We start from the raw sequence: 144,179 nt of genomic DNA, 5'->3' as shown, positions 1-144,179 counted from the left end.
TAATTTGCTTTGGAAAAAGGTCGAAGTTATATGGCAGAGAATGAACAGGAGCAAACATGGGCGGTAACCAGAGACAGTTCAGTAGGCTAGTACAGTAAATAAACCAGAGATGAGAACCAGAGCTAGGAAAGTGACATTGGTGTGGAGGTAGATGGAAGGGCTCAAGAGAAAGCAGCGTCCACAGTGTTCAGTGGTCCCTTCTTTCAGTAAGTATTCATTGAGCCCTTCTCTGCTGTCGGTGAGAATGTAAAATGGTATAGCCGTTGTGCAAAGGAGCATGACATTTCTTAAAAAAATTAAAAATAGAGCTATCCTATGATCCAGCAATTCCACCTCTGGGTACATACTCAGAAGAATTGAAAGCAGAGCCTCAAAAAGATATTTGTACATCCATGTTCATTGCAGAATTTTTCTTAATAGCTAAAACGTGGAAGCAACCCAAGTGTCCATGGACGAATGAAATGGATAAGCAAAATGTGGTATATACGTATAATACAATGAAATGTTACTCAGCCTTAAAAAGAAAGGAAGTTCTGACATGTGCTACGACATGAATAAGCACCATGGACATTGTGCTAGTGAAATCAGCCAGTCACAAAAAGGCAAACACTGTGTTCCAGTTTCTCGACGTCCTCACCGACGCTTGCTTTCTGATTTTTGATTGTAGCCATCCTGAGTGGTGTGAGGTAGTAATGTGTTTTTATTATTAGGATTATTTGGCCTGTTTTGAATAATTGGATAGCCTAAATTACTTTTGTTTCTATTGGTTATTTTTGAGTTTGTTTACGAAAATTTTTTATTGTTGTTAGCAAATAATAGATAAAACATATTGCTTTAATTTCCTGAATATTGATCCGTAGTGTTTCTGACACCAAATGATCAGTGACCTTGCATTGATGACAATATCACATGTGCTTCCTAACCTTGAAATTTGCTTTTAAAGTCAGAAAAAGTGAGTGGCCTTTGTTTGTTTGTTTTTGTTTAATGACTATATTTGATTACGTTAAAAATTACTGTTAGACTTCGTTTTTAGCTGTGATAATGGATATTGTGATTATGTTTTAAAAAGAGTTCTTACTTATTGTGGTAAACATTTCACAATATATGTCAAGTCCTTAAGCTGTACACCTTCAACTCATACAGTGCTGGAGGTCAATTATATCTCAATAAAACTGAAAGAATAAAGGCAAAACAAAATATTACAAATAAAAAAAGTATATTCATTGAGCACCTTCTGTGCTTCAGGCACTATGCTAAGGCAGTGAGGACACATGTCCAGACCAGGAGGAGACTTCTGTCTGTACCAAATATTAGTTAGTTTATAGACTCAGCCATTGAGTAATTTTTCTCCTCCATGTGTTAATTTTTTAAAAAAACATAGAAAGAAACAACATTTAGAGTCAAAATATGAAAACATTTTTAAGCCCAGGCAGAAAGACCCATATGAACCATTGTCCTAGCAATTTTTCTTATATGATAAAATTATTGTACATTTTTATTATTTATAAAAGCATATAATAGCAATATTTGATATTGCTTGTGAAGATTTTTTTTCGACATCAGGAGAAACTCATTAAAGATGGGAGATTTTTTTGATACAAATCAGCTTATTTACAAAACTGAAACAGACTCACAGACATAGAAAACAAATTTACGGTTATCAAAGGGGAAAGGGGACAGGGAGGGATAAAATTAGGAGTATAGGATTAACAGATACACACTACTATATATAAAATAGATAAACAACAGGGACCTACTGTATAGCACAGGCAACTATAGTCAATATCTTGTAATAACCTATGATGGAAAAGAATCTGAAAAAGAATACATATATATATACATATATATATCTGAATCACTTTCCTGTTTACCTGAAACTAACACAATATTGTAAATCAACTATACTGCAATTTTTTAAAAAGGTGGGAGATTTTTTATTCATAGCTTTTAAACTATGTTGTTAAATTTTAGGAAATATACACTGTGGTCCTTTCCTATTGTTCTAACGTTTCAGGGAATTTGTGTAAAGGCTCCATGAACGCAAATTGGGCTCACAGAGCTCTTCCTGGCTGAATTAAGGTTAAGGTTAATAACCCTCCTGTGTATAACATTGCCGCTGGCATTTTGACAAATGGCTGATGATTCAAGAAACATAAAGATGAGTCCTGTGTTGTGAAAAAAGGATCAGATTTTGCGTGTTTTTTTAGCCTGTGTTGGGTTTTTGTGTTTTATATATTTTTAAAGTCCAAAAGGTCTACTTATTTTTAAATTCTTATTGTTCTAATACATTTTTTTTTGGTTTGTTTCTTACAGGTAACATTTTAAAACTTTAAATAGACAACTAAAATTGCTTAATATTGTCAAATAATGCTGAAGGAGTGCTCACAAACTTTTTCAGTTCTTGCGGGAAATAAACGTTATCTGAAGTATTATGGAGAAAACTGCTGGTCCTTTGCAGCAAAAGAGGAAGGAAGTGGAAAGGAAGGCACAGAGCGGTGCTTTATTTTAAAAAGTACACCATTTAGATTTAAAAGTATGCACACAAAGTATTTCATTTTCTATCACATTTTCTACCTTTAAAAGCTGCGATGACCTTAATTCATATATGGACATGCTAGACAACCAGATCTTCACAGGAAGGAAGGAACTATAAGATCAGGTCTTAGATTGAGCATAATGACAGTTCAGTCGTCATATTCATGCTTATTGAGTATCCATCTCTCTAAATCATTGGGTTTTCTGCTATAAGGAACAGAGATAAGAGCAGCTTCTTCCTGCTCTCAAGAAGCTTCCTGTCTCCCTGGAAAATAGAGCCCACCACCTCTAGAGGTCATTGACAGGCAAGCGGCACCCTGAAGTCTTCACACACAAGAGGGAGTCATTGCAGGATTTTTAAAAAGAATTTAGGTGAAATATCTTACTTTATTACAAGTCAGGAAAAGGACCTGTTATGGTTAATCTAAGAACAGAGATCCTTGTAGCTCTCTTTGGGGATCATTATTGGTATTCCATGTAGCACTAACAGGTTTGTCGACTGTTTTGCAATGCCAAATTCTGACACACATAAAACAAATTATTTCACTCAGAAAAATGTGGGACAGTTTCTTTCTTTAGAGCTGTATGTATTGTGAAACTAGAAGTCAGGGCCACTTAATTTACTCCATTTTCAGTAAATGCACCCCCCAAAACAGTAGCCTCTCCCATTTCTTCAGTCTCCCAGTTCTCTTCACCAGCCAAGAACCACTTCCCACGGCTTACAGATGAGGAGTCATAGCGAAGATGCTCCTCCAAGAAGGAAAGCAGCCTCTTTCCTTGAACTGCAGAACCCAAGCCTGTGAAACTGCATCCTCACTGCCAGCATGCAAAGGCTCTGCCCCTTCCTCTATCTGCTGTGCGGAGCATGGACCATGGCATCATAAACAATGTTTGTGTCCCCCCAAATTCACATGTTGAAATCCTAATCCTCTCTGTGATGGTATGGGGTGGGGGAAGCTTTGGGAGGTAAATAGGTCTTGTGAATGGAGCCCTCGTGAATGGGATTAGTGCCATTCTAAGAAGAGTCAGGAGAGCTCTCTTCCCCTCTCTGCTCGCTGCCTTGTGAGGGTACAAGAAGACAACACGCACCTGCAAACCAGGAAGCGGGCCCTCACCGGACACGTACTCTTCCAGCATCTTGATCTCGGACTTTGCAGCCTTCAGAACTGTGAGAAATACGTGTCTGTTGTTTAAGGTCTCCCAGTCTATGGTAGTCAGCCCGAGCTGACAACAGGGGCAAAATCTTCTCCACTTCATTCTCCTCAAAAAAGAATTCAGTTTGAAGTCTTGCAATGCATATAGATCTATCAAGCCTGATCTTCTAAAATCTTAGAACCAAAAATTATTTTCCTAGGGTACATAATTTAGAGATGTGGGAGAAGCAAGAGGCAGGAAGACATGAAAAGCTCAATTTGTCCTGAGACTTTTAATATATCTTTCTTTAGCACTCAAAACCAGCTTTAATTCTTTAAGAATTTTTAATCCTTTTTTTTCCCTACTGAATATATCCAAAGCTCTAAGCCAAAAAAGACCTTTAGAATTCATAAGGTCTAAGATTATGACAACATACTGAAAACACTCAATGCATCGAACGCCTATGAAGAATTAGCCCACATTCTATGTTAGTTTAGTGCCATCAAGTGGACTAGTTGAAGAAGTGTCATCTCTGATGTTTTCATTACAGTTTGACTTGTAGACACTTCATCCCCCTCTTATGCCTGGAGGCATTCACTGAACATGGAGTAAATTAAGGAAAATCTTCACTTTTAGTTTCACATTACATATGGTTATAATAAGAGAACTTGGCTCACATTTTCTGCAAAATTTGATAAAACAGATTGTCATTGTCAACAAATTTTGTGAGGAATCTTTCTGTCTACAGCACTTATGGTAAAAAAATATATGACTATCAAAAGTTCAGAAAAATCTAAATACTCATGATCCTAAAAATGAAGCACTTAAACACACTGCGTCATGTATTAAATATTTTTGTGGCACTAGGAAAGTGTCATTTGCCCAGAAGACGGCTGCGTGGATATCATATTCTTTCTTTTTTAAATAAATAAATGTATAATTTAACAAGTTATGTAACCACTACCTACGTTATGAAATAGAACATTCTCTGGACCCCCAAAGGCCCCAGGTTGCCCCTTTCCTTTTGTTTATAATTTAGCTTCAAACTGAGTAGCCCTAAATGAAATATTTTAGTTTTTGCCTAAATAAAATCACAAGGTATGCAGTGTGTGTGTAAGTGACTGGCTTCTTCCCCTGAACCACAGATTGTTAAGATTGATCTACATTGAAGGGTATGTAGTGAGCTCACTTGTGTTGTTATATAATATTCCACTGCATGAGTTATTTAACCATTCTGTTTTCAGTGGACATCTGGGTGCTTCCAATTTGAGGATATTACGAATAATTCTGCTTTGAACGTGTTCATACATGTGTTTTGGTGCCTCTCAGCATAAAATTCTGAAGTTGTGTGGGAGGGTATAAACATGAGTAGAATTGCTCGGTAATTCTAAAGTAAAATTTTTCCTTTTTTTCAGTGGGTTGTCTTTTTCATGCTGGTTTTTGGAGCGCTTTACATATTCTGGGCATGATCTTTGTCATATATGAGTAGATTTCTTCTTCTACTTTGACTTGCCTTTTTACTCTCCTTCTAAATTGTCTTGATAAGTAAACATTCTTAATTTTATTATAGTCTCTTTTAATGATTTGTGTTTCATATTTTGTTTATAAAATTCCAAAGTAATGTCTTATCACCAGTTATGTTTGCCTTGAGCCCTTGGTTAGGTGGATGTCGGCTGGGTTTTCCACTGTAGTTACTCTCTTTCTCACTGAAATGGGTAATATCTTTGGCGGAGATAATTTGAGACTAGGCCTGTTTCTCAAACTTTTGCCCATCAATTTAGCATCCAGCAGTGGTCTTGTCCATAATGTTTGTTACTATGGTGTTTGCCTAATGTGATTCTCTATATCCCACTTTTCTTTTAAACTTATTAGTTGGAATTCTCCTGTGAGGAAAAACTGTTTCTTCTCCTTGATTGATTGATGATTGATTGATTGCTCAATTGATTGATTCTTTATTTATATCAAGAATCACTTTTGCTGTATTCTGTTTGTTAGAAGTGAGTTACCAGAACCAGCCCTCAAGAGGAGGAGATTACACAATGACATAAATAGGAAGAGGTAAGGTCAGCAGAACCATCTTAAAGTTGCCAAACATGCCAGATATTCCTAAATAAGGTACCCATCTTATTTAAAATTATACTTAATGCCATCTGAAATGATAATTTTAAAAATACCTGTATTAGTTAATACTAGGTACAGTCCTACAATCAGGGATCTTTTTTATAATTGAGGCACCATCTAAATTATCTTTTTTCCACATAACAATCAAACTATGCCCAAGTAAGTTGGTAATAGCAGTCATTTTTAGTCTAGACAGGAGTTGAGTCAGACATAAGTGGATTAAAATCCGTGTTCTGCCACTCACTGGTTGTGTGGTCAGGTACAAATTAGTTAACTTTTCTTTACCTCAGTTGTTCATAAGTCAAATGGGAATATTATTAGGATCTTCCCCTAGGGTTGTTACATTGGTCATTTGTATTTTGGGGTGTGCCCAATATCTAACCTGTTCCTATTTGAAGGAATCCTTTTGTTTGTAGTTCTGTATTTATCCTAGAGAATTATCACTACTAGAGTCTCAAAGAATTTTTTTCTTGCCCCATTTTAAACCTGTTGTAACTTATTCAGATACCCAGCTTCCTCATTATGTGTCTGTTTCCTAGGGGGCAGGGATCAGCTTTACGTCCCCGACACTTGGAAAAAGCCCTGGTTTATAATTGGTGGTACTTAATATTTTTTGTTAAATAAGTGAATGAATGGAATGAATGAATGAATGAATGGAATGAAACAAAGCATAGGTTCACTTCAGTGTCAGTGTCAGGAGCAAATTTTCAGTTGAAAACCAAACTAACACATTTAACTACCCATTTCAGTAAACCACAAATACATGTAGAATAGAATTTTGTACCATATAACAATTGCAAGTGTTAAACCATGGCATTTTCTCTTGCCTTTTCCCATTCCAGCCAGAGCATGAATGCAGAGCCTCTGGTTAATTTCCCACAGCAGCGCTGAGACCAGACTGAAACATGCATTCAGTTTTAAAGTCCTGAGGAAATTACAGCTCTGAGTGAAACTTACATTGACCTTTTCAATGTGGCCACTCTGCTCCGGGAACCTGCAGGCACAAGACGTTGGGTACTTGAGGTCTCCAGCATGACTGCCTTCTTGCCTTTGTACGTGTGCCTCTTTGCTTAGAACACAGCTTCTTCCATGAGGAAGAAGCCATTGTTTCTACACCAAACAAGAATGTCCTCAATGACATAGAGATGCCCCAGAGTCCAAGCCTGAGAGAGATTCTCAAAGAAGCGAATGTGTCTTACCCCAGTTTACAGTCAACCTACAAGGTCTCACTTCCTGGCCAGGATATTCTAATTCCAAAGATGGCTCACAATAGGAATTTCATCTCTCCTCAAGGGATACCCAGTATGATCACAGCATTCGATAGGACAGTTTTCTCATTATTACAATAAGAGCCAACAATTATTAGCAGTGCCAAGACTTTATATGTAGCAATTACCTTTACTCTTCACACCAACCTAGTGAAGTCAGTAGTATTCTACCCTACTCTCAGATGGGGAAATGGGTACACTTAACTGCCTTTCCCCAAATTATACACGTAGTAAGTAGCATAAATCCGTATTTGATGCTAAAGCCTAACTTACTGTCCAACATTAGCGCAAGGAGTATACCCATAAGTTAGCCAGGCCTGTGAGATGATCAGAAAGGAATCCTTTCATTCCCCTGAGGTATTAGGGAACGCCTAGGTTTTGGAGATGGACACACCTGGTTCAAGCCTAACTGTAACTTACCGAGTGTGTGTTTACGTTAAACAAGATATATAAACTCTCTGAGCCTAAGGTTCCTGCTTTATTAGCTTACTGTGTGGATTAAAAGAGAAGGTACCTGCAAAGTACCTAGTAGTGCTGGGTCCATAGTAGGTATTTAATAAATGCTACCTATAATGTTACTGAATTACTTCCTGATTTCTGTACTCACTGGGCCCGTCTGTATTTCTACCCATTTGAAAAGGTCACATTTAATATACATACAGAGAAATGTGTAAAATAATTTTAAATGCATAAAAATATGATATTTCAAACTGTGACACTAAATCATATTCTTACAGATCAGGTGACCTTATAAATTATTGTATAAACTGAGGTACCTAAGAGCAAAAGGAAGCAGTACTACACTGATATGATAAAAAACACTTTCAGTTACAGGCTATAAATATTTTCCCATGTTTGGAATAGGGAACAGAAAGGAAAAAAATTGATGACATGTGGGGGGGATGACTTTAGGTAACTATATCCTTACTCTGGCATAATATATCTAAAATATATATGAATGAAACAGCATTTGAGAGATTTGTAAATAAGTCTATTATATAAATATCTATACTTCTCCCACATACCACAGCTACCTTACATTTCTATTTATAGTATATGAATGCACAGTGTTTTCTTTGCTCTTTTGAATATCCTTTATGGATTTAATGACATTTTTTTGTTGTAATAACCTATAATGGAGAATAATCTAAAAAGAATATATATATGCATAACAATCACTTTGCTGTATACCTGAAACTAACACAACATTGTAAATGAACTATATTTCAATAAAAATTTTTTTAAAAGATTTAATGACATTTTTGAATGAACTAGATACGTTACTCCCTTCACTCTTCAACTAACACTTTCACTTAGAAAAAAGATAAGTGCCCAAACACAGAGAGCAAGGTCTTATTGTTCCAATCTAGGAGTGGCTTTAAACAATCTAATTGCTACTAAAAAGAAAGTATTCAGATAAACTATTTCAAAGTGAAAGTTGTGTTTTCATAAATATTGTTTAACATTTAATGGGCTTAAAGCTTACTGCCCTATTCAATAAAGTACCCTTCCTTTTTTACCAGGATTTTCTAGCCAGTTAATCTTGAAGGGCACGCTAGATTATATTATTCAAAATTACATATTCTGTGAGTCTTTTACTGAGATTGTTGGTTTTTTTAAAATTTTTTGGCCACACCCCACGGCATGTGGGATCCTAGCTCCCCAACCAAGGATCAAACCCGCACCCCCTGCATTGGAAGGCAGAGTCTTAACCACTGGACCTCCAGGGAAGTCCCTGAGATTGTTGCTTTATGAAAGTTTAGATTCTTGCTTAAAATTTCTTTGAGAATTTTTCAAGATAAAATGCTGTAGCCACAATCTCTGGGATTTTGATTGTGTTATAGCAGAAACAAAATCATTTTTAAATATCTTTCCCAGTACAAAGTTGATAGATAGGTAGGTAGGTAGGTAGGTAGGTAGATATTTATGGTAGAAAGTATTGATGTACAGAAAGAGAAAATTTTTAATATTCATAATCTCACCAACAAGGATAACCACATTCAACACTTAGCCTTACATATGTTTTTCTATGTATGTAAAAGACTACTATCTCTTTTGAATGTGCATATATTATTAGTCATTGGCATTAATTTAAACTTTCAGTAGAAGGCAGCTTTGGTTTATAGATGCTTAATTCCCATAATATATAGAAATGTTACTCCTTTCCCTTTTCCACTTTTTTTGTGATATTACTGTTATACATGTTACACCTATTAATGTTGCAATGGAATAATACATTGTTAATTACTTTAGCATCTGTAGTTATTTCCTCAGCCCACCACAGCTTTGTCCCACTCACCTCCTTTATGCTGTTACTGGCAAATATATTACAGAAGTGTTGCATTTGTATATGTTACAGGCCCAAGAATGTATTATATACATATTATTTTATATAATTGCTTTTTGAATCAATTAACAGAAGAAAGGAGGAAAATATTCATTTTTATTATCTTTTATAGTAATGTAATTACCTTTACCGGTGCTTTTTATTTTGGGGGGTGGATTTAAATTACCATCTGGTGTAACTTGCTTTCAGCCTGAAGAATTTCCTGTTGTATTTTTTGTAAGGCGGGTCTACTAACAACAAATCTCTTACTTTTTTTTTTTTTTTTACTTGTAAAGCCTTTATTTCATCCTCATTTCTGAAATATAGCTTTGCCAGATATAGAACTTCTGGTTGATAGTTGTTTTATTTTCATTCAGCACTTTAAATGTATTATTCCTTTGTTTTCTGCCCCCAGTGTTTCTGCTGATAAGTCAGTTGTTAATCTTATTGGGACCCTTAGCAACTAATGAGCTATTTTTCTCTTGCTGCTTTCAAGATTTTGCCTTATCTTTGACTTTCAGCATTTTTTACTGTAATGTATCTGTTAGTGGATAGCTTTGCATTTAATCTTACTTGGAGTTTTTTAGCTGGATGTGTAGGTTTTTTGACTTTCAATTAAATTTGAGACGTTTTCGGCCATTATTTTGTTGAATATTTTCCTCCTTTCTCTCTCTCCTCTTCAATTTTGCATAAATTGGTGCTCTTGATGGCGTTGCACATTTCTCTGATACTGTCTTTATTTTTTTTCATTCTTTATTCTCTCTGTTCTTCAGCTTGAATAATCTCTATCTTCAAGTTCACTTAATTTTTCCTTCTGTCAGTTCAAATATACTAGTGAGCCCCTCTATTGAATACTTCTTAATGAAGAGACTTTTTTGAAAAATATTTTTAGAGTTACAGAAAAACTGAACAAAAAGTACAGTGAGTTCCCATGTATGCTTTCTCCTGTAACACTATTATTTTTTTAATTTAAAATATTTTATTTTAGGAAAGGTCCTCTTAGATTTGTTTCAATCTTGTTTCCTGTAACTTTTCTATTATTGATGAGTCAGTTGCTTATAATTGATGAGTCAATACTGAAACATTATTATTAACTAAATTTTATAGTATACACTAAGTTTCACTCTTTGTGTTATACATTCTATGGTTTTTGACAAATGTATAAAGTCATGCATCCATCATTATAGTATCATACAGAATAGCTTCACTATCCTAAAAATTCCTTTTGCTCCACCATTTATTCCCTGCCCCTGTCCTGCTAAACCTTTAGCAACCACTCACCTTTTATCATCTCTAAAGTTTTGTCTTTTGCAGAATATCACGTATTTGTAATCATACACTATGTAGTCTTTTCAAATTGGCTTTATTCTCTTTGCAATATGCTCATTTAAGATCTTCCATGTCTTTACATGGCTTGATAGCCCATTTCTTTTCATTGCTAAATAATATTTCATTGTATGAAATATCATAGTTTGCTCAACTATTCACCTACTGAAGGACGTCTTGGTTGCATCCAAGTTTTGAATTCTGAACAAAATTATGAATAATTATGAATAAAGCTGCTGTAAACATTTGTGTGCAGGTGTTTGTATGGATGTAAAATTTCAACCCATTTGGATAAATACTAAGGAGCACAATTTCTGGAGCGTATGGCATCTAGTGAATATTTTATTTCAGTTATTTTATTTTCCAACTTCATTTGGTTCTTTGTTATACTTTCTATTTCTTTTTTTTTTTAATTAATTAATTTATTTTACATTTATTTTTGGCTGTGTTGGGTCTTCGTTTCTGTGCGAGGGCTTTCTCCAGTTGCGGAGAGCAGGGGCCACTCTTCATCGCGGTGTGCGGGCCTCTCACTGTCAGGGCCTCTCCCGTTGCGGAGCACAGGCTCCAGACGCGCAGGCTCAGTAGTTGTGGCTCACGGGCCTAGCCGCTCCGCGGCATGTGGGATCTTCCCGGACCGGGGCACGAACCCGTGTCTCCTGCATTGGCAGGCGGATTCTTAACCACTGCACCACCAGGGAAGCCCCAACTTTCTATTTCTTTATTGCTGTTCTCTATTTGGTGTGTCATTGTCATCATATCTTCCTTTATTTCTTTAATCATGGTGTCCTTTAATTCTTTGTACATGTTTATAAGAGCTATTTTAAAATCTTTGCCTGATAAATCCAACATCTGGTTACTCACACAGGAAGTTTCTGTTGCCTACTTTTTGGGTCCTGCTTTTCTGTTCCTTTTTATACCTCATAAATTTTTGTTGCAAACTGGATATTATATAACATGATAGCAACTCTTCATACTGGCCACCCCTCTCTGAGGTCTGTTGTTGATATATGCTTGTTTATTTGTTTAGTGATTGGCTGGATTATTTTAGAGAAGTCTGTTTCCCCTCCCAGAGCATAAGCTTCTGATATTTTTCCTCAGGGAGGCACAGAGTTGATTATGTTCACAGTCACTTTGAATAAATGTTGGAGAAACACAAACATTTAGTTCATAATACGAGGGCTTCTCCCAGCTAATTTTCTTTGGCATCCTGGCCAGCCTACAGCTTAGCCTGTATCTGGATCTTGAATCTGCTCCAGTTGTTTTCCATCATAATCTACTCTTTTTGAGGTCACCCCTAGACTTGACTTTCTCCATACTCTATTGTATATGGAATCAGTTCCTTTAAGAAAAGATTAGAAGCTATCTGTTTTAAAGCCTGCTTCTCCATTTCAGATAAAATCCCTAAGTCAGGGCTCTGGAGCTAAGATAAGGGTGGGGACAGTGGTAAGCTTCTCTCTGAGAGACACATTCTCTACAGGAACTGAGCACTAGGTGGGTGGCGGGGGTGGTGGGAGGCTGCTAGAGGTACTTTTAGCTTGACTTTCCAGTCCCCTCTAGCCTTCCTGTTCCCATAAAGGTAAAGAAGAGTCTGCAGGGGGACTTCCCTGGTGGCACAGTGATTAAAAATCCACTTGCCAATGCAGGGGACACAGGTTCGATCCCTGGTCCAGGAAGATCCCACATGCTGTGGAGCAACTAAGCCCATGTGCCACAACTACTGAGCCCACGTGCCACAACTACTGAAGCCCATGCACCTAGAGCCCGTGCTCCACAACAAGAGAAGCCACCGCAATGAGAAGCCCACGCACCGCAATGAAGAGTAGCCCCCACCTGCTGCAACTAGAGAAAGCCCGTGCACAGCAACGAAGACCCAACGCAGACAAAAAAATTATAAATAAATAAATTTAAAAGGGCCTGAAAAAGAGAAAATCCTTTAAAATAAATAAATAAACTGAGATGATAGAATGCTACCCTGTCCCCCATACCTTACCACCACACTGACATGGCGTTATTATAATAACAGTGAGTTACAGCTAAAAGAGCTGAAAGACACAGTCTCCAAGAAGGAGTACATAGGAAAGCCCAAAGTCAAGAAGGGAGACAAAAATTAGGATGCTAGAGCAATTTTAAACCTCTGGCACCTATACCTACGATAGACATTAAGCACAGCCCAACTCCTAACCAGACTGACATAAATCCTCACACTAAGGGCCTCTTTACCTCAATTCCTTTTATCCAGTACATTATATCTAGGTTTTAAAAAAAATTACAAGGCATGATAAAAGGCAAAAACACAGTCTAAAGAGGGAGGATAAACATCAGAACCAGATTTAGATATGGTAGAAATTTTGGAATTATCAGACTGGGAATTTTAAATAACTATGATAATACGCTAAGAGTTTTAATGGAAAAGGTGGGCAACATGCAAGAAGAGATGAGTAATGTAAGCAGAGACATGGAAACTTCAAGAAAGAAAAGGTTAGGCTAGAAAGCAAAAACCTTGCAACAGAAATGAAAAATGCTTTTGGTGGACTCATCAGTAGACATAACATGGCTGAAGAGAGAATCAGTGAGCTTTAAGATAAGTCACTAGAAGCTTCCCAAACTGAAATTCAAAAAGAAAAAGAACAAAATATCCAAAAACTGTAGGAAATTTCAAGAGTTGTAACATACACATAATGGGAATACTAGAAGGAGAAGACAGACAGAAAGGAGCAGGAGAAACATTTAAAGTAAAAATGACTCAAATTTTTTCCAAAATTATTCACTAAGACCAAACTACAAATCCAGGAAGCTCAGAAAACACCAAGCAGAACAAATATAAAAACAAAAACACCTCAACACATTATATTTAAACTACAGAAAAAAATTTTAAATAAAATCTTGAAAGAAGCCAGAAAGAAAAACAAAGCAGCTTGCCTATAAAGGAGCAAGGATAAGAATTACATCAGACTTCTTGTCAGAAACCATGAAACAAGAGGAGAGTGGAGTGAAATATTTAAAGTATTAAAAAAGAAAAACGAACCACCAACCGAGAATTTTATATTCGGAGAAATTATCCTTCAAAACTGAAGGAGACGAAATTCCCTGGTGGTCCAGCGGTTAGGACTCTGTGCTTCCACTACAGGGGGCCCAGGTTCTATCTCTGGTCGTGGAACTAAGATCCCACAAGCCATGTGGCTCAGCCAAAAAAAAAAAAAAGTGAAGGAGAAATAAAGACTTTCTCAAACAAACGAAAACTGTAGGAATTCATTGCTTGCAGACCTGCCTTTCAAGAAATGTTAAATTCTTCAGACAGAAGGAAAATGATACAGGTTGGAAACTTGTATACACACAAAGAAAGGCTGAGTCCTGGAGGAGGAATAAAGTATGTTATTTTCCTTATTCTTATTTGATATAAAATATAACTGTTTAAAGTAATGATGGTAACAATAATTGGGTCATTCGACCATATGGATAAGTGGAATGCATGATAGAAATGTCAAAGTGGGGAGTTCAGAATTCTGTCATAAGATACCTGTACCACACTTGAAGCAGAGTAGTGTTATTTGAAAGTGAACTCAGATTAATTTAAAATGTATATTTCAAACTCTAGATTAATTTAAAATGTATATTTCAAACTCTAGGATAGTCATTAAGAAAATGTTAAAAAAGAAGTGTAATTGATATACTGAGAGAGAAGATAAAATGGGATTATATAAAAATTTTCATTAAAAATTGAGAAGGCATAAAAGAGGAAATATACAAAGAACAAACGCAAAACTTCAGAACGAGGAAAATTATCTTAAATATAAAGGAGCATTACATAATGCTACAGAGGTTATATAATTATCCAAGAAGATATAATAATCCTAAACATGTATGTGCCTAACAAGAGTATCAAAATACACAAGGTAAAGACTGATTTTTTTAAAAAAGAAGAAATAGACAAAGCCACTGTTATAGTTGGAGACTTCAGCACCCCTCTGTCAATAATCCATAGGTCAAGGAAGCAGAAAGTATTAACAATACAGATAATCTAATGGCACTATCAATCAAGTTGCTCTGATTGACATAGGATAATCCATTAAACAAAATACAACTTTTTCTCAAGTTCTCTCATTGCAGAGCACGGGCTCTAGGGCCCGTGGGCTTCAGTAGTTGTGGCGCGTGGGCTCAGTAGCTATGGCTTGCAGGCTCTAGAGCGCAGGCTCAGTAATTGCGGCACATGGGCTTAGTTGCTCCGCGGCATGTGGGATCTTCCCGGACCAGGGCTTGAACCCGTGTACCATGCATTGGCAGGTGGATTCTTAACCACTGCGCTACCAGGGAAGCCCAGCAATTGTTCTTTTTGTTGTTTAAAATTCCATGTTTTCATGGCAGGTTTCCTACGATAACTCTTCTATCTTTTATACAATTTTTGGACAGTAATACAGACCGTAGGGGTATGTATGAGGCCCCTCACAGTATCAGTGGATTTCCACCAATCCCTAGCTGCACACCAGTCTACTTTCTGTCTTAGTTATCTATTGCTGCTTGACAAATTAACCTCAAATTTTAGTGGCTTAAAACAGCATTTGTTATCTCATGGTTTCTGAGGGTCAGGAATGTGGGAGCAGTTTGGGTGGTCCTGTCTCAGGGTCTCTCAGGAAGTGACAGTCAAGTAGTCGCCTTGGGATGCAGTGGTCTGAAGCCTTAACTGCGGCTGGAAGGTCCATTTCCAAGGAGGCTCGCTCACGTGTTAAAGCTGGAATCCACGGTTCCCCCCTGACTGTTGGCTGGAAGTTTTATTTCCTCACCACGAGGGCCTCTCCCGCGGGCTGTCTGATTGTCTTCAAGACCTGACAGCTCGATTCCTCCAGAATGATGAGTGATTAGGGGTGGGGTTTGGGGGGCGGGGAGAGAGAGGACACCTGAGATGGAAGCTGCAGTCTTTTATAACCTAATCTCGGAAGGGACATCATCACTTCCGCTCTATGTTATTGGTCACATCGCCCAACCCTAGTCAATATGCGAGAGAACTAGACAAGGCTGTGAGCACCAGGAGATAGGGGTTATTGGGGCCACTGTGGCAGAAAGAATCGTGCCCCTGTCCATGAACTGTGATTTATAATCAGAACATATATTTGGTCTTTATCCCTATTCCTGGCACAGAGCTCCTAAAACCCTTGGAACTTCCTAAGAAGAGCCACGAAGGCATCTTTGGTTATGTTCGTCAGTGACCTTTGGAAAGCCCCAAGGTAACCTAAGGATGAGGGCTGGTCACCAGAGGAAACAGCCATGGGATTAGAGGATTGGAATTTTCAGTCTCACCTCCAGGGAGGGGACAGGGGCAGAAGATTGAGTTCAGTTACCAGTGGGCAGTGTTTTAATCAATCACACCTATGTAACGAAGCCTCCGCAAAACCCCCAAAGGACAGGGTTCGGAGAGCCTCTGGGTGGTGAACACATGGATTTGTGGGGAGAGTGGCCTGCTCAGAGAGCATGGAAGCTCCACGTTCCTTTCTCCATATCTTGCCCTATGCATCTCTTACATCTGGCCGTTCATGAGCTAAACTCTCTTATAATAAACTGGTGATCTAATAAGTAAAATGTTTCTCTGAGTTCTGTGAAGCACTCTAGCAAATTAATTGAACCCAAGGAAGGGGTTGTTGGAACTCTCAGTCTATAACTAGTTGGTCAGAAGCACAGATGACAATGAGGATTTGCAAATAGCCTCTGAAGTTGGGGCAGTGGTGGGGGAGGGAATCTTGTACGACTGAGCTCTTAACCTGTGGGATCTGACACTACCTCTAGGCCCTTAATTGCAGAATTGAGTTGAATTGTAGGACACCCAGCTGGTGTCTGAGAATTGCTTGGTGCAGGAAGAAACCACACATAGTGATTGGTGTCAGAATCTTGTCCCCCACCAAAAGTTAGCAAGCCCTAATTCCTGGAACCTGTGAATATTATCTCGTACGGCAAAGTCTTTGCAGATGTGATTAAGTTAAGAATCCTGAGATGGGAAAACTATTCTGCACATTCCAAGTGGGTGACACTACTAAATGTCATCACAAATGTCCTTACAAGAGAGTGGCAGAGGGAGTTTTCACAGACGTACAGAGGAGAAGGTAATGTAAGTATGGAGCAGAGACAGATTTGAAAATGAGGCCCCAAGCCAAAGAAAGGCAGGAACCACTAGAAACTGGAAGAGGCCAGGAGTGTATTCTCCCCAAGAGCCTCCAAAGGAAGCATGGCCCTGCCAACACCTTGGCTTTGACCCAGTGATATATTTCACGCTTCTGGCGTCCAGAACAATGAACACATGCATTTCTGTTTTAAGCCACCAGGTTTGCAGTAGTTTTTTTTTTATAACAGCCACAGGAAACTAACCCACCTAAGAAGGTGGCTACCACACATTCTATATCCTCAACATTTTCTAAAAAATACTTTAAGCACCTGTTGTGAAGTTTCCATCTCAGCATCCATGGTGGTGCTCTAACTTTGATTGTTTGCATAATTCAACACTACAACATGCATACGTTTTTCAGCCATTATAAGTAAAAATTATTTCCAAACACAAAATAAATATCTTAGCGACCAAGCAATAAATACCGCATTTAGCAGAGCAGATTTGATTTGGGAGAGCGCGTGCTCGTTTAGAGCGCAGCAGAGTGTGCCGAAGCTCACGGCGCGGAGAGCATAATTCGTGCTGCTGCTAGCTTTTATTAGCTGGAAGTGCACCACAGACAATGGCTGTTTCATACATACAAAGAGCAAGTGGGGAATAATTCCAAGACAGGTAGCGTTATGATCAGTTCTATTCCAGGTGGTGGTATTTGGGTACAGGTATACTAAACCAGTGATACTTTTTACATCTATTTTTGTACATTTATATTTCTTTTTTTAACGAGTTGCCTGTTCTTATCTTTTGATTTCTATTGTTTTCTCTTATGGTATTTACCTTTTTCATTAAAAAATTATTTAACTGGTAAACATTGAGCCCATGTCTCTAAAATGTCTTGCCCAGATATTTTCCCCAGCTTTTCAACTCTTGTTTGCCTAAGGGAATTTAAAAAAAAATTATTTTATTGAAGTACAGTTGATTTACAATGTTGTGTTAATTTCTACTGTACAGAAAAGTGATTCGGTTATACATATATTCTTTTTCATATTCTTTTCCATTATGGCTTATCACAGGATACTGAATATAGTTCCCCGTGCTATATGGTCGGAACTTGTTTATCAAGGCAATTTTTTTCTGTATAGAACTTTTACATTTTTATGTGATCACATTGATCACTTTTCTCCATTGGGTTATGTCTTTAGCATAAATTTTAGAAAAGCCTTCCCATTACTAATACATACATACATATATATATGTATATGTGTGCACACACATGTGTGTGTGTGTGTGTGTGTGTGTGTGTGTGTGTGTGTGTGTATATATATATATATACATAAAATCACCTACAGCCCAAACCATTTCTTTCTTTTTTAAAAAAATATTATTTATTTATTTTGGCTGTGCCGGGTCTTCATTGCAGCATGCAGGATCTTAGTTGCGGCATGCAGGATCTTTAGTTGTGGCACGCATGAGGGATCTAGTTCCCCGACCAAGGATGGAACCTGGGCCCCCTGCATTGGGAGTGTGGAGTCTTACCCACTGGACCACCAGGGAAGTCCCCAAACCATTTCTTAAGAAATGAATGTCTGGAGCCAGCCTTGAGAATTCCCGTAGTCCACTGCCAGGTAGCATTAGAACTCCTCACTTTCATGGGAATGTGTCAGCTGAAATAGCAAGCCCAGAACTTACTTGGTAATATGGACTGTCTGAACTATGGGGACTATTCTTAGGGCAAGTATTAGTCAGCTGAGGCTGTCATAACGAAATACCATTGACTGGGTGGATTAAGTGGACATTTATTGCTCATAGTCCTGGAGGTGGTAAATCCAAGAGAAAGGTGTTGCCAGGTTTGGTTTTTCCTGAGGCCTCTCTCCTTGGCCTGAAGATGGTCAACTTCTTATTTATTCTCACATTGTCTTTTCTCTGCATGTGCATTCCTGGTTTCTCTTCCTCTTACAAGGACACCAGTCCTACTGGATTAGGGCCCCACCCATATGACTTTAGTTAACCTTAATTACTTCCTTAAAGCTTCTATTTCCAAATATAGTCGCATTTGGGACTAAGGTTTCAACCTATGGCTTTTGAGGTGACACAGTTGAGTGCATAACAGAGCATAATCTGAAGCTGACTGCCATTGAGTCCTTATGGAAGGAAAGTCTTCTATTCCTCCCAATGAAGTAAAATTATAGAAATACATTAAAAGAATATCTTATAGTAGCAGTGCAAATGAGAAGTATCAAGAGCATATGAGAGATTTCAGCAAATTGGCGGACCATGTAAAGTGGGTGGAGGGACTTCCCTGGTGGTCCAGTGGTTAAGACTCCACACTCTCAATGCAGGGGCCCAGGTTCCATCCCTGGTCGGGGAACTAGATCCCATATGCCACAACTAAGAGCCTGCATGCAGCAACGAAGATCCCGAGTGCTGCAGCGAAGACCTGGTGCCGCCAAATAAATAAATATTAAAAAAATTAAGTGGGTGGAATGTATTGTCAGGTGAAACACAGCAGAAGGGGCGACCGTCAGGAATGTGCTCCAAGGGTGTTGCACAAGAGATGGGAACCGTCTGCCTTTGGGAACATGTATGATTCTCCAGGCTCAGAGTCAGAAGATCTGACAGAGAGCAGGAGCAACAAGTGGGGCTGGAAGCAGGGAATCTGTTAAAGGTCTGGGTACACAAAGGATATACCCTTCAGTTTCTCAGCCTGCCTAACCACTCAAAGTAATCAGGAAATCTAGCATTTAATTCTGGGGGGAAAAAAAAAATCCAGAGGACTGTTTACTAAAGATGTGAATGTTCCCTGGAGAGTTTTACAGCTTCTAGTGTGGGTTTTGGTTGCCGAGAGAGATCACACCTGATCTTGTTGTGGCATTTGGGGCTCCCTAAGCTTTCTCTTAAATAGGAATGTCAATCATAAATCACCAGGAATAGGAGAAAACCCAGCAGCATGAAAGTCAAACATAAAGAAAGAGAAAACAGAAAATTCAGAAAATAGATTTGTTAAAATGTATTTTTAGTATACTCAGGAAGAACTGAGATATTATAACCACACAAAAGCAGAACAGTATGCCATGAAAGAGAATAATCAAGAAGCCAAGTAAGAGCTCTTGGGAAAAAAATCCTTAATGTTAATAGTCAAAGCAGATTTTGTAAAGTATAATAAGTGGGTAAAGATATCCCCTCAAAAATAGAGAATGAGAGAAAAGAGGCACAAAGGGTCAGTCAAATATGGAAAGTTGGTAAATAAAGTTGAGAAAATATCCCAGGAAGTAGAACAAAGAAGACTACAAAATAGGAGAGAAAATATAAGAAAATTAAAGGATCATTTCTTTAGGTTCAACATCTGAATAATAAGTCCAGAAGGACAGGACCTACCAATTGAACAGGACCATGGAATGAGTGGGGAAAACATTTACACATATTGCTATGAAATTTAGATCATCAGGATAAAGAGAATTTCCTAAAAGCTGCCAGAGAGAATGAACAGGTTACCTACAAAAACTCAAGGATCAAACTGATGCCAGACTTCTCATCAACAACAATGGATGTGAGAGGACGATGGAGCACGGCCCTCAAGGTTTTGACATAAAGTGAGTTTTAACCTAAATGCTCTACCCAGACAAATGATCAATCACATGTCGGGGCAGAATAAAGACACATTGAGCCATTCAAAGAAAGACTTAGAAAATTTAACTCCTTCATACCCTTTCTTAGGACGTTACTTGGAAGATGAAAGAAAACAGAGGAAAGAGAAAGATGTAAGGTTTGGTCCATTGAGAGGTTGAGCAGTGAAGACAAACCCAAAGGTGACACAGTTCAGCAGCTCCAGAGAACACATGACCCAGATGGGGGCAGAGGACAAAGCATGGGGAGGACTCCCCACTGAGAAAGGGACCCCAAGCAAAAGGACCCCACACACAGGTAGCACAACTGCAAGAATGTGAAAATATGAGGATACGAGGATATCAATACTACTATTTTGTGAACAAGAAATAAAAGTTCATTAGAAACTCTAGGCAAAATCAAATGCTGTAAAAGAAAACTATGGTCCAAATTAGCAAATTCAAATGTCGTATGATGTTTATGGACCCGCCAAAAAGGACATAGAATCCTAGTGTACCACTTGGTCTAAAAGTAAATAATAATAATGTAACCATAATAAGGTAACTGCTTATCAGAAGTAATTCAGCATATGAAGAAGGCAAGGTTACAGAATATAATACAATGGTAGCAAACTAGCAATATTTACAATGTGAAAATAAAAGTATAATTTACAAAGGAAGGCAGGTAAGGGGGAAGAAATTTAGACGTGCCAATATCTTCATCTTATATGCAGATGAAATAGAGTTTTATTTCATGCAGATGAAATATGAGATAGAGTTTTATTAGTGTAAGTTTTTAGAAGAACTGAAAATAGTTGTCAATCAGAGATGAGTAGTATAGCTCAGCTCAATCTAAATTTAAAATTTAGATTTTATCTAAAATTTATAAATCAAGAAAGTTTACTTAGTGTTCTGAAAGTAACCACTAGAAGAAATAAGCATAGTGTAATAAGTGTCTCTGCGGAATGAATCTGGGGGGGGGGGAGGTTGTTGCTTGTGTCAAAGCTGTTATCTACTATTGGATACTGTCAACGAAGGATTAATCAGTCCATTTAAGAAGGAAATGGAAAATTTTATTCAAGCCAAATTGAGGATTAAAACTCAGGAACAGAACAGAATCTCAGAAAGCTTCCAGAACTGTTGCGCCCGTTAGAAGTCAAGGTGTGGTTATATAAGTTTTTTGAAACAGAGGGCTGTACGTTAAATGATGTATTATTGACAGTTTACACAATCCAGATCTGGCCCCTTACATGATCAGGTAGGAATGTTGTCTTCTAGGAGTTGTCCTGTTGAGGTTAGAAGGATGCTGCTCTTCATGGTTAAGCAGGTATTTCTGCCGATGGGGCAGGTTTGGTCAACGCATTATGTAGACACACGTTGCACAGAACTGGGGAGAGAGGAGGTCAAAGGGAAGAGAAAATTTTTTATGTTTAAATTTTTCTTGTCTTGCCATAAATACGAATTTTATTTCACAGTACTTTACTGTATGCATGTATTATCCTGATAGAGCTTTTAAAAATATTTATCAAAAGTCGTTGAGAAAAGCTATCTTTGTGGAAGATTGCCGAAGGACAGACAATCTAACCCTTCCTCTACTCATATTGTTGGACTAAGGTCAGAGTGTCGTAGCGTTGCTTACAGGGGCCGTATCCCTTAGGCTCCCTACCCAGGAAGTTGCTCGCTGAACTGTGATGGATCTCTATTGAGATCTTCTCTATAAGAAGCAGCCCTGAGTAACTCATTACTCTGTTTACAGTATGGATATTTTTAAAGATATTGTTCAGTCCACTGCTCCTGTCCTCCTGATAAGAACCGCCATAAAAACATTTTCTCTGGACTTAGTGCCAAAAATAAATGTGCTTCTCCTAAGCCGTGATTAAGTCTTCTCTTATGATCACTGACTCACCTGAGATACCACATTTCCTTCTCGATGTCATCATCTCAGAGTCCAAGAGGTGGTCCACTTCTAGATCATCCAAGCAGACGTTATTTCAATTCACTTGCCCTATGCTGAGTCTCTCTTTGCCCAAATTTACTCATTGAATTATCTTTACTTTTCCTTTATCTAGTGCATGTTTGTAAACTGCCTTAAATCCTTTCTGGAAAGAGATGGAGGGAAGGGAGTCAAGGAAGGGAAAGGGAGGAAATTTAGTCCATAGATTGAATAATGTTCTTAAGGAGACCTTAACCCATTCAGCTACTTATGCACAGAGAGACGATAAAAAATAATATCTCTATGCTAATAAAGAAATATTTTCTCCATTTATAGAGAAGATATTAATTTAATTTTACCAATTAAGACGTTATAAATCTAATACATAAAAAATAAACTTTTGATAGTTGTAAAGAAAATTCTCAGGAAAAAAAACAAAACAGGAATAGGTAGTATATGGCCTACAGATGGTGCTTAGATCGCCCACAAATTAACTATAGGCAAAATTCTGAAATCATGTACATATTCCAGATGAAAGAGTTCACAATTTTCATTAGAATTTCAAAGAGGTTTTTAAACAAATAGATCAAAGATCACTAAAAAAAGTCCGACCCCACCATATGTGTTCTTATTCAGTTAGGAGTTTAGGATAACTTCTTCCTATATACATTTTCAAGAATTTATCTATTTAAAAAACAAAAACTCCTCCTCTTCTGAAAATTTATTTAAAGAAAATGCAAATTCAAGGAAATGTAAATTTAAAGAAAAGTGAGATACTACTATACACCTATTAGAATGACCAAAATCTGGAACACTGACAACTCAGTGCTGCTGAGGATATACAGCAACAGGAACCTGCACGTGGTTATTTACAGCAGCTTTATTCATAGCTGCCCAAACTTGGAAGCAACCAACATGTCCTTCAGGAGGTGATGGATAAACTGGTACATTCACACGGTGGAATATTACTCAGCAGTAAAAAGAAGTGACCTACCAAGCCATGAACAGACATGGAGGAACCTTAAATGCATATCACTAAGTGACAGAAGCCGATCTGGAAAGGATGTACACGGTATGATTCCAGCTCTGTGACATTCTGGAAAAGGCAAAACTATGGAGACAGTCAAAAGATCAGTGGTTTCTGGGGGTGGGCAGAACACGGGGATTTTAAGGGCAGTGAAAATACTCTGATATCATCATCTTACATATATGATGGGTATATGTCATTATGCATTTGTCCAAACCCACAGAATGTACAACTAAGAGTGAACCATAGTTTAAACTACGGACCTTGGGTGATTACGATGTATCAAGGTAGGCTTATCAATTGTAGCAAATGCCCCACTGTGGTGCAGGATGTTGATAATGGGGGAGGCTGTATAGGTGTGGGGCAGGGGGCATATGGGAGATCTCTGAACCTTCCCCTCTATTTTGCTGTGAACGTAAAGTGCTCTAAAAAAATAAAATCTTAATTTAAAAAAACCTATGAACTGTGAACTCTGCAATTAGTTCTTTTGAAATTGATTTTACAAATAACACCTTTTTTTCTGATTATCAATACATACATTCATGTTGTTTCAAGAAGAAAATAATATCATGTTACCATTCAACTGTTAACAGGTTGGACAGATATTCTTCCAGACTTCCTTCCCATTCATCAGATAGTTTTTTAATGTGACAAGATGTATAGGTTTATGATAAGAGTTATCTGATTTTTTTCATAAAGCAAAAATACCATAAACTATATCTCTAATAATGTCCCTGAACAGCTAGTCACTGTAGAGTTGTGGTGGAGCTAAAAGAACATGGGATTTGCTGTCCCATGTCCAGATTAATCACTCCCACAGTGGACAATTACAGCACCTTGAACCAGGCACTGGACCTCCACAAGTCTCTATTTTCTCATCCACATGCCGGGGACAATAATAATAATAATAAAATCCCTTTCATCTACTTTTCTGCTGTGTTATGGTTAAATGAGAAAATAAAGTTGAAATGCTTTGTCACCTCTAAATAGCTCGACACCTTTTTTTTCTTTATTCCAAAAAATGCTACTATTTCCCAAGACATTTAAAAATTTCCTCTTTGGGAACTGCCTGGAAAATCCATTTACAAGTTACATAGGAAAACACATCTCCTTAACTAAGTTGAGGTTTATTTTTGACCCAACTACCCATGATTCAGCTTTGCTCATCTATGTTATTAACCATATCTCTTCTGTCAGTTTCTGAAAACCAAACCTATTTCTGAAGACGGATGATTCTGCAGCAAGGGAGACATAACTCACATTCAATATTCTCTGAAGTAAAAGCCAGAATTTTAGATAAAGTCTTTCTAGTAAGTGTTTAATTTCCCAAGGTTGAGACTTTGAAAAGAACACTCTTTCTGATATACATCTAGGCTTGGTTTTTTGCTGTTTTTGAAAGTTTTTCACAAGGTTTTCTGGTCACATCATAATGCGGGCCAATTTATCATTGTAATCCTTACATGTTTTATTTCATTTCTATATCAGTACTTAAGTGTTATAAGTACCAAGGAAAAGGGCATGATCAGACGGAGAGAAAAAAAAAAAAAGTCAAGTCAGAAAGGCACAGAAACTGCACACTTTAAAAAGGCTAAGGTGGTAAATTTAATGTGTTTTTACCACAATAAAAGACAAATAGTAAATAAAAAGAAAGGCACAGAGACGTGGATCGTAAGGCAAGAGAGCAATGTGAACACAAGTCACTGAGCTCTTTCTTCTAACGATTCATCACCAAGTAATAAAAAGTCTTGGAAGGAGCTAGTAATTAGTCATATTGTCCCACTCGAAGAGACCTTAATATGAGCAGACATAACACAAAGCCAGAGCACTTTCTCTACCTTCACCCCAGACTGAAAATTAGCCGAATTCAGCAAGCAATAGAAATACACAATGCATCCTTCAGAGTATGTTTTACAGTTCCAGGTGAAAGAGCCGTTTGCTAGAGTGGCTGTAACCTGCCTCCCCAAAACTCTCCTGTCCTTTTCCTGACAGTCACACGTTGAGTAATTATTCTTAATTTGTAAAGCTGAGCATCATTCTGCTGCAATCTGTTGCACACATAACTTCTATTATTGTTTTGGTGAGCAGGTCTTAGCAATCACCGTGAGATGATGCAGATGCTACAGATGGATGTGTCATAATAGCTGTAAACCACCAGAAGGCGCTCTAAAACAGACTCCTGGGAAATACTACACCTGCTGGCAAAGAGGCGGAAATAATGCATTGTCTGCAGATGGAGAGTTTAAACCACTTTAAAACTTAATAAAGAATTACAGAGTGGCTGAGGGAATTAAAACACTAAAAAGTCTCCAGAAGACAAAATACAGGTTTCTATAGGCATTGGGTTAGTACTGTATTTGGTTTTATTTTTTAAGAGAAAAAAATACACAAGAAATATTGATCCAATTAGTGAAGCCAAACAAACCATGAGAGTACATTTTCACGAGCTTCTCAACCCCTCCATCGGCCAAAACATTCCTTTTAGTGGAGTCAGCCTTTTGCACGAGCTTTGGAGGATGATTCCAAAGATGCTGAAAGTTTACTCAGAAATCTCTCTCCTGATTAACTGCTGGTACCTGAAATTCTTAAGACTTCTATCCCACCTTAAGAGCTTTAATTATGTCATAGCATTCTTAATGTCTGAGTAAAGGCTTTACCTCAACTTGGAGGGCTAATATTGACTATTGCCAGGATTTAGTTTAAACGGCTTAATCTTTTGCTATGCACCATCATATGATAGGAAGGCAAGGCTTTGAAGATTAACCTGATGATAATTTTTAATTATGGGGAGAAGGCCAGGTGTGCAAAGCTCTGACTGTAGCCGGTGGAATATTGTATTAGGGAATCTGCCAGGAACATGGGCATCTGTGGAAAGAGAACAGTATCAGCAACCGCAGCGAAGTACAAACAATGTAACAAACTCCCTGTGCTGGTTTGCTTGCTAGAGGCTGTCATTCCAAAGCACCACAGACAGATAGCTTAACCATCAGAAATATCAGTAGACTTTTTCACAGTTCTGGAGGCCGGAAGTCCAAGATCAAGGTGTCTGCAGGCTTGTTTTCTTCTAAGGCCTCTCTCCTGTGCTTCTGATGGCTGCCTTCTACCTGTGTCTTCACACGTACATGTCTGTGCCCAAATTTCCTCTTTTCATCAGGACACTGGTCATATTGGATTAGGGCCCACCCTGCAGACCTCATTTTAACTAGAGGCCGCATCTGCAAATATGATCACATCTGAGCTACTGAGAGTTAGATCTTCAACATATGAATTTGAGTGGGATGCAGTTCAGCCCATAACACTCCTGTGCTTTCCAGCGTTGCCCAGTACTTCTTACAATTCTGCAGGGCAGCGGGGTGGCCACGAGGCAGTGGAGAGGGCTTGAGCGTGGCAGTTAGGTCCCTATTAAACGGCCGGCTTAAACATTTCCTAGCAGTGTGACCTGGGGAAATTATTTAGCCTCTTCTTAGCCTTGGTTTCCCCTTTTGCAAAATAAGGCTAAACTTACCCAGCCATTGGCGTGGTGAGGCAGGAACATCTGTCTAACAAGAAGTTCTCCAGATTAAATTCAGTGGGAGATCAGACAGTCCTCAAAAGGAAAGGAGTATTCTATGGGAAAGAGGCAAGGAATGCTGGTTGCCAAAAATCCCATAAACACCTTCTACATTTGTGTCCTAAAATTAACTGTAACCCAACACTATAACGATTGTTATCCAGTTATTACTAAATCATATGATTTTTCATCTATAGCTTTTCACTCAGAGTACACCCTTAATCCAATTTAAAAAAAAAAAAAGCTTTTATATTTTTTTCTAAACTGCTAACTTATGGGGACTTCCCTGGCAGTCTAGTAGTTAAAACTCCATGCTTTCATTGCAGGGCGCGCACGTTTGATACCTGGTAGGGGAACTAAGATCCTATGTTGCTGCACGGCGCAGCCCAAAAAAAAAAAAAACAACAACTGCTAACTTGTGAGACAGTAAGATGTGCTGTGACGGGACTTAAGTGAACGAGCAGTAAAAAGAATGGCCAGTGGTACAGTGACATCGGTGAGTTCTAGCCATCCATCCGGATCACCATCGAGTCGTCATCCTCGTGGCTGAACGGTGTGGAGCAATGGAGTTCTTCAGCAGCCCTTTCGGGCCAGTGCTGTGTCTCAGCCCATTTAGCTCCTCTGTGTATGAGTGGAGCCCGAGTGAGGGAGGAATCATTGGCTCAATTAACTAGCATTAAAATACTGTATCCCTAGAATCATAATCAGGGGAACATGATCATTGACTCTGGAAAATAGCTGAGACATTTTCCCTGCTGGGTAGAGACGGAAAATTGAATTACATGAAATGATTTCCCAGTTCTCCATATGTGAACTATTCACATTCCAGATTGTCAGTTCAAGGGCTGTTGTTTGCCGCCATGGCCATGACCATGACCCAGCTAGTCAGTGACATGGCAGCTGAGAAGTTGTATGGATAAAAAATATGTTTTCCCTGGTTATTTACATTGATGGTATACTTTATAAAAACTACAGGAATAAAGAATGTTTCTTAAACTTGAGGTTTTATTTTAGCTGCCATATTACTCTTTTTGTTTCAAATATCCCTTCAGTCAAGTTAGAAATTCCAGTCTTTTCATGGTCTATAATTCTGTTTATCACAAAGTTTCTTAGCGGCTATTTTCTCTAGAATGGCTCCAAAACTCTTACCTTCTGGTATCAATGTCCATTCATTTTTTTTCCTCCTTTCTTTTAATAAAGTACCATTTTCCCCCGTAGCAAAGGATCAAAATGTCTTTCATACTTTTGCACTTCTTATTATATATAGGATAGGAAAATCTCTTTTATATTAAAGTAATTCATTTACAGTTCAGTTTATCACAACAACCAGAAATCTTAGCAGTTGTGTGGATAACTGGAACTATTCTTAGAACCTTCATATTTTTAACCCTTCCTGAAACGACAGGTGTGTCAAATAAACAAGATATTTCTGGCTAACAAATTTTGCAATCTCTCTTTCAGAAGCTGTCATATTCTAGAACTTCCTGATGGCTTTGTTTATTTAGTCGTTCTCAAACTTCCTCTCCCAAACCCATTGCTCTCTTAAAAATTATTGACAACTCTTGTTTATGGGAGGTTATATATATTAATATTTACCATATTAAAAATTAATAGCGAGATGTTTTTAAAATATTTTAAAATGACTATAAGGGCTTCCCTGGTGGTGCAGTGGTTAAGAATCTCCCAACGCAGCCCAAAATAAATAAATACGTTTATTTAAAAAATTAAAAAAAAATAAAATGACTGTAATAAACCCACTGCCTGTTAAAATGAATATTTGCATAAAAACATGTTTTTGGATTAAAATTAATTAGAAGAATAGCATTGTTTCATATTTTGACTATTTCTTTAATGTCTGGCTTAATGGATTCCCACAATATGCTTGTGCCTTTAATCCGTTGTGATATCTCATTTTGACTGAAGTATATGGAGAAAATCTGATCTCACAGGGATATGTAGTTAGAAAAGGGAGGAGTATTTAATAACCTTCTCATGTATTGATAATTGGATTTTCTTCTTTGGTACAACACTGGAACTCGACAAGTGGTAACTTCTTAAAGGTTGGTTGAATGGGGAAACCAAAACCGTATCAGTGAACTTTTCTTCCTCTGTTACATGAAAACCCATCAATCTGTCTCCTACTCTGAATGGATCTTTCACCCATGTATGATTTTGTAACTTCCAAATGTTGACAAATTTCATTATTACTATGTTAACAAAAAAATCACAGTTGCTAATATCCACACTGATTTCATCGAGAACATTCTTTTGAATATTAGGAAACTCTCAAGCTCATGGCGGTATATGAAGGTTTTTAAAAATCCTAAATTTTAAAAAAATTAAGTAATGTATTTATTGGCTGTGTTGGGTCTTCGTTGCTGAGCGCAGGCTTTCTCTAGTTGCGGCCAGCAGGGCTGCTCTTCGTTGTGGTGCACGGGCTTCTCATTGCGGTGGCTTCTCTTGTTGCAGAGCACGGGCTCTAGGCGTGCGGGCTTCAGTAGTTGTGGCACACGGGCTCAGTAGTTGTGGCTCGTGGTCTCTAGAGCACAGGCTCAGTAGTTGTGGTGCACAGGCTTAGCTGCTCCACGGCATGTGGGATCTTCCCAGACCAGGGCTCAAACCTGCGTCCACTGCATTGGCAGGCGGATTCTTAACCACTGCGCCACCAGGGAAGTCCCTAAAAATTCTAATTTTTGATTCACAGATGTGTGTGTACGTGTGTGTGTGTGCGCACGTGTGTGTGTGTTGCTACCTTATTTAGAAAGAGAATTTCTTACTGACTCTGGAAAACTTGCTCTTGGCTCATGATTTTTGTTATGAGTGACCTTTGAACCAGATCTTTTTGCAATAAATCATTTCTTCTTTTGCTCGCTTCCATTTGTTTTGGGCCATATATTTTGTTAATATACAAAGTGACATATATTTGTAGAAAAATTAAAAAACTAAACAAGTATATAGATAAATAGATAGGGGCTATATATGTGTGTGTGTGTGTGTGTGTGTGTGTGTGTATATATATATATATATATACACACACACACACATACAGTGTCCCCCCCGCCGCATCTGCAGGGAATACGTTCCAAGACTGTCAGTGGATGCCTGACGCGTGTAGGACGAAACTGCATGTGTGCTGTTTTTTCCTATACATACATACCTATGATAAAGTTTAGTTTATAAATTGGCCACAGTAAGAGATTAGCAACAGTAACTCATAATAAAATAGAACAGTTAGAACAGTTACTGTAATAAAAGTTGTGTGAATGTGATCTCTCTCTCTCTCACAATATCTTATTGTACTGTGCTCACCCTTCTTCTTGTGATGATGTGAGATGATAAAAAGTCTATGTGATGAGATGGAGCGAGGTGAGTGACGTAGGCACTGTGACCTAGCGTTAGGCTGCTACGGAGCTTCTGACGCTGAGTCAGAAGGGAGACCATCTGCTTCGGGTCAGCTGTCAGGAGCACATGGCATCTATGGCTGGGACCCTGTGTGGGGTGGAGATTTCATCACGCTGCGCAGAACGGTGCACAATTTAAAACTTATGAATTGTTTATTTCTGGAATTTTCCATTTAATATTTTCAGACTGAGGTCGACCGTGGGTAATTGAAACCACAGAAAGCGAAACTACGGAGAAGGGGGGGACTGCTGTACCCACAATATCACTAACTAAGACAACACTGTGAGCCGTTTGGTGCATATCATGTTGTCTTTTCCTCTGTTCTGTTTTAAGTAGTCATTAGACCTGTCTAGAAAAAAAGTAATCACAAGTAATTCATGCTCCAAAGTTACTTTCCTCATTTCCATCTAAATTAGATACAACTCTTAGCCAAGTTTTCACTGTTTTTTTCTTTTCCTTCTGGAAAGCAGTTCTATCACTTTTACGATACTATCAAGTTTTAGTTTCCTATGGCTGCTTTGTCAAACTACCATAAACTCAGTGGCTTCCAACAACACAATTTATTATCTTACCATTGTGCAGGGTCTCACAGAGCTAAAACCAAGGTGTCAACAGAGCCGTGTTCCTTTCTGGAGGCTCTGGGAGAGAATCTGTTTCTTGGCCTTTTCCAATTTATAGAGGCCGCCCACATGCCCTGGCTCACGGCCTCTGTCTTCAAAGCCACCAAGCATGGCTTGAGTGCTTCTCCCACTGCCATCTCATGGTCACATCTCCCTCTGACCACAGCTAGGAAAGGACCCATGTGATTAGATTGGGCACCTGCACGTCATCCAGGATAATCCTGCCATCTCAAGGTCCTTAATTTAATCACATCTTCAAAATTTCTTTTTCCATGTAAGGTAAATATTCACAGGTTTTGAAGATTAAAGTGTGGACATCTTTGGGGAGCTATTCTTTTGCCTTCCACGATTATTGGCAGCATTCAGAGGAGGCTTCCTTGTTTTCAAAAGCAATTGATATCATTTAAAAAGCAGTATGCCATATCTGCATGGGCTTCCCCAAATATCTTATTCATTAATCTGTGCTAAAGTAGATTTGGATGTTTCGTGTGGTCCTAACCATGACTATGTTCTAATTTCCACACTCTTTATGTATCCACAAACAAGTAATCCGTTTACACCTGTCATTTGTCACTGCCCTTCACATAAATGATTATATTAAATGTGGCAAGCAACACAACACTCAGTGATCAGAAATCTAGTCTACTTTTCAGTTAAAATCTCTTGAATGTTAAGGCCGTGTGTAGAGTGATATTTTCTACTCATTCACACAATGACAGCCAGGCCTGTTTTCAGTCAGCTTTCCGAGTTGACCTTAAGCCCTAGTGAAGAGATTAAGCAACAAAAGTAGGGTAAAGCAAGTAGTGCTTTCTGAATAATGAAACAAAGGGAGTCTATACTTATTAGGGTGGAGCAGGGCAACTGACGTGACTGCAACGATGGAAGAGAGAAGGTTCATTGGAAGAACAAGCTGCCACGTGTGGACACTTCAGTTTGTCGGGATATAGGCTCACACACAGCACAACTCTAAAGCACGTGAGTCAGGGGAGATGGATTTGTTAGCTAAGCTCGAAATACTAAAGGAAGGAGCACCCTCTGCAACTTGAACAAGGTAAGTACAATAAATAAGAGGAGATACGACCTCACAAAGCAGGTAATAGACTGATGGAGCTGAATTTCTTATTCTTGCAGTCAACTTTCGCTGATAAGGTGTGCATCGGACAGACACTCATGAATTGCTATGATTGCTACAAATCAGAAATGAGTGACATGATCTCTGTCCTGAAAGGGCTGTTGAGAGAGGTAGGCGGACAGGAATGTAGACCGATAATTACATTATAGTGTGAGCTAAACCTGGACTCCGAACGGGAGGCCGTGAGGATGCTCGAGCTTCCGAGTCTGCTCTGGCTCACTCAGGCTGTGGGTCGGTAAAAACGGTGATGGGGGAGCTCAGAGAGGAAGTGAAGTTTGACTCAAATCGTGAACGGGAAGTCAGAGCACAGGGAAATGACCGAGTCAAAACAGCTTTGCAAAGGCCTGAGTGTGTGGGCAAGCATGTTCAGACTCCCAGTCAAAGCACCCCGTTCGGGCTTCTGAATCTCAGAGAAAGCAGAAGTGAGCGAATAGCAGAAGCCGTGGACCCATATATTCAGGACCCAAAGCTACAATTTTCCTACCCATCCTCCCATTTCTCATCTGTTTACTCCTGTTATGATTAGTAGCCCAAACTTCTCAAGCCATTGACACAGGACACTCACTCTGAATCCCAGCTCCTCGCCATTCTCCCCTATCCTCCCAAACCCTTCGTCCTTTGTCCTGTGTAATCCTGGTTTCTTACACCCACATACCTTAAGACCAAGAGAGAAGCATCTTCCTCGCTCCATTTTGCTGCATTCAAATGACTTCTTTTCCTCCCTCCTTCAAAACCCAGAATTCCTTAGAAGTTAATGACATCAGGGCTTATCATCTACTGACACCTGCTTCGTGAAAGGCTTTGGCTCTGCGCTCACCGAGTTCCTCTTTCCTACCCTATCGTTACTCTTGATGACATCTGCACCCACACGGCAGAGCCAGCCGACCTCCCCGTCTGTTGTTCTATGATCTTCTCACCTCCAGCCATGTTTTCCTCTGCCCTATGACAGCCAGCTAGTGTCATCTCATCTCTCGTTTCTTTTGTAGCACTCATGATCTGCAATCACTTTTTTTTCTTTTTATTTGGCCGTGCCACGCGGCTTGTGGGATCTTAGTTCCCCAAACAGGGACTGAACCCTCGGCAGTGAAAGCGTGGAGTCCTAACCACTGGACCGCCAGGGAATTCCCTGCAATCATTTTATATGTCTGTTTGTTTATAGTCAGTTTTACCCACTAGATGCTCTGTAAGGACTGGGATTGTCTCTGCTTTGTTCATATTTATCCCCAGTCCTTAGCATTGTTTGGGTGCACGGATGTTGGATTAATGAATGAATGGACTACAGACTTTGTGTCAGAAAATATTTACAGATACGGTGGGAAAGATAGACAGAGAAAGGCTCTTAAAAAGTATCATATGCCATGCTAAGAGCTGGGTTTTACCCCGGGAACCTCCAGGAGATAGCTCCCAGGACATGGGAGAAAATATATATTCCAGCAAAGACTTGTACTCAAAAATGTTAATAGCAGCTTTATTCATAATAGCCCAAAACACTGAACACATCCCAGATTTCCACCAACTGTTGAAGAGATAAACAAATTGTGGTGTATTCATACAAAGATTACTGTTCAGAAAAAAAAAAAGAAGGAACCAGTAGTCCAGGTAACCACTTGGATGAATCTTAAGAGCACGGTGCTGAGGGAGGGGAGTCAGACAGGAGTTACTACATAATTGCTCATAATTCCATTTATATGCAAGTCTAGATAAGAGAAAGCAATAGACAGGAAGCAGATCAGTGGTTGCCAGGAACCAGGAAAAGACGCAGGGCTTCCTTGCAACAGGGCACAGGGAAACATTTTAGGGTGATGGAAATATCTGTATCACAAGCAAGGTGGAGGTCACGGGACTGTCCACATTTGTCAAAACGCATCGCATGGCGCGCTTAAAATTGATCAGTGTTATTGTACGTAAACTGTACCTCGATAAACCTGACTGAAATACAGATTTACGGATTTACAATATTTGTACAGATTTACAAATATTATAAATTACTAAGAGAAACAGAGGAAAAGCAAACTTTAAGATGATGTCGGAAACATGTTTGCCCTTCCCCCTCCCACCTTCTTCCCTTTGAAGCCACTGCTCTCAGGGAAGATTGTCCAGGAGCAGCTCTCACTCTTTGGGGCTCCGCTGGGTGTATTGACAGGAGTGGAAAAGTTTGTTTTCTTCCTGTGAGGTTACTTAGAGCCTTACTACAGGAATGAGGACTTCTGATTCTTCGTTTTTTAAAGGCCTCAGAATTGCTACTAGAAATGTACAATTGCAAAGAAAGGAGACTCTAGTCAGGCAGACATGAGATCAAATCTTGTCACTGTCACTTAGTAATTGACATTGTCACTTACCATTGGACATGTTATTAAACTGCCTAAAGCTTCAGTTGTTCTCTTCCGAAGAATGGAAATAACAGAACAATCTTAGAGATTTGCCAAGAAGTCAAGCAGTTCCTCAGGAGTGGCCGGTGACAGCTGCTAGATCGGCTTGGCAAATGTCCCTAGATTTGGGACAATGCGCCCACGTGGATTTGGGTAGTGTGTTACTTACGGCCCCTCAAGTCACATGGGAGAAACGAAGAGGCCCGGTGGACGTGGGTGCACAGTGGTCCTGCGTCACAGCTCAGGAATACCAAGCTTCAGAAACCCCCAACCGCATCCAGAGGCTGCTGGCAGACCTGGCTACTCTGTGCTCTGAAGAGAACTATTCCATTCATTATCCTGAGATGTTAGCAAGTCTTCCGCGGGGCAGGGAGGGTGAGGTCTTCATCGTTACGCTCCTGGATGTCTCCAGGGAGAGGATGCTCTCGATCTTTATTCTCCTGGAATGGAAATACTTCTGAACAGATTGACTGATGTTGCCTAACATGGAGAAATGTGAGAGAGTCATGGAGAATTAGCTCCCAACAGGACTGAAGAATAAATGAATGCAAAGTACTAAGCGTAGTGTTTTCTACAAAGTAATCACGTCATAAATTCAGAGGGCAATGATATTGACAATTACGATGATGAGGCAACACAGTGGGGGAAAAATGGCATCTTTCCTTTAAACCCGGCACACAATTCCTTTTAGAAAGGGAGCTGTATTTGTTGGGGAAAATGTGCTGATGAGTGCTTGCAGTTGCAGGGCAATGTGCGCACCCCAGGGTTTGCGTATTTGCTGACACCAGGATGAACAGAAGGGAGTGGAACTGCTCTCTTTAAGACTGGAAAGGAATTTGTTTTTCTAAAGCACTGTTTCTCAAAGAGTGGTCACAAGACCAGCATCAGTATTACCTGGGAGCTTAATAGAAATGCAGAATGTCAGGTCCCACCTCAGATCTACTAGATCAGAAACTCCGGGGTGGGCCCAGCAATCTGTGTTTCTAACAAGCCCCCGGTTGATCCTGAGGCGAACTACTTAGTCCTGGAGAGGCTAGAGGGAAGCGGGGTGGGAATTTGTGAGCCTGGACTCTTTATGGAAGAACATGAGGAATCCTCAGTGGTAGACCTAAAATGACTAAGAAAATATTAATATGGATTTTAAACAATTAATTACTTTATTTTTAAATTTATTTTATTTTTGGTTGCATTGGGTCTTTGTTGCTGCATGCGGGCTTCTCTTGTTGCAGAGCACAGGCTCTAGGCGTGCAGGCTTCATCAGTTGTGGCACGTGGTCTCAGTAGTTGTGACTCCTGGACTCTAGAGTGCAGGCTCAGCAGTTGTGGTGCATGGGCTTAGTTGCTCCGCGGCATGTGGGATCTTCCCAGACCAGGGCTCGAACCCGTGTCCCCTGCATTGGCAGGCGGATTCTTAACCACTGCACCACCAGGGAAGTCTGCATTTTGTTTTAATTTTCATGTATTTATTAATGAAGTTGACATTTCTGTATTTGAGAGAAGATAATGTATATCTTTAATCACTTTTATTTATCATTTCCTGCTTACCTTCTAATCGAATCTGTTCTAATCTCCGGTGGGTAACGTGCCTGGTAAAAAGTTCCTGGATTTACAAAGTACAAGGGAGAAGATCCTAAATGAAGAATGGTTCTAGCAGTTACCGTCGTCTTTACTCACGCAGGGAAAATAAACTATGCAGGTGACAGCTGACAGGTGCCCTTGGACAGCTGTCATTACCCGGGGAGGGGACACTGGTGCAAACATGGGCATATGTAGTTCCTGAGGCACACGGTGATTTTGCAACTGGACATAAGAATCAGCATTTCAGAAACAATTTTAACTACATGGGAAAGTCATTAAAAATTTTTTTAATCTAGTTTGTAAGAATTGTCTGAGAAAATGTGAGGTCTTCATCCTCCAGTAAGCTCAGCACTAAATCAAAAGCCTTGACAGGCATGAAAGGGAGAAGGGGTGTGCCCCACATTGCTTACGGTGAGGAAACACAAGTGGTACCCGTGGTGCCCGCCTAGCACCTCTTTGCTGCCTCACAACCTGGTCCTTCTCACACGCACATTTTCACTTGTTTTTCCTCCCCTTCTTCACTTAGCCCGTACGCTCTGGGGAAGGCTTACTCCACCTTCAGCTATAGAGATGGCCTCCATCTAAATCCCACGGACGATTCCATCTCCTTGACAAAGTCTTTGACTTACAAAGGGTAGCCGTGATCTAAGGGGTATGAGCAAGGGCAGCCCTGGTCTGTTGCTATGCACACTGGGCTACCTGTGACCTCTCGCCGTGAGGGAGAAAGTGCGCCGCTGGTTTGCTACCAGCAAATACCCATCGGCCCTGTGCGGAGGGGAATTAGACTTCCAATCCAGTTAAATGGTGCTGAAGGTCTAACATGGAGGGAGGGAAACTGTCTTCGATGACATTGTTAAGCCGCTGGCTCGATGAACCCTGAAGCCGGTTATACCTCTGATTTCCAGGTACCTAAGCTGAACATTCTCTTTGTTATTTAAGCGAGAAGTGAAAAGGAAAAGAGCTGGTAACTGTTCCCATCCAGCTTTTGAAGCTGTCCGTTTAGGTTCTGAGCTTCTATCAGGCTAGTTACACTGTAGTCAGATTTTAAAATTGTAAACAGATCATGTCACTCCCCTGCTCTTAAGCCTGCAGTGGCTTCTGTCACACATGACTAACAGTGACAATAATAATAATAATAATGACGAAGCATCTAGCGCCCTCCCTGGCCACATGCCTCTGGCCCCTTGTTGCCTCAGTCCCTCCCTCGGGGGCTCCAGCTGCTACAGCTCTTGTCTCAGGGCTGCTGCACTTACTATTCCTCTGTCTGGAATGCCTTTGCCCAAGGTCTTCACATGTACGTCTCTGACTTCATTCATTTACCAGTTCAACTATCGGTCATCAGAAGGGGCTTCGATGACCCCCTTATCTAAAGCAGCACCTACCCCCTTCACACTCTGTCCCTTACTCTGCTCTATGTTTCTTCTTGGTACTTATCCCTGCCTGAATTTATATCACTTGCTCTTTAAATCTGTCAATCTCACCCGAATGTAAGTTCCATAAAGGTGAGACTTGACTTTGTTCACAACTGTGTCTCCAGCACCTCGAACATTTCCTGGCATACAGTAAACAGTCAATACATTTTTATTGAAGAGAAAATAAAGAAGAAAATAAAAGTCTCAAAGAGTGATCTTCCTTAAGAAGAGCTATCAACGTCCAGTTGTTGGCTATTTTTATCTTGGTAATGGGGTACACACTGCTGGTCGGGTGACCCAAGAACATTCCCTACCCGCTTCTTCCTGGATGCTTTCCACTATCCTGCCGGCAAATTTTATTATTTATTTATTTATTTAGCTTATTTTTTGGCTGCGTCGGGTCTTAGTTGAAGCATGTGGGATTTTTCGTTGTGGTGCGCCGGCTTCTCTGTAGTTGTGGCCCGTGGGCTTAGTTGCCCCGCGGCAGGTGGGATCTCAGTTCCCCGACCAGGGATCGAACCTGCGTCCCCTGCACTGGAAGGTGGATTCCTAACCACTGGACCACCAGGGAAGTCCCATGCTTGCAAATTTTAAATACTTGCTTTTCTTAGTCTTCACTGCTGCTGTGGGCTTTGCCGATATAACAGTTCTGGCTGATGAGACGTAGTGGGAGTCTGGAGTGTGTTTCTGGGAATGCTTTTGACTGCCTGGCAAAAGGAACAAGCAAGGTGGACTGTCTTTCCTCCTTATTTCAGCTCAGAAGCCAGGGTGATTGTGGTGATGAAGCAGTGATCTTGTGACCAAAAGACCACAGGACTAAGAGAAAAGTCATCAGATGACTGAGCTATCCAAACAATGCCAATAATGAGAAAATGAACTCCAACTGTTGACTGAGTTTTCTGTTACTTATAGCGCAACAAATCATAACAGATTGGTGACAAAAAAGAGTACAATATTTAACAAATATTTACTGAGCATCGTAAGTGCACAACGCTGTGGTGAGTGGCATTGTGGCTACAATGACCAACAACTCACTGTTCCTGGTCCCCGAAGATTCCAACCTAATGTGGACACACACCCTAATAAGGAGGAGTGAGAACACGCTGAAGTCCCCGCCTGACTGTGAGGTTTGTGAAGTCACTGCCCAGTGCCCACCACCTTGCCTGATGTATACAGGTGTGAAATAAACGTACTGAGTGAATGGATGTGAGATGAGCTCCCTTTGGGTGCATCGGGGAAGACTTCAAAGTCTTGAGTGGCAACTTCAAGTATGGGTAGGATTTCAACAGGGAGAAATGGTGGGAGGAAGGTAAGCAGGCAACTTAGGCAGAGAGAACACAGGCTCAAAGGCCTCATGGGAGGAACTCGTAACATACATAAGAGAATGGAGATTGCCCTTTTTTTTCTAGGTAAAAAATAGGCATTTTTTCTAGGTAAAAAAATGTATGCTACGGCTTCTAACTTAAGAAAGGGTGATAGGTAAATATTTATGTCTTCATAAGATTTTAAAAATTAACTTAAGCAGATACACACTAGTGAAAAATATTTATTTTGCAAACAGAATACAGTGCAAACAATGTTCTTGTTTACTCTGACAAGTGATACCTTGCAAATGGGAGGTACATACATTTGCATATCCTCATCTGCACCGGTGAGTACAAAGCTCTTCAACGTTTTTAGAGCTTTAGTCTGTGAAGTGAAAATAAAAACATTATCAAGAGCTCAAAGATGTGTTTTGTGTATGCAGAACAGCTCTGAATGGAAATTGTTTCAAGAGAACAATGCTCTGAGTTTTATGGGGATGAGAATCAGGGGGCCAGGAGGAAGGGATAAGGTCTCTCCCAGAGCTTACCATATCTCCTGCAATGTGCAATTGCAACAGGAGGGAAGGGGGCAGGGCACAACCTTTAAAAGAATGACGCAGCTGTTGAGGACACAAGAAAAACTGGTTAGAACCAGCTAGGCCTTAGATGGCAGAAGACTGAACTTCCAATAGACCTTGATCCCCATTATACGCTCATGACAATACATCAGCTACATGACACACCCATGGGCACCATGACATTTCTGAGTCCGACCATAAGAGGCTAAAAAGTGGGCAGTGACCCAATTCATGGAACTCTCTGCCCCTTCTCCAAAATAGTTGGAAGAATTCTCCCAGTCATTAGCCTGTGAAATTACCCAACCTATATGTCGGGGCATCTCACCTTCTGAAATGGCCCACACTCTAGCTGTGGAGTGTGTCTCTCAATAAATCAACTTCTTACCTATCACTTTGCCACTCACTGAATTCTTTCTGTGATGAGACATAAAGAACCTGAGCTTCATTAAGTCCTGAGACCAGGTGTGTGATCTCAATATAAAAGACAGCGGGCTCAAGTCCGAATCTGAGTTATGTGGTTTCACAATCACCTTCATTTGAGGTAGGTGTTATTACCTCAAACTATGGTTGTCAGCAACTCAAGGTCAAGGTAAGACTGGCTCAAGGTTTTCCTCAGCTTCAGTGGAAGTCCAATGTCCTAAAACTTCTATTTCCTGAGGGACATCCATTTCAAAGTAACCTCTCACTCAGCCTCCACTGAAAACTTTTACTTGGCTGTATATCCTGAGATTTTTTTTTCCCATGTCTCCTTGGTAGATATCCATGTGAGAAAACCATGAAAATGTGCTACTAAATTTAATTCACACACACACAAACGGAAGATGTTATCCTCCCCTCGCCCGCCACCCAATCACGGCACTCGTTGGAATGACCTGTACAGTGAGTACAGAGACTTAACATTAAGAAGTCATGCAGGAGAGAAACCAACCAAGGAGACTGAGAAAGAGGAAGAAGCAAGGTAGGAGGAAAGCAAGGAAACTGTGGGGTCTCGGAAGTAAAGGGGGAAGAGCTGTGTTGTAGGCCATGTTCAACGGCACTGAATTCTGCAGAGAGTTCAGAAGAGTCGAGGGTGGAGAAGTGACCAGTGAATGTGGTGAACTTACAAGAAGCATCAGATTGGAACCAGAAGTCCAAGTGGGATGGATCGACGACCAGGCAGGGAGAGAAACTGGAGACAGCATGGGAGGCAGATGTTTCAAGAAGTTTCACTGAGGGTGGGGAGATGGAGGGAGATGTGAGATAAAGGGAACATTTTTTGAAAACTATATTTAGGGACTTCCCTGGTGGTCCAGTGGGTAAGACTCTGTGCTTCCAATGCAGGGGGCCCGGGTTCAATCCCTGGTCAGGGAACTAGATCCCGCGTGCCGCAACTAAGACCCGGCACAGCCAAATAAATAAAAAAATATATATATAAAAAGAAAACTATATTTATATTCAGATGGGAATGGCTCAAAAGTGAGGGAGAAATAGACAAAGCAAGAGAGAGAAAGAGGGGAGAGAGAAAGGATAATTACAAAGGCTGAGCTGTTGAGTGGGAAGGAGAAGTTTGCCTTTGATGGGAGCAAATATACTTCGAAACAGCAGGCATGAAGAGAAGGGAGCAGATGCCGGGGACTGGTGATTTTGGGTGGGAGGGTGAGGGAGCTCCTGCCTCAGTTCTCCCTTAGTTCTCCACAAACACACACTCTGTGACAGCAGAGGCGTATCCTTCCGAGCTGTTGTTCAAGAAAATCCTTTTGAGTGAGTTTCCTCCCCTTCTCTTGTGGAAGATAAGGCTGGGAAGTGCAAAACCACAGAAAGGGGGTGTAAAGGCCGTGTCTCCATCTGCTGGCTGCCAGTTATCTTCCCAGGAGACCAGGAGACAGAAGCGCTGTCCTTCCTGATGATTGCATTTCAAAGGAACGGCATTCAAGTCCTTGAGAAAGGCACGCCTGGGTTGTAAGAGGTACAAATCCATCTCAAGGGTTCAGAGAAAGAATTCACAGCTGTAAGCCCTTTTTAGTAAATGCCCTAAGAAACAGCAGTCGGGGCCCATGTCAGGTGTTGGCTATAACAAACAGTAAATTCTTTGGGCAGCCTCGCACTTTCTCAGGCAGGCACTTAAGCGGGGGTTGGGGTCATCTTAGGGATGAGGCCTTGAGCTGTCAGAAACTGTTAGTGTTGGGACTTCCCTGGTCGTGCAGTGGTTAAGAATCCACCTGCCAATGCAGGGGACACGGTTTCGAGCCCGGTCCAGGATGATCCCACATGCCGCGGAGCAACTAAGCCCGTGTGCCACAACTACTGAGACCCACACGCCTAGAGCCTGTGCTGCACAACAAGAGAAACCCGCCCCCGCTCGCCACAATTAGAGAAAGCCTGTGCGCAGCAACGAAGACCCAACGCAGCCAAAAAAAAAAAAAAAAAAAGATGTTTAAAAAAAGAAAAAAGAAGCTGTTAGTGTTTGTACAAGTCTTTTAACGTGGCGGGAGGGTGGTAGGCGAAATCATTTGTGCTGAGGGTCTGTCGTTTTTCTAGGCCAAGGCTGAGGCCTAGTTGAGAAGAAAGCTCAAAGGGGCTTGACTAGAGTTCGGTCAGGGAAAGAATCGTTGTCACTCTCCACCCACCAGGGTCACATCATCCTTTATCGTTTAACTACATGGAGAAAACTTGCATGCTGTTTTCCTGCCTTATTCCAGCCAAGGTGAATTCTCTCTTCCGAACTCATAGCATCTATTGTAGCACTTCTCATATAGAAAGTTACCATGTTGTACCTCTTGGCAAATTTTATTATCTTATTTCATCATGTACCTTCTCATGTTTGTCTTGGCTACCCGCCTACATCACAATTTCCTATAGGAACACTGGGCTAATATTGGCAACATCTTTTTACATCGTAGGTTCTGTGCAGCACTTGGTCATTACAAAACAGGAGGGACCGTGAAAGAATGATATAGCCATAGGACATGACAAAAATTGGTGAGAACCAACCAGGTCCAGCTAGGCAGAAGATTCAACTTCCATAGACCTCGAGCCTCATGCGCTCATTGTAATACATTAGCAAGGTAAATGACACACCCACCAGCATCATGACCGTTCCGAGGCCGACCATAAAAGGCTAAAAAGTGAGCAGTGGACCAGTTCCTGGAAAACCCCACCCCTTCCCCCAAATAGTTGGAACAATCCTCCCATTCATTAGCCTATGAAATTACCCAGCCCATATTTCGGGCCCTCTCGCCTTCTGAGATGGCCCACACTCTGTCCGTGGAGGGTGTATCTCTCTGAATAAATTAACTTCTTAGGCATCACTTTGCCACTCACTGAATTCTTTCTGTGATGAGACATAAAGAACCTGAGCTTCATTAAGTCCTGAGACCAGGCGTGTGATCTCAAAAGATCCTGGGTTCAAGTCCCAGTTTGGGTTTTGGCTGGGTTCCAGTCCTGGCACATGGGTTCAAGTCCTAATATGAGGTCCACGGTTTCAATTAGACTCAATCCAGGCCACAGGGCACCCACGTACCTTTATTCATTCCAAAAAATTGTAATGGTGGCCACCTTATGCGTATTGTTTTCCACATACTAGAGAGCTGAAATACACATTGACCTTGAAGCTTTAAAAATCTAACCCTTCAGAACCTGGTCTGTAAGACAATATTAGGTGTGTGTCAGCATATATACAACTTAAAGTTTGTTATTTAAGAATCCCTCAAAGGTGAACAACCACAGGCTCATTCTTAGGATATATTAAGGAGTCATAACTCACATCCACTAGGATAGCTATAATCAAAAAGTTAGATAATAACAAGTGTTGCCAAGGATGTGAAGAAATTGGAATCCTTATACCCTGCTGGTGGAAATGGAACTCCTAGGTGTGTAGTCAACAGAAATGAAAACATATGTCCATACAAAAACGTGTACATGAATGTTCATAGTATTATTCATAACAGCCAAATGGTGTAAACAACTGAAGTGTTCATCAACTGCTGAATGGATAAACAGAATGTGGTAAGTCCATACAATGGAGTATTATTCAGCCATAAAAAGGAATGACGTACTGTTACCCGAAAACTGGGTTCACCTCTTGGTGGGTGTAGAGGCAAAAGACACAACCAAGCCAAAGACTGGGAGAAGAAAGGGTTTATTATGACTTGCAGTGAATAAGGAGAACACTGCGAGCATTTCCTAAAGCAGTGTCTCTCCAAACAACAAAATTAGGGAAGTCCTATGCTATGGTACATGCATATTCATGAAGGGGCTTGGCAGTAGGCAGAGTCCAAATTTTAGTTGATTGAAGTCGAGGGTCAGAAAAGGTCACCGTCATCATCCCTTAGATTCCACTCGATCTGGTGGTTGGGCACCGGAGGTGGGATTTAAATTCTGCAAAACAGCTCAAGGCAGTGTTTTAAGCTAGTCTTTACCATTGAAATAGAACTGGGAGTCTTTACAACTGATTTGTTGTCTTTGCTGTTGTTGCTTCTCCAGCCTGATAAGTTTGTCCTTTTATTCTCTTAAGTTCAGTATTACTGCGACCGGTTCAAGGACAAGCATTGTGTCCAGGCTTAGATCACAAAATGGCTTCGGCTTATGTCAAGAAAGCCATGCCTGGTTCACTTCCTCTGTGGACCCCCTAACCCTATCTGTTTACAGTATTGAGAGGAACCTTGAAGACATTATGCTAAATGAAAGAAGCCAGACATAAAAGGCTATATAATCTATAACTGCATTTTATGAGATGTCCAGAATAGGCAAATTCCTAGAGACTAAGTTGGTTAGTGTTTGATGGGGTTGGGAGGCTTGCAGGGATAACTAAAGGGTATCGGTGGGTGGGTTTCTTCAGGTGGTGCAAATGTTCCAAAACTGTGCTGACAAACCCAAGTTCGCGGGCCTGACGCACCGTAAGGCCGCGCAAACTGAAAACGTCAGAGTCTGGGGCAGAGAAAGGCTAACTGCAGGGGCCAGCCGAGAAGAACCGATGGCCCATGCTCAAACGACCTGAACTCCCTGGGTGGTTTTCAGGGAAGGGTTTTTATAGGCGAAATTTGGGGTGAGCGACGAAGGGTGTGTGACTTATCTGATTGGTTGGTGGAGGTCACAGGGCGGAGCTCCAGGAACCCTGGGCTCAGCCTGAAGTTACCATCCTCCACCTGGTTGGGGGCCTTAGTTCCTACAGGATTCTGAGCTCAGAGCTAGCTTATGTGTTTCCCTTGAGGAGGAACTAGGGCTTTGCTTTGTAGAAGCGCTATTGTTTGACTGCTATTCCTTTGTTTCTGCCATCCCTCACTTCCCTGATTAGTAGCTGTTTGAATCTGCCCTTTGCAACGCAGGGAAGGCCTAGGAGACCAAAGCCTTTTTCTTCAAACAAAGAACAAGGAGCACGACAAGGCTCTGGTACCCAGGATCCTCCAGCCCCGCGGGTCCTGCTTAGTTTCAACTCTAATGATAATTGGACATATCTGTGAATATACTAAACACCATTGAATGCTACACTATAAACAGCTGAATTATTTGGCATGTGAGTTATATAAAGCTGTTAAGAAAAAGAGAAAGTCATGTGACTAATTATTTCAATTACCAAGAGATAAAAGGCCCAAATGTTATTCGGAACCCCTGTGGCCAACAAATTGGCAGAGATCACGGGCTGTCTTCCGTCTTCAAGCGTAAAGTAGCGAAACGGAGCTGCGGGGTAGCTGGTGAAGCAACGGACGTTTGGGGTCTAAGGAGAGACCCTAGGCCGGCCTCTGTGTCCCGGGCACCCGGCGGCTGAGCTCGGGGCGCCTCGGGTGACTGCGCGCCCCTCCTCCGGCCTGAGTCACGGCGCCCCGAGTCCCCACGCCGAGAGGATGCGGCGGTGAGCGCTGCCGGACGCCGGGCGCAGCGTGGGCTCCGGGACGCCAGCGCCGCCGCTCGGGACGCCAGGCCGCAGGCGTGCTCTCCCGGCCGGGCCTCGCAGGCCGGCTGCCGGGCCCGCCTCCGCGGCTCCCCGACCTCCTCGGCCGGCGGCGCAGCGGAGCGGCGGAGGAGTCCGAGCCGGAGCCGGAGCCGCGCGCGCCCCGCCCGCCCGCGCCGCCCTTCCTCCCTCCCTCCATGGCGTTTATCCGGAAGAAGCGGCGCGAGCAGCAGCTGCAGCTCTACTCCAAGGAGAGGTGAGCGCCCGGCCCCGGGGAAGAGCCGAGCCGCGGGCGGAGGCCGGGCCCGCTGGGGGCCCGAGGCCGCGGGGGCAGCAGCGGGAGCCGGACCGGGGCCCATCCCGCGGCGGAGCCGAGCGCAGGCGGAGCCCGGCCGGCCACGCGGGTCCCACCGCCGCGGCGCGGCTCACCCGGAAGGGGCCGCGCGGGGGTGGATGGGGGCGTGGGGTGTAAGTGGGCTCGGCGGACCCCCGACGCCCACCCCCCAGGCCCCAGGCGTCGGGTCCCAGCGCTCGGCCCCCTGTCGCCGGCTTGTACTCTTGGGCGGCACCGCGCGGCTCGGGGACCCCCCGCCTGCGGGGTAGACGCAGGTGCCCCCCATCACCGCGCCTTGTTACCGCGGACTTGAGCCCTCAAGCAAATGCCTGGGCAGATCCCTGCCCTCCTGGGCTGGGAGACAGCCTCTGAGGGAGGCCTGATTCTGAGAAAAGCCCGGGTCCAGCCCGCCAGACGTTGTCTGCCGAGCAGTGGACCTTATTGTAAGCGCATGTGAAGGCTCTGAACTCCTGAGCGCTGAGGCACGACAGTCAGGATCACCGGCATCCCGGTGAGGATTTGGGGTCCCACGAGCAAAGGCTGAAATGGCCTCGAAGCAGTTATGGTTCAAGAGTTTCTGATCCTCAGCCTCCAAGGGAAGAAGTCCCTTATGAGAAAGCTCACTTCTTCTAAGTAGACTTCCAGTGCATTTCTAGTGAGACAGCTTGCTGGTCCTTGGGTCTGTGGTCCCAGGTGCCAAAAGGAGCTGGGAATGAGTCATTTTACACAGAGTGTTTTGGATGTGGGAGCCAGTTATCTCGGAGTGCTGCTAGCCTGCCCTGGTGTTGTGTGATCAGTGGGGACCAACGAAGCAGATTGTACATGAGATAACAAGTGCAGACTTTAAGGCTTGTGCGATCTTGCAGCGCCCACACTTCTTTGTATGGGGATTGACTGGACCCCGGTGCAAACATTCATACCCTTTTCTCATCTCTAATGTTGGCCTCTGCCAGGATATCCATAGCCTGGAATTTCATTTTCCACTGTAGAGAAGAAGATATACCAAAAAAACGTATCTTGGATAGGGCTTCCAAGAACGATTTTGGTAGCGTGATTAGGCTTTATCCACAGACAGGCTTGTTTATTGAGTAGTGATAACTGGATCCTGAATGAAGTAACTCACTCTTGTAAGAGGCTTTTGGGACTTTGTCTGTAATGCTTGTTTCATGTGGAGAGAGCGTGAATAGTTTCTTTGTTCAGTACCAACAACATTAAGACTTGGTATTCTGTATTAAATAGATGAATGTTCACATTTACATTGTAAGAACTTTGAAACACTTGAGTTGCCATCATGTTCTATGATCTAGGAGTCATTTGTAACAATTCTATGGCTTCTTTGGTATATAGGGAATCCTGCTTTCTTTAGACCTGCCAGTTATTTCTGCGACAGTAATTTGTGTTTAATTGGGTTAGCTTGTGCAGCTCTGCAGCGTCACAGCAATCTTAAAGTCCACCCTGGCATTTCTGTGTATAAGCTGCTTTGTTGGTATCCATTGATCGGGCAGCGTGACAGGCTAGTAGCCCTTAGGGATGACTGTAGCTCTCACAACAAAATAATTATTCATCAGTCAGGAGGCAGCAACTGTTCTTAAGCATCGGTAATTGGAAAAAGTCAGTGCTACATATTTTTATTTGAATCCTACTTCCTGACTGCCCAAATTCTCTAATGCCCTGCCCCGTGGCTTTGCAACCTTGGGTTGATGGGTACACTAACCAGGATGGTGTCCCTAGAATAGCAGTTTAAATGACAGGAATATGTCTCACAATCAAGCAGTCTCTTTCTAAATCTTAGAATTCTCTCTGAAAGACGAGTATTTTATTTTATTTTAAAATATTTATTTGGTGGGTTTTTTTTTGTTTTTTTGTTTTGCTGCATTGGGTCTTAGTTGCAGCACATGGGATCTTTCGTTGCAGTGGGTTCTTTGTTGCAGCGCGCGCGGGCTTCTCTCTAGTTGTGGCGTGTGGGCTCCGGAGCGCATGAGCTCTGTAGTTAAGGCGCATGGGCTCTCTTGTTGTAGTGCAAGGCCTCAGTAGTGCTGTGGCATGTGGGATCTTAGTTCTCTGACCAAGGATCGAACCCACGTACCCTGCATTGCAAGATGGATTCTTAACCACTGGACCACCAGGGAAGTCCCAAGATGAGTATTTTAAACCAACTTTATTGAGCCCCAAATTTACCTTGGCTGCACAGGTTTTTTCCCCTAGCTTATCTCTTTGTGGCAATAAACACCATTTAGCAAAATGATTGACAGGTCATTGACTCCGGCATACCCAAGAGAACTGTTACTTTCCTTGGAACTGTTTCAGAGGTCACCATGAAAGCCTCACCTCTTCAGAGTTGCAGTTTCATTGGTCCCTGTCACGCTGCTTTAGTGATTTGAGATTTCTACTGCTACCCAATAATGATCCAGAAAGGAGAAGCTTGAAGTTAGCATCAGCTTCACACTAAGAGAAATAAATGCTGATATATTTAGAATAAGTGATATTTCTACAAAAGTAGAAGCAGAGAGGCTGTTGGGAGATTCTTAGATTGGTGGCTTAGACCAAGGTGGTGGCAGAAGAAATGGAGAAAAATGGATGGATTTTTATTTTTTATTTATTTATTTTTGGCTGTGTTGGGTCTTCGTTGCTGCACACGGGCTTTCTCTAGTTGTGGCGAGCGGGGGCTACTCTTTGTTGCGGTGTGCGGGCTTCTCATTGCGGTGGCTTCTCGTTGCAGAGCACGGGCTCCAGGCGCGCGGGCTTCAGTAGGTGTAGCACATGGGCTCAGTAGTTGTGGCACGTGGGCTCTAGAGCGCAGGCTCCGTAGTGGTGGCGCACGGGCTTAGTTGCTCCGCGGCATGTGGGATCTTCCTGGACCGGGGCTCGAACCGTGTCCCCTGCATCGGCAGGCGGATTCTTAACCACTGCGCCACCAGGGAAGCCCATGTGGATGGATTTTAGATGTTTTTAGGAAGTAGCACTGATAGGTCTTGGCGGAGTGGACTGCATGTAGAAGGTAATAGAGGAAGAATACCAGCTTAGAGGTCTCAGATAAAATACAGGATGCCCAGTTAAACTTGAATTTCAGATGAACAGTGAGTAACCTTTTATATAAGTATGTCCCATGTGATATTTGGTACGTACTTATACTAAAAAATGTTTGTAATTTATCTGAAATTCCAATTTAACTAGGTGTCCTGTATTTTTACTTGCTAAACCTAGCAGTCCTACTCTCAGGTTTCTGATTTAAACGACTATACAGTGGTATCATTTATTGGTGATGCTGTAAAGAAATGCTCTGGGTAGTTTTCAGTATTAGAAAACAAGAGGTACCGGCTATTCAGATTAAGTACGGTGTTATCCCGCTTAAGACTTAGTGGGAAGGAGCCATGTTGATCTTACTGGTGTTCTAAAATGTCCATTGCAGGTGTTAAGATAAATGCAAACAAATCTAAAAAGACAATTCACATCGCTTCCCTTGGAATTGTCGGGAAAAGCAGATGTGTACAGTGGGCTAGCATACGAAGGTATTCTACAAACAGCTGCTACTTAAGATATTTCTATTTCAAGATTTAGGAGTAAGCTAATTGTATATTGTTACGTTCACATCTAGGAGTGGTGTGGGGGAACCACAGCTGTTTTCGTTTTGGATGATATAGAAATTGAGATAGTTGAGGCATGTCCCCACTGGAAGAGAGTCCGTTTTCTCTCTAAGTGTCACAGAACAAATTGCTTAGCTGTGGCTTGTAAGTTGTCATTCCAGGATAAAACATGATGATTATGAGTTCTGTATTGGGCTCACATATTGCATTAATCGTTCTACAGGCATTCCTTAGACTTCCTCTTCGCTTCAGACATGCCATGTGTGGATAATTCTCTTGCTTATGCTGATATTAAATTTCTTGGCTGATATTAAATGTCTTTTACTTAATAGGTTTATTTTGTCAATTGATTCTGTGTTTGTTACACTGAAAATACTTGCTGAGGTGGCAAAGTGATTTGCTAGACTCTGGTTTAATCTTTCGTTTTTAAGACTGGTCATCCTATTCCTTGAATACCTCTCTGGGATTTGCCAGGTGTCGAAAATGGAGGTAAACTGCAGAATCAGCGCTCAGTTAGTCAGGACTGCTGATGGGCTGAGAGAAATCGACATAAATCCTATTTCTTTACATCATAGTTACTTTTCTTACATAACAAAAAAAACAGTGAAAGTGGAAATAAGTGTTGCTAATTTTTTGATTAACTTAGAATTTATACTGGCTTTACCCAAAATGCGTTACTAGCCTATCATCTTATTCCCTTATTACTGTCTCAAATTAGCATCTTCCAAAATGGCTACCATTTAAGAAGACACCAGAATCTCCCATAAATGGATTCTGAGTGTGTTGGCTGTATGGTTTTTCAAATGTGATATAAAATGGGCATTTAAGGAATTCATCGCTGGGTTTTTTCCTAAATGCCACTGTGATTTCGTCTTTTTCTCATCAGATATTTAACATTTCCAACTCATGGATTTTGCAAGTTATCTTTTTGTTTTTTTAATTTTTTAACGTGTGTTCAGTGAATGGGGTCTGTATAATACTAATACTTTGAAGTTTTGTATTATGACTTAGTATGTAGTCAATCTTCACAAATGTTTGATGTGAGGTGGAAAATAGATGTATATTAATAATATCTATTACGTTAAGCTTGTTAGTTATTTAGATCTTGAATGAATTTTTTCTGATTGAGAGAGGGTTCATGATGCTAACTTCACCTTGTATTTCTATCAATTTCTGCTATAACTATTTTCAGGGTATGTTATTAAGTCTATTTAAACTTAGAATTGATGTCTTCTTAGCAGATTGAATCTTTCATCAATGGATAATGACCTCCTTATTCCTAGTAATGATTCTTTTTCTATTTTGTCTGATATTAATATAACTATATTAGTTTTCTTTTGGTTATTTGCATTATATATAATTTTTCATTCTTTACTTCCAACTTTTCTTGTCCTTAGATTTTAGGCTTATTTCTTATAAATAGTTTGTAGTTGAACTTTTTATTAATTTGTTCTGATACTTCTTGTCTTGACAGATTAGTCCATTTACATTTGTTAATATTACCAATTTATTTGGAATCATTTTTACTTTTTTATTTTGTTCTTTAATTTTTTCTTATTTTTCCTTGGTTTGGATTAACTAAGATCCCCTTGTTCCCTTTCATTTGTCCTGAAGAGTGTGGGAGTTACATATTGTTTCTGTTTCTCTAGTGCTAACCCTCGAAATTTTTTTTTTTTTTTTTAACCCTCGAAATTTTAACATTTATATTTAACTTAAGGTCTGAGGCTAATCGTTCTCTTTACCCTCCTTCCTAACAATATTGGGACCTTGGAACACTTAATTCCTGTTGGCCCATCTTAAATTATAGTCTGGGGCTTCCCTGGTGGCACAGTGGTTGAGAGTCCGCCTGCCAATGCAGGGGACGCGGGTTCGTGCCCCGGTCCGGGAAGATCCCACGTGCCGCGGAGCGGCTGGGCCCGTGAGCCATGGCCGCTGAGTCTGCGCGTCCGGAGCCTGTGCTCCGCAATGGGAGAGGCCACAACAGTGAGAGGCCTGCGTACCAGGAAAAAAAAAAAAAAAAAAAATTATAGTCTGTCATTGTCCAGTATTTTCAATATATTTTAAGCCTACAAATTAGACATTATAATTATTTAGTTAATGCTTGTATAGTTTACATGCCTATTTACCATTGTCTTGGCATTCCTTCTTGCATATAATATCTTCCCTACAGAATTTTCTCTTTCCTGAAGAATGTCCTTTAGAAGTTCCCCTGATGAGGGTCTGATGATAGTAAACTATGTTTGTTTTTGTCTGTCTGAACATGTCCCTATATTGCCCTTGTTTTGAAAATCAGTTTTGCTGGATGTATACTTCTCTCAGCCTTTTGAAGATTCTGCAAAGGAAGGCAAATGGCCAGGAATATGCGTCAGGCTTTTGCTGGGGCAGCACTGGTGGGGGAGACTCAGCACAGGAGAAGGGAGGTCAGTGACAGATGCGCCGTGCCCTCCTGGTGTGGCTCTTAGCTCCCTGGCAGGGTCAGGCTGCAGACTCCAGCAGAAGCCTGGACCCCATGGGGTGACCCAGGGCTGGGACACAGCGGAGTTACGCTATGATGGAACCTTGCTCGCCAGGCCCAGTGCGACATTTGTGGCTGTGGGTTGGCCTGGTCCCTTCCCTGGCTTGACTGGGGGCTGTCTAAGTATTGCACTTGGGTCTGCATAATATGGTCGGGTAGGTTCACGTCTGTGTTCATGGTTAGGGAGCTGCCAACGCTTCCTCTGGCATGATTAAGGTACTGGGGTCCAACCTTGTTGTTTTGTTTTTTAATATTTATGCGTTTATTTATTTATTTGGTTGTGCTGGGTCTCAGCTGCGGCAGGCGGGCTCCTTAGTTGCAGCACGCATGTGGGATCTAGTTCCCTGACCAAGGATCGAACCTGGGCCCCCTGCCTTGGGAGCACGGAGTCTTATCCACTGTGCCACCCAGGAAGTCCCAGGGGTTCAGTCTTGTTGACCCAGACTGTTGCCTTTAACACAGGTCAGGGCAGGTCTCTGGAGCTTTGTGGGTGGCCAGCTTCCATTCTGGGAGACCAGCCTGCAACAGACGCCTGTCATTCGTCTCACTGCTATTTGTAAGGAATCTGCCTTTTCTCTGGCTGCTTCTCTTCTTTGCAGTGTTTTGCTGTTTGTCTATACAGACATTTCCTTCTATTCATCTCTCCTGGATGGGGTTCCTAAAGCTGGAGTAGTTTTGGAAAATTTGTAGCCAAGCCTTTAGCTCTTGGAATATTGCTTCTCCCCATTCTTTTAATATCTCAAAATGACTGTTTAATACGTATCTTTTTTCTGTGCTGCATTGTGGCTTATTTAAGTCCATCTTACAGTTTACTACTTTTTTTCTTCTAGTTGCCTAATTTGCTGTCTATCCCTCTAAAGTTTTAATTTCACTTATTATATTTTAAAATTTCTAGTTTTGTTTGGGTTGCTTACAATTGCCTGATCATTTTTGATGAAAGTGTGTTCCTTTCTTGTACTTTTGATGTCCGTCTATTTCTTTAAACTTATCCTTGTAATGATCAGATACAGAAAATAATTATCTGTAGCCTTTACAGGTTTCATTGAGTCGTTTGCTTCTTGTACTGACCTCCATTCAGTAATCTTACTTCCTCACTTGATTTATGATTTTGGATTGTGGCCTTTTGTTCCTTGAGTTATTTTCGGGAATTCTTGGAGATCTGGATTTAAAGTGTATTTTCCCAGAAAGTGTTTGCGTGTATATCTGCCTGGGGTTGGGGGAGAGACCACAGTGGTTTGTTTTGAGTTTTATTCGGCTAAAAAGGTAGTGTGAATTCTAACCCCAGATGTGTGTCAAGGCAGGCTTGTGGTTTCAGGCTCTAAAGGAAACTTATTTTGTCCCCAGCCCAGAGCCAGGGTCCTACCATATCCCTCTGGGGGAAGTAGGGTGGGTGGTTTTTTATTTCCACCCTCAAAGGGTGTTACTTTAGGGATCCTAGCTTTTTCTACTCCCTCCCCCTCCCCCCATGACTGTCCCCTCCTGAATTCAGGCTCTGTTACTCAGAGTTGGGAAAAGCCTGCTCCAGTGCCTGCTGGCTTTTGTTTCTCTCTTCTAAGACTTTCCCTTACTTTTCTATCACCTCAGCCGAGCATTTGAAATTTTTAGCAATTTATCCAGCAGTTTTAGAGGATCTGTATCGAGATGTCTTTGGACATCTCATCTGCCCTGATGCCTGAAATGGAATTCCTGCTGATTTCTTTAGGCCCAGGTTTATTTAATCTATAAACCCACTGGTTAAGGAAGGACTCTTGAGGTAATCTAATCTATAGCTCCCTCCCCTCACTTTGTAGCTGGAGGCCTGAGTAAGCAAAGTGTTTGGCTAAAAGTCCAAAGCCTAGATGTGCAAAGCCAAGCCTAGAGCAGATGTCCTCCGAGCCAGTCCAGCCGCTTTTCTACCACAGCGTGCTGCTGCTGTTGTAAACCGTAGGCCAGTGCTTGTTTTATGGTATCTCTGAAACTTACTACGATTCAGGAACGCTCCACGCCTGGTTTATGGTGACATTAGTACCCTGTTACTACGTGTGGTCCATGGGCCATCCCCTCAGCTCCGCCTGGGAACTTGTTAGAAAATACAGAATTTCAGGCTCCACTCAGATCTTCCACATCAGAATCTGCTTTTTTTTCCTGTCTTTTTTTTAAAATTTGATTTTTTTCTTTTATTTTGACTGCACCACACAGCACGTGGGATCTTAGTTCCCCGGCCAGGGATCGAACCCAGGCCCCCTGCATTGGGAGCACAGGGTCTTAACCACTGGACCACCAGGGAAGTCCCCCAGAATCTGCATGTTAACAAGATCCCCAGATGCTTGAAGTTCGGGAAGCACTGTTGTAGATTACAGTAATTAAGCATTCATCTAGATTCCTTGTCTGTTCCTTCAAACTTATCTTCCAGCTTTTATCTTCTTGGTAGTGTAGAGAAGGCTCACGGAAGTATCCTCCCTGGGGCTGTGACCCCTGGTGCAGAAGTTGAAAGACTTTGAGAGCTTAGGTGATATGGTGGCCATTTGTTCTCACAGGTTGTTGATGGTGTCAGTGAAAGGCATTTCGGCATCTGAGCCATCTTGGCCAGGAAGTAACTGCGTCTCACATAGTCAAAGGAGAACGTAATTTCCGAGGGTCTGATAGAGTTTTAAACTTACTCCCAAGGGAAGGGATCAGAGGGCCAGATGAAATAGTGAAATTGGTTACCCTGGGGGACAGCAGGCATGAAATGCTGCTCCAGGGGGGAAGGGCCAATAATTTACATGAGAAAACAACTGGTTCAGGGACTAGAAATAATATTTCATCACTCAGATGTCTCTATGCAAAAATGCATAGAACATGGATCATAAAATGAGTCAAGTTTTCTTACAAAAGGGGATTAATATGTGTTTAGGTGTCACTGAAGCTTGATGGGATGGGATTCAAGATCAGAATCTAGTGCTAAAAAGCTGTAGACCTATTCAAAAAGGGGAGACCCATTAGGAGGTGAGGCAGTGGGCTCTGAAGATCTGCGTCTGCAGGGGAGTCCGTGAACCACGCGGAAAGACCCGGAGGACTTATGGGAAAGAGGAACAGAGATAACGTAATTGTGTTCATTTGTTACAGGACACCCAAGTGGGTGGAAAAAAATGGTGGATGTGTACCTGAGGGGGATTGAAAACAGGAAGTGGCAACACAGAAAATGAGAGACCTCACCCAGCCGAAGCTTGATGAGATCTAATTCCCGTTCCTTGCCTTCCCTTGTTGAAATTTTGAATTATTTTAAGGCAGAGAGCTTGAGAACTTTTCAAAATTCTGAGTATTAAAGAGTCATTAAGCAAGTAGCAATGACAGAAACCATCAGAAAAGGCAGTGGTATCAAGTTATTTATTGTTGAAGCCCAGGGGGATTAAGAAGGATTCTGACATGCATAGAAACTAAATTTTTCAGAAGGCAGATATTGTAAGTTTCCAGGAAGGGGACTAAAACAGGATCATTACTGGACAGTTCTGAAAAGGATATTGACCTAGGAAGTTTGTCAAACTGTCAGAAATAGAATTCAGAACGTCCAATCCAAATGGTCTTTGGTGAAGAGTTACAAAAAAAATCAGACAAGCAAATAAACAGAGAATGGTGGTACACGTAGTATTCCTCCGAGCTTATAATTTAAAAAAATATATATATAAAGCAAGAAAGGCAACAACCAAGGACAGATTAAGAGGATATCACAGTCCTATAAGTTAGCATCAAGAAAGTTAAAGCCCCAGAGGAGTGCTTGCTTTAAACGATGCTACAGGTTAAAAAAAAAAAAAAAAAAATAGATATATATATATATATCTATTTTTTTTTTTTTTAAGTCTCCTGAAGTTGTGTGTAAAACTAGGCTCTTGCCTAGGGCCCGGCCCAGCCCAGCAGTGTAAAATATTACTCACGACAGAGGAAGTGGCTCTTATTTTGTATTCTATTAATGATACCATCAGACTGAAAGTGACAGGCTAGACTTTCAGAAGATGGGTTAAGATGCAGAGGACACCCATGTGCCTGGGTCTCCTGGTGTAAACTCCTGGGAGAGTTTGAGTTTGGAACCACAGCATGTTTCCATGATCTAGGAACTTGGAAAGGTGCAGAAAGAGCATATGTGCATAAGTAGGTTGAGTGCTAATTCTGGATCAGACAGATTTTTATAAACGGCTAGGAGAGGAAGTTGTCATCCGTCTCCAGCATGAATTCAGTATGAAGTCATTTCATGCTAATCTGATCTTTTTTGACAGAGTTCTGACTGGTAGGTCAGGAAAATGCAGTCGATTTCGTTCAGCTGAACTCTCGCAGAGAATAAGGTTTGGTTTTGTGATGTCTTAATAGCAGAATTGAGAAAGGAGAAATGGATGTTCGTATAGTTAGGTAAGATTCGTTTGCCTATTCAGAGGTTGCTGTCAGATGTATTCTTGGGGGCACATTTCTAACAGTGGGTCACTGGACAGTGTTCTTGTCTCTTAAACATTTTCTTAATTCATTCCTTGTTTCAGAGGCCATTTTATGAAGCTTACCAAAAATGCCCAGTTTAGTTCAACCAGCTCTCTAGGTAGTGGGGGCCCTACAGTCTAGCTTAATCCAAGGATAGTGGGGTGTTCAGAGGAGAGATGCAAATACAGGCCACTCGGGCCCTTTCTGCCGCCGTGCACATGTCACTAAGGTGTCCTGGCCCTTCCTGCGGTCTCACAATCCTCTTCACGGTGAATCTAGTTTTACATCTCCAACTAGAGAAATGATTGACTAGCAAAATCTTCTGGCTCCATTATAAATACTGTTTATCAACAGAGTGTTGAATAATTGTTGGGTAGCCGTGAAGGCAGGGTTAACTCTGAGGGCTGGCCTGGGGTGAACTTGTCTTACGTTGTTGGTTAAGTGTTGAACAGTATGCTTTGCAATTTAGGTGACATGAGGATGGGACAGCATCTTTTTCAGGAAAGTTAAATTGCGGAATGAGTCAGTTTATCTAAAGAAAAAGTCACTACACCTCTGTAAAGATGAAGTAAACTAAGGAATACCCAGGAGCAGGGCCCCGAGTCTCCTAAAGAGATAATTTACAGTCTGATACATCACTAATGAGGGAGATCATAAAATTATAAAAGTGTTTTTATTTTTACTTTTTTTTTAAAACTTGGAACGTTTTACTCCATGGAATGCACTTTGAAAATCATTGTTCAGAACACCATGAAACTTTACAGTAATACTTTTTACATACAAAAATTTTCAAGCAGGTATAACTGAATACTTAAGTAAAAAGAAAAAAATAAACTCAGAAAAGTTTCTTAATCCTTTGAATAATGATGTGGTTATATCCCTTTATCGTGTGTTTTACATTACTTACAAAATAGGCATATTAGTAAATTAAGGAGGATATAATTCATTTACCAAAATAATGACTTTAGTCATACAGTAGCTGATGTGATTATATTTTTATTGGCATAAAAAACACATACTTAAATAAAATTTTTAAAAATCCAGAAAACTTAAAAAAACACACACCTAAGATTTACTATTTTAGCCTTTTTTTTTTTTTTTGCGGTACGCGGGCCTCTCACTGTTGTGGCCTCTCCCGTTGCGGAGCACAGGCTCCGGACGCGCAGGCTCAGCGGCCATGGCTCACGGGCCCAGCCGCTCCGCGGCATGTGGGATCTTCCCAGACCGGGGCACGAACCCGTGTCCCCTGCATCGGCAGGCGGACTCCCAACCACTGCGCCACCAGGGAAGCCCATATGAAGGCTATTTTGATAGCAACAAAATTATGCCATTGTCTTATTGATGAATAGTTATTTTACCCTCTCTCTAAGAGGAGGAGTGGGGAGAGGAAGAAGGAGAGACGGTTGCATAGCTCCAGCCCAAGCAAAAGGTTTCAACTTATTAATACAAGCTAAAAGTAAGGGCCAAGGTACTTAGTATCTCTCTGATTCATACCTTCTTGGAAATTATCTCGGGCATCAGAGGCCGCTCCTACCAATCTGAACTTTTGTGGTTGCTCCGAAATTCCGAGTAAGTGTTAACAGTGAGCATTTTACACTGACCTCTGGCAGTTTAGCCTGTGATGAATTCTTGCTCATGGATTTTACAATGTACAACAGGCCAATAAAAATTGCCTGTTTTGATGGTAAGGCTAGTTCCCGCTGTCATCATTTTTAATTTATGAGTTATTTTTCTGTTGGTCCAGTTTGTTTTCAAGCAAGCAGTATCTTGTTTCATGGATATAATTTCTTCTTTGTGAGGATCTTAATTAGAGTCTTTTGACCTTTTCTTCTGTTCATTGTCTCTAGTCCTTCACGCTGTGTTCTTCTGCTTGTTTGGTCTAGTTCTTTCACGTTAGAGGCTGGTGATCTTGGGGTGTGCGTTCATATTTAAGGGTGAAGCACGTAATTCTGTGTCGCTGTGGGCAGGCCTTTTCTGTTGGGCTTCACTGTGGGATGATGTTGTAGACGGTTCTTTGAAATGTTAGTATCCATAGGTCTTTTCTCTAGGGCTATTTAGTTTTTTCCAGAACTAACCCCCAGTCTGCTGCTTGGAGTGTTACATGTCCTCCTGCTTTCTGTGTAATCACTGTCTTTTCATGCAGTGGCGCTGCTCTGCACTGTGCGTGGTGCCTAGTTTGGAGTCTCTTGTTTAATTCTGGTGTTGAAAAACCATGTGTAGGGAGAAGCATCGGGGAGGAATCGCGGCTGCTGGCCTCGTTTGGACTTTCAAGCATCCCCCCAGGCTCCATCCCTACCTTCTTGGTACCTGATACCTGCGGTTGTGGAACTTGTGGTTTCCTCCTGGTTTGTACTTTTTCTGGAGGCATCTGCTCTTCCAGCTTCTGATCACTGCTCATTCCTCCCCTCTGCTTTCCACGTCTCACAAATTTATAGGTATCTCTCATCTGCTTTTATGTCTCTCCGATTTCCATTAGTCTGTGGGTTTTACTCTTTTTTGTGTGGGGGGTTACTATTTTAAAAATATTTTTGTTCACATTGTAGTGTTTTTCCAGAGGGAGCAGAAATAAACACTTACGTTTATTCTGCCGTATTTAATCGAGATGCCTTCCTGTAATACACCGGAACTTCAAGACACATCTCAAGTACCACACTTTTCATGAAAACATCTCCCCGTGACTCTGGGTGCCGTTGATGTTTCCTGGTCCTTACCACAAAACAAACAAAACAGTTGTTTTCAGTTCTTCGCCATATATTTGTTTCTGTGGCCATGCAACTAAATTAATACTTTTTCTGTTACTTTATTTTGTTTTTAAAAGTTTAAAGCACTTAAAGCTTTAAAAAGAACTGATTCCCATTGGGTTCAGCTTACTCGTTTTATCTATTAAATAGCTGTTGCGTACAAAGCCTTAGATTGGTTATAACAGGAATATCTAAAGATCTGCTTCTCAGAGGCACTGGTCTTGTGGAAGTAGCAAGAGAAACTCACCCACCCACGAGCCATGACAGTGGAGAATGGTTTGTGGTGGGGAAGAGGGGGTGGGGAAGCCTCGTGTGTAGTCCTGGGGAACAAAGGATGAACACTCTGTAGGTGGGAAAGCTCCGAGCTCTGTTCAGGCAACAGTAACTTTTGTTGTTGTTGTTGTTTTATTGGAGTATAATTGCTTTACAATGGTGTGTTAGTTTCTGCTGTACAGTGAAGTGAATTAGCTGTATGTATACATACAGCCCCTCCCTCTTAGACCTCCCTCCCACCCACCCCCATCCCACCCATCTAGGTCATCACAGAGGAGGTGCCCACCAGCTATTTGTTTTACACATGGTTTTATTTCATGAAATTTGGAGTTTCTGTAAAGGAATAATAAATCCACCTGGTAAACAATTTTATTTATTTTATTTTTGGCATAGCTGGGCAGGTCTGTCTTGATAGAGAAGAGTGCCTGGCATGTAATATACACTTAGTAAGTGTTTGTTGATGTAATGGATGGAAAAGCACTTTGGGAACACATGCTTGAAATATTCTGCTTTCTTATACTTAAAAAAAATAAACATGCGGTTTTGTTTTTTTTCCCAAATTTAGATTTTCCTTGCTGCTGCTTAACTTGGAGGAATACTACTTTGAACAGCATACAGCTAATCATATTCAGCACAAGGGCAGTCAGAATGAAAGGTAAGGAAGATTTTCGGATCTCTGAAAAGGCCTAGTGAGAACTCAGTAGCAGTGAGCTACTCTGAATGCTACTCTCCACTGAAAGAAACGAGGGCTCTTCAGAGACTTGTCTAAGTCAGGGGAGGAAATGTGGGAGGTGAGCCTGGACCATCTTGTCAGACTGGCAAGAAAGGAAGGTATCAGAAATGACTGCTTGTGAATCAAAAGGGCACAAGGCCACCCTGAAGAGCTGGGCAAAAAATGGGACAGATTGAACACCAAAAAAGAATAATGAGGGCAGTGGATTGAAATGTATCAGAAGGGCTCAAATCCATGAGTTCATAATGACATATATGTAATATAAATATATTATTTCTCGTGTGTGTGTGTATATATACGTATATCAGTTACCTTTGAAGGTACTAGGACACCAACTCATTTTTCTAAAACTTGATAAACGTAAAGAATCGAGCATTTTTCCTGCTTTCCTTGTACAAATTGTACTTTAGGGTAACCAAATCACAGATAATTAAAGCTGCTCTTTGTTGATGAATTCTAGATAATAAACACAGGGAATGTTAAAAATTTCAACCCCTAGTGAATAATGGATCTATATCAGGGGTCGACAAACTATGGTCAGATCTGGCCTGCTACTTGTTTTTGTAAATAAAGTTTTATTGGAACACCCACTTGTTTACATATTGTGTGTGGTTGCTTTCCTGCAACACGGAAGTAGAACTGAATAGTGACAGAGACCAAATGGCCTGCAAAGTCGAAAATATTTACTATCTGGCTCTTTATAGAAGAAGTTTGCCAACCTCTGATGTAGACAGAATCTTCAGTGGCTGCTAAAACAGCAGATGAAAAGCTGCTGAGAAATTTTTTAATGCACGTATCAAGATAGGCATTACCTGAAGCCACTGTGGCCTCTTGATACGAGGGAAGTACATGTGCACTGCCTCTGACGAACCCTTACCAGAACATCAAACCCCAGCTGGTCAAGTCTTTTAATCTTACCAATTACATAAAGGAAATGGGATAGAGGAAAACCACAGAGATGTGTTTAGCAAAGTTCGTAATGCGGGAAAATGAAAGTTGCCTTAGATTAAGAGATATTGAGAGACCTGTCAACTAAATGTAATATGGACTTTGTGTTCCAACTTGAACAAACCAACTATAAGAACACACTTACGAAATAGAAAAGTTTGAATCCTGGCTGTATCCTTGATGACATTAAGGAATTATTAATTTTTTTAGGTGTGACAGTGATAGGTCATTTATTGAAATAGTTTATCTTCAGAGATTCATGTTAAAGTATATATAAATGAAGTATAGGGTGTCTGGGAATTTATCTAAAATCCTGCAGGGTTCTGAGGTGTTGTACACAAAACAAGAATGACTGCATGTTAACAACTGCAGAAACTAGGTGATTGATACTGGGGAATTTTCTATTCTATTTGTATTTGTTTAGTACTTGCCATAGAAGTACTTAAGTTATTATCAGGTGATTTAGGGTGTTAGGAAAGTAAATGCAGATAACAGCATGGAAAGAAATGATACAAAATCAAAATTCAAAAGAGCTTTTGAGGAAGAAGAATTGCAGGCTAAATCATGACCTTCAGCATGACCAGCCTTCTTGTGCACTGGGTACATATTATCTACGTACACAGAGGTAGGCCTTCCTCAGATTGTGATGGGACTTTATCCTGTGGGTTAGAACACCATTGGCGTATTTGTAAGCAAGGAAGAATGTGAGATTTCTTTGATAGAAGAAGAACTGACTCGGCCTGGGGGGTGGGGGTGGGGTACAGAAGCAGGAAGAGCAGGTCGGTCTTTCTAGAGTATAAGTAACATAATTGCTTCAGTTAAGAGACCCTGGAACGGCCAGAGTAAGAAGCGTTCACGTGCTTCCCTGGTGGCGCAGTGGTTGGGAGTCCGCCTGCCGATGCAGGGGACACGGGTTCGTGCCCCGGTCTGGGAAGATCCCACATGCCGCGGAGCGGCTGGGCCCGTGAGCCATGGCCACGGAGCCTGCGCGTCCGGAGCCTGTGCTCTACAAGGGGAGAGGCCCGCGTACCGCAAAAAAAAAAAAAAAAAAAAGAAGCGTTTACTAGGACACTGAGGAATGACTGGAGAAAAAGTCCAGATGTCATACAAGTGATTTTAAAAAACATAAGCTCCTTAGAGCTTCACTTGTAGATACTCTTGGAAACTAATCTTAAGGTGATTTTTTTATAAGATGATGTTCCAGCATTTCTTAACCTGTGTTTTGATTACATAATAAGTTATTGCCTTGGTTTGATCAATTGATAAAAGTCATCTAGTCAATAAAAGACAATCAAGTGTGTAGATTTTTATTGGCTTCAGGCAAGTGAGGCACATGGGCCTCTAACATGCTCAGGCAGGCTTTTTCCAAAACTCATTGGCGCCTTATAAGTGTCCCAAGAAAGGAGGAGAATGGTGAAGCCGATAACTGATTTATTTGATATTATAGTAGTAGGCAGATGGTCTTTAAAATTGCTTATCATCATAGAACCAGTTTTTCTCGGAATTCCTATGTACCCCAGAATCACCGGTAAAAGCGTTCTGGGTTCTAAATTCAAACTCTTGTTATTCTTGCATGATTATAAATAAGAAAACAAAAAATCTCCTACCTAATCAACGTTACATGCTTAGTATTGCTTTCTGAATCGTTCTTTAAGATATAGGAAATTAAAAGTCAAAAGAATTTACCACAGACAGGATGGAATCAGCGTTTCTTAAGGATCAGAAAACTGTTTCCCTTTCACAGTAGTTGTGAGGACCAGATGAAGTAATGCGAATAAAATACATGCAACAGTGCTCAACCAGTGAGACCGTATTACAACACATGCAGATTCTTTAACCTCTAGGGAGGGGGAGATGAGGAAAATATTTTTGCTATATTTTCCAACCTTTCATACCCTTTGTTGATCTTTTATTAGTTGATACTTCAGTCATCTACATTCTTGTTAAAATGTATTATGATTCTTTTGTGACTTTTGTTACGTTCATTAATAATAACCTTTTGTACTTTCATCTCTAGAAAAATCAGAGGCTCCTTAAAAATATGTTCAAAATCAGTTATTTTTGAACCGGATGCAACATCCCAGCCCATCATTAAGGTAAATGCATTTTAAGTGTGAACAGAAACGGTTCTATTTTTTGTATATATTTTACCTTGGCTTATTTTTATAATATTTCTCTCTCAATTTTTTCCAGATTCCTTTGAGAGATTGTATAAAAATAGGAAAACATGGAGAAAATGGAGCCAATGGACACTTTGCAAAGTACGTCATTGTCTTAACCGTGTCATTTTACTTCTACCAAAAAATTACATGTATTTAATAACTTCTATCTGCATTTTAGGGCGGTATCCGGGGGGATCTCACTCACTTTCAGTCAGGTAAGAAGCACCTAGTAAACATTTTTTTCTAACCTGAACGAACATTTAAATGAATAAATACATACATATGTGTGTGTGTATATATACATACATATATATACACATTTTTTTTTAAGCACAATGAAATTATTTGTAGAAATCTCAGACGAAGGCCACAGGGAATGATGTTGAAATCCTTTTAAAGTTAGTCATTGAGAACTGTATGTCTTAGAAGCTGTGATGCCTGATGCGTTCCTTAACGTTCGTTAAGCGTGTGGTACCTGCAGGCTGTGTGGGTCCGTCCTGAGGAGTCCGGACAGTGCGTGAGGCTTGAGATGAAGGACTGCAGTTGGAAGGTGGGAGGCCAGCGCCTCCCGCTTCAGTGAGCTCAGAGGGGCTCGTGGTGACAACCGAGGCCACGGCTCAGGATGTGTAGCCTTGTCTAATTACAGTATAATGCTTGGGGTCATGACCTTTGCTTCAGTTCACATTTGCTCAATATAGATTTGTGCATCCGGTACTGTGTGAACACTGGCAATACGGAGATAAATGACATGTTTTTTCTCCCGTCATACACAACTGACCCTTGAACAAAGTGGGAGTTTGGGGCACTGACCCCCACGCCCACACACACAAACAGGTGAAGATTTATGTATAACTTTCGACTCCCCCCACTTAACTACGAATAGCCTACTGTTGCCTCACCGATGACATAGACAGTTGATAACACATATTTTGTATGTTATATGTATTGTGTACTGTATTCTTACAATAAGTTAGAGAAAAGAAAATGTTATTAAGAAAATCATAAGGAAGAGAAGATGCATTTGCAGTATGTACTGTACTTATGCATACTGTAAGTTCATGTCATCTGTTTATAAGATGACAGGACCGACATCAATGTTGTCTTAATGTGACACAAAACACTGTAGATGTTAGATGTGTTACTAACATTAGACATCAAAAATGAAAAGATAGGGGCTTCCCTGGTGGCGCAGTGGTTGAGAGTCCGCCTGCCGATGCAGGGGACACAGGTTCGTGCCCCGGTCCGGGAAGATCCCACATGCCACGGAGCGGCTGGTCCCGGGAGCCATGGCCGCTGAGCCTGTGCGTGTCCGGAGCCTGTGCTCCACAATGGGAGAGGCCACGACAGTGAGAGGCCTGCGTACCGCAAAAAAAAAAAAAAAAAAAAAAAGAAAGGATAATGTGAAAAAGGAACGTGTTATTCAGTATGATTCATGCACTGATAATGAAGAAGCAGCAGGATGACTGCTTTATCGTAGCCTGTGTCATCAATATGATTGCTTCCCAGTAGCCCAGCCTGTACACTGTTGAGTGAATCGTTATGAAAGTGTTACGGCACACAGTGTCGTATCAGATTCATAATTCAGTATGGAGACGTGGTTACATTTTAATTTTCAAAATTAAAAAAAAATTTATTTATTTAGTTTTGGCTGTGTTCGGTCTTCGTTGCAGCGAGTGGGGGCTGCTCTTCGTTGCGGTGCGTGGGCTTCTCATTGCGGTGGCTTCTCTTGTTGCAGAGCACGGGCTCTAGGCACGCGGGCTTCAGTAGTTGAGGCTCGTGGGGTCTAGAGCGCAGGCTCAGTAGCTGTGGTGCACGGGCTTAGTTGCTCCGCGGCATGTGGGCTCTTCCCAGACCAGGGCTCGAGCCTGTGTCCCCTGCCTTGGCAGGATTCTTAACCACTGCGCCACCAGGGAAGCCCCAAACATGATTACATTTTTTTTTTTTAAACCCGTGATGATAGAGAAAGACATCTGAACAGTAATGTAATTCTTTGAAAGCAAAGTTATGAAACCAGAAAACTAACACATGATTAGTCTTATATTAAAATCACTCCCCTTATGCCTATGCAAGGGTAGGCTGTCCACTTCAGTACAAGTCTCGTACACAATGTTCTACACTATGAACGCTTAGGTGATGACAGTGATGAACACAGAAACGTATCATACGCTTCCTCCACGTGCTTATTAGATGTTCACATGAAGACACACACAAACACAACAGGTGAGTTTATTAACTGCATGGCAGGATGATTGTTCACTAGTCATTAGGTAGAAGTGGAGCGTCCCAGAGGTCTTCATTCCTGTCGTCTGTCTTCACATTGGGCGGGGGGTAGGGGAGGGGGGTTGTCTTGCTGTCGCAGGTGGCAGATATGGGGGGGACGGGGCGGGCAGGAGAGGCAGACACATTCAGTTTAACTTTACGGAAATACATCATGATTTCTGGCTGACTTTTCTGCTTTTTTAGTTCTCTAAAAGTGTTGCTATACGGTAGCAATCCTCCTTCCGCCGTTTGCTTTAGTTCCAGCGCCTGTGTCATAGAAGGGTCCACGTCATAAAAGAAGTGAAAAAGCAGCCTCAGAAATCAGAGCCTGCTGCTAGGTGGTCTCATGTCAGTTTGTTTCCTGGCACTGCTGTTTCTACATCTTCTTCCTCATCATCTGGCGCTGGTTTGGGAGCTCTCATCTCCCTCTGGTTGTCTTCTGTTAATTCCTCGGGTGTGGTGTCCATTAGTTCTTGAATTTCTCCAAGATCCAAATCTTGAAACGTTTCCACCCCCTCTCTCTTTTTGCCATATCCGTAATCTGTTTCATGATTTCCTTGATAGGCTCTGTTGTAAATCCTGTAAAGTCGTGCACAGCGTCTGGACACAGTTTTCTCCAGCAGGAATGTACTGTTTTTGGCTTGATGGCTTTCATGGCTTTTTCTATAACAACCATGGCATCTTCAATGGTGTAATCCTTCCAGACTCTCATGATTTCTCTTCCACAGCATTGACAGTCCTTTGCACAGGGTACCATATGTAATAAGCCTTAAAGGTTCTTAAGACCCCTGATCTAGAGGCCGAATTAGAGATGCTGGGTTTGGGGGCAGGTAGACCACTTTGACACCTTTGGTGTTGAGCTCATGGGGTTCTAGGTGGCCAGGGGTATTGTCCAATTAAAAGAACATTAAAGGGCAGTCCCGTACTGGCAGAATACTTCCTGTATCGGGACAAAGCATCGATGGAACCAATCCAGAAAAAGGGTTCTTGTTGTCCAACCAAAAGACTGGCAGCTGGGGTTCCCTCTTCCCTTCAAGGCTGGGGTCAGCAGCTTTATAGATCAGGGCAGTCCTGGTCATCGACCCCATTGCATTTGCACAAAACAGCAGAATTAGCCTATCCCTTCCTGCCCTTAAATCCAGGTCCTCGTGTCTCTTATTAATGAACGTCCTTTGTGGATTTTTTTTTTTCTCTCAGAAGAGGGCACTTCCATCTGCATTTAAACCTGATCAGGCAGATATCCTTTCTCCTCAGTGATTTTCTTAATGGTGTCTGGGAGCTCGTCTGCTGCCTCCTGGTTGGCAGAAGCTGCTTCTCCTGTTATCTTGACATTTTCAAAGCGAAATTTCCTTCCAAAATTATCAAATCATCCTTTGCTGACATTAACTTTTCCAGCTTTAGATCCTTCACCTTCCTTTTGCTTTAAGTTGTCATATGATGACTCCATGTTAGTCATCACGCAGCAACCCTGCACCCACATAAAAGCTGCATTTTCAGTACGTGATAAAAAGGTAGTTCACAAAAGGTGCCAGGCTCTCCCGCCTGCTGGGTAGCTGCCAGATGGCTTCATGAATTTCCTTTTCCTTTTTACAATGGTGTTTACATTGGATTCATTTATCTTGAAATGGTGGCAACCGCAGCGGCTGACCTCACCTCAATCAATGGTACACGTATCAACTTTCTCTCGTAACGTCGTGACTTTGCTTCTCGGGAGCACGGCCAGCATCACTAGTGGCACTTCGTGTGGGTCCCGTGGTGTTATTCCAGGTTTGTGATCTTAGACTAAACACGATGAAAAATGCACAAGAACCAGGAGGGACCACTTTTTACTGTGATGCCCGATTCCCTGCTGCTCACGCAAAGATGAATAGCGTCCCGCGGCCTTCTGAGGTTACTCTCAGCACTCGACCTCAGCGCAGTATCACAGGAGGCGGCTATGAAGTTATGACCGTGGTACAGTGTGAACTACGGCGAACGCATGCAGCTGTGATTTCATACTGCACCTTTATCGTTATTTACATTTCTCTCGACTAAGATTGGTGCCATGTACGGTCTGTTAGCGTGTGCGTAAGTTTTGATAAGTTTTAACTTTTTGTAATAGATTTGTGTATGTTTTATGGTTGTAAATGATATGATAGACTAGTATCTACGTATATTTTATGTGCTCATGACATAACAATTTCTTAATTTTTCTGATATTTCTAGGCTACACAGTTCATCTTCTTTCAAATTGTCCCAAATCTCCACATCCTTTTCCAGTCTATTTACTGAAAACAATCCACATGTAAGTGGACCCATGCAGTTCAAACCCATGTTGTTCAAGGGTTAGCTGTACTCAGTTCATCTGGAGAGCTTTAAAAAATTATAGATGAGAGAGGAGTAGAGCTCATTACCACTGCCTTTTTGCTGTGAATCTCACCTTCTTCACCTTGAAAATGAAAGGGTAGAGGTCAGCGTTGGTTCCGCTCTCTGCGGATCTCCAGCTTCTTGAAGTGTTCAAAGAAAAGTATCGTTCTGTGATCGAGCAAGCGTGGGAAGAGCTGTGGGAAACAGATGCAGAGATTTCTTTACGCTATAGGACTGGGCGCGAAGCGTTGAGATTCTCAAGGGGTGAATGGTCGGGGCAGAGAGCCTCCGGTGGTTTTTGGATCACTTAGCCCTCTTGTTCGTGCCTCTTTTTAATGCATATTGAAAATTATTTTATGAAGCCTGGGAGATATCAGATTAGGTGATTTTCTAAGTCTGCCTTCCACGATTCTAATAATTTTAGGGAAGAAAGCATTTCAGAGGCTCTCTTTGACTTCATGCTGCTTTGACTGGCGGATATGAGAGCAGTTATGGCCACATCTGTTTGGGGAAGGAGCACCACGACTGATGATTCTCGTCCACACCTGTATTCTCATTATGTCTAGAGTATCATTCTACACTGTCGCTTTATTCTAGAAAGTCCTTCTCTTGAAAGGAGTAGGTCCTTCTTCAGTTGAAAGTATGGTTTCCATTATAAAAATATACATTGTATGGACTTCCCTGGTGGCGCAGTGGTTGAGAGTCCGCCTGCCGATGCAGGGGACACAGGTTCGTGCCCCGGTCCGGGAAGATCCCACATGCCGCGGAGCGGCTGGGCCCGTGAGCCATGGCCGCTGAGCCTGCGCAGCCGGAGCCTGTGCTGCACAACGGGAGAGGCCACGACAGTGAGAGGCCCGCGTACCGCAAAAAAAAAAAAAAAATACATATATATATATATATATATATACACACACACACACACACACACACATTTTAGTATAATTTTAATAAACTTAAGAATAAAGCCCCCAAATCCTCCCACCTCCTTTCAATAGTTTGTATAAGAGGTCTCATGTCAAATAAACTCAAAATCAGCTTTACAGCAAGGTGTGACTAGATACAAGCTACTCTTTCAAGTATTAAGCTTCCTGGGTTAAGCACACAGCCAAATAAACACAACTTTTGTGTTTTTTGATTACTTACCAGGTCACAGTGTTTCAGAAATATGTTATGGTTCTTCAGGCTTTTAGAGTTTTGCTTCCAAATATACTTTTGCTGATAGAATAAAGAGGAGTGTGTGTGTGTGTGCGCGTGCACGCGTGCGTGTGCGCGTGTGTGTCTGTCTAGAGGAGAGTTTTCTTTATGTTGATGAATGGATTTCATACCGCAGTGACTTTGTTTTACTCATTTCTTAGAAAATCAGCCTTAGATTAGCTTCCTTCACTTGTCTGGTTACTGGGTACAAGTGATGACATTCATAAAACATCTTAGACGTTGTATTTATCCAGCAGCGGTTGCTACCTTGTTGCCTTGATGAATCTCTTTTTAATTTGATGTTTGTTATTTTAACATCAGAATTTGAAAGCCATACTGATATTAATGCAAGTGCTTTTGGAAACAGATTATGTAACCATGATTTAAATTTGATTCATAACATCCTAATTAACAGTAACTCATTACTGTGATAATGTTTAATATTTTACGAGTATTGATTTGTCTTTCTCAGGTATATTTCATTAAAGAACACAACATTGTTGCACCATATAAAATAGAAAGGGTAAGTAAAGCTTTTCATTTATCCCCCACAATTTACGTAGTGATTTTGAGCAGTAAGATTCTGTGTCTCTGTTAACTTCTGTAATGCAATGTAATGGGTATTTAAAAGCTTCTTCCCTAGCAGTTATAACAAAATACCAAGGGAATGACAGACTTTAGTCCGAGAGATTTCAATTAACTTTTTAACTTCAAAATAGGTGTGTCTATTAGGGGGAAAAAAAGCTTAAATTATTAGGTTAAAAGTTGAAATCAGAATATGCATCATTTAAAAGATTATTTATTGAATATCAATAAGAACATCTTTTAAATGTTTGAGAATTACTTATAGGCTATAAAATACCCTTATTTAAGAGCTCAGTAATAGTTTATAAATGCTGCTGATTGGGTAGAAGCTCTGAGGGGCCGTGAACACAAGACTTGTAACTAGACGTTACAGCCAACCCTTCTGTGCTTTAATTAATGCTTTACGCTGCAGCTTAGTGTGCAGTAAAGGGATAACTCGTAGCAGAAGAGTTTTTACGAGACCTAGAGATGGGACTACTGCTCCTGTACACGACACCTCTGAATTAGGAAAAGCCACCCTCTCCGAGCAGACGTCCGACAGGCTGGATGGCAGTTCCGGTCACAGGCCAGCCTGCGGGTTCTCAGCAGCTTGGGGGGGGGGGGGGACGCGCCAGCCACGTGCAGCCCCCTCTGAGTTTCATGTACAAGAAACATCTGCATGCGCCAGTCACTCAGAAACGGTGAATACTGCGACCTCGTCACTCACACGTGGTGCTGTTGGCACTTTGGGAAGGACGGTTCTTCACTGTGAGGGGCTGTCGCTTACATTACAGGCTGTTCCCACCCACGGGTGCCCCCTCTGCACCGTCCCCCTTTGTTGTGTGGCACCGCACATTGACAAGTGCCCTGCAAGGGTGGCGGAACGCCCCCCTGCCCCCCAAGTTGAGAACCGCTGCCTGGTGTACTCTCCCTGCAGAGGCTCTCCTGTCACCCACTGGAAGTGCAAAGCTGCTGAAAAGTTACATAAAAGGAAATGAGTAAGGTTTTCTGAAGCAAAGAAAAGCTCTTGTGAATTAGGACACCAAAGGATTCTCAGGTTTAAAGGGGCGGGGTTGTGACTTTGACCTTGGTGATGAGACTTGATAGACTAGGAAGCCCAGACCCTTGTTCCTCTTATGGACTGACTCAGTTCCCTTTGTGAGAAATCCAGAAACCAGTTAAAAGTGCCCTGCGCCCCAGGTGAGCATGAAATGAGCCACCCTGAAGCTGTGGGAACATTGGAGCATCCTCTCACCGTAGTCCCTCCCCTGGCACTGTGCCACGTGACTGGAGGGAACTCCCAGCTCCCGTCTTCTCCCTGGGGAGGGAAAGACAAGACAGGACCGTAGGTCCAATGTTCTGGCTTTTGGGGGCAGCTGCCTGAGGGACTGGCTTCTGTCTCACCTGTCCTGGACCTCTGACAGGACCCATAATGCTCTAGATGCCTGGGGACCCCTGAAAACAGGAAAGAGCTGGGCATTGTGCAGCTGCTCCAGGGGACCCTGCACCAGAGACACAGGCAGATACAGCCCAGGAGACTCACCCTTGGGAAAGAGAAGAGTGCAGCTTGTGACACATAAAATTAACCGCCACAACACTTGCACACCCAGCCTCAGAGCACCTGAGTGTATGAAGCCAGCACTGACAGGACTGAAAGGAGAGGCCGACAGCAGCACAGGACAGAGGAGACTTCCGTCCGTGCCCCACCTTCAGTCATGGGTAGATCATCCAGACAGAAGGTCACTCAGGAAACGGAGGACTCGACCAGCACTCTGACCAGATGGACCTCACAGACACACAACGTCCTGCCCAACGGTAGCAGGACACACGCTCTTCTCACGTGCACACGGGACGTTCTCCAGGACGGGTCGCGTGTCAGGTCACAAAACAAGTCAACAAATCTAAGAAAATTACAACCACCGTGGAGTGAAACCAGAAATCCATAGCAGCGGGAAGATTCACACGTATGTGGAAATTAAACAACACTCTTGAACAACCAATGGGTCAAAGAAATAAAGAAATTAGACTCAAGAGGGAGGGGATATAGGTGTACATACAGCTGATTCACTTCGCTGTACAGTAGAAACTAACACAACATCGTAAAGCAATTATACTCCAATAAAGAAGTAAAAGAACCAAAACCAGAAAACCTCAAGATGATCAAAACGAAAACAGAGCATATACCCAAACTGCAAAGATGCCGCAACAGCAGTCCTAAGAGGGGAGTTTAGTGTTAAACGCTTACCTTGAAGATCTCAAATTAAAAAACCTAACTGCACACCTCAAGTAACCAGAAAAAGAAGAGCAAACTAAGCCCAAAATTAGCAGAAGGAAGGAGATAGTAAATACAGCCCTAAATCCAACAGACTCTGCTCCCCCGGGGCGCTCATTCCGTGTGGGCGGAGGGAGGGCGCGCCAGGCAGGTCCCTGCACAGGCCAGCAGGGGGCTGCAAATGTCTTAAAGTGATGGGGCCTGACGTGCTTGGTCTCCCTCTTTTTTAGGGCACAATGGAATATGTCTTCGAGTTGGATGTTTCAGGGAAGGTGGAAGGTGTCGTGGAGACATTGCTTCAGGTAAGCCAGGGCTTTTCTCAGACATTCACTGGCAAACTGAGGCATAAACTTTTTTTTTTTTTAAAGAATTTCATACTCATATGTCTTACCAAAACCATAACCTTTTTTATAAATCTGAAACAGATTTACTTGAATATGTTGAACTTGAAAACTACACATTAGGCAGAAGCCATACATATATCAGAGTCATTCTTACCTGTTACTAAGTAACAGAATGGTGGTTGTGTTTCATTGTTTCTAAGGAAATATCTTCAAAGCATCTGAGAGAAAAAATAAATTCTTGTGTATTTATATAATTGTAGCTTCACAGAGCATCCTGTCTGGACAAACTTGGGGACCAAACTGCTATGGTAAGAGTTTCTAAAGATCTGTATCTTTATTGTGAATGAACGTGTATTGATATGTCACTTATAAATCCTTATATCCATACTTTTTAAATGATTCTGTTTTAAAGATAACAGCCATTTTGCAGTCCCGTTTGGCTAGGACGTCATTTGACAAAAACAGGTAAGTTTTCAATGATTTTGTTTCCTGATTACGAAAGCAGTGGCATCGTCACCTCGTGCCTCATTCAGTGTGTCCAGAACCGATAGTGGGTGTTACCACCTGCCTCACCCCAAACCTGCTCGTCTGGGGGAGCGGCCCTGGCGTCAGTGCCAGACCAGTCTGGGGCCTCCTTGCCACTTCTCCCAGCTGACATCTGTCCATCAGAAAGGCCTGGTGCCAGGGGTTCTCCACGATCTTCCCAGTCTACGAGCTCCTGTCTTTTCATATGTTAGCGCCTCCGTTCAGGCCACCAGCCCCTGCCACTAAGATCACAGTGACAGCGTTTAGCTTGTCTCCAGCTCCAGCCTTCCCTGCTCCAATCCCGTTTCCCTCACTGTGTCGAATGTACTTTTAAAATACATTCTTTCTAAGGAACTTATTTCTTTATATCACTTGTCTGTTTGAAACTCTTCCAGACTTCCATCGCCTTCAGGGTAGAGCCTTAACCGCACCTGCACGCGGGGCTCTGGTGTAGCCTTCGTCACTGTTCCGGCCGCCGGTGCCTCTTGCATGCTCTGCTCTGGATCTCTGCGTTCTGTGCGATTCCCGAGGTGCCTTATGGCCTCCTGCCTCTTCTGCACCCGCCCAACTCTTCCTTACTCTTCTCATTTCAGCTGAGCTGGCGTTGTTCTGGAAGGTCTTTCCTGTCCCGTCAGGCTGTTAGGTACCTTCCTGAGGTGTCCTGCAGGGACCTAGAGACCACATTCTTACTGATCTAATGGAGTTTTGTTTTGGTTTTTGGTTTTGGGGTGTGTTGGGTTTTCTGTTTGTTTTTGGGGTTTTTTGGCTTTTCTAAGTATCCAATATATTTTCTGCAAGTAAGTATACTTTTATACTAACCTGTTCTCTTATTTGTTTCTTGCCTTATTTTAAGTAGATTTCCTCCTATTAAGTAGATCTGGGCTATTTGTCTCTATCTCCATCTGCGGTATCACTGTATGAATTACTGTAGCTTTAGGACAACTTTTTTTTTTTTTACATCTTTATTGGAGTATAATTGCTTTACAATGGTGTGTTAGTTTCTGCTTTATAACAAGGTGAATCAGTTATACATATACATATATCCCCATATCTCCTCCCTCTTGCGTCTCCCTCCCACCCTCCCTATCCCACCCCTCCAGGCGGTCACAAAGCACCGAGCTGATCTCCCTGTGCTATGCGGCTGCTTCCCACTAGCTATCTACCTTACGTTTGGTAGTGTATATATGTCCATGCCACTCTCTCGCTTTGTCACAGCTTACCCTTCCCCCTCCCCATATCCTCAAGTCCATTCTCTAGTAGGTCTGTGTCTTTATTAGGACAACTCTTAATGTCAGGCAGTGCAGGGTCCTGCACCCTATTTCCCTTCTTAACTTATGTCTTCACTGTTCTTGGTCTTACATACTTCTGTGTAAATTTAGACTCCGCTTGTCAAGTTTCATAAAGGAAAAGCCTGCTGGGATTTTGACTGTGACTGCAGTGAAACTTTCCAACAGTGAGAGGCCCGCGTACCACAAAAAAAAACCAAAACACAAAAAACAAAAGAATGATTCCAGCTGTAGGTTTTTCATAGATGCCCTTTATCAGAGTGACGAAGTTTCTTTTTATTCCTGGTTTGCTGAGAGTATTTTCAAAAATAAGTTTAGAATTTTGTTAAGTACTTTTTGTGCATTTATTGAGATGATCTTTTTTTTCTTTAATTCTGTTAATATTGTGAATTATGTTGTTTGTTCAGTGTTAAAACAACGTTGTATTCATGGGATAAATCCAACTTGCTTACGATATAGTGTTCTTTTTACGTATTGCTGGACTTGCTTTGCTAGTATTTTGTAAAGGATCTTTGCATCTCTGTTTATGGATGTTGCTCTGTAAATCTTAGTGTATTTGTGAGGTTTTGCCATCAGGGTTATGCTAGCCACATAACAGGAGGTTAGAAATCTCCCTTTATCTTCTGTTTCCCAAAAGAGTTTGTGTAGGATTGTATTTCTTGCTTAAATTTTTAACCACATTTACTGGTGAAGCCATGGAGGCCTGAAGTGTTCTTACTTAGTCAGTCTATTTGCTTGACACATAGTTAGGTTGTCTGTTTCTTCTTGTGTCTATTTTGTCAAGCTGCATTTTTCAGAACCTTTGTCCAGTTCATCCAAGTTGTCAGATGCGGGCATCAAGTTGTTAATGTCCTCTGAACGTCAGTAGGATCTGCAGTTATGGTCCCTCTTTCATTCCTTACGTTGATGCTTTATGTTTTTTCTTTATCAGTATTGCCAGAGGTTTGCCAATTTTATTAACCTTTTTAAAGATCCAACTTTTGACTTTATTGATTTTTCTCTATTTTTATATAAAAATCATTTTATATAAAATTGATTTCCTTCCTTCAGCTTACTTTTGGGTTTAACTTGTTCTCTTTCCAGCTTCCTACAAAGTTTAGATCACTGATTTTAGACCTTCTTTTATAAGTAGGACTAGAACATAAATTTACCTCTAAGCACTGCTCAGCTGCATCCCTCAGATTTTGATATGTTTTTATTATCATTCATATGAAATATTTCATAATTTCCTTTGTCATTTCTTCTTTGACCCATTGGGTTTTTTCTTTCGGTTATTTGGAAGTATGTTGTTTATCTTCTCTGTATTTGGGGATCTCGTTACTGTTGTATTGTTATTGATTTCTAATCTAATACTCTCTTGGTTCAGAGAGTATATGGTTCAGTCTTTTTTTTATAAATTTATTTATTTTATTTATTTTTGGCTGTGTTGGGTCCTCGTTGCTGCACGCGGGCTTCTCTAGTTGCGGCGAGCGGGGACTACTCTTCATTGTGGCATGCGGGCTTCTCATTGCGGTGGCTTCTCTTGTTGCGGAGCCCAGACTCTAGGCACACGGCCTTCAGTAGTTGTGGCTCGTGGGCTCTAGAGCGCAGGCTCAGTAGTTGTGGCTCACGGGCTGAGTTGCTCCGCGGCATGTGGGATCCTCCCGGACCAGGGCTTGAACCTGTGTCCCCTGCATTGGCAGGCGGATTCTTAACCACTGTGCCACCAGGGAAGCCCTGGTTCAGTCTTTCGATGTTTGTTGAGATGGATTGTATGGCTCTGCGTAGTCTGTCCTGACGCAGGTTTCCCAGGCCCGTGAAAGGAACGAGTGCTCTGAAGTTGTGGAGTATGGTGCTCTGTACCCGTCATTTAGGGCCAGTTGGCTGATGGTTGTTCGGATCATCTATACTTGACTGACATTTTGTTGACTTGCTCTGTCACTTAGTGAGAGAAGGGTATTAAAATTACCAGTGATGATTGTGGAATTGTTTATTTTCCCCTGTATTTCTGTCAGTTTATGCCTCGTGTACTGGCAGGCTCTGTTATTAGGTTTACATACATTTATAAGACACCAGTTTTCTTACATGTTGTGATTGCATGCTGTATCTTTTTCTGTCCTTTTTAATTTTAACTTGCCTGTGTCCTATTCCATTTCCAAAAAACACACTTTATATAGTTGAGTTTTTTATACAGTCCGAAAGTCTCTGCTTGTTAATTGGATTGTTTAATTCATTTTATAATTATGTAATTATGGATATAGTTGGTTTTTAAACCCACTATCTTAGTATTTGTTTCCTAGCATTTCATTTGTTCTTTGTTTCTCTGATCCTCCTTTCTTGCCTTCTTTTGGGTGAATCTGGTATTTTTAAGTATTCTACTTTTTAGCTGTAGTGCTTGGTGTCATTCTTAGTGGTCACTCTGGAGCTCACAATATGCACCTTGTACATAGCGTACCTTCAGGTAAGAGTATATTACACTCCTTTACAGTCGTTCAAGAGCCTTACAGCAGTGTTTCCACATAACCCCTCCTGCCCTTTGTGATCTGTGGTTTTATATTAAATTTCTACATATACTGTAAAACGCATGATATGGTGTTCTTATTTTATGTTGTTTTTTTTTTTTAGCGGTACGCGGGCCTCTCACTGTTGTGGCCTCTCCCATTGCGGAGCACAGGCTCCGGACGCACAGGCTCAGCGGCCATGTCTTACAGGCCCAGCCGCTCCACGGCATGTGGGATCCTCCCAGACCGGGGCACAAACCCATGTCCCCTGCATCAGCAGGCGGACTCTCAACCACTGCACCACCAGGGAAGCCCCGTTTTAGGTTTTTAAAGAATTTTTTTTTACTTTTTTTTTTTATTTTGCAGTAGGTTCTTGTTGGTTATCTGTTTTAAATATAGCAGTGTGTACATGTCAATCCGAAACTCCCAATCCCAAGAATTGAGATACATGCATTTATAGGTACATAAATTAAAATACTGAGAAATAATTCTTTTCTGTTTACTTGGAGATTTGAATACTTATGTTTCCTGATGCTTGTCTTTCCTTCCTGCAGAACCGGTGTTGCATCTGGTGTCATTTCTCTTAAGCCCAAAGAACTTCCTATAGCATTTCTTACGGTGCATATCTGGTCCGGATGGATTCTCCCAGCTTTGTCTGAAAATACCTCTATCTTACTCTCATTTTTGAAGGGTGTTTTTGTTGGAGATAAAATACTAGGTTCACAGGGTTTTCTTTCACTACTTGAAGGGTTTTCATTCCGTTGTATGTTGCTGTCCATTGTTTCCTGTGAAAAGTCACATCATTTGTCCTGTTGTTACTGTGAATTAAGGTGTAGTCTCTCTGCGCCTGTCCTGCTGGGGGTTTCTGGGTAACGGAGCCTGTGAACTGGTGTCTTACATTAGACAGTTTTCACCACTCTCCACTCAGTGTTTCTTCTGCCCCGTCTCCTGTCTCTTCTCCTGTGACTTGAGTTACACTCGTGTTAGTATGTTTTATAGTTTGGCTTAGATCTCAGACACTCTGTTCTGTGTGTTTTTAAATTATTATTATTCTCCTTCTGTCCTGTTTCAGTTAGGACTTTTTTATTGGCCTTGTTTTCAGCCACACTGGGCTTTTCCTCTGCCGTGCCAGTCTGTTAGGCTTGTTTAAGTCATTCTTCATTTCCTCTCGCCCAGATTTTCATTTCTAGCATTTCCTTTCAGTTCTTTTTCGTAGTTTCTACTTCTCGGATGAAGTTTTCCTTCCCTTCACGTGTGTTTTCCATCTTTTCTTCTGGATCTTTTAGCAGATTTACTACAGTTATCTTAACGTCTCCCTCTGATGGATCCGACGTCTGGGTCCTCTTCCGTGGAATCTTCTCTCATGAGTGCGGGTCATATTTACTCACTTCTTTGTGTTTCTTGTAATTTTTTGTGTGCTGGGAAGTTTGGTTTAAAGGAACTGTAGAGACTGACCTGAGGAATATTTGCCTCCGGAGGCTGTCGTGCCCACCCTCATCCTGCCCGCTGCTTGCCCTGGGGGCTCCGTCAGTGTAATGAGTGGAGCTGGTTTAAATCCAGGTCCCCATGCCCAGTTCCACGGCGGGAGTGCGCAGAGCTGTCCTCAGCGGGGCTTGGGGTCGGCCCTTGAAGGATTTGCAGACATCCTTGTGCTTCCCAGCTGAGCCTCCAGCTCTCCGCCCACGGAGCATCTGTGCCCTCCAGGCCCGACTCCTGCTGTCTGGCGTCTCCCTCATCCTGCAGCCCTCTCCCCCTGTGGAAGATTGCCCCTCCTCCTGCCACTCAACTGCTGGTCCCTTCATTTAGGTTTCTCTGCACCTGAGCTTTCTGATGGGTTTCTAAACATAGCAAGGATTGTGTAGCTCATCTGGCAGGTTTTGTGGTTGGGATGAGAGCTGTGAGGTCTCCTTCACGTCCAAACTGGAAGAGGAAGCCTGCTCCTGTGTGATTTTGTGTTTGTTTTTTTAATACATTTATTTATTTTATTTATTTTTGGCTGCGTTGGGTCTTCGCTGCTGCATGCGGGCTTTCTCTAGTTGCGGCAAGTGGGGGCTACTCTTCGTTTTGGTGGTGGGCTTCTCACTGCAGTGGCTTCTCCTGTTGCGGAGCATGGCTCTAGGCGCGTGGGCTTCAGTAGTTGTGGCTCGTGGGCTCAGTAGTTGTGGCTCGTGGGCTGTAGGGCGCAGGCTCAGTAGTTGTGATGCATGGGCTTAGTTGCTCCACGGCATGTGGGGTCTTCCCGGACCAGGGCTCGAACCCGTGTCCCCTGCATTGGCAGGCGGATTCTTAACCACTGCGCCACTAGGGAAGCCCTGCTTTTGTTCTACTACTTAAAGAGGAGACTTTTTTTTTTTTTTTTTTTTTTTTTTGAATGCGTTGGGTCTTCCTTGCTGTGCGCGGGCTTTCTCTAGTTGCTGCAAGCGGGGGCTACTCTTTGTTGTGGTGCATGGGCTTCTCATTGTGGTGGCTTCTCTTGTTGTGGAGCATGAGCTCTAGGCACGTGGGCTTCAGTAGTTGTGGCTCGCGGGCTCTAGGGTGCAGGCTCAGTAGTTGTGACGCATGGGCTTAGTTGCTCCGCGGCATGTGGGATCTTCCTGGACCAGGGATCGAACCTGTGTTCCCTGCGTTGGCAGGTGGTTTCCCAACGACTGCACCACCAGGGAAGTCCCAGAGGAGACTTATTTTTAGCTCAGTTATTTAGCTAAGTAATTGCCTAAACTCTTGATGATTTGGTTGTTTCCCTTCTATTTTTTTTTAAATTAGTAAAGCAGAACGAAAATGGACTTTTTTGATGAGTTAACATAATTTAGGAGGGCGTGGTGATCACCTTTGACTGGTTTTACTGCAGTAGGTCCACAAAAGACTATACGTTGGAACTGACATGCAAGTAAACTCATAGCCTTATAGAACGTGGTGTGCAGTAAGTGCTACCCATGCCAAAACAGTTTCTATGACAATAAAATAGGTCTTAATGACACAAAAATAGAAAATTATGTTAATGTAAGAACAGTTTCAAGGCCGACTTATTTGGGGAGGAGTGAAGAGTACCAGTAACAGGGTTATTTGGTATTTTTTACTTGTCTGTCTTCTCTTCTTTGATACGTAACCTCATCTGCTTTTAAAAAAATCAAGTATTCATTATACCATTGAAAAGAAAGTCAGTTTTATTTAGGCGACTGATTTATATCACCAGTTTTCTTGTATCAAATGCGGTGTTTAGACACCTGTTCTGCAGAGTCACTTTGTAGCTCCCTCAGATAAAGTTAAATCTAGAAAGTAGATCGATTTCTGATTTTTCTTGCTTTTGCTGGAAAAAACATATTCTCAGATTCCAAAGTGTTTCTGAAAAGCTGCACATGGAATGCAAAGCAGAAATGGTGACACCTCTGGTGACGAATCCTGGCCACGTGTGCATCACTGACACCAACCTGTATTTCCAGCCTCTCAATGGGTACCCGGTAAGTAGTCTGTAGGCCAGCGGAGGGCTCCTCTGGTGTTCCCGTTTGCGTCTTCAAGCTCTCTTTCCTGTGAACTTGACTTGACAGTTAGAGTGTTCTCACATTTTGGGGAGGGTCAGAGTTACGCCCGTCCCCATCCAGCATCTGGTATTTAACGGCTCCCCGTGGAATCCTGATGCACCCTCACCCGTGTTTCAGCTCTTGTGACTGACTTTCTGTTACTTCGGGGGAAAAGAAACCCTGCCCCTTCTGATTTTAGTAAAGGGTCATTAGAGGTTTTACCTTTCTACTCGGAAGCACTTCTGCAAGAGAGCAATGAAATATACTAAGGTTAAGAAGAGATGGATGCTTTCTGTGTATTTGCTGATATGTCACCTAAGTTGTATTTCTCGTTCTCCCTTAATTACAAACCAAATCGGTAGATCTGCATCTGTCGCCTCTCCAGCCAGTGCAGAGCTGCGTGTGGCACTGCTGTCACTGGGCAGCTGCAGTTCTGCTGCTGTGATGCTGGAAACATCTTCTCTTGCACGATGACTTCAGGCTCACGAGGCCACACAGTAAAGATGAATTCAGATTTCTGCACTAAAACTTGTAAAGATTGGCGGCTTTATCTAGATACGGACCCTTTTCAGAGTGGTTTATTGAAAGAACAGAAACCCTAATACTCTGCGAGTGCAGTTGGACCGTTTAGCAGGTAGCTTCAAGAATAGCAGTGTTTTCTGCCATGGAAGAAATTCTCCAGGCTGGTCAGTCATTACATGTCACTGAAACGTGAACACTTTCCTAAGTGAAAGGTGATGCTATAACAGTTCTGTCCACCAGGTGGTAGGGCACACTCTCCGGGCCCTCCAGTGGACACAGTACACGTTGCTGACGGCATTCTTTGTGGCGTCATCGATTGGCTGGACCAGCGCTGTTGCTGTGGCCTCGGTCAATACTTGAGCAACAATATCTGAGTATAAGCCACAGCTTCAGGGTCCCAGGTCTGGGCTGGGGGCCGTGGCCAGTCTGCAGGCAGCTTCCACGGCTACACACCCTGCGTCTGCAGGCTCTCCCTCCCTCTTACTTGGAGGGAGGAGGGTGGACCTGTCGCCTTTTAGCCGATCTCAGTACCTTTTGCGACCTTGTTGCTCTCTCACTAGCATTTTAAGGCTCCGGAGAAGCGAGACAGTTTTCCTCCTTGTAAAGTTTAGAGGCCCTGCTTTATACTATATCTGTTTATGAGCCTTATTACACTGTAGTGTAAGGAGCTAAAAGACAGGATCCTAAAAAAAAGCCGTATGTCAGTTCTGAGCAAACCGTAGGTCTATAAAAATAGGAGAATTCCTGAGAGGAGGTCTACACCAGTCCTTTAATATTTCTTACCCCTCAGCAACCCTGCAGAAACCTGAAAGCTAGATGCCTGCGTTATCATCCTGGGGGGTACCAGCGGGGGTGGGGTGGGTAGGGGGACTGGTCCACGGTCACAAAGCTAGTGAAAAGGGCAGACCGGCGTGTAAAGTGAGGCACGCCCTGTTCTCAGAGCTCACTTTCCAGGTGTTCAGGTGTGACCCGTCAGGAAGTTAGGGTGGGACAGCTGAAGGGCAGCTTCTAGTTGTGTCAGAATCTTGACATTTGAGATTGTCTTTCTACTTTTGAAGAAACCCATGGTCCAGATAACACTCCACGACGTCCGCCGCATTTACAAGAGGAGACATGGCCTCATGCCTCTGGTGAGTTCGAGGGGAACATCCCCTCTAGAGGATGACTGTCTTATCTTCAGCTTGGCCAGTGGTTTACTGGCCTGCACCCACCTCGGGCTCGTCTGAAAGGCACGGGTGTTTGTGTTGCGAGCAGAGGGGCCGTGAGGCCCGCCGCCCCTTCTTTTGGCTGTGCCGGAAGTTTATCAAGGAGCGACTCTTTCTGTGGGGGGAGGGCTGTTGGGAAAAAGGCTTTGGCTCCAAGAGCAGGGGGGCTCAAGTGCCCTTGAGTTTCTCCCTGCCTAGTTCTCAGGGTCCTCCCAGGCTTGTGTGGGGATGTGGAGATAATGGACGCAGAACCGGTCCAGTTACAGCAGCGAGGTCTCCAAGCAGTTTGGAAGCTGCGACGGCAGCTCTCAGTGGAACTGTAGTATCCTCACGGTTAACTTGTATGAATTCAGCCTTCAGGCTTGGTGAGAGGGAGAAATGGATAAAATAACCATTTCAGTCACCTAGGCGGCCCTCCCCGCCATTCTCCTGAATAAGCCCGTGTCCGCACTTCCGTGAGGCTCACACGCTTATTGTAGAAACCAGTCGCCACGGAAGGTGTGTCTCCAAGGGGTTTTAGCTTGACATCGATATAAATCTGTTTGTTCTCCTTCAGAGATTAACCAGTAAGTTGGTGGCATTACAAGAGCATTGTGGATATTTAAGCATCTCATCTTGGTGTTTTGTATTTATGAAATTTAACTGTTTTCCTGCCTATTTTACTTAAAAGGCAATTCTCCATTTCCAGTGCCAACAGAGGATTAGGGAAACAGATTCTATGAAAAATCTCCTCCTCCTTTGGGTATAGAGATGCAGTCAGAAAAAGAAGAAATTGGCAGTGATTAAGTACCTTCTGCCTACTGGGCAATCTGTGTACAATATTCGTTTATCAGCGCCATCCCTGTGAGGTAGATGATACCCTACTTCACAAAGGAATCGAGACCAGGAGTTCACTCCCTCGGTTCCCTCACTAGTAGCGCTGGAAGCCTGTATCTGAACCTAGGACAGCGCTGCGCCTTCATCCTTTCTCTGTCTATTCCTGTCCCGTCTCGGCTTCACCCTCACAACATTCACGCAGCTCATAGTTTTCTTAAAATAATTGCATCCTACTAATTAAATGAGTTATTCGATTATCAGTTTAAGTTAACATAATTACGACTTAATTTGTAAAAGAAAGCTACACCTTTGTCTCTGAAGAAGACAGGTGAAGACATTGGATTAGCCAGTTCTGAATTTCAACATAATAAACTCACAGATGCTGTCATCATAAAGATCCTCAAGGTCAAAGGGATTTTGTAAAGTTTAGCTGAGACACATGTCTTGTCCTTATACATCAAATTTATTGCTGGGGAATATGCATACAAGACCTACAAATAAAAAATGCAGGGGCTTCCCTGGTGGCGCAGTGGTTGAGAGTCCGCCTGCCGATGCAGCGGACACGGGTTCGTGCCCCGGTCCGGGAAGATCCCACATGCCGTGGAGCGGCTGGGCCCGTGAGCCATGGCCGCTGAGCCTGCGCGTCCGGAGCCTGTGCTCCGCAACGGGAGGGGCCGCAGCAGTGAGAGGCCCGCATACCGCAAAAAATAAAAAATAAAAAAAATGCCAAGTGTTTAGTTGAAAGGCTTTTGTACTTGCGTCACTCACGTTGAGATGCCGTTTGTTTTCTTCTTCTCTTTCTGGACTTGTAGGGCTTGGAAGTGTTTTGCACAGAAGATGATCTGTGTTCCGACGTCTACCTGAAGTTCTATGAACGTCAAGACCGAGATGACCTCTATTTTTACATTGCTACATACCTAGGTTTGGTGCTCACTCTTCATTGTATCTGTTCATGTGAAGGTGGTTCAACTCCCGAGTAACTGGGATGGGAAGTGAGAGGAGAGCAATTCTGTATCTGGAATCACCTCTCTGTGGTTCTGCTTACTTCTTCTCATCAGTAACTATAGTTAGCAGAATGGCATACTGAAAATTAAGGGAAATATAAATGAAATTGGGTAATAGTTCAATCCTGTGTTTTAAAAACTTTTGATAAATATATTTAAATGTTTTTTTGTATTTTAACAACCCCCAAGTTGAATGGATTTTATAAGAATCCACCTAATTATTTTTATGTCCAGTCCTGTCTTATGTTAGTTTATGAAAACCAGGACTCAGTTTCTTCATGTGAGACAGTTACCCAGTCATGTGTCTGTGATCATTAATTGTGGTCTTAATCTCAAAGCCGGAAAACGGTACAAAAGGAACACAGGAACCTTCTATGCTCAGTATGGAACCGTGGGACTCAGTTTGCTTACAACTAATATTTCCTCAATCTTCCATGGGAAATGTGAATTTTCCCACTTTTATCAGAGAGAACACCTGTATTTTTCTTTTCAAGTATAAACATATTAAGTTGTATGGTTGAATTAAATTATTCTTGTTTTCAAAATTGCCAGATGACTAGAATGGAATTTTAAAAGATCAATGTTGGGATTTTATGAATACCATCTTAGTTTGCTGTTCTCGTGTGCAGTGAAATCATTTATGAGATGTGTAGTGACTTACTCCCTTAGAAGTTTTCTCTCAAGGAGGAATAGTTTATTTTCAATAAAGAACATATTTTACAGTAGGTTTGAGTTCATTTTTTTTTTTTCTTCTCACACTAAGCTGTTCAGTTTAACTTAGGGCTTAAGTATAGCTTTGGTATAAGTTTACTGTTATCTCCTGCCTCCTGATTTAATTTTTCTAACTATAACAAGATGACAACAAAAAACTCAACTTTCATGGTGAGTCCTAAAATCTCAAGTCAAAAAACTTGCCACGGCCTAAAAGGTCTGCTTCTGTGAAGCGTCTGTTCTCTCTGAGTTCATTCCTGAGATTGTTCAGACTTTCTCTGAGACGTTCTGAGAGCAGAAAATCAGAGGATAAGTGTTTTGAGTTTTTAAGCCCTTTCCTGGTAGCTGATTAGAGAAGAAACTTGGCAAAGTAATAAGAATAAATATTGAATCAGCAAATGAGTTAGATAAGTTTGATGCAGCCAATACAAAGCTGAAAGCAGAATTTTCTAAACAAAATAGAACAGTTGACTCATTTTACAGGGAAGTTATCACTGGTGCCACACCATCTGTGGTTCCGTCTTTCCTGAGGTTCTTTCTGGGGGCTCTTTCTGGTCCTTCTACTTTGAGAATTCTGACAGATACGTGTTTTCTCCTTCAGCAGTTTCTATTCTTTTCCTGATTCCTCACTTGCATAAATAATACGTAGTCAGTGACAAATTAGCCGTAGTGTACCCCGCTTCCAGATCTGAAAGAAAACTAAAAGATTGTTTCGTTTTACTTTCATAAGAAATGGAGGAAATGAGTTTTACAGATGGTCATGGTTTCTTAAAGGCATTAAAACTCAAGCACGTTTGGAAGGATTCTTTGTTAGTACATATTGTTGTAGACTATATATAAATATTGCAGATGTTACATATATTACCATGTCATGTTTATGTATTTGCTCCATACTTTCATATTTGTTTTATATCATATATTTCATAGATGTGATATGTTTTATATCATACATTTAATAATTTCCCTCCTGGATCTTGGAGATGCTCGTTCATACCTGACAGAACAACTCTTCGGTAAAAGCAAACTGTAGCCTACTTTTCTTGTTTTAAAATGTACGTTTCAAAAATGGGTTGAAGGGTCTACACTGAAAGCCTCTGTAGCGCCTTCACATGCTGAGTGACCGCTGCCCACACACGTGGAGCTCAGTGTGACCCGGGCCTGCCCTCACCTGTCCCCCCAGAGCACCACGTGGCGGAGCGCACGGCCGAGGGCTACACGCTGCAGTGGCAGCGCGGGCTTCTGTCCAACTACCAGTACCTGCTGCACCTCAACACGCTGGCCGACCGCAGCTGCAACGACCTCTCCCAGTACCCCGTGTTCCCCTGGGTCGTCGGCGACTACAGCAGCTCCGAGCTGGGTGCGTGCCACAGAGCCTGGCTTTTAGAGCGAAGAACACCTTCCCTCTTAGAGCCACGTTGTGATTCGTGGACAGAGTAGGACCCGTTTGATTTTATTACTGACGATGGCCCGTCTCCATGCCACGATACTGGATGGGTGTCATGGGAATTATGTGTGTTCTGTATGTTTTCTCTACTGCCTCTGAATTTTTTTTAATTCTAAAAGTACTCACATACTTCTTGAAAGCCACACCCAGAAGACATGCATGGGATCTTCAGCCAGTGTTACCACTGCTACCAATAAGTACTGTGTTTTCAAATACTTAATTTTCACTTTGAAAATTGCGCCTCAGGTTACCGTATTATTTTTCAATTCACATGAAAACATGTGATTACCAAACATAATAGCTGTTCATTAAAGAACACTTAGAAAGTACTGAAACACTCAAAGAAGGAAATAAGGCTCATCAGTAATTACATTACCGAGAGAGAACCACTTTAACTGTGGTATATATACTTCTTTCTTTCTCTCAAATTATTTTACGAAAAATGTGATTGTACTGTAATTTTATTTTGTAGTATCTTAAAATTAGATATTGTGAACACTGAATCACTTTTGACACTGATTGCACCCTTGTAGTTGAAAGAGGTAATAGATTTTCTAGGAATATAATTTATTTATCTGATAATATTCAGGTCCCCAGTTCTCAAATTATGCTGTTATCACAGAATAATACTATTCACTATAATTCAAACTTAAAAAGTAAATTTTGGTAGAATAATCGCTTTTGAAATTTGTTTATTTTTCGTTGTTTTACTTGGAATATAGTTTTTTGTGTCAGTAGGTCTTCAAATTCTAACCTTTACAGCTATATTAATAATCATCAGAAATATTAATTCTAATGGATCTGTCTCAATTTTTAAAAAGCTATTTATTATTTGGAAATAAATGTGTGCATGTGAATTCGTTCAGGGAGATAATGTTATTAAGGGTAAGCTTGTTGGCTTTATTTATTGTAAGTAATTTTTAAAAATTTATTTCTTTTATAGATCTGTCAAATCCAGGAACCTTCCGGGATCTCAGTAAGCCAGTAGGGGCCCTCAACAAGGAACGTCTGGAGAGGCTGCTGGTACGTGGACTCAGAGATTCCTGGTGTCTAAGCAACCCGGGAGCCTTGGCGTATGTTTTGTTTGATTGTTTTTGTTGGTTTTTTTAAATTTACTCTGTGGCCACACCACACAGCACGTGGGATCTTAGTTCCCTGACCAGGGATTGAACCCCCTTCCCCTGTGTTTTTATAGTACCTGAAACTCGTTTCTTCAAGACTTAGGGGAAGTCTATCTGGAGAGACAGAAGTTTCTGAGCGTATCCTCTCTCCCTCTGCCCGCTGCCTTCCTTCCCCTGTGAACTTAGCAGCTCACCATCTGCATTTCTGCTTACAATTCAGGAGGCAGGAAGCTGAGCCGATCACAGGTTTACCCATTTATTTTCACGAAGGTGCTCTCTGGTGAACTGCACAAGACATGCATAAAATTTCTTCTTTTCAGTCCTGCCCCGGCAGACATTGTTACCATGATGCCAAGAACACCAAGATACTTGTTGCAAGAATGCTGTGTTTACTCAGATTTTCACCCCTCTTTTTTTTTTTTAATTTTTATTTATTTATTTATTTGCGGTACGCGGGCCTCTCGCCATTGTGGCCTCTCCCATTGTGGAGCACAGAATCCGGACGCGCAGGCTCAGCAGCCATGGCTCACAGGCCCAGCCGCTCCGCGGCATGTGGGATCTTCCCAGACCGGGGCACGAACCCGTGTCCCCTGCATCGGCAGGCGGACTCTCAACCACTGCGCCACCAGGGAAGCCCCCCCTCTTTTTTATCTTCTCCTTTTCCTCTTTAGGAGAGAAATTAGGGGCTAGAATGTGTCCAGGCCACGACTTCCTTAGGCTTTTACTACTGGAGTCGGTTACTGTCTTCACAGCCAGCGCTCAGCAGGACTTTTTCTCTCTGTGTTGTAGACACGCTACCAGGAGATGCCGGAGCCCAAGTTCATGTACGGCAGCCACTACTCCTCCCCGGGCTACGTGCTGTTTTATCTGGTCAGGATTGGTAAGACTCCTCGCCGTCTCTCCCAGGGACATGCTATTGCACGTGGACTCTTCAGTGGTTTTGTGATCTTGCTTAACTCTGACTTTTTTCCCCTCTAGCACCAGAGTATATGCTGTGTCTGCAGAACGGAAGATTCGACAACGCAGACAGAATGTTCAACAGGTTCGGCATAAATGCCTCACTTAGCACTTTTTAAACTTTCTCATTATGCATATGCAATATGTTCTTTTCAAAAAACCAGATTTAAACAAAAATGGAAGGAAATGAAAAACACCACTACAGTAATTGTTGTATCTATTCCTCTCAGGCTTTGTGTAGTCGTGTGTGTGTGTAAATGTGAGAACATATTTTATTTTTTAACATCTTTTTTTTCTTTTTGATATTTGTTCAATTGTGTAAGTATTATATATATTTTTTTAACATCTTTATTGGAGTATAATTGCTTTACAATGGTGTGTTGGTTTCTGCTGTATAACAAAGTGTATCAGCTATACGTATACATATATCCCCATATCCCCTCCCTCTTGCGTCTCCCTCCCACCCTCCCTATCCCACCCCTCTAGGTGGTCACACAGCACCGAGCTGATCTCCCCGTGCTATGCGGCTGCTTCCCACTAGCTGTCTGTTTTACATTTGGTAGTGTATATATGTCCATGCCACTCTCTCACTTGGTCCCAGCTTACCCTTCTCCCTCCCCATGTCCTCAAGTCCATTCTCTACGTCTGCGTCTTTATTCCTGTCCTGCTCCTAGGTTCTTAATAACCATTTCTTTTTTTTTAGATTCCATATATATGTGTTAGCATACGGTATTTGTTTTTCTCTTTCTGACTTACTTCACTCTGTATGACAGATTCTAGGTCCATCTACCTCACTACAAATAACTCAATTTTGTTCCTTTTTATGGCTGAGTAATATTCCATTGTATATATGTGCCACATCTTCTTTATCCATTCATCTGTTGATGGACACTTAGGTTGCTTCCATGTCCTGGCTATTGTAAATAGAGCTGCAATGAGCATCGTGGTACATGACACTTATTGAATTATGGTTTTCTCAGGGTATATGCCCAGTAGTGGGATTGCTGGGTCATATGGTCGTTTTATTTGTAGTTTTTTAAGGAACCTCCATACTGTTCTCCATAGTGGCTGTATCAACTTACATTCACACCAACAGTGCAAGAGGGTTCCCTTTTCTCCACACCCTCTCCAGCATTTATTGTTTCTAGATTTTCTGATGATGGCCATTCTGACTGGTGTGAGGTGATACCTCTTTGTAGTTTTGATTTGCATTTCTCTAATGATTAGTGATGGAGAACGTATTTTAAATACAGTATTGTTGTCCTGCCTTTTGTATTTTATAGCCTTTTGTTAGATCTTGAAGTTTTCCCTGTATTATTGGATGTTCTTCAAAATGGTGATTTTTTTTTTAAATTAATGTATCACATCCTAACATATGCCATAATTTAACCATTTTAACTATTTCTCTATGGTTGGACACCTAGGCTGTTTCCAACATTTCATTATTCTAAATAATCTTGCTATGAATTGAATACGATCCCTGTGAGTATTTAAATAATTTTTTTTATTATAAAGGTAATCTTTTCTTACCCCCCAAAATCAGAATATGAAGAAGAAAATAAATTTCATGTGGCACCTGACCACACTGAGATAACACTCATTGTTCATCTTTTGGTCTGTGGTTTTTTTTTTTTTTTTTTTTTGCGGTACGCGGGCCTCTCACTGTTGTGGCCTCTCCCGTTGCGGAGCACAGGCTCCGGACGCACAGTCCCAGCGGCCATGGCTCATGGGCCCAGCCGCTCCGCGGCATGTGGGATCTTCCCGGACCCGGGCACGAACCTGTGTCCCCTGCATCGGCAGGCGGACTCTCAACCACTGCGCCACCAGGGAAGCCCTGGTCTGTGTCTTTACAGTCTTTTTCTAAGCTCTGCACATGGCTGTTTATAATCCCTTTTCGAAATGAGCCCTTAAAATAACTGCTGATGTTTCATGTTTAAGCACCTGCCCCGAGTGGCCCTTCAATGAGGCCATGTATGGGGGAGGTCCCTGGCCTGGACTTGGGGACACCCACCCCCAGGTCCATATCCCGACTCCTTGCTCACTCCCTATGTGGGCCCAGAGTTTTCTGTGAATCCCCAGTATCCACGTGAGCTCCTCCGATGGGGTAGCTCCTGTGAATACTGGGGATTGTGGATTAATGAGCGAGATGATGTGGTTTAGGTACAGTGTAGAATAGCACCCAGGGGCCTAGAAAGTGCTGCTGTTGCTGTTTCCATTCCCTAGATTTAAAATCAGTTGAATTTTGTTTTCATATTTAGTATTGCAGAAACTTGGAAAAACTGTTTGGACGGTGCGACTGATTTTAAAGAGGTAAGCAGTTACCAAGCCAATGACTCACTGGGCTTGTGGTTTGTGACTGCTTTAAAAAATGTTTGTTACTGTTGTTTTTTTTTTTCTTCCCCTGAAACTTTCAGCTGATTCCGGAATTCTATGGTGATGATGTCAGCTTTTTAGTCAATAGTCTGAAGCTGGATTTGGGAAAGAGACAAGGAGGGCAGATGGTTGATGACGTAGAACTCCCCCCTTGGGCACGGAGTGAGTACCACCTTGGAAGTATTGAATTATAGAAATTCTCTACTTAGTCGTGCAATTTCAGTGTTATTATTTAGTGGCTTAGATTTTTCAAAATAACAGTATAATCCTCAACCTAAATGAGATGGTAACGTCTTATTCCAGATTGTAAGTATTCCATGAGTCTGTGATGTAAAACCATTATTACGCATTCGAGAGAGCTAAGTGTGGTGAAAATGGTTTTTGCCTCTCCGCCCAACCCCCAGAATTTATATTTTATATGACTGGGGGGAGACTCATTAAGAAATATGTCCCACGTGCCTGTCCCAGAAGCTCTGTCTGCATATGGATAGATGAAAGGAATGGGGTGTTTTGATCGAGTCTAACCTACTAGGTCCCGAGGACTTTCTCCAGAAGAGCAGAGACGCGCTGGAAAGCGATTACGTGTCAGAGCACCTTCACGAGTGGATCGATCTCGTGTTTGGCTACAAGCAGAAGGGCAGGGATGCTGTTGGAGCCCACAATGGTGTGTAACAGTCACTGAAACTCCGTGTAGCATTCGATGGAAACAAAAGCAACCCCCAAACTGAGCTCAGAGCAGCTTATTTCCTTAGCAGAAGCATCTTGTCTCAGCGGACGGTGCCTCCTGGCTCAGCGACCCCAGACTAGATACTGAATAAAAGGTGGGAGAGAAAGTGCTTTTGTCTAAAAATACCCTCTTCGCCATGGTCCCAAGAGGTCTTTTGCTAGAGTCTTCTAATTTTAGCATGTACTCTCCATCCCGTTCCATCACTTTTACCAAAGCTCTGTCAGAGCAGGATGGAACGGTGGCCTTGGTTCCCACGAAGGCCCCAGAGTGTCTTTGTGACTGAGCGGAGGGAAGCCCGCGGTCGCCCTCTCCTGTTCGGGGCCGGTTCTTCCTCCGCCGGGCTTCTCAGCGTTGGCGACGGGGATGGGTGTGGACCTGACCCCTCACGTGCCGCACAGGGTGCTTTGCGCTCTCCTGGGGAGAGGCCTGCTGACCGAGAAGCACCCTGAGGTAGCAGACCGTCCCACGGCCAGTTGGATCGCTGCTCAGAAAAGATAACAGTTCAGCTTGATACTTACCCAAGCTGGATATTATCAGGCTGTTTCGCAAAGTGAAAATCGGTTTCTTTGAATAAAAGTTTAAAGTTGTTGAGTTTTTAAAATAAACAGAGTGTATATTATAACAAAATAGTACATCTTTCAATAGTGTTTTACGTCTCTTTTTTTCAGTGTTTCATCCCCTGACCTACGAAGGAGGTGTCGACTTGAACAGGTATTTATATGTCAGTAAGGAGTTTCTACATGAGTACAAATGACCTCTTTGTCTACATGATTAGTGCAGTTATTTGATGATATTAAGGTATGGAAATGTTACCGTGAATTACGGCTTGCTTTCACCACTGTGTACATCACCGAGCCTCAGAAATTAAAGATGTGTGATACGGTCTAGACAGTCCCGGCATGCAGCGTCTATTGCTGTTTGAGGGTTAATCTCTCTCCTGTTGAATGCACAAATTTCAAGTGATACAGATCAAGGAGCTTGCACCTAGAGGTCACCACATGGTTTGTGTTCTGTCCTAAAGCATTGAGGACCCTGATGAGAAGGTAGCCATGCTCACCCAGATCTTGGAGTTCGGGCAGACACCAAAGCAGCTCTTTGTGACACCGCATCCTCGAAGGATCACCCCAAAGTTTAAAAGCTTGGCCCAGCCCTCCAGTTACAATGCTTCCACGGCAGATACTCCAGGTAAATTTTGAAAAGAGAATAAACAATGTGAGCACCTTCTGTTTCTCTTTTCTGGTTAAGACGTTTCTGAGGATTCTGGAGAGAAGACCAGTCATGAACCCTGGGCAGCTTAGAGATGATTCTGTCTTACTGTCTCACTGCATTTCTCCTGCAAACAAACAGATCTTTTCTGTTTTTTTAGTTGTTGCTTTGTTGTTGTGCTGTTGTTTTGTTTGTTTTAACTTTTGACCTTAAAGGAAATCAAATCACTTTCACTTTCTGGTAATTTAATATGACTTGGCAGTAGTTTTCATTGTTGCTGTTATGTTCTTTCTTTTCTGAGGTTTGCCCAGCTGGTGTTTGATTCTTAGCCATTCTTGTGTTCTTGTTGATCCGCCCTGGCCGTGACTGCTGTAGCAGTCCCCGTCGCCCTGCTCGTTCCTGCTCTTTCCCAGGAACGACTTCCAGCGTCCTGACTCTCCTCTTCTGCCCCGACACACAGATCTTGAATGCGGGGTGCTCTGTTTTCTTCATTTGATTCTGTTTCCTTATTCAGTCATTTGACAGACATTTACAGAGTGTCTATGCCAGATGCTGAAATGAACTTGACTGTGTCACATCTGGTATTTGGAAAGGGAGGAGAAGGTGCTCCCCTTCATCCAGTTTTCCACGTTTTACATTTCACATAAGACAGCCTCAGACCCCCAGGAGTCTGACACTGTATGGAACCTCGGGAGCAAAGTCGCTGGATTTCTCGTTTTCTCCCGCTCTGCGCTCCGTCCCAGGAGTGTCCAGGCTTCTCGGGCCACACAGCTGGGCCTCTCGCGGTCACGCGACCCAGGGCTGGCCGGCAGCGCGTCTCTGGGGTTAAGTCATGAAGACTGGAGATTATCTCGTGATGCCCTTAAACCCGTGCTCTGCTTAGTCACCAGGCCCATCCACGAGGATTATCTTAAAAGGGAAATTGTTCCAGACTTTCTTAAAACAGAAGTGAAGGGACTGCTTAGCTAGTCCTGTCCAGGAGCGTGGTAGTAATTGGTTTCATCTCTTCTTCCTGTGTCTGGAAGCCAAAAGCAAACGGCAGTGTTCTTAGGGAACTGTCAGGTTTTTACAAAGATTGCTGACAAGGAAATGGTTACTCAGTGTCATGGTTCCTGAAGTTCCCAGTTTAGGGGCGGAGTGAAAACTCTGCAAACACTGATAGAAGTATACAAAGACCTGCAGTGTTCAAAGATACTTTTTAATCTTTCTCCAAATGATTGCTGTTTTATTTCGATGATGCACCTCATTCTTCTCCCTTGACTAACATGGACCTTTCGAAGCAGTTCTGTTTCGGTGGGCATTTTGCTTTCTTGGTTATTTGATTTTAATAGAAAATCTTGTGCCTCTGATGCTTGTCGTCTCCGACACTGGTCAGAAATTTAGCTGACTGACTGAGCTGCAATTTAACGTAGTCTCTCCAGGTGAAGAGTCTTTTGAAGACCTGACCGAAGAAAGCAGAACGCTGGCCTGGAGTAACATCACGCGACTGCAGCTCCACGAGCAGCACAAAATCCACAAAGAGTAAGAACGTCTCGGCCGCGGCTTCGCACATGCCGGGGTCTTGGCCTGGGGGTCTTGATTGGTTTTAATCCCCCTAAACTGTCCATAGCAGTGAACAGCCACCAGGGGTCAGTGTGGCATGGGAAAGCTTGGCACAAAATGGGTGTGTGTCATTTCTGCTGTCGGTCATTCTAGAGCACGGGATGGGGTCTGCAGACAGCAGGCAGCCGTGTGCCTCTCAGAGAAGTACACGGCACCTCCAGTCCTTGATGGTGGGAACCTTCGGGGAGGAACAGGATATGTCTTACCCACGTGTTGCATTTACTGATATTGTCAGGGAAAATGTATCTTTTTTAAAACATGGTAACAGATGCGTGTGTTATACACACAGAGAACATTGCAAAGTTCATTGCAGCACTCTTTACAGTAGCTGGGACATGGAAGCAACCTAAGTGTCCATCGACAGATGAATGGATAAAGAAGATGTGGCACATATATACGATGGAATATTACTCAGCCATAAAAAGAAACGAAATTGAGTTATTTGTAGTGAGGTGGATGGACCTAGAGTCTGTCATACAGAGTGAAGTAAGTCAGAAAGAGAAAAACAAATACTGTATGCTGACACATATATATGGAATCTAAAAAAAAAAAGTTCCGATGAACCTAGTTGCAGGGCAGGAATAAAGACTCAGACGTAGAAAATGGACTTGAGGACATGGGGTGGGAGGGCGAAGCTGGGGTGAAGTGAGAGTAACATCAATGTATATACACTACGGAATGTAAAATAGTTGGCTGGTGGGAAGCAGCCGCATAGCACAGGGAGATCAGCTCGGTGCTTTGCGATGACCTAGAGGGGCGGGGTAGGGAGGGTGGGAGGGAGGCTCGAGAGGGAGGGGATACGGGGTCATGTGTGTGCATATGGCTGATTCACTTTGCTGTACAACAGAAACTAACACAGTATTGTGAAGCAATTATACTCTAATAAAGATCTATTAAAAAAACTAACAAACCTTTTCTTCCCCAAAATCAGGCTTGCTGTTGGCCCTAGAGGGGTCATGAGTGTCCCTGGTCCCCTGTCTGCAGGGCTAGTGATGGACTTTGGTGGGAAGGCTGGGGAAGCACTGACCTTGCTGACCCATCCTGTTCCAGAAAAGAAAACTCAGGGCCAGGGACGAGGCCCATTGTTCTGCTCCAGGGCCACCGACGTCCTGTCTGACGTTTGATATCACGTACACTTGGTCATGGGTGGAACGGAACGGGCCGGTCCCCGTCCGATCGGTGGCTCCAAATCAGAGCACAGCCTCCTGCAAAGCAACCCAGAGTCCCACCTTACTCGTTATAACACGGCTTTCCTTTGTCACCTTCTCTAAACGGCACGTAGAAAGGGGCCTTGTCACCCGAGGCAGTGAAGACATGAGTGAACCTTTAAGAGGACGTGCCGGGACTGATACCAGTCAGGGTCCTTGGCCTCCTTAATCAATAGAAACTGATAAGAGGCCAGACAGGAGATTCAGGCAAGGCTTTATTGGGGCTCCTGCTGCCGCGGCGGCGGGGAGTGAGAACAAACAGCAGGTGCCCTTGCTGGGCCCACGAGGCAGTGGCGAGCTGGTCTCCTCTTTGGGGTGAGGGCAGGGGTGTGTCCAGGGGTCGGCGGGAGTGGGGCTTAGGTGGCGTGCCCACCCCTTGGGTGGTGCTGTGTGCAGGGGGCTCGGGCAGTGCCCTGCTTTTGCTCCCAGCTCTTCAGAAGTGGCAGTTGGGTTTTTTGGTCTTTTTGTATCTTGCTGCCCATAATTTGCCCCAGCTGCGCACGCACGCAGTTATTTTCAGTTCCTTATAGTTTCCCAGTTTCTTTGTGTATCTGTTGCCGGAGGAGACGTTCATCCGGGTGCAGGCACTGTGGCCAAGGGTCCCCGTCCCAGCCTGCCTCAGGACCAGATGGTGACATTGTCATTGGCCAGATGCTAAGTGATGAAGCGAGTGCAGTGACTGCTCGGGGGGCGTCAGTGGTTTGGGTGGCGGTCACTAGCATTACTGGTTATCTAGGGGGCAGACGTGGGCAGGCAGCCTTCGTGCAGGGCGGCCCGGGAGCTAAGGGTCGGGGTGTTTTCCAGCCGCAGGCGTTGTCAGGACAGAATTAGAAGTCGCCAAGCCATGACTTGCTAACGCCTGGTGGAAGGTGGGACAGGTCCCGCAGAACGAGCTGTGACGAAAACGATGACAGACACTTGGGCTGAATTAAATCAAGGCCTTGAAGGAGACCGGTGTCCTAGCACGTGGTTGATGGTAATTTATGAAACCTTGTTTTCCAACAGGGCAGTCACTGGAATAGCAGTCTCTCGCAGTGGGTCGTCTGTCTTTACAACCTCACAAGGTAGGTTTTCCTACCTGAAAGGGGGGTTACCTGGAATCACAAATGTCCAAGTTTCCTGACTCGGTCCAGGACTGTACCTTCATGTGCTGCCTCCACGTAGAATAAACTTTGAGCAGTTAGTTTGTTGCGTATTGTGTAACATTCCACCGTGATCAGCCAAAAACAGTAATGAAAAATCCCTCTCTGTTGCTGATAAGGTTTCCCAGGATTTGGGGCGGCGAGAGCGTGTGCTGGGACCTTTCCCGCCCAGAGGGCTGAGCCGCACACGGGGCGTCGCCAGCATAGGGCACACGTGCTGTCAGCTTTTCACGTTGGTCACTGGGTGTGTGCTTCTGGGTGTTGACTGGAGGATTTAGCTCGAAATCTAAATCACACATTGTTAATGTCTTACACGTTACCAAAGTCACGCAGAAGCCCTGCAGTGGCTGTTTGATGGGACTTGTAACTAGCTTGATGACACACTGGAACTTCACTGTTTTGATCCTACGAAAGGGCTAAGCGTCAAGCCTTCCTGGCCGTCTACACCATTAGTCATTGTTTATCTGGTCCCCGTCCCGTTTGAAGCGTGCTGACAGGCGCGCCGGGGGCAGCGGAGATGAGAAGCGAGTCGCTTAGCTGCCTGGTGGACAGAGTTCGTACCTGGCTGTGAGTGGCTGGCTACTGGCGCTTTGGTCGTCATTGTAGGAAATTCTGCTTTTCATCCATTAAGTTAAGGAAAGGTGCTGTCCAGCTGCACACCTCCGGGCAAATCAGAGTTACTGCTCTCAGATTCTGGGATCGTGGCTTCACATCCGTAGCGTCCTTCCTTTCTCTTTCAACTATGATCTCAGATTGCGTAAAACAGTTTTCCACAAAGCACAGAAAATGATCCCACTGTGGACCAAAGTTGGTTCACATGCGGCGTACACGCGGGGCCACTCCAGGGTCACCGAGACGACGACGCGGTGGCACGAGTGAGCAGTCGCGCTTTGCCAGCGTTCCTGCCGGCGCTACCCCCCGAGACGAGACCCTGACCTGTTAGCAAAGCCGGCATTCTTGGCTGGATTTGTCTGTCATGGTTGTTAAATACCCCCGTTCCCTGCACTGGTCTGACCTTGTAAACCGTGAGTTTTACGAGCATCAGGGCTTTAACCCTCTGAGGCTTAGTAAGCCTAGCACTTCTTTGTGAACTTGCCGAATAAGGGGCGTGGGGGGTTCTTTTCAGTCGGAAGCTTTTGTGTTTTCTGTTTGTTTCTTCAGCGTTAATAACTCATGTTGCTGACCTATACGCATTTTTGTTTCCACCTGCATTACTGACTCTTATATACCCTGACGATCACCCCAGAGTTACGGTTCTTCCTCAGAGGTGGAGTGTGTCCAGGCTTATGGGTGACCCCACGGGTGACCCCATCACCTGGGGGACCAGCTCTCAGCAGCCTCTGATGTGATTACCTCTAGTACGAGAGGGAACCTCTGATTTTGAGAAAAGCAGCTTTACACACCAGGCTGGCTGACTGTTTTCTGTAGGACGCCCCAGTGCACGTCTGCGTGTTGGTGTTGGCAAAAATTAGGTGGCAATATTAGATTTTACTATACAGAAGACATTATTTGAAGCTCATCTGACCTTTTATTTATCATGCTGTATGTTTTCAAATTAGGAACCGTAATGTTACATATTGCAAATACGGGATGTTTGGAGCACATTGTAATTTGCAGTCTTGTCGCTTAAGAGGTTTACCTTGATGCACTTCTAAAAGCTTCTGTTAGGCAAGGAAATTAAGAGCTTGGACATTGTAATCTCTAGTTTATTATTATTTAGAAAGTTAGTGCTTCTCCTCCATGAATGGTCATACGCTACAAGGATATCACACCGTAATTGGGCTATGTGAAAAAGAAAAACATTGCCCAAATCTTTTTGTTTTCTTTAATATTAAAATTGCTCTTTTCTTCCTCTTTAGCTTCTGTCAGTAATTAGGCTTAAATCTGCCTTCGGTCATGGCTTTAAGTTGACCTCCTTGTTGTGGAGCCGCAGGTCATAGAATTCCACAGACCGTAGCGTCCTCATCGGGGACATGACCCTCGGTCACCTCGCCTGTTACCTCTGCGTGTGCTGGTCATCTGTAAGGGTCAGGAAATCTTTCTTATATGTTTGCTTTGTCATTATTAAATTAGATTCCACCTTGAAGATGTTTTCCAAAGAATCCAAGATGCTACAAAGAAGTATATCATTTTCAAATATGGTGAGTTCATTTTAATTTCACATCAGTGTTACGGTGGAATTTCATGTAGCAGTTTGTTTTATGTACACGCATATATGAGTTTGTTTCTTCCCAAACAATCGGGCTTATTTCTGTTCAGAATGCCTTAGATAGATTCCTTCTAAACTAGAAATTTTTTCAGGCTGCCTTTCTCATGGTATTGTGGTTTTATCTGTAACCTAAAAAGTAGAATTCTCCTTAGTAAATCTTGCCTTTTTCGGAACTGTCAGACTAAATGTCTGTGTGCTGCTTACAAAGCGTAATGCACTTCTGAGTCGATAGGATACCTAATACTAGAAAATCAGTTCTTCTGAAAAAATACATTTTATTGTTAATGTAAAGCATCCGAAAGATTCTGAAATTCCCTAAAGACTTTTGGAAGCTTTCCTTCCCCACCTGAGTCTTGTAACCCAGAGCCGGTGTTTGGATTCTTGAGGACCGTCCCCACCTGCACCCCTCGTGACTCACTCTGATGTGAGTAGGGGTCCCTCAGCCCAGGGCAGTGAGGACCGTCAGGCTAGGTCCTCGTGCACTCGACACCCTTTTGACTTTCCTACATTTGGGAAGAAACTAGGCACCTGGAATTAGCCAGATGAAAAGAAACTTCATGAATATGAGGAAGGCCAACATGAACGGAATTTGAGCATGAATTTTGGGGGAACCTGTAAGATAGCTTTACCCCATTAAGGATTCACTAAGTTTTGTAAATTATTAATGTTGGATCATTTGTATTTCAGGCTTTATCATCGTGTTTACTTTTACCAGGAGATGCCACTGTCGTAAGCTCTTCGTGGGATAACAACGTGTATGTATCTGCGCGGGCCCCTTCGCGATTCCACACGCAGTGCAGCTCCCTGTGTGGACGTGACGCAGGAGAGGGCGGATCTCCCGTTGTTTTCAAAAGGGAACAGATGAGGACAGTTGGGTTTGGATGTGATTACCTGAATCTAGTAATTTCTCCAGTCGGACTCTATTTTCCTCTAAGTTTTTAAATTGAGGTAAAAACACAGATGAGCCAGACCTGGAAATCTCTAGTTTTAAATTCACATTTTGAGTATTTGGTTTAATAACATGAGAACAAGTAATTTGTAATTCCAGTGGGCCTTAATAAGTGTAGAATTAAATGATCTAAAGTTTCTTGAAGATGTATTTAAGAGTGTCAACATTAAGCTGGAATGCTGTCTTAATCGCTCTCATTATCTTTTATGTTAGCTATTTTTATTCCATTGCATTTGGAAGACGCCAAGACACATTAATGGGACACGATGATGCTGTTAGTAAGATCTGTTGGCATGACAACAGGCTGTATTCTGCGTCGTGGGACTCTACTGTGAAGGTTTATATACAATTTCTAAATTAAAATGTTTGGATAATACAAATATTATAAGCCATTCAGCTCGCTGCTGTTGACGTGTTGTCAAAGTGTGAGTGACGTATAAGGATGTGGAAGGTTACTGCCTGTGTTTAGTGTGTGCACACCTTAATATAAGAGGACGTTTTCCTGAGTTTGTCCTGTGTGTTCCGCTGGGGGTTGGGCGGTTCATTAGACAGCGGACTTAGAGGGAAACATACAGCAGCCCCTCTTACCTCACGCAGCTACGGAACTAGCAGTTGATCAGTAAATACCAAGTTAAAGTGGAGAATCACTGTAAGGCAAGACATTGTATTTAAAGTCAGAACACAGAAACACACAGTCCTTCACCATTACTGACGCAGGACCATACTTGGCCTTTTCTTTGGAATTCTGCACAACTTGATTGCATAAACCACAGCAGTATTCATCCTCTTTGGTTTCCAATTTGCATTTATATAAACAGAAAGCAAGAACCTAAAACCATTAGAATTTCTTCAAGACGTTTTCATCATTTCTGTGCCCCCGCCTCTGAGGGGGGACATTATTGTAGGTAAGTTTTCTTGCCTACGTGTGATTTCAGTAAATTTTTTTGGTGACTTGCCTTTTTGAGTTTTCTCAAAACCTTAATAGACATAACACTTCCGCACTCTGATTTCTTTAGTTCACACAATACTTAAGTCACAGCAGCAAGTGCAAGAGACGGAAGCAGACACGGGTACAGCAGACTCTCGGGAAGCACGTGGTGGCGGGAATAAAAGCTCAGGCATGGGGCAGAGGGACCGAGCCTCACGACATTTCATTTTGTTGGCAGCTGGGGAGTTGGTCAGTCAGGAGAGTTCTTCCTGCACGTGTTAGAAATGCTTTTATAGTGTTTGCAACTACCTTCTGCAATGGGTCCCGTCGTAGGTGTGGTCCGGGGTTCCTGCAGAGATGCCAGGCTCCAGGAGACACCAATTTGACCTGCTGGCCGAGCTGGAGCACGATGTCAGCGTGAGTACCGGCAACAGAGCTGCACGGGAGCCCAGCTGACCCATCCGGGGTGGTGGAGGTTCTTGGCTTCACTTGTGTGTTTACGATCTTTTGCTTTGCTTACTAATTTTGCTCATCGGAGGGGAGAGCACAGGCAAACTCTCAGCTCGTTTCTTGGAGCTCTTTGGGCTTCCAAGTCTTCTTTGTCTCTTTTCCCCCAGTTTGCTGTTTCTTTGAGAATTAGCTACCGTCCAGCTAGACTTCCAAAAGACCAGTGTCTGAGCACGACGTTGAATACCTGGGTATCCTCACACTATCGGGGCAACTAGATGTGTTTTCTGACACCAAGGGTGGAAAGGGGGCCCTCTGTCTAAGGTGAGGACACCAACCTGTCTGCATGGTGCGTGCAGCGGGCGCACAAGCCTGGCACCGCGTCCTGTTCACCCGCTCTGTCTCCACGAGGTCACGGCTGCATCTCCTGCCGTGGCCTGCGGTACTACTGCCTTTCCTCTGAGGTTGTGAACTGGGGCCGAATCTGCACGGCCAGCAGACTGACTGGGGTTGAGACATATTATTTGCTGTGTAGTTCAAGAAGGGCGTGCGAGGATAACCCCGAGAGATGCCCACCTCCCCAGGTGATCGTGGAGCCGCTGTGCTTCGGGCAGTCCCTGCTACCACTTATTACTCGTGGAGTCGTCATTCTGAGACTGTCAATTTTAGGCTCTTTTGAAAAGTGTTACGTTTACCCCAGCAATACTTCATTGTATTCACTGGCATATGAAGAATTTCACTTTTAAATGAATTATCATTCAGTAGGTGGTGTTGAAAGAATGGGCTGGGGAAACGCAGCTCAGTGACCATGATTCTAAATGGAGTACCGTCTGTCTTCTCCTCTAGGTCGATACAATCAGTTTAAGCGCTGCAAGCACACTGTTGGCTTCAGGCACCAGAGAAGGCACAGTGACTATCTGGGACCTCACTGCAGCCACCGTATTGCACCAGATTCCATGTCACTCAGGGACTGTATGTGATACTGCTTTCAGCCCAGGTAGTGTTAGCCTTTTTAATACAGCTAACACCAGGGGAACTGGAATTATTATTTTGAAATATATAATAAGAACATAAAAAGCAAAGCACTGTTTGCTGATAAAAAGAGGTTTTGCCTATGGGTAAGGCTGCTTCATGGTAAAATACGGTATATGTGGTATTTGTATCAGAAAAGCAGTATCAGGTACTGTTCTTAATTCCTCACCTCACTGGAGAAATTAATTTATAAGGTGTAAATGAATTCACACCAAAGGGTCATCGGCCCAGTGTCTTAAAAACAGAAGCGTTTCAGGGAGAGGCTAGTCATTGTTGGTTAACTACAACAAGCAGCTGTAGCTCAAGCGAACATTTGGCCCCTGGATTCAGCAGTAAAATCTCAGGTTAATCTAAACCACACTTGTGAAGCCGTAACCCGTATCCACGTTCCGCCTTGTGTTACAGACAGTCGCCACGTCCTCAGCGCAGGAGAAGACGGCTGTCTAAACGTCGTCGACGTGCAGACAGGAATGCTCATCTCTTCTATGACTTCGGAAGAGCCCCAGAGGTGCACTTTCTCGAGTTACTCGTGGTGAAGACATTTATGGACGGGCTCACGATCACGGCGCAGGGCCTGCTTTGGCCCTTCCTTCGTGACCAACGATGAAAGGATGATCTCTGAATCCTTCTTGCAGGTGCTTTCTCTGGGACGGAAATTCTGTTTTATCCGGGAGTCAGTCCGGTGAGCTGCTTGTCTGGGACCTTCTCGGGGGGAAGATCAGGGAGAGAATCCAGGGCCACACAGGTAAGCTGTCTGCCTGCCGCTGACCTGACTCCACCAAACCTGCTTTTCCCACCAGCAGACGAGCCCTTCTCAAGCAGAAAACTCCCCGTGTGTCCTCTGTGCCGTGGACGTTCCCCTCCAGATCCTGGCGGGGTTGAGACATTCGACTCCAGAGTGGAAGTTCTTAGCTCCCACGTGGAGAATTAAAAGCCAAGTAGAAGCTCATGTGCATTTAATGCATGCACACGGTAGGAAGGGACAATACGGAAGTAATGGAAACGGTACCAAAGTAATGAATCAGTGGAAATGAAGTCTTCCTCCCACAGACCCCCCCCCCCCCCCCCCCCCGGGCCTCATCCTGGGAAGACTCTGCAGCTGGGTTTCTGGAGATGTCTCACATTAGTGAAGGATGCGCTGCTGTGTGCGTCACCGTTCTGCCCGTTGGGTTTTCACTCTGCTTACATTTGCACGTCTTCCTCTCCTCTCAAGCACTTGGAGGATTTATGGTTAATTCTTGTAATGGCTATGGTTATAAGTATCTACTGACTGCCCACCTTCACTCTCTTCCTTCTGTCACTGTTGTGTGTGGTTATTTCTTCGTAACATTATACATTGAAGTGACTTGTCTATGCCTTTCTTCCCCAGCTCACAAGCTTTAAATAACACTTTGACTCCTGATAGAAATGGAAGTAAACCAGCAAACTCACACCAATTCCCTACTTCTCTCATCTGCTGCCTGACTTTTGTCACAGGTGTATATAATATTTGTATTCTGTTCTGCAATTCCCAGTTGCTTTAGCTTTACATTCAAATAGTTTCTTATTCCTCCCAAGTTCCTTGTACTGAGTAGTTATTCTGAGTTCATGCAGATTGTATTATAGGACGAGACCACGTGGTACCTCCTGGTCAGCTCACCCCCTAACCACACGTCTCTTCTCGCAGGTGCCGTAACGTGTATGTGGATGAACGACCAGTGTAGCAGTGTCATCACGGGAGGGGAAGACAGACAAATTATGTTCTGGAAATTGCAGTATTAAGTGCCTTTTCCTCGAATATTATTGAACTCTATGTAATGCTTTTTTTAAACCAAACTTTTAAACGAACTGGTGAACGTGCAATTATAGTAGAAGTCTTACCACATGAGAAATTTGTGGTTTTAAACTTTATAAATCATGGTGACTTCACTGAAAGCCATTAGTTGTCATGCTCTAAGGCAGATGGAGATGTGGCAGTACTGGGGAGAAAAACGTTAACATTTGTAAGGCAGGTGGTCAGCCCAGGATGACGATGGTCAGAAGACAGGTTTGGGTGGCAAAGAGCGTAGCTAAGAGATACTAAACCGCTGGGGAAACTTCCCAAAAGCACTGAACAATTTAAGGACTTTCCAAGAAAATGTGAGTATTCTCTGCTGCCGAGGCACTCCGTTATGTCTTCCTGCTCGACACAATTGCTGCCCGCTGGGTTTTGGGATGTGTGTTTCCACGGAGTGCTTACTTTCTATAACCGCCTGGCCCCAGGTTCTAAGAACCTGGGGAAGGATTAGCAGTTCTTGGGAACGGTTTATTTCATTATAGCTATTAAATGCCCATCTTTTCTATGACATTAAAAATATTTTTCTGTAATGAAAGCAGTTTTCATTTTCTCATTTAAATGATTTATTAACAAAGTACTGGGTACTTCAAGTACTGATCCTTCCAGAAAACCATACTGAGTACCGTGAACATCATCCTCTGCTTCAGTAACTATCTATCTTCAGACCGAAGTCCAGATAACGAGGTAGAGAATCAAACTGAGAAACGTGCTGTGCTTGGCTTTTCTGAATTTCGCACGAGGTAAGCTGTGAAGCAGTAGCACTGACGACCTCTGAACCACAGCAAGTATGCGACGTAAGATCTTTGCACCGTTTACAAGCCCTGGTGTATGTTGAATGTTAACTATGACTCGGCCTAGGTGCCCCCAGGGAAGCAATAGGCTCAGTGTGGTCCAGCTTCCCGCCTGGAGGCCCTTCTCCCGACACTCAGGCCCTCTCAGTACAGAGGGGCTTTCCTCAGGCTCCCGGGTGGCGGCCGCTCTGGGAGATGACTCTCTCCCACAGGCCTAATGTTTCCAATGATGCAATAACAGACAGACTAAACTCTAACTTTATTTATACATTTTCAATTAAAATAGAATAGTCATAAACCAAAGAGAAGGAAAAACAAATCAGGATGAAGTGTCTCTGTCATTCTGTTTGCAGGGAGGGGTCAGGAAATGGAACAAATGATAGCATTCTAAGACATCCCAGAGCAGCTGGGTTACACGTAAGTGCCTAAAACCAGGTCTTATCCCACTTAATCTACACATGGAAAAGAAGTCAAAGTTTCTCCTATTGAGCACAAGAATTTTTACATTACATATATAGTGATTCATTTCTCAGAAAGTGATACTGGTAACTGAGAGGAGAAGTTTCCATTACACAAGGACTAGAAAATCTCAAATGCAGCTAAGCAGCTGTGCTATTGCTCAGCATGTACCGTTACACTGCTCTGGGCTAGTGTCCGTTTAACAAGAGAACTGCATTGGGGGTTTGAGAAAGGCAGCAAGAGTTTGGCTTTTATTCTAGAGGCTTAACGTTGTTATGGTGACAGTCCAAGCATATTAAGTAAAGGTAGTTAAAACGTAATGCGAGTCAGTACAGTCTCTTGCAGCCTCCATACACTGTATAATAATGCTTTACATGGAATGAAACCAGTGTTACTTAATTGGTGTTTTATACAAACAGAACTGAAAGAAAAAAGTAATCATTCTAAATGTACTATGGGTAACAGGAAAAATGCACACATGCCATAGAACTAAAGTGATATGAACAGCACTACCTGATACCCAGGACTACCTGATACCCAGGACTGAAGGTGACTGGTTCCAACAGCGCTGAGCCTGTATCAGTCGGTCTCCAGTAAAGACACTAGTCTACAAAAGTAAGTCTTTCAACTGTAAAATCAGGATAAGGCTACAACTATCTTGAAGTCTGAACAAGATACCGGATCAGACAGTAAGATCCCCAGCCCTGCTGTAAGACAGGAAATACGCCTGCTGGCTCCTAGAAAGCTTCATGTGCATAATAGAAAGGTACGTTGCCAGAGATGTAAACGGGAGAACTTGAGTGAAGTTTCCACTGCGCCGCGGCTTCTAAACCTCAGGAATGGTGTGATCCATCAAGCTTTTCATAATGCTCGGGGCCATCCTACAAGAGAGTCGCTTCTATTAAATGCCGAGGAAACTCCAATCCAGACTAGCGCTGTTAGCATCAGGTTGGAATGCGGGGGAAAGGTTTTTTGTTTTTTTTTAATGAGTTCAGATTTAAGGAAGGGTCTCAGGTAATCTAGTAGTTTGCAAAATACCCAGTGTGAAAAGCTAACTGCATCCTGGCTAGTCAAGTTAGATAAGATACAGAAAAGTCCTTGTTTCTTTGTATTTCAAGGCTGGATAGTTAAGAAGACGACAATGCCACTTGTTGGCAGGAAGTGGGTGGGAGCTATTACTGGTTTAAGAAAAGTGAGCTCTTGCAGGATCAGCCCTGACAACTCTCCCCGCCAAGACCCCAAGAGCGGCTAGCTGCATTCTGCCCAGAAGCTGAAACAAACCATTACAGGTGGTATGTTAATATTTTAAATTCTGTTTCCACATGCAAGGTAGATTCTGCAAGAAGAATTCTACGCTGGCTGAGCCAAGCCAGAGTGTAAAAGCTGCTGGGCAGACAGCCCTGGCCGCCCCCTTTCTGTTCTCCCTCCTCAGCTTTCCAGTCCCATTCCTGAGGACGGACAGCACACCCCACACGCTTTGCTGCCTCCTGAGATGCTCCCGGGAATCAACCCCTGTGCCACCAGAGAAGCCCTGGGGAACAGTCTTAAGAATCCGCCTGCCAGTTCAGGGACACGGGTTTCAGCCCTGATCCGGGAAGATCCCACATGCCACCGAGCAACAAAGCTCGTGTGCCACAACTACTGAAGCCTGCGTGTCTAGAGCCCGTGCTCCGCAATGAGAAGCCGCCGCAACTAGAGAAAGCCCGTGCACAGCAACGAAGACCCAACACAGCCAAAAAAAAGACTTCCTCCAACACCCCACATGCAAGAATTCTCCATGAACCACAAGCAGGTGTCTACTGAGAGGAGGAGCTGCAGGCAGACCATAACTACGATTTCACTGAAAACAGATAAGAGCCTGCCCACCCCTGCTGTGTACCTTTTTCTACTAGGAAACATCAAAATTTAGGAAGTGGATTTTATTCCATGCTTGGGAATTTGTGAGGGGTCATCCTTACCAACCAACTCCTCTGATTTAAATCATTTACTTCAAATTTCTAGATAATGCCAATGTCATCTCTTAGGTAAAAAAAAACCCCAAAGGTTTGAGAATTACAAGAAGCACAGTGCTTCTATGAGGTCACGTGAACGTAGCATCAGGTTGAAGAATTTGTCTACTTACCGTTTAATAATATGTTCAAATATAAAAGCAGGCATGATTGTAATAGTAACTACATTCCCAGCTGTTGACAGTATGTCTGCGATTTGAGAGTCCTGTTGAAAACACACAATGAAAATTAATTCTACTGAGGCTTTGTTAAATACATATAAAACTGTTGTTGGTAAAAAAAAAAAATATATATATATATATATATATGTCCTTTGAGGTTTTGCTAATGCCTCTAAAATCCTGACCCTTGGCATTTATAGTTTTTCTAGTTTCTTTACCAAGTTTCAATTCAACAGAACCACAATTTCATGAGTGGTAACTGCTAAGTAAACCGAGTTGAAAATATCAGCCTACAAATCATTCTTCTCATCACTTACGATCAAATCACTGTCCCCATATACAATGTTACCATAGCCCCTCGGCTAACTGTATTCTTAACCCAGGTTAATGAAACGAGCAGGTCTTAATGAAAACCTTTAGACCTCAAAATAGTTCTATTTAGGAATATGTGGAGGGAATAAACCATAAGAATGAAGTACTAATCTGAACGTAAACTATTGCGCATTTCCTACAACTCCTGGATTGAAAAAAGCAATCATTCATCCATCCAGAGTGTCCTCAAAATCTTCAGTGCTCAGGTCTCCACGGTTCTAGGTCGAGGGACTTCAGAGATCTAGCCTAGCCCCTGCCCCCCACTACAGAAGCCACAATTCCAGGTGGTAGCCCCAGCGTGAGAGCACGGCCAGAGCCCAGGACCCCACTGAATTTCTACAGGTTGGTCAATAACAGCACCAGTGAAATAGACAAATGAAAAAGACGCTTTTGCTAAAATCAAACTGCAGCAGAGTGAGTCCTAAGTTGTGCTCCTGACCTTCAGTCCAATGACGTTCTGTCCGTTGACCTCACAGATGTTGTGTTCCGTGAGAAGACCGTTTCTAGCTGCAGAACTATCTTTCACTATGGATGCGATTTTTCCATTTTTAAAGACAAAGCCAACATGTCCAGTACTGTCCTTATGCATGGTAATTGTCCGTTCAAAGGGCCTGTAAACATAATGGCTTCAATTAAAACTTTAATTCCAAAGTAAGCATTTTCATGGATTTCCATTCTGACATACTGGATACTTTGTCACGATAAGCTCACTGTTTCCAATGAGAGCTACTTAGTATGTCTGGCACGGATTTTGTACATCTTAGTGCAAAAGATGACTTTTTAAGAAATTCTCTCCATGACAGTTTGCCTGCCTTACGATTTCCTTCTTATAAGCATCAAAGACTTAACCTTCGTGAGTTTATCAATATGCTCTTCCCTTGAAATTACAGTACTCGCTGTAATTTAACATGAAGACAGGTTTGAACAAAAATCAGTCTTAAAAATGAATTTTTATCTTTTTAACTTCTTAGGAAATACTTATTTTGTTTAGAACCTTTAAAATATTTCTCACATCTTGATTTCGAAAACTTTATAGAAGATATTTTTGCTCTGTTTTAGAAGAACCACAGAAGCAGCGAGACAGAAGTTCCCCAGCCCCTTAGGAGAAAAGGTGGTTAAGACGGCCGTGTGCTTGTGTGCACCGGCCGCCCGCCAGCTGCACCTGCCCACTCTGCAACTCTGCTGCCACGTGACTGCACAGGTTTCATGACAAAATACGAACTGCACGTTATAAACTTCACAACAGTCATGTCTTCGTGTTAGTCCAAGTTACTTTTTGAAATTTTCCTTAGATATAAAGCAAAGGTGGCATTCCTCTACAAAATGTTTACCACCTACCATGTGTGATATGGAAACACACAGGTAGATAAAACAAATTTAAGACGAATAAAACCCCTAAAGCTAACAATGTGATACAGGTCCACCCTCAACGCCCATGTGGCCGGGAAGGAAGCCCGCAGTACGTGTGCTGAATGTTTCCAATATAAACAAACAAGCTAAAGAAAGCGTTCATCCTCCCACCTGACAACTAGAGCCTCATCCACCCAAAAGGCCAGATTGGGTTTCCTGAACCTGCAGACCCCGTGGAGTTCTGCAGGGGCCCTGCACCACGTGTCTACCCTGAGCAGGAAACCGGAAAGCAAGGCTGAGACGCCTGCTTAGTTACCTTTCTATCCTTCTTTTCTATTTTCTAGAGACACAGATTAAGAAAGGAAAGTGACTTCTTAGAGGACCGATTTCTATAAGCTCTGAAATAAAGTGTATGCTAAACCAGAATGCTATTTTTAAAAAGTCAAACTACGTAAGAAAAATCTGCACTGCACAACTGCAAGGGTAGAAGGCTAATCAGAAACATTTGATCATTTTCTGCAACAAAATATTACATTCACAGAATCTTAAAAGCCCAAGAAAAGGAAAACGAGTCTTGAGTGTCCCCGTGGACTGTTTAGTCAGCTCACCTGTCACGAATGGTCATAGTGATCTTCTCTCCAAAAGCCTGCTTGAGCACCTTGTGTGCTCGGTCGGAGCTCCAGCCAGCACAGTTCTCCCCGTTGATCTGGAGCACCTGGTCCCCGAATCGCAGACCAACCAGCGAGGACGGAGAATTGGCCTGGACTAGCTGAACAAATATACCCTAGAGAACAGGAAAATCACCGGTCATTTACCGCTGTTACATGTTTAAAAATGCTGGAAAATTAGGAACCAACTGGTTAGGAATCTACCCTATTTAAAAATAAAAAAATTACATGAGTAAGTATGTGTCATTATCCCCAAGAACGAAACTGAAAATTTTATCAAGGCAGTACCCTAAGAAATAGGTAAAAAGTGAGATCTCAGTGGTAATTTCTACCTCAAATCATGACCCACCCGACCAACCTCCATCACCCCCCCCATCTTGGAATAAAAAGACTAAGGAAAATAAAGTCAGATTACTGTAATAAATGTAAGCTTCTATGAGTCTGATAAAATACCAAACAGGTATTAGCACCTGATCATTATTTAGGGGGAAAGGGAGTAAAGTGTTAGAAGTTGTGTGATTTCTCTTACAGTTTAAAAAATGATAGTCTAAGGTCAGAACTCTACCTTTTGAGCTGAAGAATTCCTTTGCCCACTTGCTAAATTATGCATAATCACTACGATTAGATTTAACAGCCTAAAAAGGTGGGCACATTCAATACCATTCCAGTTAAAAGAATCTCCTATGAAGTAAATACAGAAAACTCAAGTACGAGTACCTGAGAACTAAACCCACAGGGATGTTTTTACTTATGTAAACTCTCAATCTCAGATGCTGAGCACAATATAAATAAGTAAGCATGAAGGAAAAGGAAGCATGGTAAAGCATCAATACGAAAGCATTCATAAGGCTGGATCCTTTCTCCCGCCTTAAGCTGGGGCAGACATGATGTCACATGTCTTACACTTTAGGGCAGTGCTGAAACTAGGCGGCACCCAGCAAAGTGGCTGGACCAACGAGCTGCAGTCAAGGGGACAAACCCACTGCAAGGATAACTGCTGTGGGGGACGGGCTGTGAAGAGTGTGGTCTCCTTCTTTAGGACAGAGGAAGGGGCAGCAGTGTACTCTATTCACCGAACAGGAAGGGAGAGCAGAGAAGTCCGAGCTTCCCAGAGCAGCAAGCTCACGTGTCTTGCACAAGCCACGAGTGTGCAAAGACAAACAGTGCCCTCAGCCACCTTCCGCCATGGGCCACACCATCCTTTTCTATGTGCAAAGGTGGTCACACTGAGCTAAGAAGACTGAAAAGGAATCCAATACATAATGCCCAAACCCACAAATCGGGGTGAAGACTCAGCACATCCTCGACATTCCTGAACGTTTCCTCAGAGTAACCGGGTTTAATTTCTTCAGTCTGGTAAGGTGAGAGGCAAAAGTAACTCTAAAGTACTTTTGAAAGTCACTGTTGCCTAGAAAATGCCTCATTAAACCCAAACTGAAGGATGGAAATAACAGACCTGTAAGACCACATTACAACAAGTTATATGATCTTTTAGTTTAAAAACACACATCATAAGACCACTGATTCTCACTGGTCAGTCTTCCCTTAACTTCCTCATGTGTTGCCCTATTTCAATGCCAGAATTCTACTTGTATAAACTGTTAATGTTTACAGGCAGACTAGTCAACTTTATTCCAAGAAAAGGACTCAAAAAAGAAAGAAAAATTTCATTCACGGTAATGCTGGAAGTCCCAACTCTGCCTCTTCAGAACGGGGCGGCGTCTCCAAGTGGAACGTTGGATTTAAAATACTCTCGATCACAGAGCACCATTAAAACTAAAGCACCTACATTTTAAATTATTCTCACGTTGATCACTTAATAATAGACAAATTCAAATAAACAGTACAAAATACTCACATTATCTATGGATTTAAGCCTGAGCCCGATTTTTCCATCTTGATCCTTACACAAAATGACTTCCCGAATCCCTTGCTTAATTTCTGCTCTGCGGATTCCAGTATCATTACCAGTTACAGGAGCCACCATATAGTTCATGCTGGAAGCTCTTGCTACCAACTGCTGACAGAAACATACACAACCTGTCAATATTTAGAAACATTCTCCCTGAAAAACTCTAAAATGATAAGTTACTTGAATATATTCAGTTGTGGTTTCCCAAAATGTAATCTGAAAATTATTTCCTTCAGATAAAATTTGATTTTTTGCAAAAATGACTTTTTTTTTTTAAACTAATTCTTCAGGTAACTTATTCCCACATCTATGTCTCCAAGAGACTCTCTCTGCTGCCTCGTGAATTCACTGGCATCTATTCCATGTGTACTTTGGCTTGTCTTCAAGCCAAATTATCCTTGAATGTTAAAAAGGCCGTATCATACTTTTGAAATTCACTCAGCATTTTCCAGAGGGTTCTTTTATATGGCCTTCTTCAACAATCTTCAACAATCTACTTACGCTTTCAGAGTTTCTATAAAAGGGGAAAACTTCTTAGCTCACAGCTCCACTGTGAGGATGAAAAGTGCATGTTATACGAGTGCTGGCACACACAAGACAGTCAAATGGTATTTCTCGTCCCCAGTGATAAACATCTACGGATTAACCAACTGAACAGACACACCAAACAGCCCTAGAACAGCTATACTAGGGACTCTGTCAGGTACCATTGTTTCAAGTTCCTCATTTTTTCAAGTTTTCTTGACCAAAATCAGTTTATTGTTTTAAGTGGACCCTTTACCCTCTACCAGAGACAGTGAGGGAAGAGCTTATTACCAAGGCTTAATTGGAATCTATCATAAAAAGCTCTGATCTACCTAATTAACTGTGATGCTCAGAGCAGCAATGATAGGGAAAGAGGAACCTCAGTTACACACATACCACGGACTGCAAATTTTTTCGTTCAGAATTCATGGTAATTACGATACCATATTCCAAAGTTGATGGTCTATCGGCGTAACACACAGAGCTATACTACAAATTAGAACACAATACCAGAAAATGTAACTTTTGAAGAATTACAAAAAGTCAATGATTATAGCTATAAAAGCACAGGAAAATTAGGTAATAGGATAGAAAAAGAAAAACTTAAGCAAATGAATTATTTCGTTTCGCTGGAATATAGGACAAAAAAAAGGAGCAGCTTTGCAGCGGCCTTGCTTTTGGAAAAGAAATCTTCATTCTTTCCACCAAGTTTTGTTAAGCACTTGCCTAGTATTCTTACTAAGAAGACCGCATGATCAACACCACGTGACCTCTGCCCCCTCCTGCCAAGGGCAGCTACGAGGCTGCAGGCCACCTGGCCCTGACTACCCTTCCAATGCCAACCCCTCCAATGCCATCTGCTACCATGTTCTGCCTTGTCTGCCCATCACCTAGGCCTTGTCTCTCAGGTCTGCCAAGTTCACTTCTGCCTGAAGGCTTTCGAGTTCTCTGTCTGTACTGACATATGTGGCTAGCAAAGCCTAAAATACTTACCATGGTTCCCTTAACAGAAAATATTTGCTGAACCTCAATCTTAGGAAGAACTGCATCTTTTAAGGGAAACTATAAGGAAGCATGTGGATATACTGAATGGCCAGAGGAGCAGGCAGCACCAGGTATAAGCTACTGTCCACTCCGAACCCACCCCAGCTGGTGCGGCTGGGGCCTGACCATGCAAATGACACACTCCTCTGCCGGGGGTTTCTGGTTAGCACCCAGCACACGCGGAGGAGGGCAAGTGTCTCGTTCCTCCTGCCTGCCCCCTGCTGCTAGCAGCACTGCCTCAGTCTATCCCTTAACGCTGCTGACAGCAGTTGATTCCGTCCTCCAGATTTTACTGACACTCCCAGGACCAGCCTCCCTGGTACAACCCGTCAGAGGCACCAGTACCCACAGCCAGCGTCCCCGCCTCAGGCCCAGGTCACGGGGCTCTTCCACCATGCCTGTCAGCTCTGATAATTCCAACCTCCACCCTGTGTAGCGCCCCAGTCCTAGGAGAAGCAGCTACCTTCTGCAATTACATCTGTGTTCCACTTTTGCTTTTTTAAATTCTTCAACCTGTGTGATTTCTTAAGTTATCTCTGTTGAAAAATCTAGTGTGGTTTCTATTGTCCCAACTGTCCTGACTCATTTAAGTTTTTAATAAATATTTGGTGAATAAATAAAAGCCAGGTACTGTGTTAAGCACTGGGGTCATGGCAACAACACAGACATGGACCCCATCTTCATGAAGTTAAGCATTTACCTATAATTATGACAAGTGCTATAAAGTACTATGGTCTTATCGCAATAATCTTAACAAAAGACTGAGATACACTATATTTAAGCCGAGAATTTGGTGTCTAATTACAAGGAACTTTAGACTTAACGTTAGAAGATTATGAGCAACAAGAAGGTATGACAGACCTGTATTTCAGAATGACGAGTCCAGCAGCAGCCTAGTACTGTTTGATATAAGAAGTTACTAGAGGAAAAGTCAGAGACTACTATAATAATCTAGGTTACAAGTACAGGAACCCTAAATAGGGTTATACCAGGACTGGAATGGATTACATGAATAGAAGAAACACAGTAGAAACAGAATCACTAGGTCTTTAACTGACTAAATGCAGAAGATGAAGGAGAATGGACCAGTCAGAGGCATCTGAATCTTTAACTCCTAATAAATTAGAAAAGCGGCCATAGCACATAAGTAGACTACATAAAAAGCGATATCTAGAAGGCAATCTAAAATCCCTGAGAAGAGGTCAATGCTAAAGTTATACATTTGTGAGTTAGCCACAGAGACGAGTCAGCTTATATCTACGTGTAAAGTATGATTTCACATAATCCAAAATCACACTATACATACCCCCTGACTTGGTGCTCCAGGGACCACGGCCATATTTGCACGCATTTCTTCTTCATTTAAACTCAGGCCCATGTACTGAGAGAGCTCCGGATACAGTTTAGGATAGAGATCTAATATAAACGAATAAATGAATAAAGAAAAAACATTGATAGAATACTCAAGAACTGTTGTTATTATGGACTTTTACTTGTGTTAAAAAATTACATTTAACTTATAAAATCTAAGATGGATTTAAATTAGCAATTTGGAAAATCCCACTCTCTCTGTAATGACAAGTAGAAATGGAAAATACAGAAAAAGTTAAAGATGAAAGTAAAATAAGACATTTGAACTGAAACCTCAGATTTCACAATATTCAAGAGTAGAAATAATTTTTCCAAATTACCTTGCCTTGCCTTTTTCTTAAACCTATTTGATTAGGAATTTTGTAAACATACCACTGATTCTCCACTTAAGAACAACGGACCAAAATGTACACTGTCCAGTCAGCTACCTTTTAAATTCATTCAGTAAACACAGCTATGAAATGATTCTTCTGAACTACAAAAAAACTGAAAGCTTGTAAATTTATTTAGTGTCGTATCGTTTTAGGAATGTGAAAAGCACATACCAATGAAATCTTGGAAACAGCACATTTAAATACTGACAGTATTTAACCGAGTAGCAAAGTCAGGTACTATTTCCAAAAGCTCTTTTTGACATGCTTTGTGACTTAAAATGAATTTTCTAAAAGAAACAATGTTCTAAGATGACAGGCCATAAAAACCCATTGAACACTCCTTTTGTATCTTAAGTCATGTTACTTAAGGGTTCTGTCCTGAATCCCTATGAACTTAGAAGGAAAAGGGACCAGGAAGGAGGATATGAAACCCGGGGAGAGATTCCAGGATTTGGGAAGTTCCCTCAGAAGGAAGCACCTGGAAATTTCAACTCTACCAACCCCCAAGCCCTGCAAAGAGAGGACAGTTCAGCCAGCGAGTTCCATTTAACTTAATTTTCATTAAGTCATAAAACACACCTTCATATTCACAGTTCACCTTCTTGATTAAAGGGTTATTTTTTGAAATGAACATTTTTTTTCTTCTTACTATTAGAGCTTTAACCACCATTTCATACTGTATATGTTAAAAAAAAAAAGAATCTTGGATTCCCTATTTCAGCAAAAGAAGGCTTAACAAGTATCTGTGTTCAAGGAGAATGAACCCAAAGTATAAACCTACTTCCATCTTGAGAGACGGGAGCAGAAGCTTCAGATAGAATCGCTGGATTGGCAGGGTTTGCAGAAAAGGCAGCTTGAGCCTGAAAAAGAAAAGAAGAAAATTCTAACACCAATGCTATACAGATTTTAAACTTGTTATATAATTTATAAGTTAAATCCAGTAATTCCAAAAACAAACTAAAACACTTTAGTTTTATTCAAGAAATTTTAATTCCAAACACTTTCAGCAATATATTTTTCAAAGAAAATCCACAAATCAAAAATGTATTTCATGTTATAAATATTTAACACTGTCGTATAAAACGTGACTTAGCACCATTCTAAATATAATCAATATTTCACAGTGCTACTGCAAATTATTTTCAAAATGCATTATAAAATGAAGGTTACACACATTACGTTTTCGTTATTCTTTTGCTAATTAGTCTAAGTATCTTATTTACATGTGAAAAAAGCTTAACCGTATTTATATAAAACGTCATATATCAGAAAAACACCTGAAAATTTAAATATTTATTAAGTTACTTATATTTATTTCGCCATTTTAGCATATCCCACTGAAATAACCTTTATCTACATTTTAGCAAGTATGAGAAAGGGTTATATTATACTAAATACATAAATAATACAAACTATGCAAAACACATACTGTATCACTGACATAAAAATGACGGTAAAGTAATGTAACTTATAACTGTCAAGCTTGCAGAAACTTTGACAGTGCAGTGCGCACACAATCAGTAGGACTCATGCGCAAGCATGCCAGGAACTCCTCCCAGGGCTGCCTTTGCAGCCTGTGTCGTTTTAAGTATTCCACTGAAGGAACTCGTTTTTCCTTTACAGATACATCTGACTTTCTAAAATAGAGACATGTCACTGGTTGGCAGTAAGTTGTAAGATCCATCTCTAATATCATTTTTTACTTAGTCAGAAATATGTCGATTAGGTAATGAAGTTTATACCTACATATCAACCTAGCACTGAAATTAATGCTAAGAGTAGTCCCAAAGATGCTTAGAGAGAGAGAAGCTTAATTAAATAAGGAAAGTCTACAAAACCACTGAAGGTACCTCACTCTCTGGATTGTAAATGTTCTGATATGCTTGTTATTGGGTCATTCTTTAATATTTACTGTTTCATAATCTGTCACAATCTAAACAAATAAAATGCAGCATGAAAATCTTTATAATTTTAAACATATCCAGAGACTCAAAGTATGCTGAATTATGAAAATTCTTTCACCAACTATCAGCTAAAAGGAGCTAGTGGCCAGTGGACTGCTTCTTGGCTAATCTCTAAGAAAAAAAATACTGTTCAGCACTAAAAAGAAATGAGCTTGCCATGGAAAGACATGGAGGAATCTTAAATGCACATCACTAAGCAAAAGACACCAATCAGAAAAGGCTCCAACTATAGGACATTCTGGAAAAGGAGGGGGGAATGGACAGCACAGAGGACGGTGAGGGCAGTGAAAATATTCTACACGACACTACAACAGTGGCCATATGTCACCACACATCTGTCCAAACCAACAGAGCGAACAACCTCAAGAGTGGACGTCAAGTGTAACTCTGGACTTGGGGTGGCAGTACTGTGTCAGGGCAGGTTAATCAACGGTAACAAATACACCGTGCTGGGGAGGATGCTGGCAGTGGGGAAGGCGGGCACTGTATGCACTGTGTAGGTGGAGTCGGGGGGAGGTGCATGGGAGGGGTCACTGGCATGGAAACTACCTTCCATTTAATTTTGCTGTGAACCTAAAAACTGCTCTGAAAAAATAGAATTTACTAATTTTAAAAAGTTGATCCTTTTTTACACTGATCTATTATTTTCTGTTCTTTCATTCACTGCTATTGTTCTCATCCAAGGAATACTGAAGAACATATATAAAAAGCTCTCTGCAAACAAAGTTATGTATTTACTTACTATATATTCTGTAGTAAAAACAAAAGACAGATGGTACAATAAGGGCTTAAGGACTATAAGCCATTAAATGTAGCACAGCATTTCACACATACTTGAAATCTCAAACTATTTTTTCAATAAAAGGGTGGGAGGGAGATGGCGTCTGGAGGCAGGGGGTGTCCCACGGAGCGCACAGTTATGCCAGAGCGTGTTGTTTCTGCCACTACAGAAAGCATGTGGAGACACCACGCTCATGGAGCCACCAGTGTCGATCTCTGCTCACTGTGACAGGAAACTGACGAAATCACGGTTTCTTACCAGCTTATTCTGCACAGGTGTGGCAACCACAGGTTCCTCTCAAAGACTCACAGGGGACAGGGAGGTTCAGGGACTGTATGATACTGAAAGCCACAAGTCTAACGTTGATTGTAAGACAGTTTACAAAATGCTGCAATTTAGTTTTGCCGTGGTATAAAAGGCCAGGAGAGGAGAAAATGACCACCACCTTTACAGAGGCATCTCAAAAACAAAAGCCCAAGTATCACCTACCATAGAAAATGAAGACAAAAAATAAAACCAGCCCCAGACTGCAGTGGCTGGGTTAGGAATCTTTTAAAATCCAGTGAGAATTTAAGAACCATCTGTCCCCCCTCCTTACTTGCTGTTATATCTCCAGGCAGCCAGCTTTCTGCTCAGGACATAAAAAGTCTTCTAATGGAAATACCCATATGATTTGCCTTCTCCTTCAAGAGGTCAGCCTGACGTAGACTACAGCCCTCTTTATCTTCCAATCCAACATTTGCCAGTATCAACTGTTTCCTTCTCTTTCCGCTGCTCTCAAAATAAAAAACCTCTGCTCAAAGTCTACTATGGTTAATTTAAAGTTCAATTCCATCAAAACAAACAAAAAAAAAAGCACGAAAAGGAAATGAGTCATTTTCTCAGACCCATCTGCAAATCCTATCACTTAGTGCCCTGATATCACATTAATGGCTTAAGTGTTATTCTTGAAGGGTAAATATTTCAAATAAAAGCTTTTTAAAAAGAAAGTGCCTGTTCAGATGAACTTCGTGGAAATAAAAACCATGAGAAAAACAATGACAAAATACCAAAGAAAAAAAGAGATTTCAGATGACCGAACAGTCCACTTAAAACGGTCCGGCACCAAAGCCTTTGCAGCTGAACGGATGTCAGCGATTTTACAAACCACCCATCAACATCCGCAGGGGCGCCATGATGGAAAGCAAGTGGCCGTGACCCCCCCATTTTTATCCAATCACCGCTACACGGCGAACAATTTCAGCTACACATTTGTCACTATTTTTGCTGGGGTTTTTTTCACCCTAAAAGGGCCAACAATTTGCCTAAAAAACACTTGTATTCTTGTATTCTTCTCACAAGTTTCTAATAAACGTTTTTCTGTTCATTAAATAATTGTTAAGCAGTAAATCTCATTTAGAGTAAACTGAGGTCAAGACCTCAAGTAAAATGATCTTTAGGGGAAGAAGCTTTGAAGTACTAAAACAACTCAAAATGAAAGAATTTCATCACATTTATCATATCAAAAAGATTTCAGCAATAAAGAAGTATAACAGGGAGCTCAATCTGTCTTGTCAAATTAGAAGAACAAATGACAGCTGAAAAATTCTGACTTTGAGAGAACAAGTTGAAAGTAAACTGGAAACACGATGGGTTCATTAAATACAATTATCTCTAGTTAAAAAGAATAGAAATTTACAGAACTGCAAGAATTGATCCCAATCGCAAACTTTCTTCTTAAGCAGAAGCATCTACCTTCAAAACTAATACTTACATAAAGGAATACAAAAATTTCTGACTTAATGCAATTAGAAAAACTGTACTAACACAGCCACTTAGAGCAGGAACAAGTAAACTGTCTGCTGCTTACATTTAAAAAGAAACAAATCACTACACTTTCATTGTGCATTTACACTACTACTCTTCCTAAAGCAGCATGTACCTCCCTATTTCTATGATTTTTAACTTCAGAGAAGACAATTATGTTAAAGACTTGTCATACCTGAAAACCCAAAAGAACGTACGAATTTTAAACAAGACAATGAACGTCTAAGAAGTTGGAGTATATTTTACCAACTTAAAAATGTATTTAATTTAGGGCTTCCCTGGCGGCACAGTGGTTGAGAGTCCGCCTGCCGATGCAGGGGACACGGGTTCGTGCCCCGGTCTGGGAAGATTCCACATGCCGCAGAGTGGCTGGGCCCGTGAGCCATGGCTGCTGGGCCTGCGCTCCGCAACGGGAGAGGCCGCAACAGTGAGAGGCCCGCGTACCGCAACAAGGGAAAAAAAAAAATGTATTTAATTTAAACCTTAGTTATAAAACCAAGCTATCTTTGAAGAGTTTAAGTCCCGTTTCAAAGAAATAATAACCTGTACCCATTAATCCACAGTGAAATGAAGAAGAATCTCTAGCTTTTCTAACTTTTTAGTTAGAAAAACTTTAGAAAAAATTGAAGTTTATAAAGTGTTAAAACGGACAAATACATCTACTATTTAAGTTTCTTACTTCACTTCACCTATAACCAGAACGTATGGCAGAGTACACGGGGAAAAAAAAGTACTTAAAGGACTTAAACATACCTGAATCACCTTGTCTACCTTCAGGTCTTCAAGAGATGGGTACAGAGACATTTTTGCAGGATTTTCCTAAAGAAAAAATAAAAAATTTCTACGATTCAGATTTTATTGAAATTTCAACAGTACATGCAGCCAGCAACATACACATAAACGTGTATAAATGTTTAACACAAGAGACATTTAATTTGCAAAACACATGGGAAAATATGAGCGTGCAGCTATACTAAAAACTGCTGGCTGATGAATGGTTGCCAAACTACCTCTCCCTCCCTTCTGTGATCAAACTACATCCATTACAGATCTTAAACGTCCCTTAGTAAAAAGCCCCTTGATTTCTGAAGTTTAGAAAGTCAAAGAGGGGCTTCCCTGGTGGCGCAGTGTTTGGGAGTCCGCCTGCCGATGCAGGGGACACGGGTTCGTGCCCCGGTCCGGGAAGATCCCGCGTGCCGCGGAGCGGCTGGGCCCGTGAGCCATGGCCGCTGAGCCTGCGCGTCCGGAGCCTGTGCTCCGCAACGGGAGAGGCCACAACAGTGAGAGGCCCGCGTACCCCCCCAAAAAAAATAAAATCAAAGAACGATTATGTGACTCATCTAGCTTACACAAGGGCTTGGCAACTGAGCCAGTATTATTACATCCTTCTAACAAAAATCTACAACAGCTCATACGTGTTACCTATGTATAAAACCTCTATTATTAGGAAAATATATATATACACATATTACATAAATATGTATATGTAAAAGAACAATATACACCAACTGTTATCAAGAGTTCTATCTTTAAGAGAAATGAATGAAATAGATGGTAAGGGACTGAGGGATAAGAGGGACATTTTTATATTTTAAACATTCCTATATTGTTCAACGATTTTTAGTGACCATGAATTGCTTTTTGTAGTAATTTAAAACACAATTCTCTAAAAGAATTACAGGGATATACACTCCAAAATTTTGTTTAGCTGTTTTGAGATGAACACTTCCTTTAAACCCAACAAATCAGAATATATTCTAAATTGGTACAGGGTTTGACATATCAATTTATTACCTGCCAATCAAAATCCACCCATAATTGGCTGCTCTGTGGAAATGGAGATGGGCCCTCTAATTATCTGCTCTTCTGCCAGGTGGCAAGATGCTGAGCTCTGTCAGCAGAGGAAGCTGGAGGCACACCGCAGGAGAAAGGGTTTTTTCCTTTCTAAGTTCCAGTGTATGGCTCCAGCCAGGCGCCAGCTTGGAGCAGCCTAAGCACCCAGCTCCCGCAGTGCACAGCAGCCAACCGTCCCCAATACTCTGTCGAGCACGTTCCCAGCAATGGTGTCACCAGCCAGGCATCCCTCATGAGTAGCTTTCCCTAGCACCCCCTTCCTGTGGCTTGCAGCGAGTTCCAAGGTGCAGCACCCCAAAGGGAGACTTATCCAGGAAGTCTGGTATCTCAGCAACTTCACCGTCCATTGAGTGACGGCTGCACTCTCTCCAACAAAGCCTGGATCCCGATACAGGAAGAGGACAGCTCATCCTGGGGCACTCTATCTCAGCCCTGGGGTGAGCAGACACGTAGTAAATGTGCTCTTCCTGTGTTCTTTAAAGTTCTCTTTACTTCTGACTGGCCAATCCCTGTTTCTTCAATCATGGTATCGTTAAAAATTCTGTACACTAAACTTTCACTGTTCAAATTACTATATGGTTTCTGTCTCCTAATTGGATACTAAATGACAGTTCTTTTTTAAATTGATACACTTCACATACCACAAAATTCACTCTTTTAAAGTATACAATTTGACTGTTTTTAGTACATTCTGAGCTGTGCAACCGTCCCTATCATCTAATATAACATTTCCATCACCCCAGAAAGAAGCCCCAGGCCCACCCATTCTCCCGTCCCTCCAGCTCCCAGCAAGTATGAGTCTACTTTCTGCCTCTCGATTTGCCTGTTCTGGACATTTAACTTGGAATCACAGGACATGTGGCCTTTTGTGTCTAGTTTCTTTCACTTAGTATAATGCTTCCAAAGTCCATTCATGCTGTAGCAAGTACGAGTACTTCACTCCTTTTTAATGGCTGAACAATATTCCATTGTATGGACATGACACTTCTGGGTAGCAGTCGATGACATTTTGGGTGGCTTTACACTTTCTGACTTACGAACGATGCTGCTAATAATGCTAATGAGCATTTATATCCAAATCTGTGTGTAAACACAATGCTTACCTGTCTTGGTATACAGCTAAGAGTAAAACTGCCAGCTTATATGGGCATCCTCTAACTTTTTGAGGAACTGAACTGGTTTCTGAAGTGACTGCACCACTTTACATTCCCACCGGCGCATGAGAGGGTTCCAGTTTCTCTCTATCTTGGCCAGTGCGGTTGTCCCTCGGCATCTGCGGGGACTGGTTCTCAGAGCTCCGCTGCCCACGCCCGCACACGTACAGCCTGTGAGGGCTCAAGGCCCTTACGTAAGACGGCACAGCACATGCCCGCTATCGTCTGCTGTTTATTACAGCAATCCTGCTGCACGTGAAGCAGCATCTCATCGTAGTTTTGATCTCAATTTCCCTAATGACTAATAACGGTTGAGCATCTTTCATGTGCCTAGTAGCTATTTTATATCTTCTTTGGAGAAATGTCTATTTAAATCCTCTGCCCATGTTCTTTCTTTTTCTTGCCTAATTGCCCTGGGGTAGAACCTCCAATAAAATGCTGAATAGCAGTAGCCTGATACAGTTTTGAAGAGGAAAACGGGGCCTAGGTTTGTGGATAAAATGCAAATTCTTGAGAAAGCACAATCAAACATGGCTTAACTCTGTTAATCCGGGGAAACAAAATGAAGTACCTTTTGTGTCTCAAAAGATCACTTCCCTAGAAGCTTTCTCCTTAAACACATTTTATTTAAACTTTCAACCATTTTATCGACATCATAAACACAATCATTTTAAATTCACTGTAACTAATGTTGACCAGTAATCCAGGTGCTATTTCCATGTTTGGTTCTGCCACTGGTCACCTACAAGATCCCATTTTTCCTCATGAAAAATGAAATGGACGAGTGGCTCATTTCAAAACTCACCGAGTAGTTTTCTCAATTTTTTTCCCCACAGCAGCTTTTCTTCAAACTAATATTAACTGAAGTTGTCTCAACAACTCTGAGGTCACTCATACCCACACACTCAGGCCAAGAAAAGAAATGGGCTTTCCAGAATTTTTTTAAAAACAAATATCACCCCAACTTACACTTTTTAAAAATTTAGTTTGTTCATTTTAAGTATGTTGACCTTAATTAAATCTCACCACTCTTCTAAAATACAAAGGATTCCTTAATGTTTTTACTTCAAACTATTTCTTGGTCTCATTTCATCCAGTTTCTTTCCAACCATTACAACATTCCAGCCACAAATGACTTGCTATTTCCTACCCAGGTCAAGTGTTTCTGTGTCTCCACATCTTTATAAAAGCTTTGTCTTCTTCCTGGAATATTCTCCCAGGACTTTTCTATCAACATCTTAGTCAAGGTGACTTCTGTGAGGTCACCTTTGATGACTTCAGTCAGACATCATTTGTTTCTCAGTTCAGCAGTTTCACTCTGCCTCTCATCACAGCTGGTTTATGTTTAACTCCGCTACTTGAGATCAAGGCCCACATTTAATTTTTTATTTATCTAACACAATACCTTATCCTGACAGGAAACAACTGTTTATCAAATATTTTAGCCAATAGTATCAAAATTACAGTAAACAAGATATGGTTAAAACTTACTGGAAAGTTCTAATTGTCTCACCTTGCAAGTCTACTACTTTGTTGGGTTTGGTTTTTTTGTTTTTTGGGTTTTTTTGCTTTGTTTTGTTTTTGCCACATCGAGCAGCTTATGGGGTCTCAGTTCCCAGAACAGGGATTAAATCCAGGCCAGGGCCATGAAAGCCTGGGATCCTAACCACGAAGCCACCAGGGAACTCCCAACAAACCTACTACTTCGAACAACACTGTTAAAAGCGTTCCAGGAAAATAATAAATGTTTGTATTATTTTTCTTGAAGGACTCCATTAACTCCCTTGTATGGTATATTTAAACCTTTGACCTAAAGCTAAGTGTCAAAAATACTTAGCCCTGGGGACTTCCCTGGTGGCGTAGTGGATAAGACTCCACGCTCCCTATGCAGGAGGCCCGGGTTCAATCCTTGGTCGGGGAACTAGATCCCACATGCACGCCACAACTAAGAGTTCACATGCCACAATTGGGAAGACCGCATGCCACAGCTAAGGAGCCCATGAGCCACAACTGGGGAGCCTGCCTGCCACAACTAAGACCCAGTGCAACCAAATAAATAAATAAATATTAAAAAAAATACTTAGCCCTTTTTGAAGAACCACAAGGCTACTCCTGAAATCCTTTCAATTACGTTTGGAATTTCAGAATGATCAATAATGAGATTTAAGAGAACTCTGAAAATAATTCCATTACATCAGTGTGAGAATTCCCATTTTACTCTCACTTAAAACTCTATCAAACACTATGACTGTACCAACTAAAGACAAAATCTCTTTGCAGGCCTTCTCTTCAGCCGACGGAGCAATCAGTGAGAAGGGAGAGCTTACAGCTCTCACTGCTCCTGAGATCAGTAGGCACCACACCTTTGCCATGTACTCTAATGGTCTGCTCACAACATTCCTGACAAAGTAACAACTTTGTTTCATTGGTCTAATTCCTGGGAAGAACTGGTGCTCTTCACTGACCCCTAAACCCAGGCCTGGGCCACTCTATGCTTCCGGCAACCTCCTTGCATCTCACGCCTCACTGAACGCCTCTGCACACCGTGGTGCAGGCCTTTAGAAAATAACCCCCCAAATCAATTACTACGAAGAGATTTCTCAGTGCTTCGAACAGTTTCAGGGTTCTTCCAGAGCAACTGAAGACAAAAAATTTGACTAATTCTGCCTCAGTATCAAGTTTTCCATCTGACCCTCTACCTCCTCAGGGCAATGTCAGGGTAACCTCCTCAGTCCTTAAGTATGTGCACAGACCAAAGAACTCCGAAATTCAGACACTGTCTGTGATATTTTGGAACACCCAGTTAACTTGCTTCCTAGCAGCAAGGCTCTGATCAACAAAGTAGGAAACATGCTCGTGAAGATGTCCCGTTAATGTCACCTAAATGGCAGCACTTATCATTTTCTGGGCGACTGACTCATTCCTTCTCTCAAACCACCCACTACAACTGGCCTCCCCTTTTCAAAATGGTGTGATCGTTCAAGGTAAAACAATGTTTGTCAGCTTGTTTAGTCGGAGTTGGTTTTAAAAAATCTTGGGATGGCGAAAATTCAGGACTGCAGAACCACTGATCTAAAAAAAAAAAACACGGCGCAACACGTCTGGTGCTCCGGTTTTTGTAGCCGCCGCCCAGGGGACAACCCCTGATCGCCTGGCTCCGGCTGCCAGCAGGGCGTACATTCACAGGTCCCCCAGGACTACAGCGCTCCTACTGACGGCTGCATGGAAGGGGCTGGACCTGTATGACAGGCTCACCCCGAAGGCAGCTTCAGGTGTGAGGAAGACCCTACCTGAGTCCCCTCCACCACCACCAAGCCAACAGTGCGCTGCATCTGTGGAGAGGACAACGGCACCATCATCTGGCTCTGTCGGCCCAAAGGTGCGGCCCAGTGATGGTCTAACTGCGGAACCCATACAAGTTGGTGCCCCACCAGCTGGCCTACGAGAAAACAGTTCTTAACAGGTTCTCCTCCAGGGCACAGTGTAAAGACAGCAGACTGAACTGCACCCCAGACTCCCCGTAAAAGAGGTCGATTACCTTATCTTCAAAGCTGGGGCCTGTAGAGCAAGCAGGCTTGTAATTAAACACACACCCAGGGGCTATAATTCTCTCCAGAAACTGGGAGGGCCAGCAGGTACCATCTGTGCACTCTCCCTCTCTCTGTCCCACCCGAGGCAGCCAGCGTCTCTGAGCAAGGACCTAGTGCCAGTGTACACGTCTGCCGCCCACAGGGGACATCCCTGGCCCTGGCGGCCACCAGTTCAGCAGGACTGTAGCAAACAGGCCACAGTCAACTGGCAGTCCTACCAGGGCTCAGTGCAGAGGGAGCAGACAGAAATGCCTATTTCCCAATTTGCCCCTGAAACAGGTAAATTCGCACACTTTTAAAACTGCTGTCTGAGAGCGTGGCTTCCCAACGGCCTGAATCTAGGGGCTGACCGCAATCCTCCCCGTTGGGCCAGTGACAGACCTGACACACCCTCAGCTACTGGGAGCCAAAAGCAATAAAGCAGGCTGCTGGGAAAGCTGAATGGTTATGAGACACAACCAAGAGCTGGTGCAGGGTCGAAGGAGAAGGCTCATCTATGAGGCCAGTCGTTTAAGACTAGGAGAGGTGGCTGTTTTATCTAAACAGAGAGTCAAGGAAAACGAAGAAACAGAAGAATATGACCCAAACGAAAGACCAAGATAAAAGCTCTGTAAAAAAAGACCTTAATGAAAGTGATTTACCTGATAAAGGGGTTTAAATTACCGTCATAAAGATGCTCACCAAGCTCGGAAGAACGATGGATGAACAAAGAATTTCAGAAGATACTGAAAATCTAAGAAGGCGCCCAGTAGAAATCATAAGGCCAAAAAATACAATAACTTAACTAAAAAACACAACAGAGGAGTTCAACAGCAGACTAGACAAAACAGAATAAAGGAAGAAATGAATCTGAAGAAAGGAAGAAACAAAGCAGAAGACAGGGCAGTGTAACTCATCTGATCAGAGCAGCAAAAAGAAAAAAGAATGAAGATAGCTTAAGAGAGGTATGAGACAACATGCTAACCAACATTTGCATCGTAAGGTTCCCTGAAGGAAAGGAGAGAAAGAGGCAGAAAACTTACGTGAAGAAAGTTTCCTTCACATAAGAAAGAAGAAACAATGGCTGAAGATTTCCCTAATTTTGGGAAGGAAACAGACATCTAGATCCAGGAAGTTCAGGGAGTTCCAAAAAAGAGATGAAGATACCCACACCAATACATATTATAATTAAAATATCAAAACGAGGAGAGAATCTTAAAAAGTGACAGGAGACAGACAACTTGTTATGTACAAGAGAACTCCCAAGAGACTCTGAGCAGACTTTTCAGCAGACACCGCAGGCCAGAAGGAAGTGGCAGGATATAACTCAAAGCGCTGAAAGAAAGAACTGCCGCCAAGAACACTCCACTCAGGGGGCTTCCCTGGTGGCGCAGTGGTTAAGAATCCACCTGCCAATGCAGGGGACACGGGTTCGAGCCCCGGTCCGGCAAGGTCCCATATCTCGCAGAGGAACTAAGCCCGCGCACCGCAACTAGCGAGCCTGCGCGCTAGAGCTCGCGAGCCACAACCACTGAGCCCACGTGCCACAACTACTGAAGCCCACGCGCCTAGAGCCCGTGCTCCGCAACAAGAGAAGCCACCGCAAGGAGAAGCCCACGTACCGCAACAAAGACCCAACACAGCCAAACATAAATTAAATCTTTAAAAAAAAAATACTCCACTCAGAAAAGTTGTCCTTCAGATTTGAAGGCAAGGTAAAGAGTTTCTCAGACAAGCAAAAGCTAACAGAGTTCATCACCGCTAGACCAGCCTTATAAGAAATTTTATAGGGATTTAAGTTGAAAGAAAAAGGTGCTCATTAGTAACAGGAAAACAAAGTATCAATCCCAATGGTAAAAGTAAATATATAAAAAATTCAGAGTAACCTCAAGCTGTAAACATGGTGGATTAATCACAAAGCTGGAATAAAGGTTAAAAGACAAAACAAAACACAACTAACTACAACCATTTGTTAAGGGAAACACAGATAAACGGATGTAAACTGTGACATCAAAAGTATAAACGGGGGTGGGGGATGTAAAAATGTAGTCACAAGGATGCCCACCTTGCCACTTTTATTCAACATACTCTTGGAAGTCCAAGTCAGAGCAACTAGGCAAGAGAAAGAAATAAAAGGCACTCAAATTGGAAAGGAATAAGTAAAACTGTCAGTATTTGCAGGTGAAATGTTACTAATACGTAGAAAAGCTGAAAGAATCACCAAAAAACTGTTAGACCTAATAAATTCAGGAAAGCTGGAAGATACAAAACCAATACACAAAAATCTGTTGCCTTTCTATACACTAGCAATTAACTACCAGAAACAGAAATTAAGAAAACAATCCCATTTACAACTGCATCAGAGAAATAAATTTAAATAAGGAGGTGAAAGACCTGTACAGTGAAACTACAGCACACTGATGAAAGAAATGAGAGACAACACAAATAACTGGAAAGATATTCCATGCTCCTGGGCTGGAGGAATTAATATTGTTAAAATGTCCATACTATCCAAAGTAATCTAAAGATTTAATGCAATCTCTGTCAAAGTTCCAATGGCATTTTTAAAAGAAAGAAAATAAACGACCCTAAAATTTGTATGCAATCATAGAAAACCCCAATAGTCAAAGCAAACTTGAGGGAAAAAACAAAGCTAGAAGCATGACACTTTCACTTCGAACTATATTACAGAGCTATAGTAACTGAAACAGTATGATACTGCATAAAAACACACACATAGACCAACAGAAGAGAATAAAGAGCCCCAAAACAAACCCACGCCATGTATGGTCAATTAATTTGTGAGAAAGGTGTCAAAAATATACAATGGGAAAAGTACATTCTCTTCAGTAAATGGGAAAACTGGACAACCACATGGAAAAGAATGAAATCTGACCCCTATCTTACACCATACACAAATATCAACTCAAAATGTATTAAAACTTGAACCTAAGACCTGAAACCATAAAATTTCTAGAAGGAAACATTGGCAATGAGCCACTTGACATTAGTCTTGGTGATGACTATTTGGATTTAACACCAAAAGCAAAGGCAACAGAAGAAAAATAAACAAGTGGTACTACATCAAACTAAAAAGGTTCTGTACAGCAAAGGAAACAATCAGTTGAAAAGGCAACCTACCAAATGGTAGAAAATATTTGCAAATCATGCATCTGATAAGGATTAACAGCCAAGCTAAAAAAGGAACTCATATAACTCCACAACGAAAAAAATAAAATAAAAAATACAATTAAAAAAAGGGCAGAGGATCTGAACAGACATTTTCCCAAAGAAGACATACAGATGGTCAACAGATACATGCAATGGTGTTCAACATCATCAGGGAAATGCAAATCAAAACCACAGTGAGATTATCACCTCACAGCACAGGAAACAATTGAAATGCTCTATCAGAGAAGTAATCTAAAGTACTTCCATATGGTAGTGAAGTAAAAACCTTCTTAAGGTCCTAAAACATCGTGTCTTCAAGTCCATAAGGATAACCTGGAAATCTTGTTAATAACACAGATTCTTGAGTCCTGGCCCCAGAAACTAAAAGAGTAAGTCTGGAGTAGAGTTCCAGAAATCTGCCCTTTAACCCTTTGTATACCATCAGCGTCCAATGGACACAATTTTAAATTCTGAGTTTCTTTTTTCAGAAGTTCTATTTCACGACTTTTATTCTTTCTTAGACAAAAGAAAGGGAGGGAGGGATGAACTGGAAAAAAAAAATCTTTAAATAGAGTAAAATCACCCTACCTTACAGATATCACAAGGGTTCAACTGGACTCCTTTATAAATCTAAGATGCGTTATGGAATCTTAGTGAACTTATTTTTCCCATATCTTGAAACAGTTTTGCTACTGTATCTAGGAATTACTTAATCATTACTCATCCGTTATTCCCAAGTATGCTAAAGAAAAAACTAAAATGACAATAGCAACAAAAAGTAGAATCATTCTTATTCATTCTAGGAATACATTATGTCATCCTTCAGTATGTGTTGCCCAAAGTACTGCATCCTCTTCCAAAAATGTATGAAGTCTGGAGACACCATCTTTGTAGCCTTGTTTTTAAACTGTATTCTTTGAACACAGTAGAAAATATGGGATTTTTCATTTTTCACCCATGATGGCACAGAGAATAAACTGGAGGAAGACATTAGACAAATCAGAAATGAATACAAAGAAACAAATAGCTGTACTCTAGACTTTTATGATAATGAGGGAATTGATCAAAAGCAAACCTCAGACTGAGTTTTCAGATGAAGATATCTTAATTGAATTCCTCAAACTTAAAGATCAATGAGTAAACAATATGCCTATACTTAATTAAAAAAATACAATTTTTCAGTTAGTCATTCTGAAGAAAGCACTTTATCGTACAATATTTTGAAACAAGTCCCTAGATCCTGTTTAAAAGGATATTTACCATCTTCTTTCCTCTTTTACATCTATACAGCAAAACTTACTGGATTTGGTTTGTAAGTAGCCAAATGAAGGCAGGTAGTTAAACAAAGGTGACCAGATGAAAATAGCAATGTAGAGAAATTTTAAAAAATCTGTTGCACTGACTATTCTAATTGGTACTTATAAAAGTATAAATGAAAATTCTTTGCAAATGTAAGTTAGATGGTCATCTCTGCAAAATCACGAACCATGAAAGTTTGCAAAAATACTGCATTTTGACAACGCAAGTACAAAAATTACTGAACAGTAACGTTAGAACCTATGAGAGATGGGTATGAAATCTAAAATCCAGTATTGTTTTGACAACCAAGTGCATGAAAAAAACCTAAAAGTAATGATAAGCTAAGATATATTAGAGATGTAACTGAAATCTGGAACAATATTTATAAAAAGGATATCTCCCAACTGTATGGAGGACAGTTGATGAGCAATTAGTTGCACTCAAAGATGTTGCCCGTTTCAGCTATATATACCTTCAAAACCAGGAAAACTTAGAACAAAATTTTTGGTTTCTTATGTTCAAGTTGTTATTAAAATTCTGTTTCTAGTAAAACCGTGTTTCCCTATGCCTTTATTTTCATTTCTGCAAGTTATTCATAAAATGACCTAAATTATACAAAATATTCACTGGACCCAGATGATAAATAGTAATGATCATGTTTTCTAGCACACTGTGGATTCATAAGCATTCCAGACGATTCACATATGGTGTCAAGCAACACACTGTGATAAAGTCCTAAACAGTCTTCATGGCAGTGTTTCTCAAACTTGGCTCACCACCAGATCAGAATTATTTGGGCACTAGTTAAAAATACTTTACCAAGCTGACACAGATTTCATGGAAGGACGTAGGAATTATTCTTTTAATAAATATCCCAGGAGACTATGATGATAAGCAATTGAGAATTATGGTCATATGAAGTCTACTCTAAGTACAACTTCTTTTTACCCATAAGATTCCATTTCCCACCTATTGAACTGGCAAAAATCCAAAGCTGAACAACACTCTGATAATGAGGCTCTGAGAAACACTCATACATTACTGGTAAAAGTGTAAAGTAGTATAATTTCCACAAAGAGTAAGTTTGCAATATCTACGAAAATTGTACATGCAGATACCCTCCAACCCAGCAATCCCACTTCAGGTTTTAGTCTATAAATATGCCTACACACAAAAAGCAACAAATGTAACATTTTATTCACTGAAACACCAACTGTAATAGCAAAATTCTTTAAACAAAGGAGGAAGTACTAGATACACAAAATAGTAAACGAGGTCGAAAATATTATCACATTAACTGGAAAAAACAAAGCATTATTTAGTGCAGTATATAAAGTATGCTCAAATTTGTGTTCAAAGGAAGGGGGAACTTAAGGAACCAGAAGAGGGAACACAAACTAAACCCAAAGCTAGCAGAAGTAAGGAAGTAACAGACATAAATAAAAAAGAGAATGAAAACTAAATTTAGTTCTTTAAAAAGATCAACAAAATCGACAAACCTTTAGCTAAATGGACTAGGAAATAAAAAGAAAACTCAACATGTTAAAATGAAAGTGGAAATACTAGCAGAGTTTCTACAGAAATAAAACATTAAGTCTCTCTACAAGAGAGCACTATAAACAACTGTACACTAAAAAATTGGATAAACTAGATGAAATGCACACATTCCTAGAAACACAAAACCTATCAAGACTAACTCAGAAAGAAATAGAAAATCTAAATAGACCCAAAACTAATAAAGAGACTGAATCAGTAATCAAAAATGTCTCAACAAGGAAAAGCCCTGAACCTGATAGCTTCATTGGTGAACTCTACTAAACACTTGAAGAATACCAATCTTTCTCAAAATTTTGCAAAAAAATTGAAAAGGGGACACTTTCATTCTATGAGGACAGCATTACCCTGATACCAAAGCCAGATAAAGACACAAGAAAGCAAACTATAGACCAACACCCCTTATGAACACTGATGCAATCCTCAACAAAATACTAGCAAACAGAATTCAACAGCATGTTAAAAGGATTAGACATCTCTTAACAAATGGGATTTATTTCTGGAATACGAAGATAGTTCAACATATGAAAACTGTTCAAAGTAATACATATCAACAAAATGAAGTGCAAAAAACACAAGATCATCTGAATTGATGTAGGAAAAGCATTTGACAAAATTCAACACCGCTTTATGGTAAACACACACAAGAGAATAGGAGTAGAAGAAAACAACTTCCACATGATAAAAGCCATATATGCAAAACCCACAGCAAACATCATACTCAATGGTGAAAGACTGAATATTTTTCCACTAAGGTCAGGAACAAGGCAAGCATGCCCACTTTCAACACTACTCTTCAACACAGTACTGCAAGTTCTAGCCAGAGCAAGAAAAAGAAATAAAAGGCATCCAAACGGGAAAAGAAGTAAAATTATCTCTGTTTTCAGATACGACCTTTTATGTTTAGGGTTTAAAAAACCTTAAAGACTCCACAAAAAAGCATTAAAACTAAAAAACAAATTCAGCAATGTAACAGGATACAGTCAATGCACAAAAATCAGCTGCGTTTTTATACGTAAATAACAAGCAATCTGAAAAGGAAAACAAAACCAAATCCATTTACAATAGCATCAAAAAAAATAAACTACTTAACGAATCTAATCAAGAAGGTAAAAAACTTGTACAATGAAAACCACAAAACACTGCTGAAAGAAATTGAAAACAATCTTAGAAACAAAACTGGAGAACTCACACTTCCTGATTTCAAAATTTACTATAAAGCTAGAGTATTCAAAATGGTAACTACTGAAACCCACAAGCCTAGAGCCCGTGCTCTGCAACGAGAAGCCACCGCACTGAGAAGCCTGCGCACCGCAACGAAGAGTAGCCCCGGCTCACTGCAGCTAGAGAAAGCCCACGTGCAGCAACAAAGACCCAACACAGCCAAAAATTTGAAAAATTTTTTAAAAAACTAATCAAAATGGTATAGTATTAGCATAAAGACAAACATAGACCAATGGAATAGAACAGACAGCCTAAAATAAACCCTCGTATACATGGTCAAATGATTTTTGACAAGGGTGCCAAGACCATTCAATGGAAAAGACAGTCTTTTCAACAAATGGCGCTGGGAAAACTGGATATCCACATGCAAAAGAATGAAGGTGGACCCTTACCTAACACAATATATACAAAAGTTAACTCAAAATGGATCCAGGATCTAAAGGTAAGACCTAAAACAATAAAACTCTTAGAAGAAAACACAGGACAAAACATTCCTGACATTGGATTTAGCAATGGTTTCTTCGATATGACACCAAAGGCACAGGTCACAAAAGAAAAATACATATTGGACTTAATGAAAATTTAAAAAAATCTGTGCATCAAAGGACACTATCAAGAGCGTAAACAGGCAACCCACTGAATGCGAGAAAATATTTGCAAATCATAACTGATAAGGGATTAATATCCAGAATATTTAGAGAACTCCTAAAACAACAACAAAATCAAAACTATGAGATACCACCTCACAGCCACCAGAGTAACAACTATCAAAAAAAGAAAACAAGTGTTGGCGAGGACGTGGAGAAATTAGAACTCTTATTCACTGTTGGCGGGAATGGAAAATGGTACAGGTGCTATAAAACACAGTATGGCAGTTCCCCCCATAATTAAAAATAGAACGCTGTATGATCCAGCAATTCCATTTCTGAGTATACACCCAAAAGAATCGAAATCTGGATCTGAAGAGGTATTTGTATACCTACATTCACAGCAGCATTATTCGCAACAGCTCAAACGTGGAAGCAACCCAAGTGTCTATCGACAGATGAACGGATGAACAAAATGTCAACACATATATATGCACGCACAAACGCGCGCGCACACACACACACACACACAACGGAACTTTATCCTACCTTAAAAATGGAAGGAAACTCTGCAACGTACTATTGATACAACATGGATGAAACCTTGAGGACATCGTGCGAAGCGAAATAAGCCAAACACAAGCAAGACAAATATGTGATCCCACTTACGTGAGGTACTTGCAGTATCAAAATCATAAAGACACAAAGTACAGGGATGGTTGCCAGGGGCTGGGGGGAGGACAGAATGGGGCGTTACTGTTTAATGCGCAGAGACTTCCAGTGTTAAGATGAAAAGACTCAAGGGGATGGACGATGGCGATGGCTGCACACCAATGTCAGTGTATTTAATATCTCTGAACTGTACACTTAACAATGGTTAAGATGGTAAAAATATACGCGTACTTTACCACAATAAAAAAAAAAAAGAAAAACAACAGAAGGGGGAAAAATATATTTATAGGTTTGTACAGGTATAAAATATCCCTGGAACGATACCTAAAAAATGCCGAACAGTTGGCTCCCACAGGAAGAGAATACGGTTGGCTAGAGGACCTTGAAGGAAGGAAATTTTACACTGTATACCCTTTTTTGCTTAAATGCTGAGCCCTGTAACTGCTTACCTCCTCAAAAACTAAATAAACGTGCAAAAAATCTTGGCAGCACTTGGAAAGAAATGAATAAATGTGAATATAACTATGACTAGATGTAACGGTTGGTTTTTTTTTGGGGGGGGGGAATCTTTCTTTTTAGAAACATATGGCATTTACTACCTAAAGAAGTACCTAAATCCGACAAAAAAAACAGGAAAGAAAAAAGAGTTGAGTCATGCTCAATTAAAGGAAGTGTTTACTGAGTAGTACACTCAACCGCCAACTATTAGTAAACGCTTCCTCTTTTAGTCACGATTTTCATATCCTTTCTTATAACACCCAAACGTAACTAAAAACTAATGGTGCCAAAGTTAAATGTGAATTATAATAGAATGACTCTTTCCTGAACCTATTAAAAAACATTCCAACACCACTGTAAAGCAATTATACTCCAATAAAGATGTAAAAGAAAAAAAAGACATTCCATATCCTTATTTTTATTCTGCAGCACAAACTATCTGATCTATAATGTTTACATACCGTTCAAAGAACAGAAGTTCGTAGAACGAAGTTGGTAACAGAGCAAATCAAAAAACAAACGCACACATTTTTACCGTTTGCCCTCAACCTCAAAGAGAAAAACTTAAAAGAATGGACACATTTTATTTCACCATTTGTATATACTGGCGATAAAGCTAACCAGGCTGCGGCTGGGTTCCCCTGTAACTTTCCTTTTTAATCAACTGTTTCTTCTTTGAAACAACTGGATGTTGTGAGATTCGTAAACCAAACGTACTTCCTAAGAGAGGTACATAATATTAAAAATAACCGGGAACGGCTGTACAGATGATATACACAGACCAGATAAACCTAGAAATCTCCCGTTAAAAACTAGCACCTTAACAGACTCCCTGCTTAAATGAATCCGTTTTGGTAAAAAGGGAAAACTTTACCCACATCTACATGCCTCCGCCTGCCCCATATTACAAGCGAATCCTGAAACGAAAGCTGAGAATCGCGACCCTCGAGGGAGGATTCCTGCTGAGCGCACCCTGCTGGGGGCGTTTCTCCCTTTCCTCCAACTTCTCCAGAAGCCAGCGCCCCGCGAACACCTCTCCCCCTCCCCCTCCCCCTCCCGAAAGGCAAGGCTTCGCCCGCGCAACGGACACCTCCTTCCTCCGTCCACGTCCCGACGTTCCGAAGCGGCCACCGAGGAAGGCGACGCAGCCCAGCCTGGGGACGCGGCACCGGGACAGCCCGCAGCCGGCGACTCTCCCCTCACCAGACCCGGGTAGCTCACCCGACACGAACAAAAAGGGTCGAGGCGGACGGGGACTGGGGGCGGCGGGCGTCGCCCCCGGCCGGGCCCCAGGCTCGCCCTCCACCCCCAGACAGAACCCCGAAACCCACAGGGTGGTGGGCGCTCGGAGAGCGCCGCTCGCGCAAACTTTCGCCCCGGGCCCGGCCGGGCGCCGGGAAGAGCGCGGAGCGGAGCCCACAGAGGGGAAGGCGGCGCCGAGACGCCCTCCGCCCAGCGGTCCGGGGCCCCGCGCCCGAGATGCCGTGAGCTTCCCCGTTCCCCGCCCCCCCCCCAAGGGCTGCTCACCGAGGCCGCAGGGACGCACACACTGCAGCCGCCGCCGGTCACTGGCTCAGACTTCCGAGACCCAGAGAGAGGAGAACGGTGCGCGCCCGAGGACCGCCCGCGCCGCGCGTCCCCGCCTTCCGCCCCGCGCCTTCCCCCCACGCCTTCCGTCTCCGCGCGCGCTCGGTCAGGTGACCCGCTCCCCATGGTAACGGGGCGGGGGCGGGGCGAGGCGTGCGCCTGCTCCGCCGCTCCCGCCCACCTGCTCCGCTCTCCAGACAGTTCCCTGCCTAACGGCCGGGGGCCCCCAGCTCACTGCTGATCCTCCGCTCTCACGGTCACTTAGTTCCCCATCACCTCCGACACATCGAGAGGCCCGAGAACCTACCGTTCGTCCATTTCCCAGCCAGCCCTAAACTTCCACCACACCCACGGGCTCCGCAACGTTCCTCCCACTAACCCTTCTCGACTCCTGCCTTCTTTGCGTTACAGCTTTTTTCTTTGGCATTTATTACTTTGTCCGTCTGAGCTGAAGTTTGCTGGTTGTTGAAGGTTATGTGTGGTAGTGCACAAAAGTAATAGCTTTATCCTAATACAAAAACTGAAAAACTATTTCTTAAGGGCTACGTTCCAAGCACTGTCCGAAGAACTTGATGTATAGCAGTCTTATTTGGTCCTTACATCAAAGACAGATACAGCATCTTCTTTAACATGCAAAGACACTGAGGCACAGTTTGCCTAAGTTTTCTGTACTTACCATGGAGTAACAGAGTACTTGACAAAATAGCATTAACTTAGAAGCATTTTATTTCTAGCCAAATTATTTAGTGCCATAATAATTTAGTCTATGGTAAAATAAAAACCTGAGCATAAAAGAAGTGACAATAAGATGAAAACTTTGCCCTCAGAGAGTTTGTGGTCTGATAGACATTTTAAAATAATTGCAATGGAAAAAAAATTGCAATGGGAAGGAACAAAACTGGTTTTGTTCACAGGTGACATGGTTACGTAGAAAGTCCCAAAGAATTGACCCCAAAAAAAACAACCCTAAAACTAAGCAGTTATAGCAAGGTTGCAGGATTCAAGGTTAACATATAAAAGCCAACCACTTTCCTATATAACAGCAATAAACAACTGGAATTCGAGATTAAGGACACAATATCACTGATACTAGCACAAAAACAATGAAACAATACTTAGGTAAAACTCTAACAAAATATGTACAAAATTTATATGAGAAAAACTAAGATTCTGATGAAAGAAACCAAAGAAGATACAAATAAATGCAAGGACAGTCCACGTTCATGAATAGGAAGACTTGTTATTGTCAAGATGTCAGTTTTTCCCAACCTGATTTGACACAATCTCAGTCAAAATCCCGGCGAGTTATATTTTGGATATGAACAAACTGATTCGAAAGTTTGTATGGAAAGACAAAAGTCCCAGAAGAGCCAACCCAAACTGGAAGAAGAAAAACAAAGTCACGGGCCTGTGTGTGCCCAACGTCCAAACTTACTGTAAGGCTGCAGTAGGGACTTCCCTGGCGGGGCAGTAGTTAAGAATCCACCTGCCAATGCAGGGGACACAGGTTCGAGCCCTGGCCCGGGAAGATCCCACATGCCGCGGAGCAACTAAGCCCATGCGCCACAACTACTGAGCCTGAGCTCTAGAGCCCGCAAGCCACAACTACTGAAGCCCGCGCCCCGCAACAAGGGAAGCCACCGCAACGAGAAGCCCGTGCACCGCAACGAAGAGTAGCCCTCGCTCACCACAACTAGAGAAAGCCCGCGCACAGTAACAAAGACCCAACGCAGGGCTTCCCTGGAGGCGTAGTGGATGAGAATCTGCCTGCCAAAAAAAAAAAAAAAAAAAAAAAAAAGGCTGCAGTAATCAAGACTGTGGGGTATCAGCAATAGAAAAATCGATCAATGGAACAGAATACAAAGCCCAGAAACAGACTCTCAGAAATACATTCAATGGATCTTTGACAGAGGAGCAAACTATTCAATAGACAAAGGGTAATCTTTTCAACAAATGGTACTGGGACAACTGGACCTCCTTATGCAAAAGAAAAAAAATTTTTTTAAAGAATCTAGACACAGAACTTATCACTTTCACAAAAATTAACTTGAAATAGATCATAGGCCTAAATTTATAACTCAAAACAATAAAGTTTCTGGAAGGTAACACAGAAGGAAATCTAGGTGACCTCTGGTTTGATGATAACTTTTTAGATACAACATCAAAAGCACAATCCATGACAGAAAAAATTGACAAGTTAGACTTCATTAAAATTTAAAAATTCTTCTTTATGAAAGACACTGTTTAGAGAACGAAAAGACAAGCCACAAACTGGGAGAAAATATTCGCAAAATACATATCTGCTCAAAGACTTGCAGCCGTGGAGGACATGAAGAAACCTTAAATGCATACTGTGTGTGAAAGAAACCAGTTGAGAAGGCTACCTCTTATATGATTCCAATCATGTGACGTTCTGGAAAAAGGCAAAACGATAGCAGCAGTAAAAAAAAAAAAAAGATCAGTGGTTGCCAGGGGTTTGGAAAATACGGGGAAGGATAAGGTAGGTGAAGCACGGGATTTTTTTTTTAGGATGGTGAAGCTATTCTGTAGGATACTAGAATGGTAGATACATGACATTACGGAAATACGTGGTATAATTATATATGTATATATATACTTAGTCTTTCCAAAACCCTTGGAGTTTCATGAGTGCCAGCGTGTCCTTGTTATGCTAAGGAGGTAGCTCATGGCTGAAATGTGGGTGGGGGAATAGGGGCCCTAGAAAGCTTCAGGATGGAGGCTGGTCACCAGAAAGACCAAGCACAAGATGACAAGGTTGGTACTTTCAGGCCCACTCCCCAACCTTCAGGAAGGGGAGGGTGCCGAAGAGTTCGTTCCTCTATGGGCCAGTAATTTACTCAATCACGCCTACGTCATGAAACCCCAGATAAAAAGTCTGAACACCAGTGCATGGTGGAGCTTCCTGATCATAGTGAACATATCAAGGTACCGGGAGAGTGATGCACCTCCAACTCAGGAGACTGAGGCTTCTGCACTTGGGACTCTTCCAGACCTTGCCCTGTGTATCTCTTCATCTGGCTATTTGTGTACTTTATAATAAAACCGTAATCCAAAGTCTGGTGCTTCCAGTGAGTCACTCTTAGCACCAAATTTGAAGGTGCATTGTGGGAATCACCAGATTTATAACCAAGTTGGACAGAAGTGCTGACATCATGAGGATGCCATCTGTGGCTCCTGGGTGATATGGGTGCAGTCTTGTTAGAGACCTTGTCCTTAACCTGTAGGATCTGACACTATAACTCTGGGTAGCTAGGGCCAGATGGAATGAAATTGTAGGACACCCAGGTGGTGTCAAAGAATTGTTGATGGAATGGAACACACTGTACAATGCCAAGGGTGAACCCTGATGTGCAACAATGTATCAATATGGGTTCATCATTTGTAACAGATGTACAACACTAATACCAGAGATTAAGGGTGAACTGTGGGGAGATGGGAGTACTTGAGAACTCTGTACTATTTGCTCAATTTTTCTGTGAACCTAAAACTGTTCTAAGAAATAAAGTCTATTAATTTAAAATATAATAATTACACAAATAGAATTGTGATGGGTGTTTAAGAAAAAGCTCAAGGGCATATAGAGAATGGATAAACAATGTCCTACTGTATAGCACAGGGAACTATATTCAATATCCTGTGATAAAGGAAATGAATATGAAAAATAGATTATGTATAACTGAATCACTTTGCTGTACAGTAGAAATGAACATTATAAATCAACTGTACTTCAGTAAATTAAAAAACAAAAAAGATCAGGGGACTGTGGAAATATACAAGGGAACAAAAATTAGTCTAAGAGTTCAAGGAAGGCAAATTTGAAGATGTGAAATTTTAAACATTAAAGAGAAGATCCTAAAAGTTCCCAGGTAGAAGAAACAGGCCATATACCCATGACTGAGAATCAGAATAGATTGGACGTCTCAACAGAAATGCCTGAAGCTAGAAAACAATGGAGCAATGCCTTCAAAATTATGACGGAAAGTGATGTCTAACCTGGAAGTCTATCCTGGGCTAAACTATGTCATTCCAGTTTGATAGAATGAAGACACTTTGATATCAACCAAGGAATCGACAAGCTCCTCTCTCATGTTCCCTCTGTCAGGAAGTAAACGACAAAGGAAATGTACACTTTGCTGCACTTAGTAAGAACACTACAAGAAAGGAAAACTGGGATGAGAAGGTTCCCAGAGCACTGGAGAGAGGCCCAGAGAGTCAAAGGACAATGTTGAAGGGAGATTCTAGGATGATGGCTATGCAGTCCCACATGAAACTGGGTGATAGAAGGCTCTAGGAGGAATGTCTCCAGAAAAAGTAATAACTTGTTTTTGTTTTGTTTTTTTGGGCCATGCCACACAGCTTGCAGGATTTTAGTTCCCTGACCAGGGGTGGAACCCACGCCCTCAGCAGTGAAAGCGCAGAGTCTTAACCACTGAATTCCCCAAAGAATAATAATTTGAACATTGGGAGGGATTCTTGCTTCTGGGAGTGGGGAGGTGAATTAATGATAAGAAATTAGAGTACAAAGCAGTGGAAAAAAAGTGAGGAAAATTGACCAAGAAATGTAATCACTCTACATGACTCATCTTTGAATATTTATGTAGACATAGTAAGATCAAAATATTATCGGTTTAGAGTCAAACCGTGATCATAAATATATTAGCTACAGCTGAAATGCAGTTATTTTCCAGAACATGTTACTTTCTTTAGAACTTTCAGTGGTCTGATACAAAAATAGACCACAAATATGAATATACGCTAACAATTACCATGGTAGGGCATGACTACCCAAGGATATTACTGCACATTAAAATCTCTTTAATATTCCATGTACAGTGGAAACCTAAAGTACAGCGCTCTTACTTAAAAGGATGCCTCTTAGATATCTTTCTGGTTGATAATGTTGCATATGGGAAGGAGTAAAGAGGCGCATGCATTTGTATTCAATTTTCAGAACTGAGAATTTTGTCTTTTTAAGGTTCCTGAAATATGAACACTATCTTAATTAGCAGTGTTATTTCTGAAGATTTAACTTCACCATCAGAACCAAAAATAGTCAAACCCTTGCAGACCACTTGATCTACTGAATTATGTAACTTCCGCTTCCTTTTAAAAATCTCAGCCACATGACAAACCAGACTGCCCTAAACTCCTTATGACGTTAGCCTTTGTTCCAAAATACATTTTCCTCCTCAGGGTTTTATATCAACAAGGTTATAAACAACGCTTTGTTCAGAAGTGAAACTGCCACTCAAAACACTCCTCAGCTGACTTTCCTGGAACAAATTTGTTTATGTACCTTCTAGAGAATCTCACTTAAGAGGGAATATGTTCCTGAAAAAAAAATGTAAATGATACTTTGTCAACTCGATCACTTTTTAAATGCACAAGGGCTGCTCACTGTCTAAAAAGAACATTGAAGCAAATCATTTTGTACAGCCTAGACATTCGTGAAAGGCGAGTAACTATTCCTTAGTAAATACTACTTTTTAAGTTTGGATAGAGTGTAGCTGGTTATTTGATAATAGAAACATTCCTCTGTAAACGATAATAGTCTCATCCTAAATTACCATTTCCCCATGTATTTACCATTTTTACAAAGCTATTTGTAAAGTTCTTTCATCAGAGATTATTTTGCCCCTAGTGATCATGTGTACTAAAGATTCCATCACAGTCATGAGCCATGTCTCTGACATTTGATACAAATATGGTTGGTTGACATCCCATTAAGTTCAAACGTAACTTGCAAATATAAGTTAAATTAACTTACCGTACGGCACTTGTCTCCCATTTCAAAGGTGTATGTTGAATTCTGCTTTCTTAAAAAATTAAAACAAATTTTATGATATTTAGAAATTTCTTTCCACCACAAAATATTTTGTGGGGCTGCTGAAAAACTTTAGAGCAAAGGTAAAATAACATGTGACTTTAAAAACAAGGAGCTTCAACTGTCATTTGGGTCATTTTCAAGGTTCTATTTTCTACCTTCTTGCATTGGCCATGATGGATAATAATTAGAAGGAAAGAAATTTAAATATATCTTATCCCCCTTGGTACAGGATTTCTGTAACAGGAAATATAAAAAAGTAATCAATACTACATAAAATTTTACTAGTGTAGGTTTGAAACAGCCATGTTGGTAAAAGGAGGCAGCTCTTTGTACATCAGTGTTCAAAACAATTATTATAGGAACACTACAGTATTTTGTGGCCACTTCTTATTCCGTTTAATTTTTAATAATATCTGGAATACTTAAGAGCATCTGGGTTCCATTAAGAATTTAAAATCACTGAAGTCTCTGAATACATCCACATTCCACAGGACATGTGCCACGTGGACATTTGTGTTGCCCTGGGTTCCATCTTTTATTGGCTGGTGTCTCTCTACCACACAGGATAGTAGTACTCTTTCAGTATGTTAAAAACTGTATTTGCTTTTAACTGTGGAATTCTAGTTGAAGATTCCTTCCCAAGTTGTGAATACACACACCCTTAGAAAGGATGCCAAATGTTCTGTTCCAAGTTACACGTGGCCAAAAGTGTTCCAGATGTTCAGAATCAACCATATTAGCTGTGTTTACACAGCCAGGAAAATGCATAACTTCGGAACCCTATTCGTGTGGAAAATTACAGTAGTTTCTTTCATTTAGTTCCGTGTGTGTGGATAATAGGGCAATTGTATTAATTTGACCTTTGGACCTCACCCTTGTCCTTCAGCTCTTATTATATAGTCCTTACCGTATTTTACATGTGATCAGCAGTGGTCTTTGCTTCTCTCCCCTGTGGTTTCTTCTGTATTAATCATTACTTCATCTTATAGAAACTTCCTGAGGGCTGGGGCTATGCTTTAAAAGGTCTTTGATGCCTGGCACAATTTCCAAGAAACAAAACAGTTTTCTAGAGTTCTGGAATCACCGTATTTTCCTGGTTCTATGAGCCACATTGTTTTCCACATTTTGAACAACTCAGAACTTCACATTTCTGTAATGATGTCAGTGGAATATTTCAGCTGCCGGGAGAAGTTGAGACAGTTTTCTTTGCCAGCTCAGTGTTCCCCTTCAGCTCCACGGGCAACCCTGTGAACAGTCACCTAGTTACATTATTAGCACTCCAACTGTTACATTTTTTAACTTAAATTTGGATTCCTTGTTGTCACTGAAAATGCCTTCAAAAAGATTGCTCAGTGAAGTAACGCAAAACCACTAGGGAAGAAACAGATGGCTTGTGCAATTAAAGGCAACAAGGCCAGAAAGAATGTAAAGGCCAGAATTCCTTTCCGTCACCCTGGGCAGTTTTTAGGGGGTCTCGTTTCCTCCAATTAGCCTCTGCTCCAGAGATTGACCCTAAGAAGGCCCACCCTCTGCAAGGGGGGCATATATGACCGTAAACCTAACATCTATAAAAGAAGCGGATCAAATGAGCAGGGGACACTTTGAGGTGTCAGATCTAGGCTGGACTTGGGAAACTGGGCGAAGGAGGTGCACCGTTGTTACCTGAAGCCAAAGGTCTGGATAAGGATACTCAGGAAGAGCAACAGGAACGATCAGAATTTTATGCCCGTGGGAAGGTGCAGAGATGGGGCTCTCCAACCAGGATACTGGGAGATGGAGCCGCACTCTGTGCTTGGCCACCAGCACAACAGCAGGAAATATTCCACGTGCCTAGTACAGGTAAATCTCCCATTTGAAAAACAGGGTTGTTACTGGAACTCTTGAAAAGTGACAAGATGACATGGCTTTTTTCATTCTTAAATCCTAAGAGCCGATGCAGGATGTGTGACCTGCTCTACACAGTGGGAGGCGCAAATACCGTCTTACCTCGTTTCTAAATCAAGTTAGAACTGGTTCCGAGTGGTCTTCCAGGTAACTCTTCCTGGTTTCCCCAATCGAGCTGCAACAGACCTTACGGCATTACTTTTCCATCTGCACATCCTGTCCATTTCCCCTGGGACCTCCCTTCCCAAGCCCCATCTGAGTAATTTACTCCTCTGTCAGCCTCAGAGCTGTTTTCTGAGGACCCTCCATCACCGTCACCCTGGTCCTTACACCCCTGGGTCTCCTGCACCCCTTCCTTCACACACCCTCCTGGCTTTGGAAGAGCTACATCCTCTAGTAGCTTCCAGAGAAAAGGAGTGTGAAAGGTAAAGTGTTTGAGGCTTTGCATTTTTCAAGATTTTATTCTCGATGACTAAAGAAAATAAAATCATGGAAAGTGGCAGTTTGGAAAGCCAACCTTGACTGAAGGATTAGTGTTGAGATGTGAAAGAGGAGTCTTCTTTTAGTTATACTTTGATGCTATTCTTACTGTTTCCTTTGAACAG

General features: G+C 42.0%; 2 protein-coding genes and 1 long non-coding RNA gene across 15 annotated transcripts; 1 reads left to right on the top strand and 2 right to left on the bottom strand.

Annotated features, from left to right (window-relative positions):
• Nucleotides 1–21,448: 21,448 nt before the first annotated feature.
• LOC109548311 (uncharacterized) lies at nucleotides 21,449–33,020 on the bottom strand. Of its 5 annotated transcripts, none has more exons than XR_002174391.3 (5): nucleotides 32,714–32,849; nucleotides 26,860–26,960; nucleotides 23,325–26,219; nucleotides 22,304–22,496; nucleotides 21,449–21,784 (listed from the first exon to the last, which is right to left on the bottom strand). It is a non-coding gene; the product is annotated as an uncharacterized lncRNA (long non-coding RNA). The 5 variants fall into 5 exon arrangements; XR_012327159.1 differs by having other exon boundaries at nucleotides 22,304–23,441; nucleotides 26,119–26,219; nucleotides 32,714–32,848; XR_002174394.2 differs by lacking the exon at nucleotides 32,714–32,849 and adding an exon at nucleotides 32,976–33,020 and having other exon boundaries at nucleotides 22,304–26,219.
• Nucleotides 33,021–44,900: 11,880 nt separating this feature from the next.
• NSMAF (neutral sphingomyelinase activation associated factor) lies at nucleotides 44,901–107,533 on the top strand. Of its 8 annotated transcripts, XR_012327157.1 has the most exons (33): nucleotides 44,911–45,420; nucleotides 59,602–59,691; nucleotides 62,735–62,813; nucleotides 62,911–62,978; nucleotides 63,058–63,094; nucleotides 69,151–69,201; nucleotides 71,745–71,816; nucleotides 72,119–72,166; nucleotides 72,271–72,323; nucleotides 79,478–79,607; nucleotides 80,030–80,164; nucleotides 81,248–81,319; nucleotides 83,023–83,131; nucleotides 85,106–85,282; nucleotides 86,313–86,392; nucleotides 87,280–87,370; nucleotides 87,469–87,532; nucleotides 89,706–89,757; nucleotides 89,862–89,982; nucleotides 90,353–90,484; nucleotides 91,216–91,258; nucleotides 91,569–91,732; nucleotides 93,166–93,274; nucleotides 95,569–95,627; nucleotides 97,779–97,846; nucleotides 98,602–98,669; nucleotides 99,077–99,200; nucleotides 100,125–100,208; nucleotides 101,085–101,235; nucleotides 101,676–101,778; nucleotides 101,906–102,015; nucleotides 102,937–105,628; nucleotides 105,769–107,533. XR_012327157.1 is itself a non-coding variant. In XM_019925290.3 (32 exons), exons 1-32 carry the CDS (start codon nucleotides 45,362–45,364, stop codon nucleotides 103,029–103,031), a joined length of 2,889 nt encoding a protein of 962 aa, XP_019780849.1. In that variant the 5' UTR covers nucleotides 44,908–45,361; the 3' UTR covers nucleotides 103,032–107,533. The 8 variants fall into 8 exon arrangements, 6 of the variants coding, with proteins under 6 accessions (XP_019780849.1, XP_073650514.1, XP_019780852.1 ...); XM_019925290.3 differs by having other exon boundaries at nucleotides 44,908–45,420; nucleotides 93,175–93,274; nucleotides 102,937–107,533; XM_073794413.1 differs by having other exon boundaries at nucleotides 102,937–107,533.
• SDCBP (syndecan binding protein) lies at nucleotides 104,118–135,929 on the bottom strand. Of its 2 annotated transcripts, none has more exons than XM_019925295.3 (9): nucleotides 135,783–135,929; nucleotides 119,427–119,492; nucleotides 114,904–114,982; nucleotides 113,684–113,793; nucleotides 110,755–110,916; nucleotides 108,837–109,012; nucleotides 107,318–107,489; nucleotides 106,459–106,550; nucleotides 104,118–105,217 (listed from the first exon to the last, which is right to left on the bottom strand). In XM_019925295.3, exons 2-9 carry the CDS (start codon nucleotides 119,475–119,477, stop codon nucleotides 105,163–105,165), a joined length of 897 nt encoding a protein of 298 aa, XP_019780854.1. In that variant the 5' UTR covers nucleotides 119,478–119,492; nucleotides 135,783–135,929; the 3' UTR covers nucleotides 104,118–105,162. The 2 variants fall into 2 exon arrangements, with proteins under 2 accessions (XP_019780854.1, XP_019780855.1); XM_019925296.3 differs by having other exon boundaries at nucleotides 110,755–110,913.
• Nucleotides 135,930–144,179: the final 8,250 nt, after the last annotated feature.

This window comes from Tursiops truncatus, chromosome 17, assembly GCF_011762595.2.
Source record: "Tursiops truncatus isolate mTurTru1 chromosome 17, mTurTru1.mat.Y, whole genome shotgun sequence".
Lineage (NCBI taxonomy): Eukaryota > Metazoa > Chordata > Mammalia > Artiodactyla > Delphinidae > Tursiops > Tursiops truncatus.
This window is presented reverse-complemented; position numbering and strand designations above follow the sequence as displayed.

What these genes read in the sequence shown, in the direction of transcription:
- NSMAF (XM_073794413.1), top strand. Translation starts at nt 45,362, where the DNA reads ATGGCGTTTATCCGGAAGAAGCGGCGCGAGCAGCAGCTGCAGCTCTAC. An exon ending in GCCAATGGACACTTTGCAAA is followed by an intron (nt 62,979 to 63,057) that starts GTACGTCATTGT and finishes TCTGCATTTTAG; the next exon opens with GGCGGTATCCGGGGGGATCT. An exon ending in TGCTGTTGGAGCCCACAATG is followed by an intron (nt 90,485 to 91,215) that starts GTGTGTAACAGT and finishes TCTTTTTTTCAG; the next exon opens with TGTTTCATCCCCTGACCTAC.
- SDCBP (XM_019925295.3), bottom strand. Translation starts at nt 119,477, where the DNA reads ATGTCTCTGTACCCATCTCTTGAAGACCTGAAGGTAGACAAGGTGATT. An exon ending in AGGTAGACAAGGTGATTCAG is followed by an intron (nt 114,983 to 119,426) that starts GTATGTTTAAGT and finishes TTTCTTTTTCAG; the next exon opens with GCTCAAGCTGCCTTTTCTGC. An exon ending in ACTATGACCATTCGTGACAG is followed by an intron (nt 107,490 to 108,836) that starts GTGAGCTGACTA and finishes TTATGTTTACAG; the next exon opens with GCCCTTTGAACGGACAATTA.